Source organism: Crinia signifera, chromosome 7 (genome assembly GCF_055691185.1).
Source record: "Crinia signifera chromosome 7, ASM5569118v1, whole genome shotgun sequence".
Taxonomy (NCBI): Eukaryota; Metazoa; Chordata; class Amphibia; order Anura; family Myobatrachidae; genus Crinia; species Crinia signifera.
The window spans coordinates 74,436,131-74,569,633 of record NC_139223.1 but is presented as its reverse complement, the minus strand read 5'-3'; the positions used below and the strand labels follow the sequence as shown (position 1 = coordinate 74,569,633).

General features: G+C 42.8%; 2 protein-coding genes across 2 annotated transcripts; one reads left to right on the top strand and one right to left on the bottom strand.

The window, feature by feature from the left end:
- Positions 1–12,113: 12,113 nt before the first annotated feature.
- Positions 12,114–14,963, bottom strand: LOC146020316 (uncharacterized). Its single transcript, XM_083153327.1, has 2 exons — positions 14,586–14,963; positions 12,114–14,543 (listed from the first exon to the last, which is right to left on the bottom strand). Exon 2 carries the CDS (start codon positions 14,429–14,431, stop codon positions 12,446–12,448), a length of 1,986 nt encoding a protein of 661 aa, XP_083009453.1. The 5' UTR covers positions 14,432–14,543; positions 14,586–14,963; the 3' UTR covers positions 12,114–12,445.
- A 5,657-nt stretch (positions 14,964–20,620) lies between these two features.
- PARN (poly(A)-specific ribonuclease) lies at positions 20,621–130,997 on the top strand. Its single transcript, XM_083153335.1, has 24 exons — positions 20,621–20,776; positions 24,830–24,907; positions 26,841–26,920; positions 29,758–29,825; positions 29,913–29,994; positions 31,081–31,141; positions 31,220–31,385; positions 32,479–32,544; positions 33,713–33,751; positions 34,837–34,879; positions 35,353–35,433; positions 37,562–37,618; positions 39,246–39,323; positions 39,789–39,832; positions 40,761–40,803; positions 43,724–43,799; positions 46,247–46,357; positions 46,603–46,672; positions 74,485–74,540; positions 75,926–76,012; positions 86,241–86,315; positions 118,810–119,002; positions 127,301–127,479; positions 128,953–130,997. Exons 1-24 carry the CDS (start codon positions 20,758–20,760, stop codon positions 129,003–129,005), a joined length of 1,905 nt encoding a protein of 634 aa, XP_083009461.1. The 5' UTR covers positions 20,621–20,757; the 3' UTR covers positions 129,006–130,997.
- Positions 130,998–133,503: the final 2,506 nt, after the last annotated feature.

Genomic DNA, 133,503 nt, shown 5'->3' with positions numbered 1-133,503 from the left:
GACCACTGCCATTACCGCTGAGAAGGTGAGTGGGGTCATGGTTCTGTGCGTGGGGGAGGGGAGGGAAGTGGGGGGTTTGGGGTGCTGCATCGCCTGCCCCGAAGGCCCTGCTCATCTGCTTGCGCCACACATGCAGGAGATGTGCAGGATCTTCTGAGCACTTGCACTCAATTATCCGAAGGGGCTGTTCTGAATCATGGGCAGATTCAGAATGATGGGGCTATGCATTTAAATGGATCCGATATGATTTCCCGGCAGTCGGGATCCCGGCGGTCGGAATCCCGACACTGGAATCCCGACCGCCGAAATCCCGACAAGGGGGGGACATGGATCGCCCCCCCTTGCGGGCTCGCTGCGCTCGCCACGCAGCGGGCCCGGTGCCTCGCTACGCTCGGCACGCTATTTTATTCTCCCTCTATGGGTGTCGTGGACACCCACGGAGGGAGAAAGTTTCGGGATTTCGGCGGTCGGGATTCCAGTGTCGGGATTCCGACCGCCGGGATCCCGACCGCCGGGAAATTAACCGCATCCCATTTAAATCTGTGTGGGTTACACACACAGCGATTTTACATGCGTTTTCAGGCATTCTCTCAGCAATTTAGTAAAATCGCTCAGAAAATGTCTGAATGTCGCCCCGTGTGTGAAGCCCGTGACATTACAAGGAGTTGACTGTAGTCTGTCATTGAAGAAGCTAAAGGCAAGTCCTACATGAAGACAAAGGAAGGGCATCAGGTCAGAGCTATTGTCCCAAGTGACAAGGAGGACTTATTAGAGTAGGCCTAGCCAACCTGTGGCTCCAGCTGTTGTGAAATTACAAGTCCCAGCATTCCTTGCCATCATTTTGCTACTGGGGTATGCTAAAACTTGTACAGGGCATGCTGGGATGTGTAGTTTTTAAATTTAATGCAACAGGTTGGCCAGGCCTGTACTAGAGAATCCACTCAGTGTTTGGGTAATTTTATATATAATCACAATATGATAACATTTTCCTGTATTAAAAATATCATGTGTCTCACTTTTTGACGTGAAGCTATTAGCCAAAAACTATTCTCTAAATAAAGAAATGTCGGCAAGCGTTGATGTTGGAAGTATAATCTTTGCCTCAAAGCTGCCTATAAGTATAAATACATTTGGTAGTTTAGCCTCTCCAGGTATTATGTAGATACTGTAGCTTAGGTGGGGGTGCATCAAACAACCCATTTGCTCATATAGTCAATAAAGGGATTTTTGTAAGAACTTACCGTTCGAATCCCTTTCTCTGATATGGTCCTGGTGACACAGCTCAACATTGGGATGTAGGAGGGTCCGAAGGAGCCAGGCACCTATCCTAAAGCTTTTGAGGGTAGGCTCCTCCCCTACTGCATCCCAGACTCTTCAGTTCAATCTTTCAAAGCCACTGGAATACATTAACTCAGTACAAACGCCTGCACACATTATATGCACATTTTTCAAAAATAACTTTTAACCATATAACATGAAATATCATGAACCTGGCATACTTACTGAGCGTAAGGGAGGGATCGCTGTGTCACCAGGACCATATCAGAGAAAGGGATTCGAACGGTAAGTTCTTACAAAAATCCCTTTTTCTCTTTCAATGGTCCTGGTGACACAGCTCAACATTGGGACATTCCAGAGCCGGTCCTTTGGGTGGGTACGCTCAGGTCTGCAGCTCTCATTACTGCTCACCTGAATGATGCGTCCTCAGACGCGAACTCATGGAACCTATAGAATTTGGCAAAGGTATGAACAGATGACCAAGTGGCAGCCCTGCAAACCTGCTCAGCTGTTGCCCCATGTCGAACCGCCCAAGAGGTGGCAACCGACCTGGTGGTATGCGCATTAATCCTGGCCGGTACAGGCCTACCAACTTTAGTATATGCAAACGCTATAACAGAGCGCAACCACCTAGCAATGGTCTGCTTAGAAGCAGGCCAACCAATTTTGTGTATGTCATACAAAACAAGCAAAGTATCAGTCTTCCTGACACTCTTAACTCTGTCCACATAAATGCGCAAGGCGCGCACAACATCCAAATTTCTCAATTTGTCCCTTTTCCTTGAACCCTCTGGGGGTTGGAACACAGGCAGAACAATCTCCTGATTTATATGAAAAGCAGAGACTACTTTTGGTAAAAATTGGGGTACTGTCCGAAGGACAGCCCTATCCTCGTGAAATATAAGGAAGGGAGACTTGCATGACAATGCTCCCAACTCCGATACTCTCTTTGCTGACGCCACTGCCAACAAAAATACCAGTTTCCATGTAAGGAATTTAAGGTCAGCTGACCTTAATGGTTCAAAAGGTGCCTTTTGAAGACACTCCAAAACCAGAGATAAATTCCATGGTGCTACTGGTTGTTTGTAGGGAGGCTTCAACCGAGACACCCCCTGCAGGAAGGTCTGTACTTCCGGTAATAATGCAATCCTTCTTTGGAAGTAAATAGACAAGGCCGAGATCTGTACTTTGAGTGACTGAAGGCTTAACCCGGAGGAAAAACCATCCTGCAAAAACTCCAACAATTTTGCCAATTTAAATCGTGATGTGTGTGACTTTTGTCTTTCACACCATCGAATATAGGTCTTCCAGACCCTATAATAATTTGCAGAAGACACTGACTTTCTGGCTTTTATCATTGTGTTAACCACCGCTTCTGAGAATCCTTTATTCCTCAAAATGGCGGCTTCAACAGCCAGGCCGTCAAAATTAATCGAGCTGAATCTCGATGGTTGAACGGTCCTTGTTTTAGAAGGTCTGACCTCAGAGGTAGACGCCACGAGTCCACAGACAATCTCTGAAGCCTCGAGTATCAGGACCTCCTTGGCCAATCTGGGGCTACTAAAATCACTGGGATTGCCTGGGCCTGTATCTTTTTCAACACTCTTGCCAGCATTGGAACTGGCGGAAAAACATAAAGAAGATTCCCCTCCCAGGGGATAGTCATGGCATCCACTGCCTCTGCCAGTGGGTCCCTCATCCTGGCATAAAACCTGGGTACCTGATGGTTGAACCTGGATGCCATCAGGTCCACATCTGGGGTTCCCCACCTCAAAGTAATCTGATGAAATACTTGTGGGTTCAGGCTCCATTCCCCTTCCTTCAGCTCCTCCCTGCTCAGGAAGTCGGCCTCTATATTCTCCACTCCTGGTATGAATATAGCTGATAATGCTGAAACATTCTGTTCCGCCCATAAGAAGATTCTGGACACCTCCCACATAGCCAGCTTGCTGCGTGTGCCTCCCTGGTGATTCAAATATGCCACAGCTGTGGCGTTGTCGGTCTGAATCCTTAAAGGGAGCCTCTGTAACCTGTCTCCCGCCAGAGAAATCACCTTCCACACAGCTCTCAGTTCCAAGATGTTGATCGGTAAGGCAGACTCCTCTGGAGTCCACAAGCCCTGCAGACGCAGGTCCAAGACTACTGCCCCCAGCCCCTGAAACTGGCGTCGGTAGTGACTACCAGCCAGCTCCAGGACTGCAGGGACCGACCCTACTGAAGGGAATCCACCTCTGTCCACCATATCAGGGAGGATCGAGTTTCTGAAGACAGCATTATCTGTTCTGACTTCATGGTCTGCGTGTTTCCTGACCAAGTCGTCAAAATGTTCCACTGGAACACTCGAGAGTGGAACCTGGCGAACTGCAACGTCTCGAAAGACGCCACCATCTTCCCCAGCAGCTTGCGGCACCTCCATACTGATGTGCTCCGAGAGCCGAGAATCTCCTGGACCAAGGCAGCCAGATCCCTGGCCTTTGCCTCTGGTAAATATACCCGATGTAGGTGGGTATCCAGCACAACTCCCAGGAATTGGAGTATCTGTGACGGCACCAACTGAGACTTTTGTAAGTTTAAAAGCCAGCCGTGAGCCTGCAAAAAACTGATGGCTTCTGCCAAGTGACTCTGCAACATGTCTGCTGACTCCGCTTTGAACAGCAGGTCGTCCAAATATGGTATCACCGTGATTCCCCTCAGTCGAATCACAGCCGCCATTACAGACATTATTTTGGTGAATACCCTTGGCGCTGTGGCCAGTCCAAAGGGCAACGCCTGGAATTGCAAGTGCAGGTTTCCTATAGCAAACCTCAACAGAGCCTGATGTTCTGGGTGTATAGGAACATGAAGGTACGCGTCCTGGACATCCATGGACGCCAAAAATTCTCCCTGGTCCAGGCTTAGTAGCATTGACCATAGAGACTCCATTTTGAAATGGTCTACCCACAAATGGACATTTAGTGACTTTAAATTCAGAATTGGTCTGAAGGACCCGTCTGGTTTGGGCACCAGAAACAGAGTGGAATAAAAGCCTCTTTTCCACTCCACTCTGGGAACTGGGATCACCACCCCCTTCTCTAAGAGAGAGTGAGCCGCTCCCAAAAGAGCCGTACGGAGCCGAGCCTCCTTTGGTAGTGGGGTGGGAATGAATCTTCTTGGAGGTAGACCTTTGAAGGGAATTCTGTAACCCTGGTCTATAATGTCTAATACCCAGGAATCCTGGTCTAACAATGCCCATGCGTCCCTGAACTGTGACAGACGCCCCCCCACCTTGACCACCGCCGTGCAAATCCCCTGGCAGTCATGCGGAGGGTTTGTCCTCTCCTTTGGTGTTTGGTTTCTTATGAAAGGAACCAAATTTTGACTTTGGGGCCTTACCCCTGGAGGACTGAAACTTTCCCCTAAATGACTGTCCTCGAAAGGATGCACCTCCTCTAGGGGAGGGCCGAAAGGACGGCCTGAAAGCAGAAAATCTTGATGTCTGCTTGGCTGCGGGGGCAGGCAGGAAGGTACTTTTGCCACCTGTGGCCCGCTTAATAATCTCTTCCAGCTCAGATCCAAATAACAGCTTTCCCTTAAAAGCTAATGCCTCTAAGGCCTTTTTAGACTCATTATCTGCCTCCCAAGCCTTAAGCCAGAGCACTCTCCTGGCATTGACAGACACTGTGGAAACACTAGCAGCCATTTTGAGAGCTTCCTCCTCAGCCTCCAGCACATACTCAGCTGCTGCTTTCAGCTTCTCCGCAAGCAACAACACACAAGGGTCAGCATGTAAAATAGTGCACAAATCATTAGCCCACACAATCATGGCCTTAGAGACCCAGGCTGAAGCAATTAGAGGACGAAGGGTGTATCACACCCCTTCAAATATTGCTTTGAGGTTACCCTCCAGCTTTTTGTCTACGGGGTCCTTAAAAGCTGCTCCCCCTTGCACTGGTAAAACAGTAGCTTTTGACAAACGTGCCACAGAAGCATCAACCACTGGAACTTTCTCCCAGAGATCCGCATGAGACTCAGGTATGGGGTACAGACTTAAGAATCTCTTAGGCATCAGCAGCCTTTTATCGGGCGTTTTCCAAGCTCCTTCCAATAAATCCTGTAAACCTTCGTGTGAAGGGAAGGTAACAGCTTCCTTACGCTGCCGTTTAAATACCCCTTTAGCAGGAGTTTTATATTCCACAGACAAATTTAACGCCTGTTTAACAGCTGTAATCAAATCCTCCACCCCTGCGGCTGAGGACTCCTCAGAATCAGCACCCTGCTCCCAGGGGATGTCTGCATATGCTCCATCCTCTTCATCAACCATTAAAGGCACTGAGTAAGACCTTTTAGGGGTCCCCACAGCATCAACATCAATTTTGTCTAGCAATTCACTAAACCTGTTGATCCCCTTTGCAGTATCCTGCATCACCTGTATGAAAGCAGGATCTGTCTGGGTAAGAGGCAAGGAGCCAGAGTACTGCTGAGATGATGACATAGGTCTCTGAGAATCTACCAAGACATCACTCTGTCTGTCCAGCAATTGCACTAAAGCATTAACTGACCTGCCCAGGGCACTGGCCCACGCTGGTTCCAATTGCTCTACCCTCTGGGGTTCACTCCCCATGGGTTTCACAGCAGCGCAAGCAATACACAAGCCCCCCTTGGCCATCTGCTCAGGGATAAATTTCAGTGTACAAACACTGCAAGCGCTCAATGTATCTGGGGCTCCCTCCCCCAAAACCACAGACTGATGCACAGACATGATGTTCGCAATTAACACAGTCACAGCGCAAATGTACAGGCGTTTACACAGAGCCAATGTACTCAGTCACTTAGCTGTCTGTAGTCTTCAGATAGGGAAAGCGATGCCCAGGAAATCCAATCACTCTGTCAGGATCTGTCAGCCAGCTCAGCTCCGCTGCAAGCGTTCCGAATGGCACCAAAACAGAGTGAGGGAAGAGACCAAGTCCCTGCTGCTGCGGGGACCGTGACTTTTGGCGCCAACCACCCCCAGACAGCCGCTCCCTTAGTAGAATCTCCTAGTTCCAGTATCTCCCCCTCGGCCGGGGACCACTTGGAACATGCCTGTAACACACTGCTGTCCTCTCATATAGGAGCTCAGTGTGTAAGCTCCGCAGAAAATGGCCGCCGCCATCATGGAGCGCCTGTCCCCCATGATCCCCACCTAGCGTGAAGCCGGTTTCAGAGCGCTCCGGAGCCCAGGCAGCTTCTTAAAAGAAGCTGTAAGCGCTGCACAGGGAGGCCAGACGGGATGCAGTTACAATCCCGGCGGTCGGGATCCCGGCGTTCAGAATCCCGACCGCCGAAATGCTGACACTTTCTCCCTCCGTGGGTGTCCACGACACCCCTGGAGGGAGAATAAATTAGTGTGCCGAGCGTAGCGAGGCACCGGGCCCGCTGCGTGGCGAGCGCAGCGAGCCCGCAAGGGGGGGCGATCCACGTCCCCCCCTTGTCGGGATTTTGGCTGTCGGGATTCCGGCGTCGGGATTCTGAACGCCGGGATCCCGACCGCCGGGATTCAATACTGAATCCGGCCAGACAGCATCTCCCCTGTGCACAGCGAGCTGACAGGACGCGCTTCTGTCAGCTCCTGCTGCGCTAGCAGTGTGAGGATTCACTAATGAGAATCCTCACACTGTGTCTACCTAGCTAGAGTGAAAAGTTAATAAAATAATAAAAAACCCTGGTACTTGTGGAGTATCACGGCTCCCATCGTATGCCATCGTATGCCATATGTAGTGGCATACGATGCGATGCGATGTTTTACCGATTTTTGAGCATTTTTGCTCAAAAATCGTATGCCATCGCATGGCATCGTATGCCATATGTAGTGGCATACGATGGCATACGATGCGATACGATGTTTTACCGATTTTTTGAGCATTTTAGCTCAAAAATCGTATGCGATCGCATCGGATGCCATACGATGGCATCCGATGTGATGCGATGGCACCCGATTTTGCACAGAAATGCATCAGAATGCATTGAAATGTGTATTAAAGTAGTGAAATGCCCCCAAATGCCATTTTTCATAGTGCACCACCCCCACTATCAACGTCAACCCGAAGCGTGACGAGCGCAGCGAGCCCGCGAGGGGCGGCGGTACGCGTCCTACGACCTTTTCATACCTCCACTATCCACGTCGGCGTGGAGTTGAGAATAGAATAGTGTGGCGAGCCCGAAGCGTGGCGAGCGCACGCGGATACCTGTGAAGCCTGCGAGGGGACGCGTATAGCTGTGAAGGTATCCGCGTCCCCTCGCGGGGCTCGCTGCGCTCGCCACGCTTCGGGCACAGTGGCTCGCTGCGCTCGCCACACTATTCTATTCTCAACTCCACGCCGACGTGGATAGTGGGGGTATGAAAAGGTCGTAGGACGCGTACCGCCACCCCTCGCGGGCTCGCTGCGCTCGCCACGCTTCGGGTTGACGTTGATAGTGGGGGTGGTGCACTATGAAAATGGCATTTGGGGGCATTTCACAAGTTTAATACACATTTCAATGCATTCTGATGCATTTCAGTGCAAAATCGGGTGCCATCGCATCGCAATGCGATGCAATGCGATTTTTAGCATACGATGCAGGTCGTGGGAGCCGTGATACTCTCTTCGGCTGCTCCCGCAGCCCTTTAGAATAGCACCCACTCCAGTGGGCACCTAACACGAACTGAAGAGTCTGGGATGCAGTAGGGGTGGGGCCTACCCTCAAAAGCTTTAGGATAGGTGCCTGGCTCCTTCGGACCCTCCTACATCCCAATGTTGAGCTGTGTCACCAGGACCATTGAAAGAGAAAGTCTATTATTTTTATTACCCTTTGGCAACAGCTCCCGGTCATTCTGTATTTACAGGCCCACCGGGAGTCTGTGTTAGCTTCTTTGTTCTTCTCTCCCTCCCCCCTGGACACATTGGCAATGAAAGCATGCATGCGGGTGTGACGTGATGTCATGTCACATTGTAGCAGAACTAGCATCACACGTGCCTGCATCAAAGCCCACCTTCCTAGCCGCCCAACTTTGCTGGACACTGCACCACCCGCCATTGCCGGAGGTCACCCGCCCCTGACCCTATAGTCCAGTGTGTGTCACTGATATTGGTGTGTTGATGTCAGGGGATTCAAAATGTTCAATTTTAAAGAATTTTAGACAAAATAGTACATTGATCTTATGTTGGACAATGCATGGAGTATACAGTCATTTTCTTTCCTGCAAGACTACGCCCCATGCTGCGAGGCCATGCACCTCTTTTTGCATGCGTGCCTACAGCATGTGTAATTTTATTTCTGGAATTTGGAAATGGAACCACCCATTACCAACTTTGTATTTCTATCTACCATAGGTGAAACTAAAATCACCCTATTTACTTTCATCTAATTATTCTATACATTTCTTAATGCGATATTGTTGATCGTGTTTCGACATCTAAATGCGTAAAGCCATAAATTTCCCAGGATGAGGACGTGTAATCTTTTGTCACTTTTGATTTCTGCCAATCCGTAAATATGCTCTGAAACACTGAGTCAGGAACCCACAAAAGTTGCAGATCCGCCAACATGTTTATACTTCTGCCGCCACCTGAAATCATCTTACAATTAATAGAACTTAGAGAGTTGTGGTCTCCCTATAATTACATCAAGTTAAGCGATAACTACAGCCATGCAGTCTGGGATAATGCTCCCACCTAGCAATTTATAAACATCGGTGTATTTATTAATCAATACACAGAGGCAAATATATTAAGCCTTATAAGAGATAAATGCTGGGGTGATAGTGATAAATGGCCAGCCAATCCACTCCTAACTGTTATGGTATAGGCTCTGTTTAAGAAAGGGCAAGTAGAAGCTGATTGGCTGGATGTTTATCACTCTTTATCACCCATATATTTATCTCTTTTCAAGGTTTAATACAACTGCCCCACTGGGTGGGAGAAGTGGAAAAGTTCTGTGTAACATTACCTTACCTAAGGCAGTGATTGGCAGCGGTGCAGAGGAGGTGGCTGGGTTTGGCAGCGGCGGTGCGTAGAAGGCTATGGTCAGCGGCTGGGTGGAGTATGCTGTAGTCAGGGGCAGCAGTGGAGAATGTGATCAGATGCGGAGGCAATGATCTGCCATGGTGCAGAGGAGGAGGATGTGGTCAGAACAGAGAGTGACAGTATGGGTGCAGATGGGGAGAGGGCCAACAGGGGCGCATACGGGGAGAGGGACAGTAGGGAAATGATAGATAATTTACTTTGAAAGGGAATCTGGTTAAGCAGGGATTCCTGGCAGGAATCCAGTGGCTGCAGGCGGAGGAAGATGAGCTAGGCGCACCACACGTTGACACCCAGCGGGGATGTGATAGCAGGGAGGAGAGCCAGGCCTACCACAGGTGGATGCCCGGTTTTCCACCCTGCCGCTGCCGGATCCACCCTGAGTGTCCGCCTGTGATGTGCCCAGCTCTCCTGCCTTCTGCCACCAGATTACTGCCGGGCATCCACATGTGGACACCTGGTGCAGATCTGGGCTGGGCGGAGAGCCTGATGCCCCACAGGTGCACTCCGGGCACAGATCTTGTAAGTACAGCAGGCTGGCCACTCCATCTTCCTCTTGGCTCTGCACAGGGCTGCATCTCAAACTCACATACCAGTACCCCATACCCCGTTAAGTATGCCTACTTCAAATTTAGGTAAAATCTATAACTGCCCCAGGGCACTTTGTGATACTCTTGGACACCATGATTCAAATACAGTAGATTGGGAATCACTGGTATGTGAGATGGGCAAGAATCTCAATGTAATTCCTCCCAGGACCAGCAAAGGAAGCTGGAAGAGGAGAGGAGCTGGAAGACAAAAGGGAGAAGAGAAGTAAGTGTAATTATCGGTACTTATGTATTATCTGGGCTCCCATGTTAAATGCACCCCATTTTTTCATACCCCTACTATCCAACTACGCATGGAGCTAACTTTATATAGTGTGGCGAGCGCAGCGAGCCACCGTGCCCGAAGCGTGGCGAGGGGACGCGGTCTCATAAGAAAAATGGGAGCCCAGATATTACATAAGTACCTAATTATCCTATTACAGATACAAAATAAAAGTAAATATACAGAATATAGGGCCTAATTAACTATGGATCCCTGCCCTTGCTTCCCAACCAAACACACAGGTTACCAGGAAGTGATGACACTGGCTGCTCGCCGTTACCTAGCAACTGAAATATACAACTAACAGGTTACAGGAGATTGAAAAGCACAGAGGGGACTATGTAAAAACTGGACCGGACTAAACCTCGGACTGCCGGACAGGACATTAAAATCTGCAGTCCGGAGCTTGTAGGGTCCGGTCCGGGGGGTGTCCTGTCCAGGGGTGTCTTGTCCGGGGGGGGGTCCCTGTGATAGCTATCACCAGGGACATGGGGGAGGGGAGATTACAGCCTCCCCGGGTGGTCCGGACCGTCCAGTTTCTTGCTACATGCCCGGACCATACAGGGAGGCTTTATTCTACCCCCCCTCCTCTACCTGGTGACAGGTGTGACAGGCAGCCCCCCCGGACAGGACACCCCCGGACAGGACACCCCCCGGACCGGAGGCTACAAGCTACAAAATGCAGAGTTTGATGTCCGGTCCGGCGGTCCGGAGGTTTTGTGTTGGTCCGGTTTTCACCCATACCCAGCACAGAGTGTCAAACGAATAAAAATGTGGCATTAGAAATCAGCACATAGATTCTGAACTTACATCCAGTATTACTCATTAAATCTATTTATTTGCAGCCAGGAGCACACAGACCACGGGTACAAATATAGTAAAAAAAAAAAATATATATATATATATATAGAAGACAGAGGATGCTGGACAGCACTCGCATTCACAACTTAAGCAATCAGTCAAATAAGAGTCTACACACGGAGGTGCAGTCGACGTTTCGGGTCTCTGACCCTTTATCAAGACAGAACAAACATAGAAGACAGTACTTACATTTATAGGTGAAAACTGTGATCAACCCACCCAGTGCTCCGTCTCGCGCTGGCCTCCTGGAGTACTATGACGTCACCTTTGCGCCTTAGCACCGATCAGTCCTGTCATCACAGGGGGCGTGCCGAAAACCGTGCACCCATTACCATAGTGACAAAAGTGCAATACATCTAAGGAAGGGAAAAACAAGAGACATGAGCTTATGATCCCAATAGTGCAAGAGGAATTGCGGTACATTAACAGCATAGGAGATAATACAGTCTCGGGGATACAAGGCTCAAAGGAAACAACAGTGTTAAAGTAACGGCCATGGTACATAAATATGTAGAGACCTAGCCAATTAGTTGGCCAATTGAAGAGGAAACATTGAATGAAATGTAAACGGAAACAATTCATGGGGCTAATTAGAGGGAATTGCTAGCCACCTCGGCAGGGTGCCGAATGTAAACACTGAGACAGGCAAACACAGCTAAGTGGAAGTGCAGAACGGGCTCAGGGCAAGTTACAGAAAGCTAGTGAAGGAGAGTTGCTCGTTTAATCCAAGCGGGGACACCGTCTGCAGACGGTGTATCCATCTAGCTTCGCATCTGAGAAGCAGACGATTCCGATCACCGCCTCTAATGTTGGCAGGGATACAGTCGATCATTTTGTATCTGATAGAGGGGAGTGGGTGATTGTGGGCTTTGAAGTGACGAGCCACCGGCTGGTCAGATCCTTTGTCAGATAGCGCGGCCCTTATGCTAGTTTTGTGGTTGGCAGCTTGAAGGAGAATCGATCATGCGCCGATGTATCGATTTCCTCATATATTAATTACCTTATTTGACCTCAGTGTGAAAACCCCTTAGAGCTCCGTGAGAGTGTAACCTCATATGATATGACCAGTAACGAGGACCACAGACACAAGGTTAACTCTGATTTAATTATGACAAAACAACATATTTATACATACGGCGCCGGTCCAATTACATGATTGGTTAATATTTGGTGCAGAGGTAGGGGAATAACAGCATCTGTTAGCTTATACGTCGCCTTGTAGGGGAGTATGTAGCAAAGTTATGAGAAATCACAGAATGTACGGTTTCTGAGGAAAGTTACAGAGTACGGGATAGCAAGCGAGTACTGGAAACAAGCCAGAACATAACTTCTTGAGATAAGCAGGGACAGAAATTATAAGACAGAGAAACAAGATGGCTGATTAACCCTTCAATCCCCTCTTAGAATCAATGTCCTTTTTAGACAATTTGATTCTTGTAGATGGCATCTTGTTTGGTACGGTGAATTTTGACATATTCACCATAATCTTCTGGTGAGGGAGGGCTTTTGGCGAGATCAGTGTACATAGCAGGTGTTACATTATCCAGGTACTTGGAACCAATCTTCTTGCATATGGGAAAGACACAATATCCTACTATCATAAGTATGATAATTACAATGAGAATAAATATGCCTATTTGTGTTAGTGCGTGTTTCCAATCATTTAACCATCCAAACCAGCTACTCCAGGGGTCCGTGACACCTGAGTTCTTCTTGAGTTCGATGGATAAATCTTCTAGATGTTTAATAGCTAGGGTAGTTTTCCCATTAGGACCTGTGTTGTCTGGGATATAAGTACAGCATCCATCAACCTTACCTATGTACACACAGGTTCCTCCTTTCTCGGCAAGCATCATATCTAAAGCCATGCGATTCTGAAATGTCATTTGTGATGTAGCTTCCAACTGTTCAGCAATACCTTTCAAAGCGTCCCTAGTATCATTAACGAAGCGCTGTTGATTATAATATATGTAATTTATCCAGTTCACATTTTTATTGATGGTTACCTGGGGAAACAGGGACTCGAAGCCGGCAGCGACCTCATCACGAGCCTTAAATTCTTTAGGAACTCCCCGGGGAACACCAATAGTGTCTATGTATATGTGTGGATCGAAGCTTTCCTTTGGAGCTTCTCTTTTGTTTCTGGAGTTTGTGTTAGGTTTATCTGTGGGAGGAGGCTCAGGCAAATCGGCTGGGAGAATGTGTATGGGCATAATGATCTTTGCCAGGGCACACTCTCCTTTCCAAGGATTGTCCAGCTTTGTCCTGAGTCTCATGTCTCCACAAATAAAATAAATGTCTCCTAATGATTTTTTCATGGTGGGTACACTGATATGTCTTCGTTCAGCACAATACCCATCAGGAAACAATTTCAGATCTACAGTGTTTTGTGCAGTGCTGTTTGAGTAATAACATGTATAATTACCAGGATAAATGGTTATGGTACTACCAGGATTGGTGTTCTTTACCATTATGGGATATTCTTTCTTCCATTGTTCACATTTAGTTTCTTCTACAATAGTATCAGTATACAGGCTAAAGAAACATTTATCTTGGTCTGAAGGTATGTGTATGGGCACCGTACCCAAGTGGGGTCTGGATTTTCCACACACATAACAATCAGTTTGATTAACTTTACGTGCATTATATTTCATCCATTCTAGCCAATAATTTACGTCAGATAATCCAGTTTCTATGGATATAGTGTCTTCGTAAGTGGGGTTGTTAATGGCTAACATTTCATTAAAAGTAGTGACATGTGGTTTAAAGAATGATGATGGTGTTTTAGGTTTTACAGTGGTTTTGAGGGCGGTGTATTCTGGGTTATCATACATGTCCTTTAAATGGAATCTTCCCCTTGGGCCCCCGCTTTTTCCTGATTGATGTTTACCCATGACATACAGTCCGGCATCGCCGGGGGCCGGGTTTTCTATGTTAATGATAAATTGGCTATTGCAAGTGCCCTTTTTTCGTAGGGACATACGGGTTAGTAAGGATCGACCATGGGACCATTTCTGGAGGCCAACATCGGGGCGATATCCCCAGTTTTGGCTGCTCTCAAAGACAGTGGTATCTGCTCTAGTGTTCCACCCAACAGCCCCCCATGAGTTGCAAGAATCTCCCCAGTAAGTACTAGTGACACAGATATATACGTGACTTACAGCGTGTGGTGTGTGGTGGATGTTACACAGCCAGGGCAGCGGTGGTTCTCCTCGATTCCCGCCTTGATTATTTGAACAAAGTACAATATCACAATAAGAAAATATAAAAGTAGCGACAGTCGTGCTAGAAGAATTATACCAGAAGGTAAAGCGTCCATCATTTTGGGTTATATCAACTTCAGCAAAACAATTATAAAGAACAAGCCCGAGTAAAATCACTAGGGCTAAGGTGGGGGGAGTCATATCCTGTAGCGTCGTCCTCGGCTTCAGAATGTTGTACCCCTGATTCCTCGTCACCTCCAGCCGGCAGGTCTTCTCCAGGTTGGAGGTCAGAGCCACTGGCCCCCGTTATTACCTCGTCCTGTTGGAGGTCAGGGCTGTCTGCCCTCGTTAGCACCTCTCTCGTCCCGTCTGTGTCAGTCTCGGGACCGGTGTCGACCTCTGTGTTGACGTGTGGTGGAGGTGGAATTTTCTTCACTCTGGATGCATGGATCCACGTTGGTCCTTCGTCGGTGAGGACAGCCGTCCTGGTAACCGCGACCACTTCTGTTTCTGGACCGTAGGTGAAGTCTCCTGGATGCTTATTTCTGGGTAGGATCTTTACAACGACCTTGTCTCCAACCCTAAATGGGTGAGTGGGTATCTGTGGATGAGAAGGATTCTTAAAGATAACATTTTGTTCAACTTCATTAAGTTTCTGTATTAGGGATCTGACGTACTCTTCTCTTATTATTTCTAAGTCTCCTTCTGTGGTAACTAAAGGTTTCCTTGCCCAGGGAGTGGGGAAAGGTCGACAATGACCAGGGCATATTCCTGTCTTCCTGCATTATTGATATGTGTAAAATCTATTTGAAGATGTGTGAATGGTGTGGTTGGGTATTCTAGATGTTGGTGTCTTGCTTTATTTGGGTTGTTTGGGTTGTTTCTAAGACACACTATACATCTACTGATGTACTGTTTTACAAGTTCTTTGGCATTAGTAATGTAGAAATCATTGGAGAGGAGTAAAGTAGTTGTTACTATACTATGGTGTCCTACTCCGTGGTAATGTGCTATGAACAATGATGCACTGGTTTGGGGTATACATGGTTTCCCCTCTTTGCAGATTAATCCAGTTCGTGGATTCTTCTGCAGTATTGGATATGTCCAATCGGATAGATCTGAATTAGAGGCAGCAGCCTGTAATTCTGTCAGTAGGTATGTATCATCTAACGAAGGAGGCGAGATGACAGCAAGAGTGAGGTTATATGTTGCTGTAGTGGCAGCACGTTTAGCAGCGGTATCAGCGAGAGCGTTGCCTTTGCTGATGTCATCCTTTCCTCCAGTGTGTGCTTTACAATGAAGGATGGCAATTTGAGATGGTAATGTAATTGCGTGTAAGAGATCTGTGATGAGTTGCGCACGTGATATGCCTTTCCCATCAGCGCCAGTGAAGCCTCGGCGTTGCCAGATCATACCATGATCATGAACAACTCCGTAAGCGTATTTGGAGTCTGTGTAAATTGTGACAGGTTTGTCTTTGTAAATGTGACAAGCTCGAGTGAGTGCAATGAGTTCTGCAGCCTGTGCTGACTGTAAGAGGGGATTGTCTTTGCTTCAAGGGTGGTGTTTGGAAGTTTAACCACTGCATATCCTGCCTGGTACGTGTTGTCATTGGGACGGCTGCAGGAGCCGTCAACAAATATTATGTCGGCATCGGGGATAGGCACAGTCGACATGTCTTGTCTGGGTGAAGTTTCTGAGTCAATTGTCAGAGTACAGTCATGTTGAGGCGGCGCCTCGTCGTCAGGTCCTTTAAGACCTAAAAGTGCGTTTAGTACAGGGACAGGTCCTTCTGAGTTTGTTGCGTATTTTACAGTGAGAGAAGGGTTCCCTAGTAGGAGTACTTCATAGCCGCTGAGTCTTTGGGCAGACATGTGTTGTGTGTGTAGACCTTTGAGGATGGAGAGGACATTATGTGTGGTATGTAACACAGTGGGATGTCCTAATGTAAGTGATGTGGACATCTCAACAACCATTGCACAGGCAGCCAGTGCTCGAAGACAAGCTGGCATTCCCTGCACAGTGACAGGTATTACCTTTGAGAAGAATGCGACTGGGCGCATTTTGCCTCCATGAAGTTGGGTTAGTACGCCCGCCATAGTTGTACATGTGTCCCTTGCAAACAAGTGAAATGATAACATATAGTCCGGGAGACCAAGCGCGGGACTCTGTACTAACATTTCTTTCAACTTTTCAAATGCAGAATACATTTCATCTGACCATTGTATAACCTTGGGTTTGTCTTTGAGTGTGCATTGTCTCAAGATATTATCATAGTAGGAACAATCAGAAATCCACTGTCTGCAGTAATTTACCATACCCAAGAAAGACAACATATCCTTCTGGGTAGTTGGGGTGACCAGGCCCAATACAGACTGTATGCGTTGTGGACTGATTTTCCTTTCCCCCTCAGAGAGTACAAAACCCAGGTAATTGACATGCGTTTTACACCATTGCAATTTTGCTCTTGACACCTTGTGTCCACATTCTGCTAACCAGTTTAACAATGAAATTCCATCTAACCGGCTGGCCTCCTCGGTGACACTACAGAGAAGCAGATCATCTGCATACTGTAGCAGGACAGAACTATGGGGGGGGTGCCATGGAGCCAATGTGGCTTGGAGGACTATGCTATAGACCACGGGAGAGTCAATATAGCCTTGGGGTAAACGACACCACGTTAATTGTTTACCTTCAAATGAAAAAGCAAATAGTAATTGGGTCTCTGTGTCTATAGGAATGCTAAAAAAACGCATTTTTCAAGTCTATGACACTAAAGTGGGTTGCGTTTGCAGGGATTGCTGAGATGAGTGAGTTTACATCTGGTACTATAGGTGCAATAGGGACACTGAGGTCATTTACTTTTCTCAAGTCCTGTATGAATCTGACAGCACCATCAGCCTTGAAAACGGGGTTGATGGGTGTCGAGTAAGGTGAGATGACGTATCGCAGTATGCCTTGTTCAAGAAATTCTTGTATCATGGGTCTAAGACCTTCTATTTTCTCAGATGAGAGTGGGTATTGTCTAGAGAACACTGGCTGTGTGTCTGGTTTGAGTTTGGCTTTGTAGGGTGTGCATGGTACGAAACCAGTGTCATAAGGGCCAGTGGCCCAAATTCTATCATCAATTTGATCAAGTGAGTTGTCCAGAGTATTTTGTAGTGACACAAAGTGTGGGGAGGTGACTTGGAGCTCACTCCCTTGTGGAGAGGGTGAGATGGAGAAGTGGAATTTACTAAACAAGTCACGGCCTAGTAAGTTAACAGGACATTCTGGGATGATCCTGAATTGGTGTATACCTAAATGTTTTCCCTTGTCAGAGCGTATGATAACTGGGTCAGTCAGGTAAGTGTCTGTGGGTATCCCGTTGATTCCCATTGAAGGAGTAGTCTTTTGCAGTTCACCATCATAGTTAAGAGAGCACAAAACGCTGGTGGTGGCCCCGCTGTCCACTAGAAAAGACAGTCTTTTATCATCTACATATAATGTGATGAGGGGCGAATCTTCCCAATGAGTAGTGAACTGTGCAAAAGATGGGATACCCTCCTCCGGGCCCCGTCAGTGGGTAGGGTCGGACCAGTCTACTCTGAATCGTACATGTTCTTGAATCGGTGTGGAACCCGGTCGGGACAGTCCTTGTTGGTGTGGTGGGCCTTGTGATGGTCTGAAGGGTTTCCTTTGACCATATTGGGGTGCCCTACTCTGTCTATTTGGTGGGCCCCTGTTGTCTTGTTGATAACTGTGTGTTGTGACAATTGTCTTTTTCATGTCAAAACATCCAGCTGCCTCCTTTTCATACAAATGGGTCTCAAATTCCTGGAGGGTGTCTGAAGTCCAGGAAGAGACACTTTGTTTAACTGGCGTGGAAATGGAGGGGTGTAGGTTATTGATAAAGGTGGAAATGAGTAAAGGGAATATTTCAAGAAATAGTCCCGTTTCCTCAGTCCAGCATCTTTTAAATCTCTTCCAAAATTCAGTGACTGTAGGTTTCTATTTACATGAAACTGCAATAGGCAGCGATGTTCAGTGTTAGGGAGAGAGAGGCCAATACTGCAGCTTCCCCCTCAAACCCCCCTCTTCCAGCAAAGACACAGAAGCCTAGCAGGAATCCGCCGTACACCCTGAGAGCTCAATAGAAAATAGATCTTTCAAAGCTGAACTGGTGTACGGTGATTTCATTCCACATGTCAGTTATCTCCTGTGCTTTGTTAAGGGGATAATCTGCAGCTGTTTACTATATTGCAGGGATCGGGGTATTAATACTGGGGACTTGATTCCAGTCCCATCTATTATATTGTCCACCTCATGGATTAACAAGGTAATAATTTGTGGGCAACATATTCCTTACATATTTCACTAGATAATGGGGGTGGATAGACTGTTTTATTCTTACTATTATTTCCACCCATGTCGGGGTATGATTGTGTATCAATATTTCTGACTATGAATGGGAGCGTGGAAAGTTCTTAATACCCAGACCAGGGGCTCCGTCTCAGTCAGGCAGGTCGGGACCTATGGCAGCAGACTGTGAGGGTTGGTCTTTATCTGAATATTATATGAACTATATTTCCTCTAGATACATCCCATTAAATATAAAAGTACAAAATGTTAGTGAAACAACAGACCGTCTACGTGACGGTGGACAGAGTCTTGTTGTTATGTGAATACTGTATATGAAGCCTCACGTTGCGTTACCCTTAAGAGTGAGGGAGCATAAAGTCCGCAAGTCTGTTGGCATACAGTAATCAATGAGACTATTGAAAGGGGTTATTGTGCGTCAACTTACCAACCGCACGGTTTACAAAGAAATACAGATATCACAAGTGTGTATACTTACCAATCACACAAGGATATTGAAACAAGAAAAACTTATACTTTAAACTAAACATAGTAAGAAAATTTGGCCAATGAAATAGTGGGTGTTCAAAATGAGGTTCTATTTGGATAAAGACCCCTGGTCTTCTTCGTACTCCAAGTACGGTGTCTGATCCCAGATCAGTTGTGTACACAAAACAAAGATAGAAGATTTTAACTTCTATGAACTGACATCCGATATCCCCCGGGGATAGAGTCATAGGTTCAGGATCGAGTTTGTCCGTAACCTCACAGCGGTCTCAGAGTAGACTTTTGGAGTCTGCTGACGACCGTGTAGGAATGAACTTCGAATCCCGCGGCCGAGCCCCCAGCTTGAAGGAGAATCGATCATGCGCCGATGTATCGATTTCCTCATATATTAATTACCTTATTTGACCTCAGTGTGAAAACCCCTTAGAGCTCCGTGAGAGTGTAACCTCATATGATATGACCAGTAACGAGGACCACAGACACAAGGTTAACTCTGATTTAATTATGACAAAACAACATATTTATACATACGGCGCCGGTCCAATTACATGATTGGTTAATATTTGGTGCAGAGGTAGAGGAATAACAGCATCTGTTAGCTTATACGTCGCCTTGTAGGGGAGTATGTAGCAAAGTTATGAGAAATCACAGAATGTACGGTTTCTGAGGAAAGTTACAGAGTACGGGATAGCAAGCGAGTACTGGAAACAAGCCAGAACATAACTTCTTGAGATAAGCAGGGACAGAAATTATAAGACAGAGAAACAAGATGGCTGATTAACCCTTCACAATTCTTTCCTTAAATTGGGTTATAGTTTGTTTCCCATTTGGGAGGACAGGACACCGCAGAAGTTGATCTTGGGTTGTGCGGAGTGCCAGGCAACTTTTGGACTATATATATATATATATATATATATATATATATATATATATATATATATATTTAAAGAAAGCAACCCAAGCCCAGGGATTCATTAAGGCCTTGTGGAGATATGATTCAATCCCATAAATGCAATGTAAAAGTGTGTACTGTAATATGGTGAACTGACACACTACTGTAATGTAATAGGATGTACTGCAAAATAGAAAGCTGGAAGCATCTCCACTATAGCCTGGCACTATGTGGCATTTGAATCTGGAAGCCCGGTCACAGACGGGTGCAATTAATGAGGCAGATTTATTAAGCCTTAACAAGAGATAAATGCAAGGGTGATAAATAAAGATAAACGTCCAGCCAATCAGCTCCTTACTGACTTTTTTCAAACACAGCCTGTAACATGGCAGTTAGCAGGTGATTGGCTGGACGTTTATCTATTTTTCTCACCCTTGCATTTATCTCTTGTTAAGGCTTAATACATCTGCCCAAATGTGTTGTGCAATTTATTGAATGAAGGTGCCCGGTACAGTATCGGCCTCGCAGGCGCCCGTCACCATGGCGACATTGCAGCCACGCCACCCGTCCCTGTCACGATGGTGTGCGCACTGCGCAGCCGCTGACACAGGGTAACGTCACTCACGTCACCCACTGCTCGCGGACTGTGATTGGCGGTTTTCTGCGCTCTCGCCGTCCTGTTTACTTGTCCTGGCTCCGGCTGAGGAGCCCCGGAAGTAATATCCAGGGGAGGAGTTAAAGGGCCAAAGGGGTCGCGCATCTTGGCAGTGCTGGTGCAAGGATTGCAGGCATGGAAATCACCCGGAGCAGTGAGTGCGCTCTGTGTCGTGGGCCCCGGGCGTAGTATGGTCCTCCATTGATAGTGATGCTGTAGGGTGATTTACAGAGATCGGGGCTGCACAGCATGTGCCTTCCAGATCTCCAAGTCCCAACATGAGTGCACAAGTCTGATTCACAAGGCATGCTGTTATTTGTATTTAAACGGCTGGAGAACCAGTGCCAGATACATTGCTAATATCATGCAATGTGATTTGACATTTGCCCCGAACAGACTGTACTTATTGATGTTTTGATGAGCTTAGAAAAGTGATAAAATACAGGGGCGAGATGTACTAATCCTAGGAAAGTAATAAAATGGAGAGTGATAAACCTCGAACCAATAAGCTCCTACCTGTCATATTTAAAACACAGCCTGTAACATGGTAGTTAGGAGCTGATTGGCTGGTGGTTTATCACTCTCCATTATATCACTTTTCAAGCTTAGTACGTCTGTCCCAGATTGACAAATTACCAACCAATTGGTGCCCTACTGTCATTTTTTAGTCTAACATGACAGTTAGGGGCAATTTGGCTGGTGCGTTTATCGCACTCCACTTTTTCACTTTTCGAAGCTTAAGTACGTCTTTTCTATAAAGAGCTAGATATTGTATGTGCAAAGTTACACTGCTTTTTTCTGCATTCGTTTTTCAGTGTTCCATAGAATGTGATTATAGATCTTCAGTAGTTAAGGATGTAGAGAATCTTTATAGTTATTTACATAGTGCACCCATATTCCCCAGCGCTTAACCGAGGGTATTTCTATTTCTGAATCATCCCTGCATCTGTAAAGTTTGCAATCTATATTCCATGTATGTACTCGCATACACAGAATGCTGGGGTTAATGTAGTTATCCGAGTCCAGTTAACCTATCAGTATGTTTTGAGAGGAAACTACAGCCCATGGAAATAACATACAAACTCAGCAGTTAGGGCCGTGGTTGTAATTGAGCTAAAGACCTCAGTGCTTTGAGGCAGCAATCGGTGGACTGTTTCCCTATCCTTTTTCGGATTGAAGCAGTGAGCCAAGATTGTCGTATGTACTTTTTATGATTAAAGACTGGTTTTCTGGTATATGGGTCACATTAAGGCCCCACCTTATCAGTAGCCTGGTCCACAGATCAGTGGACACTGGTTATCATATATCTGACTATCATTAAACCTGTTAATCACCAATTTGCCTACACAGACCAAAATTGGTAAACCTATTAAAATATGTGTAATTTATGTAGGCCATTAGCTGCTTCTTCCGTTGTATGATTGATTTTTTTTTTTCTTTTAATACAAATTTTGAGGTTGCTTTTTTGTTAATAGTATTTTTTTTTTATTATGATCACCTCAGGCTTTGGGATCTAAATCTCAATTTAGACAGAAATAGGGTGATAACAGGCCAAATCGCAGGTGTGTCCGTTCTGGTGTTCCGTCCCTTGCGCATCAGATCAGATCCAGAGATTGAACCTACTGTGATAAATCTGATTCACACCCATCAGCAGCACATTGCGGGTGCTGTAGCACCTGCATTGTATTACATCCAATGTCCTTGAACTACCCTGGCAGCGGATTCAGTATAAAATCCCGACGCCGGAATCCCGACCGCCGAAATCCCGACAAGGGGGAGGACGACGTGGATCGCCACCCCTTGCGCGCTCGCTGCGCTCGCCACGCAGCGGGCCCGGTGCCTCGCTACGCTCGGCACGCTAATTTATTCTCCCTCCAGGGGTGTCGTGGACACCCACGGAGGGAGAAAGTGTCGGGATTTCGGCGGTCGGAATTCCGGCGTCGGGATTCTGAATGCTGGGATCCCGACCGCCGGGATTTTAACTGCATCCCCTGGCAGCACCCCAGGAGCCCTTTAATACTGTGTTCTCACTGCAAGTGAGAAATATTGCAGTGAGAAATACACAGCTTTTACCCGGCATTTCAGGAACGGACCCCCGTTCTCACTACAAGGCAAATTCCGGGGTGAAAAAGTTCTAACCGTTAATTTGCCTTTTAACACGTGTTTTTATGCAGTGAGAATGGGTCAACCCGTGTCTGCATACCTGGATCTCAAACACGGGTAAAAAGAAGGGTTTTACCCCTGTATGAGATCCATATATGCAACCCGTTCACACTGCAAAAAAAAGTGTTAAAGGCAAATTTCCAGGTCGACATGCTAGACCCGAGAATTGTCCTGCAGTGAGAACGGGGTATTACTTGTAGTAGTTTGCATGTAATAAATGACACATCAAGTGCCAAATCAGATATGAGGACTCTCAGGGAAGTTAAAGGGAAATCTGGTTCGATTTGTGGCTCAGACAAGTGTATGGGGACCTTAAAAATAATTATGGCAGTGCTACAAATATTAACTAGCTTTTTAATTTTCTACTGTATGAGTGGCAGAGTGAAAACTCTTAAATTGCTGGAGGTTTATGGTAAACTGCTAATTCCTTTGGAATAAAGTGTACTTATGGTTTATTTTCCCCTTAATACTAAATTAATCGACATTAGTGCCCTATTACACCACGCTCTCAACATGGGTTATTGCCGGGTCGTTATGTCACCAACACGGGTAGAGGTGTGCTGTGAAAGGGCCACCTGGGTCAAGCAACCCCAGGAGTTCAACCCTAGTCACAACCAGGGTTGAACACGGCTCTGACCTGGGTCAAGGTGCAGTGTGAACTGGTAACCCGGGTCGATCAATCCAGTCCCGTTTGCAGTATGGGGGAGGCAGCGATGTCTGCTCCAAGCACTGCTTCCTGCATCGCCACAGATGACGCACTGCTGCTCAGCCCCGCTCTCTTGTGACATCACTGACTCTGCAATAAGCAGAGTCGGATGAGGAGCTTTCAGACCGCAAATGCCGGGTCGCTCCTGGTGCGGACTCATGTTCTAATCCCAGGTGTGAGCCAGAATCTGCGGTCTGAAAGGGGTATTAAATACACTTGTTATGCAAGTTTCTAAACCAATAACCCGGGTTCAACCTGGGTTATTAAAATGTTTCAAGCAGTGTCCAGTTCCTTGAAACAGTGTTGAAGTGGCAGGTCATTCCTTTAAGATGAACTTATTATATGTCTGCATACTTTCAGCATGACACAGGTCTTTCCCAGGTTGACCCTGGTTGCGAGTAACAAAACCCGGCTTGACCCTTGCACACCAAACCAGGAGCTGGGTTGCCCCGCCAATATCCCCCGTCAGACGCTTGGTGTGAAACGGGTATATTTGTGGTTAATTTAAAACTATAATAATTGAGTCTATATAGTAAATATTGTAGATCTACATAAAGTAATATCACCCCACAGGGCGTGTATGGATACAGGACTGGTACATCACAGATGTGTGTGAGTGGACTCCATGTAGTCTTCAATAATAAAACTAGGACGGCCATTAAGGTTTTACTTTCATAAAGCTGTCCTATTGAAAACCGCCGTTTCCTATAAAAGAGTTTTACTACATGCAACAATTAGGTACATTTCCTCTTGGTACAGATGTGTCCTCTATCATATTTTCTGCAGTCTCTTCAAATAGCCCCCATCACACACCTGGTCCTAGTAGAGACTGCCAGCATCAGGTTTCTTTTTTTTTTTTTTTTGTGTATAAGAAGAATACATCACGAACTCGATGCAGCGCGACTAGGACTCAACTGGCGACTTTGCTGATTAATTTGACATGTAACACTTATATCTGTGTGCAACTGAGTTTCTGAATGTACATACAAATGCTGCAAAGCAGCCGCACTGAATTTTTTTTCATCTCAATTTCTGTTGTGCTTCATTGAAATAAACACAGTAGCACACAGGGTGTCAATCGCCCTGTGAGCGAAGTATAGCCTTCACTCGCTGCCTTTGGGTGGACGGTTTGGGCGATTGTTCATCGGAATGAATTTGCAGCCTGTCCGAACGGGTCTGAATCTGTCGCTACATCTCATATCCATTTCCACATGTGGCTGTTGCCTGGACTAATGACTTAATCCTGGGAGGAGGGTTGTAGTGGTGGCAATGTGCTTATAGCTGGCAATGTGGCATTGCTATTTGTGTTCTAACCCCTTTTTTTTATTTTTTTGCCAGATTTTAAGGACCACATACCAAAAGTTTATCAAGCAATTGAAGAGGCAGACTTCTTGGCCATTGATGGAGAATTTTCAGGTTTGCTCATAATGACCTCAAATAAGTTCATTAAAACTAAGCAAATGCAATTAACTGCTCCCTATGCATGTCCATACACACTAGGTGATTTAGGGCTCATAGTACAGTAGCTCACTTATCCAGATTTTAGGTACTTTGACTTTGGTCAAAATCTCCATTGTGTGTATGGGCGGGCAATGATTGCTGATGCACGCTACCGCAGCAACACCTGCCATCTCCCTGTATTACAGGATTAGTGGGAACACTTCCCATGGTCTCCTACTATGGAGACTGGTCCACCCCCCATTGTGTATGCGCTGAGCTATTTATCGGCCAGCGATTTTCATCATATTGTTCATGGGCAAAAACGGCCATTGTGTACATACCTTTAAAATAATAGTCTATCTTTACCTGACCATTTGCCACTTTTTCACCATATGACACTTTACAGTGTTTTAAAATTCCTAATTGTACCTTAGCTATTTATGCCTCATCCCAGACTACTTGCCTTTTTGCTTCTGCCGCATTTTTCATGTTATTGGGCATACAAACTGTGCAATATGTATTATACTAGAAAACATAGTACATCTAGCATCATGTATAAACAGCTTGCAACGCGCCCCCTGGGGGTCGTGTTTGAAAGAATATAGACCTTTCAGGCTGTGCAACGTTGACTAGAAAATCTATAGTACAATAAAGCCAAAACTGTACATAGTCAAAATTAATTGTACAGTGTGTATAGTCAATATCAGTGGAGTTTAATGGAAATTGAACATAGTCCAAATTGACAATGGCCAAAATCTCACCATGTGTATGTACCATAAAGGTCCATACACACTGGGACGATTTTGCCCAGCGTGTCTTTGGATGACCGCTGTCATCGCTGGGGGGAAACGCTGCTCAGTGCATAAACTCTGAGCGGTTTTCCCCCTGCCCGGCACGGTCAGCGGGGGGGCGAAGGGCGTTGCATAGCTATGGAAATCCATCCACAATGCCGTTCATCTGCTGGTAATACCAGCAGATGAGCGCCTTTCTCTGCGATGACGAGGGAGCGTGCATCACCGCTCATCTCCGGGCGATACACACTGGGCGGCTTTGAGCTGAAAGCTGCTCAAACTTTGTGTTTTGAATGGCTTTCAGCTCAGTCACCCAGTGTGTATGGGCCTAAAGATTTGTATGTTATTGGAAGCAGGAACTATTATTGTAGTAATCTGTGTTTTCTAATGTTTTCAGTAACGAGCTGTTGGAGATTCAGGGCTATTCTGAATGTTAAAAATCCTCTTTATCACAAGTTGCTTCAATTAGATCTACAAGGCCCAAACATGCATATTTGTCAGTATAACACAATGTAGTACATGTTTTTAGCCTCTGTTAAGTATCTCCAATGAGTTGCATCCTGTTCAGTAGTGGTTAGTTTGTTCCTTTGGGTAATGCACTCTGTTGTGCAGCTTTGTGACTGACCTGGTCACTTCCTCTTTTCTGCATTGTATAAGTGGTAGTCACACAGTTGTCTGATTTTTTTTACATTGTAGTTTGTGGTTTTTATTGGTGAATGTATATCCCCTTCATCATAATGCTTCTATTGTTGGAGTAATTTCCCCCCTCTTCATGGTACTGATATGCGAATGTATCTGTGTGTGTGTGTGTATATATTAGCTTTAGAGGGTCATGTGCGTATGGCCCACAGTAACATAGGAGTGTAGGGTAGCAGGGTTTGCCGACATGTCTAGTGGTAACCGGAATGAATAGTGGCGGGTGGCCTCGTTAATGGAATTAGAAATGATTTGGACTCAGTTGGTTATTGGTCACTTGGGTCTGTAACGTTGACAGAATGAAAGGATGCTGCCACTCTCCTGTGCAGTATTGTGGCATGTAAATCACATGACTCCTCAGTTTGCGGTCTGTATATTCTTACATTCTGCATTTTAATTGTCCTGCTTTATCTGTGTTTCAGGAATTAGTGATGGCCCATCTGTAAGCACTTTAACAAATGGCTTTGATACACCAGAAGAAAGGTATCAGAAACTGAAAAAGGTATGTATAAAGTTAGTCTGGTTGTGTAGAAAAATGTTACACGTTAAATAGTCCCGTTTACTGATCACTATAAACTTAGAGCACTTTTTGTAGAGATGTGCAGATCCATATTTACCCGGTTCTCAAAACGGGATCTTATTGGCTGTCACATGTTTTGGAGCCAAAACACATGACAGTGGATAGCCAATAAGATCCCGTTTTGAGAGCCAGGTAAATCCGTATCTGCACATCCCTACTTTTTTGCAATAGTCTTTACACTGTATCTAGTAAAGCTAACCTGACTTCTAGATGACCTAGTATTTAATTCAAATTTAGTCAGTAGTCCCCCATTTAAGGAAATAAGTTAAAATTTATTTTTGTACAGTTAACAAGGTTTTGGGGATTAAGCAAGAAAGCAGCTAGACTATAAGCATGACCTGCTCTATATGGTTACACATATCGTATGCCCTTCATCTGTCAAGCCTAGTCCCTGATTTATGTATATTCTGTTTTTCTGCACTGCAGAGTAGTAATGTAGAGACACCCCAACCAATCACTTTATGGGTCTTGTAGTGCAGGTTAAAAAAGGAGTGCAAACATCTGGGGCTCATATAGGGGGTTGAGTCCATTGAGAGCAAAAATACTTTAACTGTGTTTAAAAATCAAAATGACAGAGCCTGTTATGGCTTTTTATGGTCCATACTTCATGCAATCTAGGTGTATGATGAATGAAACCTGACTACAAGGCATCATAAATGATACGTTCTGTAATGCATTGAAATACATGGAAATACATGCTTAGTTGGTTATTGATCTTTATATGTTTGAAGTGTTGTTTTTCTGTAGTATGTGGCATGCCTTTTCCTTGATGTGGGGGTGGGGGCTACACCTATGTGTGGCCTCCAATTAGCCACAATATTTTCTCCTGGCTAATGAATTCGCCCTGTGCTATCCATTGGGCCCTGAAAAGCCATCGCAAGCAACATGACCTCCCCTCTTTGTTGCATTGTTACATAACATGTAAGCCTTAACTTAACTTGTATGCCTTAACTTAAGGCATACAATCAAAAAATCGGCAGCCCAGATACTACATAAGTACCTAAGTTTCCTTTCCTACAAGCAGAGGGATTACTTGATTTAGAAACAATTAACTTAATTGTTTCTACCTCTGTGTTGACAAGGAGCACATCCTTGTCAACACAGAGTAATGTCCGAGTAATGAATATCAGTATTTTGAACGTTGGTATTTTTTTGCCAATGCTTGTCGGTCTTTTGAATGTCAGGAAATGTATTTATTTATTTATTTATTTATAAGCAGTTTCTTATATAGCGCACACATATTACGCAGCGCTTTACAGAGAATATTTGAGCATTCACATCATTCCCTGCCCCAGTGGAGCTTACAATCTACAGGTACTTGTGTAGTTTCACCGTGCCAGCATGCTACTATTTCCGGTTTCTATGCTTGGCAAACTATCTAAAATAAAGTCACTTAACACCATGCCAACGTGGATAGTTCATACCCCCACTATCCACGTTGGCATGGAGTTGATTTTAGATAGAGTGGCGAGCCACTGAGCCCGCGGCTTGGGCGTGCTAAGCGAGCCTCGCAAGGGGACTCAGACGCACAGCACCATGAAACTACACAAGTACCCAATCTATATTCCCTACCACATGTACACGCACACACAGACATTCTAGGGTTATTTTGTTGGGAGCCAATTAACCTACCTGTATATTTTTGGATTGTGGGAGGAAAGCGGAGTACCCGGAGGAAACCCACGCAAGCACAGGGAGAATATACAAACTCCACACAAATAGATCCATGGTGGGTATTGAACCCACGACCTCAGCGCTGTGAGGCAGTAATGCTAGCCATTACACCATACGTACTGCCCTGGAACTCATACTGAACCCCCTGTACCAACAGTGAATCTAAATAAGGGCTTTTGCTTTTTACCAGGAGGGGCCAGTTGAATCAAGCTTCAATAAGTGATAATCAACCAGCCAATTAGCTCCTACCTGTAATTAAAACCCAGCTTGTAACATGGCAGTTAAGAGCTGATTGGCTGACTTTTGATCACTCCCCATTTTAACACTTTTTGAAGCTTGATACATCTGGCCCAAGGTATTGGACATTAAGATTTTCTTCAGTTTTGCAGTAATTCTATAAAAATGTGGTTAAATAATACTTATGGTGCCCATACACGTTACAATTATTGTATACAATATTGTATACAATATCGCATCTCATCGCATATCGGTTTTGCGATGAGATCAGATGAGATGAGATCTAGTACAAAAAGTATGTGCAGCACATACTTTTTGTACTAGATCTCATGTCATCTGATATCATCGCAAAACCGATATGCTATGAGATGCGATATTGTATACAATATTGTATACAATAATTGTAACGTGTATGGGCACCTTTAGGCTGTTATTGAGGCCGTAGTACATGGGAAAAACAATACATGGAATCACAGCGTCTGGGAACAGGCCATTAATTAAAATAAATCTAGAAGGTTGTTTGTGGTCACAATATGAATTTGAACCATGCGTGGCTAAAACAAAAGCAATGTATATCATTACATTTATCCGGCAAAAGATCAATAAAACATTAATATATGGAACTGTATTCATTGAAATTGTAAGATTAAGCTTAAGATAAATAAGCTGCAATAATGTCCTTGCAAGGATTTTCAAAACATCCCGGCAGTTGTTTCAAAACAATCAATAGTCCTTTATAGGATATGAAATACAGGTATCTGCACTTGTCTGAGCAGTTTGCCTTTAATGTCAGTCAGTGATGCCCAGATCAATAGGACTATAATATCATTTTTTATTTTCGATTTCAGCACTCTATGGACTTTTTGCTGTTTCAGTTCGGCTTGTGCACTTTTAAATATGAACATACAGAAGCCAGGTATGTTGCTTTTTGATAATCTATCCTGGCATGCCATCGTGCCATCGTCTATGCGGTTTACTGACTGTCTTTTTTTTTTTCTCCCAGGTACATGACAAAATCATTTAATTTTTATATTTTCCCAAAGCCTTTTAGCAGGAATTCACCGGATAAGAAGTTTGTTTGTCAGGTACGCGTGTGTGCATTTTTTCTCCAATTAGTTTTAACTTTGTTAGCTTTGTTTAAAGACTGTAGCAACTTACAGTAAATTCACCAATAGAAAAAGAGAAGAAATCTGCACATCACAAAGTAATATTACAATGGAGGTCGGGGAATTCAGTTTACCTCATTCATTCAAATGCGCTGAAAATGGCTAGTGAATTCAATGAAACTCCCTCACCCCCAGCAGTGCCCAGAGCTATTCCGTATTTCTCATTGCATCCAATGCTTTAATCGGGAGATACAGAATGCGGTTTACTTGTGGGAAACTGGATGCCCTGACTTAAATCCATTAGTTTTTTTTCCTGGTTTCTGCCCAAAACCTCAGGAGGGTTTCAGCAAAAATCCACAGCTGATTGAATAGCTCTGGATGCTGGTTCGTAGCACTATTCAGTAGTGCAGTGGTTCTCAAACTCGGTCCTCAGTAGTGCAGCGGTTCTCAAACTCGGTCCTCAGGACACCAGAGGTCACGTTTTCCAAATGGGGGTAAAACTTTGGCCTGGTGGTGTACATGGTTTAAAAAGAATAAATATACTTTTTTGCCATTTGACAGCATTTCATTTATTTAATGAACTCTTAAGGGCATATTCAATCCCGGGTCATGACTGCCGGGCTAGCTTGTCAGCCGTGACCTGGTACCATTCTCGGCCGGCTCGACTGTAGCTCGGCAGGAGGGATACAATGTCCCGCCTGCTGAGCGCCGAAAATAAATCATTGAGCTGCAGTCTGGAGCTCGACAACTCCCGGTTGTTCTCGGCAGAACAGGCCCGACTGCTTGTTTAGTCGGGCCAGTTCTGCAGAGATTCCTGTTCAATGCTGTCGGGGAAGACTGCATTGAATAGGACACCACCGTTTTTTTCCCCATGGGAATAGCGGCGGAGGATTGAATACCCCCATAATATGCCGGAACACATTTGAGGAGAGGGGTACCTGCCACTAATGGTTTCAGGGATGCTGATCACTTTGATAAATCATCATGCCGCATTCTTTGTTCCATTGTTATAGTGTAGGTAGCAGTTGTGCATTTGTCTCTTTATTATCTATTTTTCTTTTGCAGAGTTCAAGTATAGACTTTCTGGCTAACCAGGGTTTTGATTTTAATAAAGTTTTTCGAAACGGTGAGTTTCTCTTGAGAATATTAGCATTGTCACCCATCCTGTGTATGGCGGTAACACTGAGCTCTGTACTCTTCTTAGGAATTCCATATTTGAATCAAGATGAGGAACGACAGCTTAGAAATCAGTATGAAGATAAGCGCTACCAGTCAAATGGCTCCAGTGCAACAACATACATCTCGCCAAATGCTCCCAAGACTCCAGTCTCCATTCCTGATGAACAGAAGGCATTTATTGAGAAAATAGTGTAAGTATCCGTACACTGTATATAGTGTGATGTCCACAATAACCAACACGGCAAAGTTCAGAGAACCGTTCTTCCATGGTTATGTGCGTTATCATTTCATTCAAAGTGATGTTCTGAATAGCTTGTTGCATTGCTCAAAATTCACAGGAGATCATTCCTGGCATTGCTCAGATGTTAAATTCACCCTTGTTTAAAGGGTATTTTCTTAAATGTTTAGCGGATAGTGAATATAAAGTCCTAATTTTTGGCATAGATTGACAGTTAATGACATAATGTTTTGGGTTTCTTTACAGCATTTGCTAAAAGATAGTGGCAATCCTATCCTAGTTTTTGTTTTTAATAGTGAAATTTAGTCCATGTTAAAAGGGGTTATTGGTCAAGAAGGTCCCCTCACTGAAGGATGACCTGGCTAAGGTCGGAAGGTTGATACAAGTATTAGGTCAACAATAGGAAGGTCTAAAGTTTGACATGAGTTTTTTTTTTTGTCTCGAATGTCAACATAGTTGACATGGACAGTCTTAAGTGTCCCACATCCCCTCACCTGGCTCGCTGCACTTGGCACACTATTATATTTTCCCACCACGCTGTAGAGTAATTTAAGGTATGAAATACCGCCTGTCGGTGTAAGTCGGCTCAAAAAAAAAAGTGAAAAACTCATGTAGACCTTTTGACTGGTGACCTTCCCATTGTGGACCTGATGCTTGTCGCCCTTCCGACCCTGTCAACCTTAGCCATCCCAACCTAAGCCTTCTTGAACCTCAGTGGTTGACCTTAATGTGTGTCAACCTGCATAGGGTCACCCCATTGACCGTACCACGTTTAAAAAGCTTCTTCAACTATCAGTTGAATGTGTAGGGCTTTCAATAACACTTGTGCTACATAGACTATTACAATGATTGTTAATTCCTCCACCGTCTGCACTATGGTCTATTACTTACTTGTATGGGGACCAAGGTCGGCCAGTATACTAACATTGTCCATTCATGCCTTGCTGCAGGAGTGCGCCCTGACAACAAATAGATGATGGACAGGCACAAATGTCAGCAACCAGTTTTGTTCTATGCTTTATTTTACCTCTTGGTCTCCCTTTCAGTGACAATGTGGAAGCCTTTTTGGGAGATGAAGCACAGAAGAGTCTAGAACTGGAACCTTGTACTGGGTTTGTATATAGATTTTTATTTTTTATTTTTTCTTCGTTAGAAAATCTTAGCTGCACACGCTTAATCCATGGAGTGTCTCTTCCATTGGAAAGAGGAATAAAGAGTGATTTTATGGAGTCCAAGCCTTTCTTAAAAGTATAACAAATAATGTATTGACCTGTCTGGATATATTTTTGAAGTGATAGAGATCTTGGTACTCTTTACCTAGCACGGCGCCCATCGCGGGCATTGAATGCACTAAAAAATCGGGTGCGACGCGATGCCCGCGATTTCCCATAGGGAACAATGTTCAATGTCTCAATTGACCCGATTTTCCTGTCCAATGCCTCAATTGACCCGATTTTTCCATAGGAAACAATGTTAAATGGCCCACAGAGGCCAAATAGGCACTCTGAAGTGTGAAATGGCCCCCACAATTGTTAACGCCACCCCACGATCAACGTGAACCCAAAGCGTGGCGAGTGCAGCGAGCCGGCGAGGGGCGGCGGTACGTGTCCTACGACCTTTTCATACCCCCACTATCCACGTCGGCGTGGAGTTGAGAATAGAATAGTGCAGCGAGCCACCGAGCCCGAAGCGTGGCGAGCGGACGCGGATACCTGTGAAGCCCGCGAAGGGACGTGTTTACCTGTGAAGGTATCCGCGTCCGCTCGCCCCGCTTCGGGACGTGGATAGTGGGGGTATGAAAAGGTCGTAGGACGCGTACCGCCGCCCCTCGCTGCGCTCGCCACGCTTCGGGTTCACGTTGATCGTGGGGTGGCGTTAACAATTGTGGGGGCCATTTCACAATTCAGGGTGGCTATTTGGCCTCTGTGGCCCATTTAACATTGTTTCCTATGGAAAATCGGGTCAATTGAGACATTTAACATTGTTCCCTATTGGAAATCGCGGGCATCGCGTCAGTCGCATCGCACCCGATTTTTAGTGCATTCAATGCCCGTGATGCCGGCGATTTTTTTTTTTTTACCTGCGATGCCCACGATCAAAATCGTGGGCGCCGTGCTAGGTAAAGAGTACCGAGATCTTTTTAATTGAATTTTTTTTTTTTTTTGTCTGTGTAGATTTATTTTCCATCTGTTTTCCTGTTTTGGTCTGTGATGTATCATAACTGACTAGCTCCAGTCGTGCACATCATGAAATTAATAGACCTTTTTCCTTCTATTTTAGGTTTCAGAGAAAGCTTATCTATCAGACCTTAAACTGGAAGTAAGCAGGGTTTGTCTGTATTAAAGTCCTGTAACATGGCAAGCTTTTACATTAACTCATTCTCTTGATTAAAGTCTAAATGCACTTTCTGCTGTGCGCAGTGTAATTGTAGTTGATCTTGGCCTGCATGTGAGCACTTATTACATACGTCCATTTCTTATAGCTGCTGAATATCCATTCTGGACGTGTCCCCTAAGATCTCTCCAGTGTCGCTAGGCATCAGTGTCAGCATGATGTTTATAATCCGTTGGTTATAATGCTAGTGAAAGGCAGCCATATATTGATTCAGACCTGATTGCAGGGCTCTGCTTATAGCACATAGCCACCGCCCCGCCACAGTGAAATCCCGCCCATTTGTAAGGCTACGAATGGCATTGCAACCTTGCGAAAAACTGAAAAACCATTTGCCATAGATTTATTGCCCCCATGTATGCAGTGGCTGAGTTGCCAGAGACTGACTTGGCAGCTGCGATTAAAAGTGGCTGATTTGGGTCAGAGGTCCTCCCTGGAAACGACTGGTTCCGCCTGTATTTTCCTTTGACGCTCCCTTTAAACTGTCAGGTGCCACCCCCAAATGCCAGCCGCCTGTGCAGTAACACTGTGTACGGCCAGCAATGTAAAACTGGCATTGGCTGTCGTTGTTGGGAGTATTTGCAAATGAGCACAACGAACCGTGCGCATGTGCGATGGTTCCATAATTTCTTGTGTTGAAAATTTGCAGCTAAGCCTACGAGTCTGAATCGGGCTCATTGACCGACTCTGGTTTGTTTAAAAAAAAAAAATAACCTGGCCACACTTAGAATAATACTGACATTCATTTTGAATATCCATGCGTCTCCAAGCGCCGGCAGAGTGAAGACCTGTCACTAACCTGGGTGTGAATGAGGTTTTCAAGCAACTGCAAAATAGCTTGAAACTGGGTTTAATTACCTGGGGTGGACCCAGATTTTTTAAGTAAAAAGCGTGTTCGTAATAACCTTTTAAAGTTGCTGTTTTAACTGTGTACTGCACAGTGTTATCATTATTCGTGTGATTACAATCCTATGTGCTACTCTTCACTTTTAATTTTTTATAATCCCATGAAGGTATCCACGAGGCACTCATGTTGAAACACTGGAGTCTGAGAAGGTAACCTTTTGTCGTTTTTTGTTCCCCTGATTTCGTCCTGTCACACATACTTTAAGCTGGGTAAAGGGGAAATGTAGTATCTTACTTTAGGGTTTTTTGTTTTCTTTTGAATCCCTGTAGTTAGTAAAATCTTCCCTCAGTGACTGGTATGAGGTCATGGTTGCCACCTGTAGCAGTAGTGCTTATATTACTGAGCTGCTACATTCTGTGCCTGAACAGCATTTCCTTGTAGATTATTATGAACCGACCACAAGCTGCTGAAAGCTGCCCATTGGCTGGAACAGTGGTGGTTAAAAATAAATGACACCAGGTTTAGCAGCAAATGATATACGAAAGGTGTATTGGCTTAAAGATTCTTTCCTATTGCATTTGACAAGCACACTTTAGTCTATGGAACATGCCCACTGCTAGTATTGCTCCTGTACGCCTAAAGCCTTCTGTGTTTGTGTAACAAGGCAGTTTTTGTGTTCCAGAAGGAAAGATACATTGTTATCAGCAAAGTTGATGAAGAAGAGCGGAGGCTGAAAGAGCAGCAGAGACTAGCAAAAGATCAGGTACACCATGCTGTCTGTATAATATAGAATTGCGCAGTCGTTGCTACCTGTTTCAGATGGTAAACCTCTAAAGAAACTGATAAATATGTTTGAAATACTTTTTACATTTAATACTCGCTCATCATTTATGGGGCCTACACACGGGGTGACCAATGCGAAGTGATCTGAGCTATGTACACAGCGCTGCACAGTGATTGTGGCAGCGCTGTGTGCTGAGCAATCTGTCAGGGCTAGGGATGCCAATCCTGGGGCATTTTTTCAGTTACGGAATTCAGGATTGAAAAATGCCAAATCCTGGGATTCCCGGGATCCCAGGATAGGCTTCCTTAATAAAAAAAAAAAAAGTAAATATTCCCCAGCATTGTGTGGGTGGGAGAAACTGAGATCTGTGCGGCCAGCTAGCTGGGAGCTGGAGGCGCGTCTGTGTGCCGGGGTATGCAGTGCGACTGTTCGGCCTGTGCAGCGTGACCTCTGACTGTCATGCTGCACAGTGCTGCAGGCCGGGCATAGGGAACAGCCAGAAAACTTCTGAGCCAGTGCTCAGACGCTGCCCGGTGTTAGACTGTGCATGAGCATGCTAATCTGGAAATCCTGGGATTAGGATTTTCCAATCCGGAGATTGAAATCCGTGTGTTTGGGGCCAAATCCCAGGATCCCACCTATCCTGGGATTGGCCACTCTAGTCAGGGCCAGTGTTCTTCGGCGATTTCACTAGATTTATCAATGTGGCCCCTACAAATCGAGCAATGTAGGGGCATTTTTGAGCGATCTAGTCACATCGCTTCGAAAATGTTCTGAAATCTGCAGGCCTCATTAGTGTCAAAGCTTTTCCTTTTCTCACAAACCCTAATTATGGGGTAGGAGCATACAACATCTTTCCTCTCTCTTTTCCCAACATCCAATGCCCCCCATTAACAGTGTTACAAATCTGTACTTCATACTTTTTCCATTGATGTCCATTTGGAAAAACAAATAGAGCAAGTACCTCTCTATTATATTTTTCCCAACACATGTATTGAGTACACATACACAAATTCATACCAGGTATATGGTGCTTAGGAAGAAATAGTTATACCATACTACCCTGTGGTTATCTTGTTGAATTGTCCCCGCCGACTGTAGGTAAAGGATTTAACATTTAAGGAGAGATAAAAAAAACTTGTGTGTAACACTGACTGTCTCTACTTGCTGGTAGTGTACACTCCAAGCCACCTCCACCAACACCACCTACAGGATTATTGGGGTTGCACCCCACACAAAGCAATTACAGGCTCCACTTTTGTTGTTGAACATGTAGATGAAATCAAAGACAATTTTCAGGACCACCTTCTCCATATCTTCAAATGTTCAGCTAGGATTTATGGAAAAATGGAAAATTTATTTTTTTCAAATAAAAAACTGATCTGGATATCCTACCAATACGTGGAAGGGTTTGGGTTAATGGGTAGACAGTATCTAGGTCAGCAGTCAAAAGGTCGACCACTGTTGGTTGACAGGCAAAAGGTCAACACATCAGAAGGTAGACATGTACTGGGTTGACATGAAAATGGCCGACTTGGAAAAAGGTCAACATGAGTTTTGGAAAAAAATAGGTGTCTGTTAAAATAAATCGACATGGACACCATATAAGTGTACCACGTCCCCTTGCATGGTTCGCTGGGATCACCATGCTTCAAACACGGTGCCTCGCTGCACTCTGCAAGCTATTTATTTCTCCCTCTATGCCTATGAAGCATAAAATCAGTTTAATATAAATCCTAAATTCTTTTTTCAAGGTGTCCACACATCTGAAGGTCTTTTTAATTTGAATAAATGTGTGTTTATTTTTTTACCTGGATCATTATTTTAAAAACCTGGTGGAACATTTGGCTATAAGGAGAAGGTGGTCCTGAAATTTGTATTTGACCTTCTCTACATGTGCAACAAAAAGTGGCGCTGTGTGTGTGTTGGGGGAAGGTGGCAAACCATATTCTCATAACTGAATTGGTGGAGTAAATACTACGTGCCTGCGATCAGCCTTGAGCTGTGTTTAATCTCTGGGTGGGGGCAACTCTGAAAATATTCTCTACTCTAGTTGGATTGTGTAGTAACAGTAATCTGAAATTGACCTTTTAACTGCTTGTTGCAGGAAGAACTTAATGACGCCGTTGGCTTTTCACGCGTTATCCATGCAATTTCCTCTTCCGTGAGTAATCCTTTTTCTATAACTTTAACATTGTTCCATAGTATTTTTAAACTGAGCGCAGTGATCATTATGTCAGTGATTGCTTATTATCAGTGCACTTGTGCTACCTACAATGGATTGCTACTGTGTTGAACACTGGATGTTCCAGTGCATTTCCTTGGGTAACCTCAATTTTGGCATGCTTGCTGAAGACATCCCAGGTAAGATCAGGTCTCCGACAGTGTTACTAGCCTCTTGGATATTCCTCTTGCTTGGCCCCTTGTGTTTGTATTGCAAGGGGCTAATGTAATGACCTGTATGGCGCACTCATGGGCAACAATCTCTGATGTTTTAAAAGAGCAGCCATTTAAAAGACAAATCTTTTCTGGTTTACAACAGCCGGGGGGGGGGGGAGTGTGAGCGTGAGCTGAAGACGCGATGGACGAGAGGTAACCGGGCAGCGCTGAAGCCAGCAGAGTTCAGCGGTGAACTCCGCAGCGCTGCCCGGTGCTAATCACTGGCAATCAGGAGAATTTTTTCCGGGCTTGCCAGTCTGGGCATTAAGGCATAGCCCGGAAAATTCTCGGGATTACCAGCGAAGGGGTTAATGGATTATATAGAATTCACAAGTAACTACAATGTTTCAGGGGAAAACATGATTAAATAGGACCATTCACAATTCTACTACTGACTGTTTAGAATCTATTACACGTTAAAAGCATATAAATATATCAGTGATCAGTTAGCAGGTTGATCAGTTAGCAAAAAATGAATAATCCTTTGTGAAAGATCTAGAATTTGAAGTGTTTGTATCAAAATTCATACCACTGTAAATATCCACAAAAAACGAAGTTCCGTATATGTAATAGCTAGAGTATCGGCTATTAATCCGCTGTTAAGCATTTACCTAATACGGATTGTGTCAGACTCACGTCAGTTATGGGAACCCGTCCAATGTCCATAGGAGCCATTTTCCGGCTTACGCTGTGGGGGTAGGGAGCCCTGTATTCGGTCGTATTGGCCACTCTCCTTAAGCAATCACCGCTTGTGGCTCCAAGGTTCCCATAGTGATAATAGGTTCTACTTTTCTATTATATTGTAGTTAAGTATGACTTTTTCTATTCCAGCTCTAAATTAAGAAGCCCAGATAGTATGAAATATCTTTTAAAACATTGGGCAGACTCACTGGGAACACCACTGCTGCCAGCATTGTGCATGGTATTTAACCGTAGCAGGGGTGCTCAATGTGTGCCGATGTTTGTCAGTCGGAAATATCGGTGCACACCTATTTAATTAACCCGTTTCGGCTGGATTGAAGCTAAGCTGATTTATCTCTATAAAAAGTTAAATCTGCATTTTGTAAAATAGCTGCTAGATTGTCGAATTTGCGGCCATTTTTCGACAATTCACGGCCGTCCTGACAGTTGGAAGATTGAGTACCGACTGTCGGAAATTACATTAAATTACCCCCATATGTCTGATCTAGTGTAGCCGGTCAACAAGGAAACTGGTAGAATAAGTTATTTCAATGGAACAAACCCACTTTTAGAGTTCGGATCCTTAACTCATGCTTTTCTATGTTGATGCCACCAATATGGTGGCGTTCATGAGGGTTGCCAATGTTACATTTTGTTTGTTTTCTTCACAGGGTAAACTGGTGGTTGGACACAACATGTTGTTGGATGTCATGCATACGATACACCAGTTCTTCTGTCAGTTACCTGATGTAAGTGTGTTTGAATTTATTGGCTATGTTTATAGGGGATGTGTTCAGTATTCAGGTGGATGGGATGCCAGCAGTCACAATACAGACGCAGACATCCCAACTACCTCCAGGAGCCTGACATTGACGAGGAAGCCGGCACCAGAATCCTGAATTTAGGTACACTGGGGTGTTAACGTTAGCATGGAGGTACTCAAGGTTGGGGTGTGGGGAGGGGGGTTTAGGGTGGTGATGGTAAGTATATTTAGTTAACTCCTGTTGGGATTCCCTCCATTGGCAAGTGAGTGTCTGTATTCTGTATCACCACTGCTGGTCATCAGCATGTACCTGTTCAGAATGTATGCATAGTTCACAAATTGGTTTCTCTATCATGTGTAGAAAAGCTGCTTGTGGAATATTACTTTGAAATCGTGTTTGCATTGACTCAATGAGCTTGGTTTTATTAATCACTAAATGTATCTTGTTTAGGAATTAAATGAGTTTAAAGAAGTCACGACCTGTGTATTTCCAAGGTAAGGTTTGTTTATTTATTGTGCCTGTATGTATACATGTTTAGCACTGTTCCAGGGATGCTCTCCCAGCTGAAGGGACTGTCCACAGAATCACAATGAAATTAACTCCATCTGTGGATCTTTTAAAATTATGGCAGTGAGTAATTATTACCCCATGGTCACTAGCGCACACAGTGGTGGGGAGTTTCTGAGTACCCAGACCTCTGTCCCATGTGAGTGACCTGGAAACATGAGCGGTTAGGAGTCTAGTGGACTTTGGGGCAGATGTATTAAGCCTTAACAAGAGATAAATGCAAGGGTGATATAGGGCCAGATTCTCTAAGCTTCAAAAGTGATAAAATGGAGAGTGATAAACAGCCAGCCAATCAGCTCCTGCCTGCCATGTCACAGACTGTGTCAGACAAGAGCTGATTGGCTTGCTGTTTATCACTCTCCATTTTATCGATCAGCTCTTGTCTGACATTTTTCAAACAGTCTGTGACATGGCAGGCAGGAGCTGATTGGCTGGCTTTTTATCACTCTCCATTTTATCACTTTTTAAAGCTTAAAGAATCTGGCCCCATGAGAGATAAATGTCCAGCCAATCGGCTCCTTACTGACTTTTTTTTCCAAACTCAGCCTGTAACATGTCAGTTAGCAGGTGATTGGCTGGACGTTTATCTCTCCTTATCACCCTTGGATTTATCTCTTGTTAAAGCTTAATAAATCCGCCCCAGAGTTTGCTAACCTCTGGCTTAGTGGATATACCAAATACTATCTTTCTTATTCTTTCCTTTTTTGTCTTCCAAAGTTAAGTTTTCTTTGCTATCCCCCATTAAGCCAATGTGTATGTTAAGCAATGAGTCCTAAGGTGTTTTATGTATAATGCTCCATAGCATGTACTTCAGCTTAAAAGAATCAACTTTAATTTTTTATTTTTTCCCTCCAGAGTGCTGGACACCAAACTTATGGCAACAACGCAACCCTTTAAGGTAGTCCGCCCCTATCTCTCTTTTAGCGACAATGTCTTACTGATGAGAATGTATCTCTGGGGACGCACCTACTGTAGAGCAATGAGTGGTAAAATTGCCTTACGCATTCAGTAGTGGAGCAGAAGGGGGATACACCGTAAGCCATGGATGTTACTGAAGGGCTTTCCTGTTTTAGTTTTCCCTGCACATGGTAATACTGGGCGTCCTTTTACCATGGCTGGCAGTTCCATTGGATTGGAGCCATGCGATTTCAATAAATATACTGTTAGTATGCGTGTTCAGTAAACAGATTTCACGTTTGTCACATGGCTATAAGTAAATTCAGTGATTTAAACCAGATTGAATAAACATTTTATATACATTATTTTATTGCCTGCAGCTGTCTGTGTTATTACAGCTGTATACATAAATTTAGCAGTCAGTCAGTTGCTCTCCATACACATCAACTGCAACAGTGACACCTGCCTTATAACATTTCTTGGAAACCCCCCCCCCAACAAAAAACAACTAGAAACGGTATAACCTCAGATTATGCGTTATGAATTATCTGCGTTTTCAACAATATTTTAAGTGGGTTTAACAATCCCATACAAATGGCTAAATTCCTTGTGGTTTACTTTGTAGAAAAAGAAAACCTGTCTGATAAGATAGTGACAAATTTCAGACCAGTTTCAAATGGCATAGCGCATTTTGTTTGTGTGTGTGTGTCTGTGCGTATATATAATGAGAAATCTAGTTATCACCCCTTTTCGCCCTATTGAGAACACAGGTAGTGACCGATCACTCAGCACACAGCACTGATCCAGCGTTGTGTATTAAGCAATTTGGGCTTAATTAGGTCGCCCATTACACTGCTTCTGTCGCCCCGTGCGTAGGCCCCATAAGAGACAAAGGGCAAGATGTACTTAACTTGAAAAGTGATAAAATGGAGAGTAATAAACCACTGGCCAATCGGCTCCTACTTGCCACGTCACAGGCTGTGTATGAAAAATGACAGGGAGGAGCTGATTGGTTGGTGGTTTATCACTCTCCATTTCATCACTTTTCATGGCTTGGTACATCTCCAGTCTGCACAATGGTGCACAAATAAATGTCCACCTCACAAGGTTCCTTTGGCGTGGGGATAGTGGGCAAGCATATGTTGTGGTGTGGGTATCCTTAGGGCTGCTCTGTATTGTTAAAACAAACAAAGTTGGTGACCACGTCCACCTGCTGGCCAACACGTTTCGATCTACTTGAGCTCTTTATCAAGGCCAACTTTGTTTGTTTTTACAATACGGAGCAGCCCTAAGGATACCCACACCACAACTTATGCTTGCCCACTATCCCCACGCCAAAGGAACCTTGTGAGGTGGACGTTTATTTGTGCACTGGAAGCTGGTTCCACGGCTGCAGCGACAAGGAGACTACCCCCACATGGTACAGCTGTGACAGATTGTATGCAGCACCTAAGCTGAGGATTCAGAGACGGGAGTAGAGGTATTTCATAAAATTCACTTATCCCTGCCCCATTCTCTTAGTGTGAAGTATCTGTTCAAGCATATAGACTGACGTTGGGATTATAATGCTCTGATTATTTATTTTTTTACTGAATATTGCTGCAAATCGATTTTAAGGAAATTGCTGTATATGGATGAATAAAGTGTTTGCGCATTTTTATCTATAAGAAAAGGACTTTCATTTGACATCCACCCGAGCGCCTATTATTCTAGACTCCTAATACTTTTTCTGTATCACTATATTTTTGACTGGCTGATTGAACCAGTAAGGCAGTTCTGGAGCCTGGCTGCTGGGAGGGGCGCTTTTGAAAAAAATCACACAGCATTCCTACGTACTTTCTTCACAGTACACCTAGGCCAAAAAATTCCTTGAGAATTAAAAAATAAAAATGTAAGCAAATTGTTTTGTAGGTCATCCTTAGAAGTGACTCCTGTACCTCCCCACATAACTGTTTGTCCAACCCAAGGCTCCCCTGCAAGTATCCAGAGACACCCAGGGTGCCATGGTACACTGTTTGGGATTCACTGATTTAAACCAGAAGAAATTGTATTGCAAAAAAAAAAGAATTTAAATTTATTTATTTTAAAATACACATTTTATCTTGAACATAAACAAAAGCTTGGAATGTAAGAAAACATTAAAATTAATTCTTTGTAGGGGGGCATCACATTTGCTTAGCCTGGATAAAACATCATAATTGTCAAGTGCGAAAGGTATTTAATACCTTTTACAAAATGCTTCTTCCGCTTTAAAGGCAAAGGCCATTAAATTGAACAATTACTGTCTTTACTTCCAAAAAATATTATTTTCCGCTTTGAAATACCTGGCACTATAATCCCAATAATACAGCAATGCTGTGCGGGTTCTAGAATGAAAAAATGGCTGTAGCAACAGGCCTATGACTGAGAAGCCACAACTCTACCTACAATTCATTCAACATACTGTAAGCTTCAGCCATCAAATGACAACGGGAACATTTATTTATGCTGCATGCAGTATAAATCTAGTCGGGCAATATGGATGCGTGGGGCCGCGCATCGCTATTGCTATGGCCCCTACAAATGGATCCATTTTTGGTTCATTTTCTAAGTGATTTAGACAGATCACTTAAAAACATGACCCAAAAATCTCTCGGGTAGGCCCCATTACTATAATGACATTGTGCACAATAAATATAGTATTGTGCAAAATGCAATTGCACAACGGCTGATCGGGTCATATCCCAGGCATATCATAAACCACTGCAACATTAAAGTGACTTTTAAAATCTATTCATTGCGAGTACATCATTTTATTTGACTTGTTTATATATTTTCCCGACACAAGGTGGCAGTAATGCGAATCAAGTTCACAGATTAGCTGTAATGTTGAGCAATGTACATCTGGCATTAATTGTTCGGTCTCCTTTATATGCTCCTAGGAAATTATTTATAACACATCCCTTGCTGAACTGGAAAAGAGATTAAAAGAGGCTCCTTTCAAACCTCCTAAAGTTGGTAAGAATTCAAGAACCAGTTGGCTTCTGTCAACTATCTATTAAAAAATGTAATTGGCCTGTGTTATGCAAGCGGCAGATCCAATAACGGAGCTCAGTGAGATTTTGAAAAAGCATTAAGGATATTTATGGGATATAAGCTCTGGTCTCGGAATGAAGGATGTTCTTAAATGTTTTAGTAAAATTGAACTGCAAATACAAACAGCATTTTGTTGCATGCGGCAGGCACTTATCTGTGCAGCAATGTTCCAGTTTTCTTTCGTTGCAATAAATAACAATCATTAACATGTGTTTTTTTTTTTTTTTATAGTCTCAACACTTGTATAAGTTTAAATACAAGTCACCTTTCAAAAACACATACGCAGGAGCCTGCTCCTACTCTATGCTGCAATATCCTCATTGTGTCCTCTCCTCATAGGATTACCCTATTCCCCCCAGGGTAATCCTGTGCAGTGCACCCAAGATGGCTGCCTTACCTTGGACCTGATTCTGGTTCACTCACAAAAGCAAATTCTCTCTCTAATGGACAAAATCATGTGCACTGCAGGTGGGGCAGATGTAACATGTGCAAAGTGAGGTAGTTATTTTGTTTCTGTGCAGGGAAAATACTGGCTGTATTATGTTTGCACTGCAGTGTGTATATATCAGTTTGAAGTTAAAACCCCACCAAATCTAACTCTCTCTGCACATGTTACATCTGCCCCACCTGCAGTGCACATGGTTTTGTCCATTAGTGAGAGAATTTGCTATTGCGAGTGAACTAGGATCAGGCCCCTGGAACCTTGTTAGGGTGAAATACAGAACCAATGGAAATGTTACCTAAAGTGCCTGCACCGATCCTGCATTATGCTAACTGTGGTCAATGTTTTCTTTTTATTTATGTATGGATTGTTTAACCCAGGGCTGGGCAACACCGGCCCTCCAGATGTTAATGAACTACACATCCCAGGATGTTTTGCTTTGTGGCCATGCTGAAACTGATGCAAGGCATGCTGGGATGTGTAGTTCATCAACATCTGGAGGGCCGGTGTTGCCCAGCCCTGGTTTACCCCTTTGGGTGGTATGGCTGGAAATTTTCTGGGCTCAGCTGTGCTGCCGAGCGGGCTGTCCTGGAAAATTTCCGGCCATACCACTAATCTAGAATAGGTGCGCAGCAGTGGTGTCCAGGTGTGCACCTCTAGAGCCCCCCAGCCCTTCCAGTACCCCCCCCCCCCCCGTCACCTTTTCTCCAGCGATCTGTACGCCGGAGCTCCCCTGACCTGCCAGCCATCGCTCATTTTACAGTGACATTGCTGGCAGGCTCGGGTATGGTCGGTGCGGCTCGGGGGGTACTCGGGAGTGCTCGGGCACACGAGTCCTCCCGAGCCGCCGCGAACATGCTGATGTCACTGCTGAATGTGACAGGCGGCTTAGGCAGCGGGGACAGCGGCAGCAGGGTAGCTCTGGCGTTAGTACGTGGTGAAGGGGGGCTTCCAGCTTTCTGTGGTGGGTTTTGCTGGACCTGCCCTGGTAGGTTTGTCCTGCCCCAGCAAAACCCACCACTCAAGGGGTTAATGCTGTATTACTTCAATATTCTGGATTGTGTGCATTACTTGTAGTGTCTATAAAGCTCCTGGAGTCCGGTTGGAGAAAGAATGCTACACTGTATATAAATACAATTATTATTCATAAGCTTTAATCCAATTTGCACTTTAATAACAAAACAAAAAAATTGAATTCAGATAGGGGACTCAAGACAATACCCTGCCTTTATAGGATCGTCTACTGGGGCACAGTAAGTGTAAAGTTGCGGTGTGCTATCCATGACACACATAGCAGCACAAGACCATAGTCTTCATTTGTTACGCTGGCTTACAGAATAGCGTGCGACATGCAACAATCCTTCATTGTTCTAAGTACCCAAAAAGCATAAAACAATAACTTGCATCTTGGCCAGGGCAGGTAGGGTAACTGGTTTGGGGAAATTATAACATTACTAGCCCCCTGCAAGTTGTCTGGCAATGATGCCAATTGGGCTGACTTCTTCGGTAGGTTTTGTTGTTGCACATTTGGAGCCTTATTCAGATCTGAGCTCAGTACAAATTTGTTTGGAAAATGGGCAAAACCATGTGCACTGCTGGAGGAGAAGATTTGGTGGGTGGGGTGTGCTGAAACTGAACTCTAAATTGCAGTGTAAAAATAATGCAGCCAGTATTTACCCTGCGCAGAAACAAAATAACTCCCACAAATCTAACTCTTTTTGCACAGGTTACATCTTCCCCCTGCAGTGCACATGGTTTTGCCCATTTTCCGAACAAATTTGTACTGAGCTCAGATCTGAATAAGGCCCTTGGTACATGACAAATGACTGCAATAAAGGGACAATCCTTTACTTACAGATCTGATATTGCCTTTTCCCATAGTGTGCTTATACAGAACCCTACAGTATGCTTTCTGTTTCCTCATTAGAAAGTGCTGAAGGCTTCCCAAGCTACAATACTGCCTCAGAACAGCTGCATGAAGCCGGGTATGATGCCTACATTACAGGACTGTGTTTCATTTCAATGGCAAACTATCTAGGTAAGTAAATGTTTGTTTGCCCTGGTAATGATTTAATGCAGTGATAGCTAACCTTGACACTCCAGCTGCTGTTGAACTACACATCCCAGCATGCCTTGCATCAGTTTTGGCATGGCCAAATAGCGTAACTGTAGTAGGGCATGCTGGGATGTGTAGTTCAACAACAGCTGGAGTGTCAAGGTTAGCCATCACAGATTTAATGTGTTGTCCACAGTACATTAATATGATTTTTATTTTCCGGACAGGTTCATTTTTGACCCCACCAAAAGGTCACATTTCAGCCCGATCAAAGATCATCCGTCCATTCTTTAACAAGTAAGTAACTCTAACTCTATTTATTTCTCTACTAGAGGGAACTTGGTCCAGCGCCTTCATGCGGGATGCACGCGTTACTGGTCCTGTCTGCCAAGTGTAGTCCCGGGTCTGTGTGATTGTTTTTTGTATTTGTTGGAGCCAGATGTTTGCTGAAGGTATTACTTGCTGAAAGACCTGTCCACTGATTGCGTAGCCTGTCCACCTGTTGTGTGTCCACCATGGCTGCACATGGCAGAGCTGCATCATGTGGTGGATGGGGATTAGGAGTACTGGCAAAACAGTCTAAGGTCATTTACTAACTAGTATCGTGGAGCCTGGTTATTGTATACCAGCATCTGGATCTCCGTCTGTAGTTACGTTATTTCTGGTTCTAGCCATGCGCATTTACCACTAGTGATAGCCCTCTACCACAATGCTAGTAATTATGATAGCAGGTCTTAGGGGACTTGGGCACAGTGGGAGCTATTATTGCCATTCCCATATTTGCAATATGCGTTGTTTACTGTTCTTTGTCCATGAGGAATGTTCTAACAAAGATCTCTTTAGCTGGTAAGATACTGAATGTGAGATGAGGTGTAGTGCTCCACTCATAACTTTCTGTAGTCTGTGATCGTGCCACATTCATCTGTATTGTACTTAAGGGCATTGCTGATAGTGAACTTTTACAGCTGAACAGCTGTGAGATGATTGTGTTACTATTAGCTACTGTGATAGTTCTATATGGCTCATCAGTATGCTGTATTTGTAAACCATTAACCTGAGAGAAAACTGAATCTGCATTAGTGCTTGTTCCAGCTTGGCCAGATTGTGACTTCAGCAGTCTGGGGTGTTTTTCTTTCCCTCCTGCTTTTAGAAGTATTGCTATGCTATGTGAGGGGCGAGAAGGCTATTAAACATTTGTTACCCTACACTTACTAAAACAGGTGTAAATTGGTAACCTCTACATAGTTTTATGTGCATTAGGCAGGGTTTCATGGTTGACATTCACTGTCAATATTGGATGTGGTCTATACTGTCTAACTCTGTGCTTCCCCAAACTTTTTTTTTGATTCAAGGCATCCTATAGAATCAGAATTTTATACACGGCACCCTTAAGGCCCATACACATTGGGTGACTTTGAGCTGAAAGCAGCTCCGTTTTGTCTTTTTTGAGCTGTTTTCAACTCCACTCACCCAGTGTGTACGGGACAGCGATGAGAAGTGAGCACTAATGCACTCTCCCGCATAATTGCTGGTGACCGCCGCTTATCTGCTGGTATTTCCAGCAGATGAGCGATGGGGTGGGTGGCTTTCCATAGTGTCCTGCTATGGAAAGTTATCCACCCCCTGGAAAATCGCAAAAATGGTTGAAAATCGCTTTAGTCCAAAAGTGTTTTTTTTTTTTTTTTTAATTGCATAATTGAGGAAGTGTGTGTGTATGTATATGTGTATATGTAGAAAGAAATTGGAGAAAGAGCGCAGATATGAGCAAAGTGTAAAACAAATTTTACTAAAAAGTGCAGGCTCACATACATCATAAATAACTGCAAACAGCTTGCCACAGTAATATCCAGCACGGTGCTCCAGCGACTTGAATAGCCGGGACCAGCTTTTTCGCCGCCGCCAAGACCTCCGTGATCAGGAACTTCCAAAGCACAGCTTTGTCAGTTTAGGCCACGCCCAACGGGTTTCGTCATCTAGGGACTTCGTCGCGACAAGAAGCAGCCCCTGTAGCCCTGATTAAAGAGTACTTGATAAAATCATTCTATACATTCAATACATGATTAGGTACTTATGTAGTAACTGGGCTGCCGATTTTTTGATTGTATGCCTTAAGTTAAGGCATACAATCAGATGCGATGCGATGCGATATCGCATCGCATCGCATCCGATATCGCATCCGATATCGGATGCGATGACCCGATTTTTCCATAGGAATCAATGTTAAAATGATTCCTATGGAAAAATGGGTCCTTTTCATACCCCTACTATCCAAGTGGGCATGGAGTTGGATATAAACCTGTGGCGAGCGTAGCGAGCCACCGAGCCCGAAGCGTGGCGAGCGAAGCGAGCCCCGCGAGGGGACGGTATTCGTCCCCTCGCGGGGCTCGCTTCGCTCGCCACGCTTCGGGCTCGGTGGCTCGCTACGCTCGCCACAGGTTTATATCCAACTCCATGCCCACTTGGATAGTAGGGGTATGAAAAGGACCCATTTTTCCCATTGAATTCCATGTTAAAATGGACTCAGTCCATTTTAACATTGATTCCTATGGAAAAATCGGGTCATCGCATCGCATCGCATCGCATCGAATCGCATGGTCGCATGCGATGCGATGCGATCTCCCGATCCGACCCGATTTAGAAATCGGCAGCCCAGTTACTACATAAGTACCCATGATTACATTCTGGCGTGATTAGTATCTGTTGTCCTTGGTAACATCCCTTTCCAAGTGGTTTCCCAGTATTTAATTGTCAACATGGATTCATGCTTATTAGGGGAAATTCAATGAATAGTGTCCAGGGATTCAGTATGAAATCCCGGCGGTCGGGATCCCGGCGTTCAAAATCCCGACCGCCGAAATTCCGACAAGGGGGGGACGTGGATCGCCCCCCCTTGCGGGCTCGCTGCGCTCGCCACGCAGCGGGCCCGGTGCCTCGCTGCGCTCAGCATGCTAATTTATTCTCCCTCCAGGGGTGTCGTGGACACCCACGGAGGGAGAAAGTGTCGGGATTTCGGCGGTCGGGATTCTGAACGCCGGGATCCCGTCCGCCGGGATTTTAACTGCATCCCATGTCCAGAGCTATTTAATTAGCAGCATCATGCCTGGCGCGCAAGTTGGGAGATACACGTTACTGCGCATGCAGAATGCTGTCTGGTTGTGGTAAACGTAATTCTCGGACGTAAATGCAGAGTTACCATGGGCAGTAAACCTGAAACTCATTGCAACAAGATTTCCACTTGCGCCTCAGAAAGGTGCGTACAGAATTTCTTACAGCACCGCTAACTGGCTAGTTCCGGGCACTTTCTGCCAGCTCTAATTAATAGTGAGTTTAATCCATTTCCCTCCATTCAAACTATGACTAAAGCTTAGTGCTGCAGGTTTATTTATATTAAATGTCCAGATATTAAAGCCTATTCTGTTGCCTACACAGTGACCTTTTGTGGGTTAACAAATGTAACATTACTGAGAGGTGAGGATGCAACTCTTCCTATTTCTCTCCATAGTCAATGGCTTCCATTTTAAAGGTCTGCTATTGGTTAATTTATGCATGTAATGCCTCAATTAATAACACCACATACATAACAGTGTGTCCCTTTAGTGTTACTGTGGTTTTAATGGCTGATCTGGCCAGGAGGTTTCTGACTTCTAGCTGTCGGATGTCCCTTAGCAGCCAGTTGATTTGCTGTACGAGGCAGAAGAGAAGTGTACAGGAGGTGAGGGGTGCGTTTGTGTGGTGATGAATTTACACCCATGCTGCGCAGCTGAGTGCTGAAATTACCATTCAGCCTGGTATTTGAGTTATGAATCAAAGAAATGTTTAGTAGATCCTAGGATATCTTGGCTCAGAGAGGGCGGTTTAACTGCTTCCTCGTAAATTAAACCTGCCGACCTGAAAGCCAGTATTGCAGCTTCACGCTAGCACCATACAAAGGGTTAGTGTAGGCCCTGTTGCTCTTGAACCCTGTTACTGTTTATTAGATAGCTTTCTACCCACCCCATAAAGACAGCGTGTGGCTTTGATTCGGCCCACTTGAAATAACAGTAGGTTGGAAGTGATAACAAACTTACACGGTCATAAAAAATGTCTGTTTAAATACCAGAATATTCATTTATTTTAAATAGGAAACCATGCAAAGGTTGTACTAGAACAACATTCGCTTTTGCTTGAAAACCGCACTATGAATGTCCAGGTTTGGAAGGTGCAATGCAGATGTCCCTGTGGATTTATGTTCTGTATATTTTGGCTATCATTTGTTGCTAGATCCTCTGTTGGGCTTCAGGTAACCACTCTGTGTGATATTTACTTAATGCAAGTATCTTACAACACTGAGTTTTTTTTTATTAGTCTCAAAATAGAAATTCCAAGGAATTGTGCGGTGCTGGAGGTGGTGCACAACACACGCCAGTAGGCGCTATACACTACATGGCCAATACTGTGCATCTAATCCTCACTTTTTTCTTTTTTTTTAAATATATAAACGTTTTCGGTTTACTACTATACGGTTGTCTTAGATCAGGTATGGCCAAACTATGTCCCTCCAGCTGTTGTGAAACGAAGTCCCATCATGCCTTGCCACAGTTTTGCTATTAGGGAATGCTAAACTATGGCAAGGCATGCTGGGATGTATAGTTTCACGTAATAAATTGAAAGGATATGGGTGGGGTGGGGGGAGAGGGAAGGATTTCGAGAAAAGTACCGCACTGGTAACTGGAAAGTAAACACTATATCGTTTTTTTTTAATGGTAGGTAAGGTATTGATCTGTAACAATGACCTTAAAAAAAGAGGTATATGTCCTAGTGCACCCCTAGTATAATTGTTTATCTGGGTGCCTTTTTATTGGACTGTCATTGGTGCACCCTGCCCTGAGTACAAAAATGACAGTATTTGTATATGCCAAATGAGGAGAGAGGAAAATAAATACTCTTGGTGGGGGCACCCTTAGTCACAGAAAAATTATTGAGCTTAATAGCAGTTCAAAAAAATTGTCATTGTTAGGTAGCTTAAAGTATGGTAGGATTCCTTGTAGTCACAATGACATATAGCACTTGCAAAAATAGAGTGATACAGTTAGACGTCTGATGCTGATTTTGACTTGGGTGATAATTTTAGAAATAATTGGAGTGTGATCCTCAGATATCCAAATATGATGCCATAATGTTTCTAGCAGTATTGGGATTTAATCATAGGTCACTTTTTGTGTAAAATAAAAATATCTCCGTGGACAGGTGCTATAAACTTATTTTGTATGAGTACATTTGATAGCTGGTTAATTTGTAAACAAGTGAGCACTTGCGGTCAGACGTGAGCGGTATTAATAATTACAGCACCCCCCCACATAATACACAAATAGATTAGGGAGGTATGAAGGAGTCCACCAGGTGCGGTGTAAGGTCCTGCTGGATGGCCACAGTTTGGACATACCTGTCCTAGATCAAAGCAAATGGGCTTTGAAGAGCATAAAGTGCTCTTGTAGCTTTTTTTCTTTTTTTTTGAGAAAAATATTTATTGTTTTTTCACATAAATTACAAATTAGGAAAGAGTATATATCAGTGGTTCCCAAACTGTGTGCCTAGGCACCCTGGGGTGCCTCAGGACACTTGCAGGGGTGCCTCGGGTTGGTGGACCAAGATCAATTCATATCATTTATGGTCAATGTACCAGGCAAAACCAGTGCTGGTGGCTGCCAATCATAATATATGTGGACAAACAGAAGCAAATCCTGTCCCTCACCAGATAACTGTGACATATAAACACAATGCACTTAATTTAATATTTTTTTTCTGAATTACTCAATAAGAAGCATTTGGCCTAGGTGTGCCTTCAAAATATTTTGATGCTCTAGGGTGCCGTGATTCAAAAAAGTTTGGGAATCACTGGTATATATAATTAGTTGACATTGGAAATACAAATATATTTAAGTAATATTCCTAAATAACAAATATATTTAAGTTTACTTTCAGATACAGAGAGAAATATTAAGTATCATTTTCTAGATTACTTCAAACACAAAGGAAAAATAGTGGGAAGGAAATGTGAGGTTGGGGGAATGACCAGACAAAATTTTAAAAGATTTTAGATCTTTAGGGTCTGTACTTATTTTTATATAAGCCAATATAAATTTTAAGAAAATAAAGGACAGAGGAGTCTAGTCTCCCTAAGGGGCAATTGATAATTGTCTAAATGAAAACCATGCAGTCATTTCAAAAAGTTTATAGATGAATGTCTGTGTATCTCTATCCAAACTGTCGATGAATCTTTCCCATTTCTTAGCAAATTTTTGCACCCCCTGTTCCACATCTGGTAAGGTTGCTCTTCGTTCAGAATACAAGATCTTAAGTAGCATATTTTTAACTGCAGATAATAAAGGTGCACTTTTTTTAATCCAGTGTGAGGAATTGCTTTTTGGCTATTACTAAAATAATGGAAATCACTGAAGTGGTTCTTTTTTTTTTTTTTTTTGTGCTCTTGTAGCTTACATTTATTGGAGAGAGATTTTTAAGAGTTTGATAGCATCACAAAGGTAGTTAGTGCCAGGTTAGCATTACTAGTGGCTAGGAAGCAGGGGTGCCCTTGATATGGCTGTCTTTACCTTGTGTCATTGAATTATTCACTTTTAATTGTTCAAGGAAAGCAGGACAGAATAGGAAAGAGAAAAATAAAATACCCTGAATTGTCCCTTACAATTAAACTCAGCAGCTGCATATGGAGTCTGAATGGTCCGACTATCATCGGTACTGCTCAAGGCGACTGTGCTGATTAATTTGATGTGTGACACTTTGTACAGATGTTGGCTGCGCAACACAGCAAGCGAAACTCGACATAACGGGTCACCTATATACATTAATACTAGGTGTTACAGTAAAGGGGGCCTCCAGCAGTTGTGACTACTCATGGCATGCCACAATGCATACACCAGTTTCTATACACTGTAGAACACAGCAAGGGTACATGTGTACAGCATGGATGGTGTAATGGTTAGCTTTACTGCCACACAGCATTGAGGTCATGGGTTCAATAGCCACCATGACCCACACTGTGCGAAATTTGTATGTTCTTCCCATGCTTGCGTGGGTTTCCTTCCACAATCCAAAAATATACTGGTAGGTCAATTGGCTCCTAACAAAATTTACCCTAGAATGAATGCAAATCTGTATTCATGTGGTAGGGAATATAAAATTTGTAAGATCCATTGGGGCAAGGACTGATATGAATGTTCAAATATTCTCTGTACAGCACTGCGCAATATGTGTGCGCTACTTAATTAAATGGTAATACATAAATAAGTGGATACATCTGTGGCTGAGTTTGAAACTATAGAAGTGCTATAATGTAGTGTCCACCCTTTTCCATTACGATTCTGCTAAGTATATAGTCTGCGCACCAGGACACATCTCTATGACCTCTCTTTGAAGGTAGTAGTGATCTCCCTATGTATGCACTCGTTTGCTTCATTGCGTTTCCAGTAAGGAGTGCATACTGCATACGAACACCAGTGAGGCATAGTTTCCTTTATTTTAATTTGGGGTTATGATTTTTTAAGTTGTTTGTCTTTTATTTATTGCTTGTTTTGTAGCTACTATTGTATGTGTATTTTTAGGTCTTCATTGGTGTTGGCGTTTATTAGATGTTAATCAAAGCTACCACCGGTCTATAGAGTTCATAGCGGTCCGAATATGAGTGTTTGCAGTTTTAGCCCCAGACTTATGTTAGTAGCCCTTGTGTGAAATGGTTACCCCCCCCCCCCCCGCGCGCGCGATGGCGGACGCCATCTCTGAGAAGCTTATAGGCTGAAATCCCTATAGGGGAGGTGTAGCCTATTACAGGAAGTCCAGCTCTGCTGGACAACTCCAAGTGATCCCAAGAAGAAGGGGAGGCGCTGGAGGTAGGAGAAACATTAGTGGGCATGGCTGAAGGAAGAAAAAGGCGCCTTTTTGGCTTCCTTCCCCGCTGCAACAAGAGACTTGGTCTCTTACTACTTGTGCTGGCGCCACTTCTCTCCAATGCTGTGGAGCTAAAACAGGCTGAAAGCAAGGCTTTTCATTCAGTGCAGAGAGAAGTTTCTCCTTGTGCAGCGCTGTCCCCACGGATCACAGAGGATCATTGCAGCAAGCAGATAAGTACACAGTATATATTGCTCTGTGCAAATTGCCTGACATATTGTGCACTGTGGTTTTTATCATGACTGAAGGGTGTAGTACTGCTGCTGTGGGGGAGGGAACTACCTTGTTGGTTAACTGCAAGTTTTGTGGTGTTAAATTGTCATGTGAACAGATCGATCAGGGGGATTTGTGCCCCTCATGTGAGTCTGTGCCCACTGGGGCGCATGCCCAGAGGCCTGAGCAATATAGGAGCAGGGTATGAGCGCTAGGGACTGGTTGTGATGTGCCGTGTACAGAGGCTGCCCCGTGGTAGAGGGATGCCACCCTCAATACAAACAGGAGAATAGAGGAAAAAACCACTAGGCGCCGAATGTACACACAAAAAAATGACAATTTAATAACAACTTAGTAATTCACAATAAAAACAATTAATTGCATGCATGCAAATTGAGGCTAAAACTGGGAATACATGTATTAACAATTGGTCTTCCATTATAATTTCATAGTTACCAATACTAGTCCCAGGAATGCAGCAAATTTCAGAAAAGTTAAATCCCTGCTCTGGGGAAAGTGTCCCATCGATTAGTGGTAAGATGGTAAGGCTTCACGCCGGGGTAAATTGTACTTCCACTTGTAAACCCCTGATGGGGTAGTTAGGTGCTCTGATGGTGAATAACGTCCCAAATGAGGGGGAAAATGTGACAATGACAAGTGCGGTACTCACTGCTTTTCCACAGATTTCAGTCCATCACTGAGCAGTAGTGTCCAGCGGGGGCCTTCTGCGTGTGTGTGGGATCCAGTAACACTTCGCAGCGCCTACCTGGTACATGCCGAACCGCTGCACAGCGGGAGGGATGCAAACTGGAATTGCGCTGATCACAGCGGCTGCGTCCTCTCCAATATCCGGAATGAGAGCGGGGCTGTGTGGCCGCTCTGCCAATACTCCGCATGTGCTGTTGGACAGTGATACTGCCAAAGTTGGAAAGTGGAAGTTGCCAGGTCAGTAGGTGGCTAGTAAGTCTCTCTGGTCCTCAGCTTTTGGGGGATACTGGGTCCTTAAACGCATTTCGCCGTGCTCAGGGCGGCTTTTTCAATTCAGAATGAGGAGTTACCTTCTGTGTACAGTCTTATACCTGTCTCACAATCACCTGCAGGTGTGTGGATTTAGACAGACCAATCCTAGTCAGTTGCATTCATTATTTGGGGAAATTTGTGCCTCCCATACCATGATCCCTAGCATACAGGTGCAATCACCTGATGCTAGGTAAATGCTCACTATAATATATAGCGGCTAACACCTAATACAAAGATATTTACATATATGAAATTGCAAAATTACAGTACAAATACAATAAAATAAAAATAAAACATTACTATGCTGACAGACCTCTAGAGCCAATACTAGTACTCAATGGTGCAATATATAAACAAAGATTCATAGAACATTTGACGTTAGATTGCAGCATATTGACCGGTTGACGTTTGTAATTTCATCCCTTATTCAAGTAATCACAAGAAAAGTTGGCTTAATAATGTTCCAAAAAGCCAGATACATAGGATTAGACGGAACTGCACTTCAGACACAACATTTTCAGAGCAGACCGTCAACTTACTGGATGAATTTAAAGAATGCGAGTACCCCCAATCCATCCTCAATGAGGCTCTGGAATATGCAGGGAAGCTAAGTAGAAGTGAAATAATTAATAAAAACAGTGATCAAAAGCAGAGCAAAAAGAATGATACTACAGGTTGAGTATCCCTTATCTAAAATGCTCGGGACCAGGAGCATATTGGATAACGGATTATTCCGTATTTCGGAATATTTTAATATTTCAATGATGTATTTTGAAGTATCTTGCATTTATGCTGTATAAACACATAAAATACACACAAATATATTTTATTTGTTCAAAAAACAAGGTTTCAAAACATGAAACAAAATGTGTGTACTATCTCAGCACTGAATTTGAATGCCAAGCAATCATTGTCTTGCACATATATAGTGCCAGTTACATATCATGTCACCAGTAGTGCTGTTACAAATGTCCCCAGTGAGTTTTTAGCAAAAAAAAAATTTTTTTTTCACTTTCTGGAATGTCTGGTTTTCGGAATAATTCGGATAACGGATATTCGGATACGGGATACTCGACCTGTATCTCTACCAAAACAGTTTGTTTCATTTCCCAACATAATATTGCTGCCAATAAAATTACAAATATAATCAAAAGGAACTACAAACTCGTCCTCTCAAGGTTAGAGTTCTCGAGCATAGAAGAAATATTATCAAGAAATGTACCAACCATAGTATCCCAAGGCATTTTGCGGAGTTCCATGGAAGCGACCCCGTAGGCTTGAGAGTGGTGGGATTAGAACATTTAGCCACCACCAGCCGAGGGGGAGATCGTTTCAGGAATCTCTGCCGACAGGAGGCAGCATGGAACACTCAAGCCGCAAGGTCTTAACGAAACAATAGACCTTGAGTTTATTTAGACTACTGATAGTTCATCATCATGTAGTAGGTTTGCCTTTTTCTTTTTTCATTCTCAATATTTGCGCCGTTCTTTTCTCTCTCTCTCTCTCTCCCCCCCTCCCCCCCTCCCCCCCTCTCCCCCCCTCTCCCCCCCTCTCTCCCCCTCTCCCTCTCCCCCTCTCCCCATCTCCCCCCCTCCCCCTCTCCCTCTCCCCATCTCCCCCCCATCTCCCCATCTCCCCCCTCCCCCCCCTCTCCCCCCCTCTCCCCCCATCTCCCCCCCTCCCCCCATCTCCCCCTCCCCCGATGCTCCCGATTTCCCATAGGAATCAATGTTAAAAGGCGCGATGGACCCGATTTTACTGTTAAATGGCTCAATCCACCCGATTTGGCCATAGGAATCAATGTTAAATGGGCCACAGAGCCCATTAACCCTTAAATGCCCCCCCAAATTTTTAACGCCACCCCACGATCCACGCCAACCCGAAGCGTGGCGAGCGCAGCGAGCCCGCGAGGGGCGGCGGTACGCGTCCTCCGACCTTTTCATGCCCTACTATCCACGTCGGCGTGGTTTGAGAATATAATAGTGTGGCGAGCGCAGCGAGGCGAGCGCAGCGAGGCGAGCGCACGCGGATACCTTCACAGTTATGCGCGTCCCCTCGCGGCCTTCACAGGTGTCCGTGGCGACGCGGACACCTGTGAAGCCCGCGAGGGGACGCGTCTACCTGTGAAGGTATCCGCGTCCCCTCGCGGGGCTCGCTGCGCTCGCCACGCTTGTGGCTCGCTGCGCTCGTCACACTATTATATTCTCACACCACGCCGACGTGGATAGTAGGGCATGAAAAGGTCGGAGGACGCGTACCGCCGCCCCTCGCGGGCTCGCTGCGCTCGCCACGCTTCGGGTTGGCGTGGATCGTGGGGTGGCGTTACAAATTTGGGGGGGCATTTAAGGGTTAATTTGGCCTATTTGGGCCCAAATCGGGTACATTGAGGCATTTAATAGTAAAATCGCGGTCAATCTGCCGTTTTAACATTGTTCCCTATGGGAAAATCGCGGGCATCGCGGTCATCCCGATTTTCCCGCGATGACCGCGATTTTTACCCCCGACGCCCGCGATTTCAATCGCGGGCGCCGTTCTAGGTAAAGAGTACTGACTTTTCTTATAATTCTGTTTTTCTGATGAAGCTGCATTATGAATATATAATATAATATCATCATAGACACAGAAGAACACGGAAAGCCAGATAGCCCCGATATTAATGTGTATTTTTTATATGTATTCATAACGGTGTGCTATAGGAAATGCATGCCTGTAAAACGAATACCATGTAAATTAAGGGTTGACAATGACAGTTTTTCACGCTATTTTTGTAGAGGTATAACTCTTTAAGAGATACGCTGCAATATAACATCAAATGTTCTATGAATCTTTGTTTATATATTGCACCATTGAGTACTAGTATTTGCTCTAGAGGTCTGTCAGCATAGTAATGTTTTATTTTATTGTATTTGTACTGTAATTTTGCAATTTCATATATGTAAATATCTTTGTATTAGGTGTTTGCACCTGTATGCTAGGGATCATGGTATGGGAGGCACAAGTTTCCCCAAATAATGAATGCAACTGACTAGGATTGGTCTGTCTAAATCCACACACCTGCAGGTGATTGTGAGACAGGTATAAGACTGGACACAGTAGGGAACTCCTCATTCTGAATTGAAAAAGCTGCCCTGAGCGCGACGAAACGCGCTTTTGAGGACCCAGTATCCCCCAAAAGCTGAGGGCCGGAGAGACTTACTAGCCACCTACCGACCTGGCAACTTCCACTTTCCAACTTTGGCAGTATCACGGCCCAACAGCACATGCGGAGTATTGGCAGAGCGGCCACACAGCCCAGCCATCATTACGGACTTTGGAGAGGATGCAGCCGCTGTGATCAGTGCAATTCCAGTTAGCATCCCTCCCGCTGTGCAGCGGATCTACGTGTACCAGGTAGGTGCTACGAAGTGTTACCGGATCCCACACACACGCAGAAGGCCCCCGCTGGACACTCGTGCTCAGTGATGGACTGAAATCATCTGCAGAAAAGCAGTGAGTACCGCACTTGTTATTGTCACATTTTCCCCCTCATTTGGGACGTTATTCACCATCAGAGCAGTTTACAAGTGGAAGTACAATTTACCCCAGCGTGAAGCCTTACCATCTTACCACTAATCGATGGGACACTTTCCCCACAGCAGGGATTGACAGCAAGGTGCTGTGCCTTTGTGAAATTAACTTTTCTGAAATGTGTTGCAATCCTGGGACTAGTATTGGTAACTATGAAATTATAGTGGAAGACCAATTGTTAATACATGTATTCCCAGTTTTAGCCTCAATTTGCATGCATGCAATTAATTGTTTTTATTGTGAATTACCAAGTTTTTGATAAATTGTAATTTTTTTGTGTGCACATACGGACCCTAGTGGTTTTTTCCTCTATTCTCCAGAGGCCTGAGCAGTCTGAACCTGCGTGGGCAGCTACTTTGGGGAGGTCTATGAATGCCCTGGTGAAAGCGCTAAATAGGCAGAAAGATGATCTAGTTAAGTCTCCTGGCCATTTTTCATTCTCTCAGACTTCTGTGGGCTCTGTGGCACCGTCCCAGGGGGACCCAGTAATGTTACAGGTCATGCAGGACGCTCCTCAGAGCATCCAGAAAATGACTGCATTCATGGAACAGTTTGCCAAGACCTCTGAGAGTAATTCACCCATTGTCTACTCCTCCTCTGTTAAATTTACACTCAGATGAAGAGGGTGTGTGTGTGCAGAGGATGCCATTTGGGACCAGACAGAGGTAGTTGAAGCCTCTGTTCCTGGCATTGAGGATTTGATTCTTGGGGTTAGACGGACTTTAAACTTGTCTGATTTAAGATAGAGTGCCTTCACATTGTGTGTTTAAGAGAGTCAGCCGAGAGGCTGTGACTTTTCCCTCGGATGAGGGCATGGTTTCCTTGGGTGAGGCATGGAAGTCTCCAGACAAAAAGCTCCTTATGTCAAAATGGTTTGCTAGCATGTATCCAATGCCGGAGGAACATGTTAAATTATGGGAGGAAGTCCTGTTAGTAGATGCACCAGTGGCCAGGTTGTCAAAAGCCACAGCATTACCTGTTCAAGGCGGTGCGGCCTTTTAAGATCCAGTGGACAAAAAGGTGGAAGGATGCCTTAAGGCAGTATTTGAAGGGGTTGGTTTTACACTTCACCCTATTATTGCCTCTGCTTGGGTATCCAAGGCAATGATTAAATGGGCTGAGGCCTTAGGAATCAGCTCCAGCCTGATTCGGAAGCTTTCACACTGGCTGACAAGCTCAGATTTGCGGCGGAATATATATGTGAGGCTGGGGAAGAAGGGGCTAGGATGGAATCAAAAGTATCAGCCACTGGGGGCGTGGCCTGACGGACTAGGGGGAAGACGTGTGATCTGGCTCTCCCGCCCGAAATCCTGCAAATTATCCTGTTTTTCTGCAGTACCCCCTGATCCAGGCACCCAGAACGTGTGCAGTATCCCTGCCTGTACCTCCTGGCTCCTGCTGCGGCCGCGTGTGTACTCCCTCCGTGTCCGCTGTGCTCCCCGTGCTTGCGGCCTGCTGCTCCCGCCGACGCCGTGCTCCGGGCTCTGTTGTCCCGCTGAAGGTGGGTGTGCTTGGCCACTGCCAGTTCCGCGTTTGGCCGTCGGACCTTCCGTCCTCCGAATCGTGCCTGCGGCCCCGTCCGGGTGGCTTTGTGCTGCTGTCAGGCTTCCTGCTGCTGCGGAGCGGCGCGCGGCCATCTTGGAACCTCCTGTGTGCAAGACTCTGCTGGTAACCTTGCGCTCTTCCCGGTGCCTGGCTGCTTTGTTTGGTGGTCCAGACCAGTCCCTCCTGCTTGCCCCTTGCTGTCTGGATCCAGTGTCACAGTGCTTGGAGTGCAGCGGCGCCCATATTGGGGCATTTAGACTCAGCGTCTTTCCACTCCTCTGCAGTTTCCAGCCTGGAGACTGCGGGTTCCTGCTCCCGTCTCTGTCCTCTGTAACACTGTCCAATTGATTGAGTCTGGGCTTTCTACTGTACCTCCCTACGCTGCATGGGTTTTTGTAGTCTCACCATGGATGTCTCGCTACTCCTCAAAGTTATCCAGGATTCCACTCAGAGACTACTGCATAGCCTTGAAGCAATCCATCTGGCTACTCCTTCTCCCTCCTGGACCGCTAGGGAGGATGATGGAGGAGTAAATGCTGCTGTACATACTTGTTATGAATATGATACTCCTACACCTGCATTGGTTCATCTGTATGCACTTTCCCTTCCCTGTCCCACTGTGAATAATGATGGAGGGGTTAATACAGTGAAGTCTCTCTATTATACACAAGCCGCTTCCATATATCCTGACAACATACAGTTCATCACTCCTTCCGTTTCCTACACCCCTGCGGACGGGGATGAAGATATTTTCCTTGATCCCTGTGATCCTATGGTTCCTGCTAACTCTGCAGGATTATCTGCAGAAACTCTTTTCCCTGCACACACTTCTACGAAATACAAAGCTGAGGCCACTCTATCTCCTGGCGGGATCCTTCATACTCTTACAAATCCTGTTGCTATATACAATGCAGGCCTACATATCTCTCTGGTTCGGACCGGACTGCAGACTTATTATTACTGCACACCTGCATACCGTGTTGCTGACGCATCTTTTTCAACATTACTACCCCTCCTCACGCTGGATAAACTGGGAACTCTCAACTCTGATTCTGCCATGCTCTTTAGGGATGGGACTGCACCTACACCTCTACTCTGCCAGATTGTTCAACGATGGCCGGACTGAAGTTTCAATTCCGTTTATTGATATGGAAGCTCTTTTACTTATGTTCACTTAAAATTGTTTGACTGCTGTTTAAAGTTCATCTATTCTCCTAGTCTTAATGTGACCCTAAACATTATATCTTATTATATATATGTTATGCATCCTTCTGGTGGGAGAGCCAGTTACACCCTAGTAACGGGTCATTAGTCTATTGTCCCTGTGGGTGGGTGGGTGGGGGGCCAAGTTAGTTAGTATAGTTAGTAGGGAGGGTTAAAATGTTTAGGGATCCAAGTATGCCTGAGTTGGGGGTAGGTAATACAGGGTGGGGGGTTATAGGTTGGTTTGCTTTGGGTGGTTCGGTTTTGTTTTATTTTATCCTTTTTTCTAATTGGAGGTCTGTCAATAATTCTTTCTTATGATAGCATTTTTTTTTGATTGGGCATATAGATATTTGAACACATCGAACTACAAGGGTTTATTTTCTAATAGGTTTCCTTTTTTTCCCCCCTTCTCCACAGTCACCCCATTCACATCCGTATTCTTATACCCAAATGGCGCCTTTGGGTCGTTCCTGAGCTTTATTAATATTAAGCAAGGGGTGGTTAATACACTATATATCACTAAGTACTGTATGCCCTTTCTCCTTTCATATTGTTATACTATAGTGGTCTGAGTATATCCTATTCCTGTATGGTCTGCACCATGTAAAGTGACCTCTTGTATTTCCTTTTTATTTTATATTTTCGTTTTGTCTGTTTGTTACACGAAAAATCAATAAAAAGTATTGAATTAAAAAAAAAAGTATCAGCCACTTCAGGATCTGCTAGGAGAGCCCTCTGGCTTAAAGCTTGGGAGGCAGACAACGAATCCAAGAAGTTGCTTGAGACCTTGGCCTTTAAGGGAGAACCTTTTTGGATCTGAGCTAGAATCCATCATAAAACAGGCCACAGAGGGTAAGAGTACTTTTCTTCCCACTCTTCAAAACATTCAGGAACAAAGTTTGGGGCATTTAAGCCGTCCTTTCGCGTCTCCTTTTGGGGGGGGGTTCTAACAGAGGGCAGGCAGGAAGAGGAAAGTTCCCAGCCAGTAAGGGATCCCGTTTTTGGGGGCTTTCGCTAAGAAAAAGGTGTTAAAAGAGAGGGTAAGTCCTCTGCATGACTGAGCGGAGACTCCCCATTCTGGACTAAGATTGGGGGGGCCGCCTTCTGCAGTTTCGGGAAAAGTGGAGTCTTGCCACGTGTAACCCTGGGAAATGATGGAATAAATCCAGAGATCTAAAGATAAATCTCAGGAGGCCTCCCCCAAGAAGATTTTTTTTTTTACTCCTTTACTGCGAGAAGCTCACATGCGACCAGCTCTATTGGGGCCAGCAACGTCCCTTTATAGAGAAGGGGGTAGAGGTCATGGTACCTCAGGAGGAAAGGAAGAAAGGATTTTATTCAATTATTTTGCTGATCCCCAAACCAGATGGTTCTTTCCAGCCCATTCTAAATTTAAAATGTTTAAACCTGCATCTATGGGTGGACCATTTTTGCATTGGAATCTCTTTGGTCAGTGCTATTAAGCATAGAATCCAGAGAATTTCTGGACTCGATGGACATCCAAGAGGCTTATTTGCATGTACCTATCTTCAGGGGAACATCAGTCGTTACTATGGGTTGCGATAGGAGAGACCCATATGCAGTTCCAGGCTCTGTCTTTTGGTCTGGCCACTGAGCCGAGGGTCTTCATGAAAGTGATGGTTGTCATGGCAGCGGCCCTCAGGCTGAAAGGAATAGTAATTATCCCTTACCTCTGCAATCTCCTGTTCAAGGCAGAGTCAGCGGAGAAGTTACAGTATCATTTGGCAGTTGAGACAAAATTCCTTCAAGATCAGGGGTGGTTGTTGAACCTCCCGAAATCTCGTTTGATGCCCACGCAGAGACACCAGTTTCTGGGGGTGATTTTGAACACACACTTGCACCGAGGGCTCCTACCAGAATCCAAGTCAGCGGACATTCGCCACTATTGATCCTGCCGTCTCCAAACGCGACAGTTTGGCAGGGTGCGAAGCTGTTAGGAAAGATGGTAGCAACCTTAGAGACACTGCAGTTTGCACGGTTTCACTCAAGGATTTTTCAGTGGAACATTCTCTTGTTGGTCAGGGAATTCAAAGACCATGAAGCAAGAAAGGTTGTTTCTGTCTCTGAAGACAAGGGTATCCCTGCTCTGGTGAACGGATCTGGAGACTCTGCTGTTGGGGCGTTCCCTTCGCTTGTGGGAGTGGCTGGTTGTCACAACCGACGCCAGTCTCAGGGGCTGGGGGCAGTGGTCCTATATCTAAGGTCTTTAGATCTTTACATCTTTAGAATGTAAGCTCTCTTTAGAATGTAAGCTCTCACGGGCAGGGCCCTCTCTCCTCATGTGCCTTTCTTAGAATATATACACCACTGCCACCCTGATAATTGCTTCAGTGTCCTGTCCCCTGATGCAACTATCTGTATTAAACATGTACTTGTCCTAAACTGTCTTGTAATGTAATTTGTTTTGTGTTTGCTCATAACTATGCTCTGTAAAGCGCTGCGGAATTTGTATGCGCTATATAAGAAACTGTTAATGAATAAATAAGGTCTGTGGTCCAGGGATGAATCCAGACTGCCAATCAACATATTGGAACTCCATGCGGTTTGGAACACCCTCCTATAGGCAGAGGATATCCTGAAGGGATCACCAGTACATGTACAGTCGGACAATGCCACGGTTGTGGCGTACTTAAATCATCAGGGCGGGACATGCAGCAGGATGGCAATGCTGGAGGTCTCGGGGATTTTCAGGTGGGCAGAGGTGAACATCCCTGCTCTGTTGGATGTATTCAATCAAGGGAACCGAAATATAGAAGCGGATTTCCTCAGCAGGGAGGAGCTGCTGGAGGGAGAGTGGGCACTTCATCAGGAAGTTTTTCCAGGATATAGTGTCTCGCTGGGGGCTCCCAGAGGTAGCTCTGTTACTTGAAGTTCAGACTTTTTTTTTTGCAGGGAGTCATGAGAATTAAACCCCCGTATAGGCAGCCGGTGGCGCCTTGGGATTTGTAAGTCTCCAATTTTTTTTTCATGAAGACAGGGCTGTGTTTTGAATTGTTCCTAAGTTTCTACCTAAGGTAGTGTCATCTTTTCATTTCAACCAGGACATTGTGCTCCCAGTGTTTTCTCCCCTTGAAGGGGCAAGAAATAGGGACAAGTTAAAGAAACTGGACGTTGTTTGCACTTTGCAAATATACGGGGACAGGGTAAAGCATATCAGCAAAAGTGATTTGCTTTTGGTTCTGTATGATGTACACAAGAGGGGATGACCTGCTTCGAAGCAGACCATTGCCATATGGTTGAGGTCAGTCATTGCCTTTTGCTTACACTAAGGTAGGTAGACCTGTTCCTTCAAGGATAAATGCCCATACCACCAGGTCAGTTGCTTCCTCTTGGGCTATGTATCATGGGGCTACAGCAGAGCAGTTGTGCAGGGTTGTGGTTATATTGATTGTACATATAAGATATTCAGGCGTTGTACTGAGTTATGTAACCTAGTGTGCTCTAGAAGTTGAACTAAAGTATCCTGGGATGCAAAAGGGAGGAGTCTGCTATCAAAAGAAGTCTGCATAGGTGCCTTTGCTCCTGTGTACCCTCTTACATCCCAAGGTTAGCTGTGTCACCAGGATGGACTCAGAGAAAGGGGTTTGAACGGTAAGTTCTTCCAAAAATCCCCATATAACTGTGTTTGATGTGTTTATACAACATAAATGCAAGATACATCATTGAAATATAAAAATATTCTGAAATACGCAACAATCTATTATCAAAAATTCTTCTGGTCCTGAGCATTTTGGATAAGGGATACTCAACCTGTATTAATAAATATTTGTGTTTTTTCATCTACTGTACTTTTGTCTTGTGCATGGCAGAAAATTGATTTTTCTGTGTATTAAAGGAAATTAGGGTACTTGTGTATTATCAGGGCGCCCATCGCATCGCATAACACTAATTAAGGTATGCAATGGGACCCGATTTGAGGGTTTTCAGGGCCGACTGTACAATTTTTATATTGTGTCGCATCGCGTGCCATTATAATGGCATGCGATGCGACGCGATCATAGCCGATTTTACATTGTACAGTCACCCTGATGGCTGATTCCTATGTTAAATGCCCCCCCATTGTTAACGCCACCCCACTATCAACGCCAACCCGAAGCGTGGTGAAGGCAGCGAGCCCTCGAGGGGCAGCGGTACGCGTCCTCCGACCTTTTCATACCCCCACTATCCACGTCGGCGTGTAGTTGATTTTAGATAGTGTGGCGAGCCCGAAGCGTGGCGAGGTGACGCGGAATACATGTGAAGTAATCAGTGTCCCCTCGTGGGGCTTGCCACACTTTGGGCTCGGAGGCTCGCTGCGCTCGCCACACTATATAAAATCAACTCCACGCCGACGTGGATAGTGGGGTTATGAAAAGGTCAGAAGACGCATGCGACCCGATTTTTAATTGTACAATGCCCTACGATGTAAATCGTGGGCGCCCTGATAATACACAAGTAACGAAATTAGTTTATCCAGTAAAGAAAAAATACCAATTAAACAGCCAGTTGCAGAATATTGTCTAGTGATGCACAGATGACATTTGCCAGTGCTGGAAGTACCAGAATCAGTGAAGTCTGTATAGGCAAAGGTATATAGAGGCTACATGAAATATAAATATGTTCCATTTTCCCACAGAAAGTTTAGCAATGCTAGTTTTGGTTGGCAATTGAGTAAAATATCAAATACTTTTTAGAACTGCTCCCCAGATCTCCCATTGCCCCTATCTGCTGAACGAGGCAAACACCACACTTCTCTGTGTGCTTATGGGAGAGACCATACCTGTAGTGCAAGTTGGATTTAGATTGATGTAGAGCACAGGTTCTCAAACTGGGTTCTTAGGACCCCACACAGTGCATGTTTTGCAGGTCTCCTTACAGAATCAAAATAAGTTAAATACCTTGCTTCACCTGTGGAGCTCTTAAAACGTGTCAATGAGTAATGAGTGCACCTGTGCACCTACCAGTGACCAGGAAAATGGGAACCTGAGGACCGAGTTTGAGAACCCCTGATGTAGAGTGTCTACCACAACAGTGTAACCTCTTCTTCAGTTTCTGAGTAACTGGACCTAGCTAATTCCGCTCCATCTACTATTGCATCTGTGGCATCATGTTGGTCTTGGTTTTTCTCTCTTCCTATTATTCTAATACAGTACTCGGGTGGACGGGTTACTACCACCGGAACACTATGGCACTGAACAGTGTAAGCTCATTAGCTTATGTTGACGAAGACTGACCAAAAAGTTGTTATGACCTTAGCCAAACACTACTAATAAAATGTGTGGCGTTCTTTTCTATTGAATGTCATCTTGGTAGGACTTGGCTTATGCATATTACATAGGTATATGTGGGTTAAGCTCTTAGATCACAGATTTAGCAAATTCTTTATTGGACTATTCCTGTATATTGCATACACATGCTTGCTTCGCAACTTTGAGGAAGGCAAAAAAGTTAGAGCAGGCCTCATAGGAAATATGTGCAAAGTTCTCCTGCATAGCTTAATCCCCTTTCCTGGCCTCGCCTGCCTGTGTCTTGGGAGGCAGTAGCAAATGCACTCCAGACAGCAGTGCAAATACGGCTCAGCAGTAAATATATTCTCAGCACTATACTCTTCCATAGGCTCACTTCACAGGTTTGGATTCCCGGATATTTCCGTGTGAGGGCCAGGGCTAAGAGGATTTTCATTGGCCAGTAAGCTCTTAAAGCAATGTAGCATGAAGCACCTGGACTAGCAGTCACTTAAAGTAAATCAGAATGAGTTCATCAACGTATAAAGGTTGTCAATGAATCTGCCAACATGAATCATGTGTTCCTCTCACTGTAGTGTTAGTCTTCATCTGGCGGATACTACATTCCTTCAGCATAGGTGTAAAGTCATGTACATTCAGGTGCTCCTGCTGCAAGAATACTGAAAAGCTGTTCAGCTTTTAACTGGTTGCTAGTGAAGTACAGTATAATGACTCCTAGCGAATGTATTTACCATGGTTTCTAAGAGCATATTTTTGATTAATAAATGGTCGAAACGCAAATTTTTAAATAACATGGTTATTTCAGTTTGCTTTTAAATTTTACAGCATTAACACATTAAAGCAGTGGTTCCCAAGCTGTGCCGTGGCTCCCTGGGGTGTCTCGGGACACTTGCAGGGGTGCCACTGTTGGTGGTCCTGGACCAATTCAAATTATTCATGGTCAAATGGCTGCCAATCATAAAATGAGTACAAACCGAAGTAGCTCCTGCCCTTTACCACATAACTGAACCTACTGATCGCATATAAATACAATCTACTTAAATTTATATTTTTTTTTTTACTTTTTTGGGGGGTGGGGGGGATTGTGAACTCCTGCATTAAAGTGAGCTACCCTGGCTGTAGTATATTACCAACAGGATTCCTTTTTTCCCCTTTTGTTTGGCTGTATTGCAAAGTGTTATCCAGCTTTTGGCGGTTACAGTATATTAGATCTACAATGTCTAGATCCACAGGGTCAAAAGGTTGACATGAATCATGTTTTTGGGGTGTATATTTCGACAAGGGTCACTGTGCTCTGGGGCACTGTGCCTCTCTGCGCACTAATGTAATCAAACTCTATATCCATGTGGATGGTAAAGTTTGAACAAGTCGGTTTAAGAAGAAAAAAAAATCATGAAAAACCTCACGTTGGCCTTTCTCATGTTGACATTTTGACCTAGACACTGTAGTCACAGTAGACACATCTAATGACTGCATGCCCATTTGGACAGAGTACTTCTGCACGGTCTACATATGCTAGTTCTTTCTATGTGAAGGTTGGTTTCTAATTCTTCTGTTGAAAAAAACAAAAACTATTTTGGGGAGTAGGTGACTTGGAAAATCTGCAGGACAAATGGCTGGAAACAAATTGCCCAGCATGTAAAATATGGGGTCAATTTAAGTGTTGACCTGACCATGTGTCTATTTGAATGCTGGTATGTACACCATATACTGAATGTTACAGTACCTTGCAGCTCCATTTAGCTAAATGCATAATGTAAAGGCCCCCATACACTAGCCGATTTTGGTCAGATTTCGGTCGGATCTGGCCGAAATCGGACCAAAATCGGCTAGTTTTGATGTCCCCTCAGATCCGATGCGCGGTCCCGTGCGCATCGGATCTGCGTCGGGTGGTCGGACCTGCTGCACGTCCGACCACCCGACTTGGGACCTAGTGGGGCTGCGCGGGGGTGGAGGGGGCTGGGGGGGCTGCGGGGGACACAGGCGGCATAGAGCCGGGCAGGGGGAGCCGGGAGCTGTCAGTACTGAATAAAAAAAAAAAAGCCCATACAATGAATGGGCGGCCTGTGATTGGCTGAGCGCTCTCTCAGCCAGTCAGCAATTGGCTGAGAGAGCGTTCAGCCAATCACAGGCTGCCCATTCATTGTATAGGCTTTTTTTTCTAGCACTGACAGCTCCCGGCTCCATCTGCCCGGCTCTATGCCGCCTGTGTCCCCCGCAGCGTCCCCAGCCCCCCCTGCTCCCTCCAGCAGCCCTGTTCTGTAGCCCCCCCCCCCCCCCCCTGCTCCCCGGGTTTTTTACATGTGATAAATCGAGACGATCTATCACATGTAAAAAATGGCACATCAAGTGCCAATCTAATCAAGCTCCCCCGGGGAGCAGCCGGGGAAGCCTAGTGTATGGGGGCCTTAAGTATTCTGTATAGATGAGATTTGTGTGCACTATACATTGCATCAGCCCATGGAATCTTAAGGTGCCCATACACTAGTAAGATTTATCTTCAGATCTGGCTGGTTGGAACAAAAACATTGTTATGGATGAGTGACCGTTTGTCAGTTTTCCAGCATTTCCAAGCAAATGGTCAACTGTCATTTGCTCTCATCCATACCCATGTCTTTGTTCCAACCAGACAGATCTGAAGATAAATCTGCGTGTGTATGGGCACCTTTATAGTGCATCTAGATAAAATAGAAGTTTTGCACTGGCCAGCTAAGGGAGCACTCTGGGTGTTCTCGCCCAAATAATTATACATACAGTAAAATTCTGAGCCTCACCGATATGCATATACGTAGGTATCATCTTAAAGGGGTGTACACATGCTTTGATTTTAACAGGTTTTCAATTTGATTTTGCTTATAGTAGCAAAATCGAATGTTTTTTTAAGATGCTTTCGATCTGCATTCGATTCGATGCACGCTCTCGTTTTTCTCTATATCGAAAAGTAAAATAGACTGTGCAGGCATGGAAATATCGAATTCGATCCAGTAAATCAGATGTGTACACTGTAACTTGAATATAAATCTAATCTTTGACGAGCTAGGTGTAGGCAGCAACCTTCTGGAGCTCCTGTATTCTATCCTGCAAAATACCCTGATTTGCCTCAGTTGGCGGCTCTGAAACCACCGCTGACTGGAGAACACCTGTCGGGACATTTGATGCCCCTGTTGGTGCGTTGCCGCTGCCTTTACCCGCTGCTCCGACGATAAAAATCGAACGCAGCCTACTAATACTCCGGCTCCCGGACCTCTGCCGCGGCTGTCATCGGCTCCCCTGCAAGAAGCACGGTGTCCTGCTCCCGGTCGGCTCGACAAATTGGTGAGACTCGCGCCAGTGACCTCACCAGCTATTTTGGCGGGGAGAGCGGTAAGTGGTCCACATTGAGGCTTTCTGCTGCAGCCTGCACAGGGAGAGCCGGCGCCATCTTGCCTGGCTCACGGCAACGCCGAGTCATGGCGCTGGGCGTAAGTTACATTGAATCCTGCTACTGCCGGTTGCTGCAGAGGCGTCCCTACTCTTCTCTTTGGTTCTATAACACTATTACTTGGCACACTCTGCCGCGGCGGGTGGGGACTGTGGCAACATATTTGGCAAGCTGACGCCATTTCTCCTGTTTAGATGATTGCTACAACAACGTTGAGTGTTTTGCTCCCTGTAATTATATTACAGTACCATCTCTAACATTGTTTTTGTGACACTCCTGAGACTTTTACTTGTTTGGATGAGTATGGAATCCTTTCTATCACAGATACTGCGAGAGATCTATGTCCCCTCTGCTAGATTATGCAGGCGGCTGGATGATGGCCGGGGAGGGGTTTCATCTTCTCTGTATCCCCTTGGAATTCTAGATATAGCTGCTGTGGGAGATACCTTTTATGCTCACAGATCCTATGGCCTCTTCTGCTAAAATCCTGAATACTACTCTCCCGTGTGATGTCCGGAAGAGTGACCCATCTTCTATCTCTACCTTTGGAAGATGTGATACAAAGGTTGTGAGCGCTGTCTTTAGGTCTACTGATCCTGGTCTACCCTGATAGAGTTCTGACTTCCACACGGAAGATATGATTAGATAGTTAGTATAGTTAGTTGTGGGGAGTTAGGTTGAGGTTAGGTCATACAGGGTGGGGGCTTATAGGGAGGTTAGTTTTGGGATTTAGGGGGGATTTCGGTTTGACACGTCAATATAAACACACTAACTTAATACTCCTGAGCAGATAAGTGGTTCTCCTGAATTTTGAGATAGTTGGGATATCATATTTCATTATTACAAGACTGTCTCAATACATTCCTGTTCCTTTATATTAGACACCTACCCGAATGGCTAAAATTTGCACAGGAAATGTTTCTATGTCCTGCAACAGTTATTTGTTCATTACATGGTTGCTCTGTAATAAGACAATATCTGATTGTGTACCACCTGTATATTGTTGTCTACCTGTTTGGGTTGTTTGTTTCTCTACATGTGCAAAATTAATAAAAAAAAAATGTCATTAAAAAAATCAAATTCGATATCAAATGCAAAAGTGCAGATCGAATGTGAACGCAAAGGCCAAATCGAAAAGGGGTGGAATAGGGGAATTTGAAATCGAATCGAAAGTAAATTTATACGTGGGTCCACACCTTAACATAAAACCAAATACATAGGGACAGGGATCTAGAGATGCCTAAACCAGTTTACAAACAACACCAGTTTAACTGTTATTTACTGGTCTCTTCTTTTGATGTAAAAGGTCAATGTGTTTTATATTTGTTACCTGTGGGGTCCAGTGTGATTGTTTTTTTTTTTATATATTATAGAATATTTTTTTCCTGTGGGGGCCAATGCGTTTTGTCCTGTGGGGATCTCATGGTGTGCCTTGCCAATTTTAAAATCTACTTTAGTGTGCCGCAAGGTAAAAAGGTTGAAAATCACTGGTGTAGTCACCCTGACTAATTACTTTTTTCCTGTACAGTCTCTCCTACTCCTTTCAAATCTATTAGTTTTATAATACAGATTTAATGATTATGGTGCATTCCGCATTAACACATACCAAAGACCTTTTACAGGAAGGGCATGGTATACCTTTTATATGGTTTAAATGATCCTATTTAGATTTAAGGAAATGTTTGAAATTCTTCTTTCTCTATAAAGATAAATTCTCCTAAGCTCTCCTGTAATTTTCCCATTTATGCCACATTTGATATATTCTTTTGCCTAAGCTTTCGATTTTGTGGTATTCTATAGAGCAAAAGCCTAAATAGCTTTTATCTATTCTTTGTTTCATTTCCAAGCTGCAACTTAATCACCGCTACAGTTTTGTAGGGTCATATTCTCTGTGCATTGGCCAGACTGATATTCCAGTTAACTTGTCCAGTGATGAGAGGCTTTGCATACTGGACTGAATTAATCTGTTCATGCGTTCAGCACATCCAGTGGTATCTAAAAAGCTCTTTAAATTCCTTGAGAACAGATAGTTAACATTCGTTTATCCATTGAAAGTGGTAGGGATTCACTTGTTGGAGCCTGTGTTATAATATTATAGACCGCAGCTATCAAGTATGTGCTGCTTTTTATTAACAGCTGTCTCCCAACAGCTGTGATACCCAAATGGCAAGAGAATGAGGAATCTTTCGCATTTCAGAAACCACCTTGGAATATAAATCACTCAACGTTAAAGCTTTGAAATGAATCTTGGACAGATGGCCATTTTTTTTTCTACCTCACATTGGTTTTTGTTTTAGCGATATTCTATAATGAAACCTTGTACAGATGTGTCCTCCTACATCTAGCTGCTATACGCGGCACAGCATTAGAAGCTTGGCATAAGTGAGGTGCCCGGTCCTGTAAATCTTGGCTACCGACGGGACCCTTCAGTATGGTGTGTGACTAAGCGCCAAGTAATCTGTGTATGCGGCTGCAGAAACAGTGAGACTTGCATCTAAATGCAGCGTGCTCCCTGCATTAGCAATGATCCTCGCTGTTTGGGGGGATCCCTCTGTCAGAGGATTCCCCAGAACATTGAATAGAGTGAGTGGCCGGCGCGGGGGATAAACAGCGAGGATCGCTGGTTTTCTGCAATCCTCAGTTTAACTGGCCAATTTGAATACGGGCCTGAGAGTCGGTTGCCAACATGTACAAGTGTCGCATCAAGATTGATCAGTGCAGCCGCCTGGTGTCCTAGCGGGATGTGGTCAACATCCTGGCTTTCAATATACTGATGTCTCGACTGCCATTAGGTAGTTAGGTTGCATGGAGGGGAAGTTGGGTTTATGCTGCAGGGTGTGTGTGTGTGGGGGGGGGATTGGGGGGTAGGTTTAGAAAGCAGAATATGGGGGTTAGCTTTGAGTACTAGCGGAAGTCTTTGATCTGATTCCCAACTGGGTGCTGCAGGGCACTTGCAGTGGTGCTGCGAGTTGATGGCTGAGAATTAAATTTGTAGTCAATGTAATGGACAAAACCAGCGCTAGTGGCTGGGGTATGGATCGACAGAAATTAGGTTGACATGCCGATTATGTCGACATGGAGAAGATCGGCGGTCAAAAGGTCGACATGGGGATTTTCACTTTTTTGTCCTGAGTATTGACAGTCGATATGGACACTATAAAAGGCACTGCTGCCCTCACCATGCTTCAAACACACTATTTTATTCTCCCACCATTCCCTAGTGCCTTGATGGCTAACCTTGACACGCCTGATGTTTTTGAACTACATATCCCAGCATGCTCTGCTACAGTTTTGCTATTTGGCCATGCTAAAACTGAAGTAGGGCATGCTGGAATGTGTAGTTCAACAGCTGGAGTGTCAAGGTTAGCCATCACTGCCCTAGTGGATGGTAGGGCATGAGATACCGCCTGTCGGCACATGTCTTCTCAAAAAAGGTGAAAAACCCCCATGTCGACCATATGCTTGTAGACCTAATGACCGTATCCCAGTGGCTGCTACTCCTAATATGTACGAAATCGAGATGAATCCCATGTAACAACAAATAACTGAACCCAAGAATGACCAGTAAGCACATTTTACATTAAGTTTTTACTTAATTTCTCTAAGAAACGTTTGACCTGGAGGTGCCAAGAAAAAAAAAGCTAACACTCTAGGATGCCATGATTCACAAAAGTCTAGGAACCACTGTATTGGGCTATATCCTATTTTGTTGGGTCTGAACTTTATACTAATTTCAGTGCTTATTAATTTTACAAATGTTATTCTATCTACAACCTTTTCAATTTGATCTAGGTATTCAATTCTTCCGGTTTGAATCATTGTTGCAATCATTATAGCCACCTTACCTTCTGCTAGAGAACTCTCGGAACTCTGATTTAGGGGAGTATTCAATCTGTGTTGATATTTCCCGACAGGAAAATATTTATATCAATTTTCTTTCTCTTTTTTAGGCTGTTTTTGATGAGAATTAGGGACATCCCATACCTCAATCTCGAAGGTCCAGACTGTAAGTAATTTCTTTGAGATGTGTTGCTATGTTAAGTTACAAGTAAAGTTGGCATACACATACCTTTTTATCAGTGTTGCATCCTAATAAGATGAGATTGTTTTTTTTTGCATCTAGAACACACTACTGTGGTGAATGTTTAACTGCCAGATAAGGAAGCATTCTGCTCGTGTGAGTGACCAGTGCACTCCGTAGTACGCAATCTGTTCAGGCGTCCTACCCAAAAGCCAGATAGTGCAGTGGCTCCCTTGACTCTTTGGACTCTATATACCATAGACACAGATAAGGTCACCATTTTACATGATCACAACACTGAGTTTGTCCCAGTATATGATCACACATAATAAAAAAAAATGACAATACTTTATTGTATTAAGAAAAAAAAAATTGGACTGAGCCATCTGCATGTTCCTTTTTGGTTAAGCTTGGAATATCTTTTTTTTTTTTTTTGCAAAAAGCGACTTTTGTTTTGGCATAAATTTATTCAAATTTTTTGGCTTTTTTTAACAGTAATTCTGTATCCCGAATAACTTTTATTGGAGGTATTTAATAGCTTTAAATGACTTCTTTGTAAGGTCAAAAGTTCCCCTTTTTGATGTCCGGTACATGCTTTGTAAGGCTGTCTTTTGGCATGGTCTCATGAATGACATCATACATTCCAGGTCATCATTTCTTATTTTATAAAATAATCACTGTTTTTAAAGTAATTGGAGAAGTTTTACAGACACAAATGTAATCTTGGAGGCCAAAAATACAATTGCTCATTTTAAAACTTGGTTAAAGGAACAACTGGTATTTGTTAGAGATTCTTAGTCTGGCGAATGCAGTGTATGTTGGGTGGACTTTTTATGGTAGATACTGTTTTTAAATGCATACTGTACATAAAATGTATTTTCTAAATATATGTATAATGGTAACATTTATGTTGGGCTAATTCACACCTGTTAATACAAATTAGTTCACAACTTGGGTTTAAGTGGAGTATTTTGAAAAGTAGACTTATACACTACTTTTTATTACATATATTGTAAACCAAAGCCCAGTAAGCCAATATTAAACAACCTGGTTCTTGGGTATAATGTTCTACATGGAGATGATTAGCCAGCTGTCCTCACAAGCAAAGTGACTAGAGTTCTTTCTCTGTAACACCACCTTCCGACTTCTGCTCTTGCAGCTCTTAACTGATGGGAAGGTGGTGTGGACCTGTTTTGATTGGTGTACCAGGCGTGCTTGCTTTTTTTGTAGGAGCAATGGGGATGTTAAATTTTAGAGAAGCTGTTCTAGACTGTGAGCTTTGTTCCTGTAACATGTTGAGAATCTAGCTCTGTGTTTTTTACTAAAGACCTGCCCTAACAAAATTTTTTATTATTTTTAATTCTATATAGTGCTGCCTAAAAGAGATAATGTTCTCCATGTCGCGTTTCCTAAGGAATGGAAAACCAGTGACCTTTATCAACTCTTCAGTGCCTTTGGTAAGTCTTGGCCAACATTAGCTGCGCACTTTACAAAAGTGTTCATTAAATGATGTCCTGTACATTACATCCCTTGTGCTGTGCTGGAAGCAGTCATGATGTGCAGCTGTTCATGTTTCTGTCTTAAGATGTCCATACATCAACAATCTGAAATCCATGATTTGATAATTTTGTACTTTGTTCCACGACAAAGCAAATTTCCAATCTTGCAATCTGCACTCATACACTACAGATAATGACAAGTGATTTGTAGATGTTTTTTTTTTTTTGATCTTCACATTGGATCTTCAAATTTGAAAATACCTGAATACCACCTAATTGTAATCTCTATAGCCGTGATTGCCAACAGCAAAATAATTGTATTACTGTTAAAACATTGGTACAAAGACCAAGCACCATCATACATTAGCAATTGCAAGTTCTGTCCATCGCAGATGTCGAACATGTTGTGCAATCTGCGATGGTGATTGTGATCGCAATAGTCAATTAGGGAAGCAGACTGTAAATTTGGGAATTTTGTTATTTGTGGAAAGTTACAAAATCCTTGTGTGTTTCATATAGCTGATTTATAGGGCCTTTAGGCATTAGTTTGAGGAGGTTGGGCTTAAGCACTAAACACTGGAGGATCAGAGGTCAAACCCAGAAGTGACTACTGGGTACCCAGAAGACCTGTGGAAGCCACCAAGAGCAAGTAAGGGGCCACCAGGGACTCTATATCAAAATTTTAACCTATCAACATGGTTTTTCACCACCTGCGAGCCCAATTGGTGGTATTGACACCAATAAATTACATAACAAAAAAGAAACTTTTGTACCTATTGACTGTCTAATAACGGTTTATTTTGTGTTCCACACCCAAAGCATTATACCAAGAAAATAGCAATGGGATGGTATTCAGGCCACCTATAGCCATTGTGGTGGTCTCTACAGTTGCATTTTCTTTGTTACTTTGTGTTATTTATCATGGCTGTATAGCATACCAAAGGTTTCAGAGCTCATTAAAGCAGGCAATTTATATTAGTTTCAAAATTGGGCATATTAGTTTAGTGTTAATCATCTGCTCAGGCATATTTGGTTGTTGGTTTATAAAATTGCAAGTGTGTGTGTGTGTGTGTGTGTGTGTGTGTGTGTGTGTGTGTGTGTGTGTGTGTGTGAACAGGCCAACATAGAAAAAGATCAACATGAGTTTAAAAAAAAAAATTCTGGTGTCAGTGTCAACACTTGAGCATGCGGTCCGCATGCTCAAGTGTTGACACTGACACCAGAAGTTAGTCTTTCCTTGCCATGCTTTTGGTCAGGTGACTTGCTCAGCTACTGCTGCTCTTTACCATTCGAGTGGACTCCATTTGGAAACAGCAAAATGTGAAAGTTCAAAGAGTTACATAAATCAAAAAACACTTTATTGACATTTTAGATTGTGTTAACCATAGTTTACACTAAACCCACCCTTTGCTTGTGCCAACATTTTGACTTCCTAGACATTGTCTATAAGCCAATCGGATACATTGCTAAGGGCAGTAAAGCACCTTAATATAAATCTTTTGAACTCGCTTGTGCATAACTAGGCCCTTTCTAGTAAAGGTTTGAACCAAAAGGAGTCAGTCTTTTTATCTTCTAGAAACCGCTTAAGTTTGTTAACCGCTGCATGTAATCTGAATGCTTTATATGGGAACTTAAGAATTAAGATAGTTACAATGTAAAATAAAAGATGAAGTAAAATATTGTGTGCCGCAGCTGGAGTCCTTGTTCCGGCTTGTCACTGTGTTGCTCATTTCATCTCCGCATCTGGAATATAGGATTTCTGTAGAAAGTTGGCTCACTTATGAATCTATGCAACTTAATCTTTAAGTCTTAGACATTTTTGTGATTACATTAGCTGTCTGACATTCTCAATTTACAGTTATATTGTGCAGCAAAGCAAGGGTATTTTTGGGGGCTTAGAGTTGCTGAAGAATTTTAACTGTTTTTTGCTTTAGAAAAGTATTGAAAGGGAGCTAAGCTTAATATGCAAAGTAAAACCTATCTATACAGTAGCACGCACACAGAGGGGTTTCCGAGTACCCAGAAACCCCCCTGATAAAGCAAATTAATTGCTGATCGAGCATCGTGGCCATAGCTCCGCCCACTCCCAGCAGTTTGCCACAAATCTGGGGCTGTATAATGATGGTAGAGCTGGGGCACATGAAGGAGCACCTTCATATGGTGTGTACACATGGGGAGATTCCCTGGCTATTCGACTTAAGATTCGAGTGCTATGCAATCTTTGCTATCTCTGTACTTTTAACATACAATTCATACAATCAGCATTAGATTTGCACTATATAGTCATTGCTGCCCTGTCTATCTGGATTTTGATTTGTGCTGTCATGGGACCGCACATCGGGATCGAAAGGTAAAAAACCTGTGCGATCTGCATGTGCGATCTGCAAAGAATCTCGCAAAGCATTTCACACAGCTTGAAGCTGGTAGCAGCATTTTGCCCGGTGCCGCGGGATGTGGCTGCTGAATATTTTGAAATGACTGGCCGGACGTTGAAATGGAAAGCTTTGAGTTTTTTTTTTTTTTTTTTTTTGCCTGAAGGAGGAGGAAGTGGTCTTCCTGTTGGTTAACTAGAGACCCTAGCCTACATCTACAGTATTAGCCAAGTGGTGAATTACAGTACAATGCTTTTTTGAGTAATCATTAGAAGCCTTTGGTAACAGATTGTGGCATCTGTAGATTAATGTCCTTTATTCAAATTAATTATTTCCTCTTCTAGCAGTTTAATAAATTAAGGTTTTTTCTAGTTCCGTAAAAAGGCTCTGGAGTGCACCCCGGTGCTGACCACAGCCCCCTAAGCACATGACTATATTGTGTCATACAGAATGGTTATGCTGTTTGCATCGGGAAGTGCATTACTGCAGAAGCACCAAGCAACTGCATAGTTACCACTCTGGAGCATCCCATAGATCAGACACTGCTGTAGAAATATTGACTGCAGAGATCAATTTCAGGTAGCCAAAAGCCGGGGCAGGGACACAGAGGCGCAAAGCCCCAATGCAGTGGCACCGTTCTCACACCCCTAATTACATCCCTAAACTAGACTTGTACAAATAAAACCCTACTGAAAGGCATGTACAAAATCTTATACCTTCTTACAATGTGCCATGTGCTTTTCAGTGTGCAAATGTGTAGTGATCCCTGGCCAACAAGGGGGATGCCCACGCTGGCAATGGGGTAACCCACTCCAGCACACATGGACTAGGCATGCCAGGTTGATTTATGTTTTAAGGCGGTCTTGTATAAAATGAAAACTATTGGGGAGGCAGACTAGACATAGCTGCAGCCCCTATTAGTCTGGTCAGAGTACTATAGACCGACGCCACCAGTGAATCCTTTTTACATGATGATCGTTTTGAAAAAGAATGTACCGTGAATTTTAACTTTTGTCAGTTTGTTGCGAATGTTTTTCGACAAAGAATGTGTTAATGGTTGTTAACACTTCATTATCCTGACTCGGAGAGATCTGCATTTTCTCATTCATTTTTGCAGATTCCTCTTAACCCACCAAGATTAGTGTAGACTTGGACGGATTAATATCAAATTATGCAGATTTAAGAAGGCCTGTACAACTATTACCACATGTGGGATTTCACAGCCTACACTTGGTGGGTTTCATATTTGCTTTCCATGTGCTTATATCCGGAAGCTTTGCTCTGTGTTAGTGACCTCATGGTTATTGGCTCGGCCTGTTGTCTGCATGGTACGTAGATAAGCAGCATTATTGGGTTCCAGATTTTGCTTTGAATGGAGAGATTTTGTAGCCTCTTTCCGTACACAGGTGTCTGTAGATAGGAGCCAGTTGTTGGAAATCTCAGATTTGATTAATTGACCGCCATGCATAAAGGCATTGTTATGTTTTCTATTGAAGGGAACACTAAGGGAGCTATGATACAATGTGTATCAAATTGCTTAATATTCTAGGTTTCTTTGCCAATAATGTGTTGTAATTTGAAACCTCATTTACATTTTTGGCAACTATAGTTAAAGCAGAGTTTGTTCAGCCTTTCCCACCTGTCCCTTATGAGAGGTAGCAAATGAAACTTGTGCTGGGACTTGTCAGGGAATGTGCTTTCTAACTAGTTACTGGAAGATTCTCATTTAAAAGGTTCCAAACTATGTCCAGAAAAGTTCTTTTGCCAACAAGGTATTTTAGCAAAGTCTTATAATTTTTGCAAGGTCACCTATAGTATGTTCATGCATGTCCTTAATCATTGGTTTAATGTTCATGCACAATTTACATTCCATTGTGTTTGTGTACATAAGGATCAGCCTTGTATCAACAGTGTTTGTGCATAGCTATCATTGGTCCATATTTAATACCTGCAATTGATACTGAAAATGAAGGGGCTCGCTGGTTCCAAAGTGTATTGGACGTTCATACATATCATAGATTGGATTGTGGAGCTGAATAATGGGCTAAATATGTCCTCCTCGGGTGCCAGGTGACGTTCTGACATTGGGGATCCCGACATCCAGTATCCCAGTCGGTGCGCCGACAGGGGATACCGACACACGGGTCTATTATCCCTTTTGAGGGTCCACGACACCCATAAATGGAGAATAGAAACTGGGGCGAGCATAGTGAGCCACTGGGCCTGCAGCGTGGCAAGCGCGCAAGGAGCTTCTTTGCGCTCGCCCCTTTGTCGGAGCATCGGCAGTCGGGATCTCGACAGTCAGTATCCCACTATCTGAGGCGCATACCAAACCCAACCACCTCATGTCTTTGTCATTCACATGCATTCCTGCTTCTGCGGAACTTAACACCAGTAGTCACTGTCATGTATCTGCATGCACAAACACTAGGGTTGAATTTATTCAGAACCCACCAGTATATTTTAAATTGTGAGTGATAACTTGTGCATCTGGGTACAACCCATGCAAGCTTGGGGAGAACTTACAAACTTAACATACTGTAGTTCGGGCATAGGTGGGAATCAAATGTAAGACCTCGGCGCGCTCTTTGGTAGTAAAGCTAACCATTACACCAACTTACTTTCCAGTGTGTGATGTGCTCAAAATGGCCATTCGCATAGGGTACAATTGGCATGGAGGGCTAGGATCAGTTTTTTTTATTGTTCTTTCACTTAAATTATAAATAACTTTCTCAAGCAAAATTACCTTGTACAGATATAGACACACTCATCGTTGCTGTGATATGGCTGCTAGTACTCGACGCACTAAATCACACCTGCGATGCAGAATCGCAATGATGCGTTGCCTAATTCATTCGTAGAAGTCGCAGGTCGGTGGAACACCCATATGCGTAGCCAGATGTGCTGGTATATCAGCCCTCCACCTGTGCTGCACAGCCAAAGCAATGTCTATGAATGATATTTATTCACAGACCATCGGGGGTATGCACCTGCTGATGGGCTTGCTATATATCACCCATTGACGACCCAGCTTTAGTTGCTTTAGCGTATTTCTGTATTGCCAGCAATAGTGAAAGGTTCAGTGGCTTAAGTTAAGGTATAAAGTGATGTGGTGGCAAGTTTAATTCACATTAGAACCTTAAGCTTTAAGTCTGATATCCATATCTGTTGGTGCTAAATTTTTAGTCTGCACACACAGTACTATAATTAATCTTGGCATGTTGGTTGTGATATGTGATTAAATTAAAACCTTTTTAGCTGAATGATCCAGTGCTGCGTTTCTTAGTAGGCTAGCAATAGATTTTCCAGTATTGGTTTGGCACAAGCAGGCTTCATGTGTGCCACAACATAGGGCAGTATTCAATGAGAAAAATTCTCCGTGTTTTATGGAGAATTTTTGCTTTTTTCACCTTGGACGGAGCATTTTGCTCTCCAAAAGTGAACCACCCTATTCAATGTGAAATATTCGCCGTCTTTCTAAGTGATTTTCGCCGTCTCTCTCAGTGTAGAAATTCTCCATCTTTTGATGGAGAGCTGGAATGTGAACTTTTAAACTAAAAGGATTTTTTTTTAATTTTGGTGTCAAAAAATCTGTTTTTTTTTTTTTCTGTGAAGGGGCATGTTATTTTTATTCATGTGCTTATAGCACATGAATATATATTTAATTTAAAAAAAATATATATATTTTTTTTTACACAGTGCAGCCAGCAGGGGGCCGGAGCGCTCGAGCCGCTTATTAGATATTCATATATTCACTGCACCCGATCGTTAATATGCACGATCGGGTGCAGTGAATACTGGGTCCCCCACTGGCTATAGGGGGGGGCAGCCTGTGCTGGCTGGGTCCCCCCCTCCCCTCCACATATGTTCTGGGGCATCCAGGGAGACTTTAATCTCCCTGGATGCCACCGTCCCACGGCTCCCTGTCTGCTCCCTGCCACGGACGCTCGTCCGCTGCAGGGGTTAAGACTCGCCGCGAGTGGCGGCGAGTCTTAAATACATTGAATAGTGGGAGCAGGAGGCTCCGGAACACGGAGAGTGCATGGCGAGAGAAAAAATCTCTCGCCATGCACAGAGAATTTTGTTCATTGAATACTGCCCATATCCTGCACCAATGTTCAGAAGTCCATGGCTCACAGATATTGTACATGGTTTCTGGTGAATTGATTGGCTTGATTCTCATGCGTTTTTGGTGAAGACCACAACAGTTGCCTCCCTTGTTTTTGATTGACAGATTTGATCTCCATTACTAAATAGCCCTTCCAAGCCATGCTGCTTGTACCGGTTTACCTTATCATGAAGTGTATTGATTCCTGTGCAGTATATAGGCATCTGTTTTGGTTGGAATTCAGCCTGTCACTTCAGTAATGGTGCCACCACGATGGCATGGTGCACACAGTATTGATTCATGCCACTCTGTTACTGCTTCCGTTATGTGCAGTTTAGATGTCTGTAATAAAGCTTCTCTAGAAGAAGTCCATTGTGGCCCCTAGGCCGGACTAGCAACACAACTTACTAAGAAAGCAGTTAACGGATGGCTCAGGGATTATGATTTAGGCCCCTGGATTGAATTAGCGAGGGTTGCAATGTGACTGGTGTGCTGTAAAGGATAAAGGCACATTAGTGTAGTCTGGTTCATCAGAAGACTGGGATAGAAGTCCAGACGTTTGACCTGGATCCTATGTAATGCTATACGCTTCATTGTACTAGAAATAAAATGTGGTACAGACTATAATTGTTCAATTTTATGCTTTCTCGTATGACTTCCAAGTGTGAACAGCTGAAATGTTTCCCACTTTGTTCAAGCAAAAAATATATATTCAGTCTTTGCGAAGTTGTCTGCCATGTTTCTCTGCTAGCCCGACCCCCACCTACAAATACTTTGACACTGGCAGCAGGGGTTGGTTTTCATCATGTTTCCAATGTCTAAATCAGAAATGTTTCGGCAGCTTTTCAGACAGACTTAATGTTTGCTTTTGCGAAGCTCACTTTTTGTCATTCGTTCTGCTGATATGGAACCCTTTTTGTTCCATATTGGAAGATGATTTGTGGCAGGATGTTCATTCTGTATAAAGAATGCTGTTCAGATTTAGAGATGCGTATTGTCACTGGCAGGGCCAAAATCCATTCATAACTTATACTTTATGCATATATATTAGATGTTCAAGCCAAAATATCCTTTCAGAGCACTTTATTGTACTGAAATGTATGTTTGTGTCAAGCTGGGGCATATAACAAAGCTGTAAGACTTTTTATACTGTAATATGGAATTTAGTTAAATACTTATATAGCCACACAGTGTTGAATCGCAGTCCATGTCCCAGTAGGAACATTACCTGGGTTAGTGTAGTAACAAACTAACTTGAATTTTCCTTTGAATTGAAAACTGTGATCTGCTACAAACGCCACAATATGACCATGAGAGGTCTAAAACCTTCCCATATTTTGCAATGCCTTGCAAGGATTTTTGACTTATTTTGTATCCTCCACTATACTAGCAGCTTAGAAACTCAGCCAGATCAAATAGGTGAGGTGCGTGCACGGAACTCGATGCACAGTATAGAGACCCTAATGCCTGGGCTCATTGTATGTGGATAAGTAGTGTGCTGTTTATACAGGTCACCTTTGTTATGATTGTTGAGTGAATGCTAGCACCTTTTGGGTATAATGTGTTAGGATTGTAATAGAAAATTAATCTGAGAGCTTTTACTTAATTCCAGGATGCAATGTTTTGTCTGATTTTGCCATGCTACACACAAATATTAAAGGTGGTTGCGCTGCGTGAGACACGTTCTCTTCAGCAGTAAATGGATATACTAATCGCCCAATAGAAATTCCTTGTTTCCGGTGTCTTCATTCTGATCCTATCACCAGCAGTCATACTAATCATTACACGGTCTTCCAATGAATGTGTGGCATTCATAGAAACATAGAATTTGACGGCACATCAGAACCATTTGGCCGATCTAGTCTGCCCCTTTTTTATCCTTCAGGTAATCTCAACCCTTTTTAATCATTATTTCTTTGTAAGGATATTCATATGCCTATCCCAAGCATGTTTAAATTGTTCTACTGTCGTAGCCTCTACCACCTCTGATGGGAGGCTATTCCACTTATCCACTACCCTTTCTGTGAAGTAATTCTTTCTAACCTTTCCCCTGAACCTACCTCCCTCTAGTTTCAGTGCATGTCCTCGTGTTCTATTACTACTTTTCCTTTGAAGAAAATTTCCCTCCTTTCTATGCAATGCTGGCGTTCCCATCGCAGGTAGATGGGATGATTGGAAACAGTGGGATCCGTTAAGTCCAAAGTGTGGGGAAATGAACTGACAGGTTGTTAAACCCACAGTGTAAGTAAAGGGCAGCACCTGGATTTACTCGGTGCCAATGTTCTTATGTGCCACCTTCCCTGAACCCCTGGTCTTCTATCAGTGAGTACATTTCAGCAACTAACAGTGAGGTTGAGACCTAGAATGTTGGGTTTATCAGTTGGCCCCAAGCCCTGTGACTTGTATTTAGTGTATCAAGTTAGTTACTGAGATGCATACAAGAGTTTTTTTCCCTCCGTTTAGAGTATAAAAGTTGAATACTATTCCGAGCACAGCACTAATTCTGTATGCCAGAATTTTCCTCTGGTTCCATCTGTTTGCAGAGTGTTGCGGTGCATGCTTTGTAGCAGTTAGGCAGTGTTTAAAATTATTACTGGCACGATAAGGCTTCATAAAGGACACTTTCAATTCGGTGATACTTGCTGATGGCATGATGCACCGTCTCCATCCTAAAACCACCTTTTAGACCTTTGTGGTCAAGGGGACAGGTCATGAGAAACACCAAACTAAATAACTAGGCACTTTTACACCTGAACATTGGCTATTTAAAAGTGATGAAAATGGGGTACAAGGTATATGGGGCAGGTATATTGGAGTGGTACAAGTGTTTGGTTTTTTTTATCTTTCCAGTGGGAGCGATTTTACTTTAAAGCAGGCATGTCCAACCTGCGGCCCTCCAGATGTGCTAAAACTACACATCCCAGCATGCCTTGCCACAATTTGGCTATTAGGGAATGCTAAAATGATGGCAATGCATGCTGGGATGTGTAGTTTTAGCACATCTGGAGGGCCGCAGGTTGGACAAGCCTGCTTTAAAGGGTACCTTTAATTGACCCAAATATATATATATTTTTACCCATCGATCGCAGTTTGCTTTATTCAAGGTGATTGGACACCACCACCCTCCTAACATGTATGTTTTTACATGCAAAACAATTGGAAGTGGCATGGCTTTTGTTTGCTTTCCCCTTCTTACATTTATAAATCTGTAACCAGATACAACAATTTCTTTTAGCCAGTGTCGTTTACAAAGTTCTATAAAGGCTTGATTACTATTGCATATAATCACTGCTCTCTAAAGGAAAAAGAGTAATTTTGGGGGTGCACTTGTCTTTTTACATGACTGTGTTGTGTATATCACTGGTAAGGACATTATCCCATAGAGCCAGTTTTGTGTGCTATAACAATCCTGTGTTGCATAGTTAAACTGGTGAGGCCTATGTCCGGAGACTAAAGGTGGTCAGACACTACTGCAAGAACCCTCAGCAGTGTATGGCCATCTGATCTCTCTTGAGCCACCTGGGACCTTCCTGGGTGGCAGGCTCGCATGCGATACATCTTATGCGGTGCTTTGACGTGATGTATCACATGTGACACTGTTCCCTGCTGCTGGTAGGGGTCACAGTAGGAGGTCCGAAGGGTCATGAAATGTATGTATGCTCTTCAGCCTTTCTCACATTTTAACATTCACTTTTTCTTTTTCTAGGTAATATTCAGGTGACCTGGATAGATGACACATCAGCATTCGTGTCCCTTAGCCAGCCTGAGCAAGTACAAATAGGTAAGCAACGTGTTATTTGATGGTGCCAGACAAATAGGAACTAAAACTAAACGAAGACGACCAGAAACTGAAATGACCAGAATGTGTATTTAGCAGGGATCCTAAGGCGCTATGTGGCTCTATAGAGAGACCTAGCACCTTAGGATCCCTGCAAAACATACATTCTGCCATACCTTTTTGGGTGTAGGGAACACCCCAGCATAGTTCCTTTTGCTACTTTGTTAGGTGTGCAGAATAATCCCACTCATTTCCTATATCTGAAACTAAAATGAGTTTGTTTAGAACTGGAGCGGACTTTTTGCAATATTTTATTAAAGGTTACTGTTCTGGGTATACGCCTGGCGGACTTGCTGACAGAGCTTCCAATAGGTAAAGCTATACACACCAATCTGCTCAACATGTCTGTCAAGACATCCCAACTTTGTCCATTCAGATGTCGGGTCATCGTTGGTAGTTCCTGCGGCCCCTTGACATGTTAATTGGCCATACACACACAGCCATATGTGCCACTATCTGCATCGGCTGTGGAGCAGTGATTATGTGATAGGTTTGTGAACGTTGTTCAGATGACAGAGGGTGGGATGCTGTAAACCAGAAGTGCGGTAAAAACCCTGTTATCGCGTTTTTACCGCATTTCTGTATTCTCTACCCCCCCCCCCCCCCCTCCGCAGTGTCAGCTCTGCGAAGGGAATCGCCAGCAAAAGCAGAAGCTTATGGGCTGCTTACCACAGTACTGTGTGAGGGATCTGTCACTGATCCCTCCCAGCATGCCCCCGCTGTCCTCGTTGCTCTGCGCATGCACAGATGGGCTTCTGGGTCTCAGACCCGGATGTCCAGAGCCGCATTGCAAGGGCTGTCCCTTGTGTTAATGATCGCATATGTTAGAGCATATGCGATCAGTAACAATGCGAAGCCCGACGGAGGGGGGCAATAAATGATAGAGCATCCCGTCCATAGTCTTCACACGGACAGATGCACTATGCAATACTTCATTCAACTTAACAAAGGACATATTGCATAGTGTGTATACAATTTGGACTAGATAGGTTTTGCAATGCGATGAGATCTAGTACAAAAAGTATGTGCGGCAGGGGTTGGGATCGTTTAGTCGACCATAACTAGGCCGACATGGGGTTTTTCGCTGTTTTTTTATAAGAATATCGACACAGTTGACATGGACAAGTTGGCAGTGCTACACTCGGCACATCCTAGTGGTTAGTAGGGCATGAAATACCACCTGTCGGCACATGTCGGCTCAAAAAACAGTGAAAAATCCCATTTCGACCTAGATGCATGTTGATCTTGCTGCATGTCGAACTAGTGGTGTCGACCCAATGCTTGTGAATCTAGTTACTGTAGACCTAATGACCGTATCCCGTGCAGCACATACTTTTTGAGCTGTGCGATGAGGTGTGACTGGAGCTGGCATCACTTTGCACCCAGCAATTGTATGGTGTATGGGCACCTTTACTGCCATGCCTGGCTTATCCAGTGAAACCGGTTTATGTGATAAAGTTTGTTTGGGGACCTTTTCTAATGCTCCCTAGAAACCATTTTTTCTTTTTTCAAATCCTACTAAAGAGTCTAAAGGACCATGGTATATAAGCCAAAGTGATCTTTAACTTCTGCATAGCACACTTTCTGTTTGAACTACACCAGAGTCTTGTGGCAAATAGCAATATAAGTTCACTAATAAAATATTCTGCAATCTGTGCTGTTACATGTACTTGGAAAGTCCGACCTTTTTATTGTTGCCGCTTAGCAAGGTTTCATTTAGGCGTATGAGTGAAGTGTTTTTAAGTTACCGCCAAGCCCAAATTTTATGTTTGTTGAATATAAATTTCTGTGCTTAGTGTAGATTGTTCTCAAAATCCTAAAGTATAACATTGGATCTAGCAGTAAACATCCGTGACAGATGCTGTACTCCAACACATCATGTGATCTCTTCTGTTTGCAGTAAGCATGTGACGGTCACAGCTCCCTCATAAGCTTGCAGTGCTTGTGATAGACCTTCCCATTAGGATAAACAAAGATCAGCAAGAAATATGATGTTCTTGTATATCCCTGGAAGTCAAACATTTTTTTTTTTTAAGTATATGAAACAAGGACTTGTCAACTTACACAGAAAACCTTAACGCCACTCACACAGATATTTTCTTGTTTATAGAAGCATGAAGTAAAATGATGATTTGGTCTGTAAAAGTGAAATATGTTCAGTGCTCTCAGACATCGCATAGAGCTGCTACTTATGAACTGTATGACACTGAAATTGCAGATCTTGCCGCTTGCGAACAACAGAGTTCCTGTTAGGGTGACAACTCCTGTTTCTGCTAACTAGTCCTCTCTGTAAAGTGCAGAGGCCCTAGGAATACACCACACGCAATATGTAACACTGGGGTTTTGTTTGCTTTGGGTAAGAGACTGGAGTTGAGGTTAAGGGTTATATCCCGTAAAATGCATGATGCCTTACAAAAAAATTAACAAGTTGAAGGGAAGTTCACTGTGGTGTGTTAAACACATCTGTGCATCCTGTGGGTAAACAAGTCAATTATTAAACACTTAAAAATGAAAAGAAAAAAAAAATATTTTTTATTTTTAGAGTGCTCTAATTCATTTGAATGTAGCGGAGTTTCACACAACCAACTAGTGAAAGGTGCCTAAAAATTAAATTGTAGCCACTTGTACAACTTTCAGATCGCAATGCCGACTTTCAGGTCCACATTTCAGGTACCACTTTCAGGTTACAAGATCTTTTCTCCTGGCACTTTCACCCTAAACCAGGTCCCCTAATATACAGAGGGTGACCTGGGTTTAATTCTCCTTATAACCGAGGTTGGTCGACCCAGGTTATTTGGAGTGGTGCTTTTACACCGCACCTCGACCCGGCAATTATCCAAGTTCTTTTTGTGATCTGAAAGAGGTATTGATGAAGTCCAGCCATACTGGCATTATTAAGGAAACACATTGATAAATTATCGCTTTATCTTATGCGTACAAATAACTCCTAAGAGTACTATACTATGGGATAAATCTTTATTGTATCCAAATGTAAAATACCCATTGATGGGTGTATCATCGAAATTGTGAAGGATTGCCAATGAAAATTCTGAGTGCACCCTGGTGACTTTCTGATGCCAAGTGTCCTGAAGAGCAATGTACAGTGTATAACCGCAGTCATGTCCCTGTACACTGGTCCCCTAGCTAGTCACCGACCAGCTCCCCTGTGTCTGTTACCCTGGCCCAAACACTGGACAGTCCATTTAGGCCTCCTTCCAGGTACTCATTCATTAACCCTTTCTGACCCCTTGTCCATTCCAATGGCCATTATTAAAGAATGTGTTACGTAGACTATATTGTGATGACAGGCTCCATTCAAATCTCCATTTAATTGTACGAAAATATTGTGTACATTTTCCAGCAGATGCTAGATTATTAAATATTGCATTAGAATGAATCTCCATGTTTTACTGTATGTAATGTGAACCTCGGTGCTTTATGTAATAAAAAGTCAAATGATCAAAATAACTAAACCATATTTTTGTTTGGTTTAATAAGGCCTCATTCGTCTACTGTAGCAGGGGCATCACTGGGAGACACCAGAATCCTGCAATCGGTCATTAAGGGTTAATTAGTCGCTCCCATGTGTGCTGTGTATGGAGCTTTAAAACTCTTTACCATAAGACTCTGCAGTTTCCCAGAAAAAGCATTAGTCTTTCCCAACAATTTGGACTGTGCTAGTCCTTTCTCAAGTAAACAAACGTATCTAAGTCTATCCAATATAAATATAGATCTAAATAGATAAGAGTGATATATATAGAGGCCAAAAATGTAACTTCAAGTTATTACTTTTCTGTTTAGAATTGCCCGGGTTAGCGAATGCCTCTGCTTCCACTCTTCTTTTGAAGATGCGATGTTGCCCATAGTAACCAATCAAATTCTATAGGTTATCTTGCAGAAGGGAGTTCTATTCTTCAATAGAATTCCCATCTAAAGCTGTGTATACACAGGCAAAAATCGCTGGCTATATGGTCGATGAGCGACCATATTGCCATCGATTGGAGTGTGCACCAGCGATAAATCGGCGGGTGCACGCTCCCGTTTTCAGCCCCCAAATGGTCGCTGGTTGTAGGAGCATGACCAGCGACTTTCCCTGACTCTTCTCCCGGCAGTGTGTCCTTTTTATTGAAAAAAAAAAAGTCCATTTATCATGCAATGTAAAAGCCAGTAGTAGAGAATTACCGTGATCTCTATCAGATTGTGGCCCACCCACATCTGTATCTATTATTGTACTCTGTATATGCCGGTGCTTCTGCTCAACATTGCAGCCTAAAAAAATGGTTATAATGGAGTTGTGCAGTGTTGTGAAACACAATAGCCAGCAATAACGAGGTTTCTAAAACTTGGGATGCAAACATACCTTTTTAAGCTATAACAATGTTGTGATGTTATCCTTTTTAAAACATTGACAACACATGGACGCACACGCACATACATACATACATACATACATACATACATACATACATACATACATACAGTACAAGTAAAACATAAATGACCCAAATCTAGTCAAAAAAGTTATTATTTATATCACTGTGGTGGTTAAAGTTGTGTTTTGTGCCATTGCTGAACAAGATTATATGGTATACTTAGTTGGACTGTACTGTATGTGGCCAGGGCTGAAACTAGGATTTTAGTCACTCGGAGAAAGGCAGTAATTTTGTCTCCACTCTGTCCCTCCCACCCCCCTACTTGCAATCACATATTGGTATTACATCCAGTGCTGTTTAATGTGTAGAACAAGCTTTTATTGTAGAGTGATTGTCTTAAACGTGTTATATTTTACCTGGATTAGTGAAGTATACAGTCAGATATGCGTTAGCCATAAAGTGTGTGCAGCATTAATGTGGTCTTTAGAAAGTCACTATAAATACATCTTGTCACCACAGGGGGGCTCTCTCCTACAAAGCAAAGAACATTCCTGGCTTCGTTTATTCGAGTTTAATGATTGGAAGCTCTGTAGGGGAGCACAGCTCCATATTGGCAGTTAATCCCCATGTCCTGAGCCTGCAACTTTTCCTTTTTTTTTTTTTTTTAGTATTCATATCTATTTAAACTTTTAAAGAAAATAACTTCACTAAATGAATTATATGGAGACCCCCAGAGCAGTTGTTCACCCTTCTCACAGTATGTTTGACGATCCAATGTATAGTGAGGTTTTGTGTGTGTGTAGTATAGTGGTCTGCTGGTTCCTAAAACTGGGTGCACGTATTAACATTACGGCAAATGCTGTATAACTTCTACTTGCCATATAAAACTAAGTATACAGCTAACTCTTCGTAAATAACTTCAGGCAATATTTTGTGCGGTGGATTCTACAGGCATTATTTTGTGCGGTGGATTCTACACATTATCTTACGTTCCATCCCATCTAGACGTTTATGTATTGTTAGGCGCTGCGGAACCCTTCTGGCGCAATATAAATAAACAATGTTGACATTTATAGTGATTTGAAAGTCACATGATTGTCCTCCGCACTTTTCTCCTCACAGAAGCACTTTACCTACATTGCTGTGCATCACTCAGACGGCTGCCATTGTGGAAGTGGCACAGCTGTGACATTGCAGCATTAACGCTACTGCTATGCTATAGTTCGGTCATGTGACACCAGCCGAAAAGCAAAGTGCTGCTTAATTACAATAAACACTATTAACACTTTTAAAAGTTTGTAACGTGTTAAGGAATTTAGTAAAAAGTTGTCTTTCAATTGCATGTAGACCTACAAGAAATGTAGAAACACCTTGAGTCGGTTTAGCGTAAAGTGCTATATAGATAACCTTACAGGAAAATGTAGCACAGCAGAGCTACATGTAGTGGTCTCTTGTGCCAGAATCACTTAAGTCTGTTTAGAACTCCTACAAACATCCCCTATTGTTTGCATCATGTGTAGGAAATATTTAGTCACATTGAGAACAGTAATTGGGATTCAGCTTTAAGTGGCCCCTAATATTTTCTGAATTGAAGTAACACACAAGTGTGTGAAACACAGTGCCTCTGCTGCCCACATTTTGGGAGAAAGATTGGCTGAAATAGAAGCATCATGCTTTAGAAATTTGATTTGACACACTGCCAATAAACACAAGTCTCAGCGTTGTGTAAGCCGCACAGGAGAAACAGATTTTTCTTTCAGCTCTAAAGTACTGGAGAGCTTATAAGTGAAAGCCATACGGCCATAGCTACTGAATGCTGCGAGCAGATTGTCTTTCTTCCCTATACCCCACAGCTCCCCTGGTAGGATACGGTTGGCTTTTTCCAGTAATGTATGATGTAACTCGTTTCTAGTTTTGCTTTAGAGCACATTTAAATGTTGGGTTTTCTACTCATCTGCCCAATAGCTTTGCTTCAAATATAAATAAATCGTACAGGAAACCTGTAGCTATTGTGTATGTACCAGGAAAACCGCACAGAATTTCCCAGATATCTCACCATTGTCATGGGGTCTTTGTACCCTTGGGTAGTGTTCATTAACCGGGAAATAAGTAGTTGGTATAGAATTAAAAAGAAGAAAAAAATCTTTGATCTTTTTGACATTGCATGCTACTACAGTATCTGCTTTTGGTATGTGTGTGTATATATATATACGTATGTATATGTGTGTGTGTGTGTGTGTGTGTGTGTGTGTGTGTGTGTATTTCTCTTTTATATAATTTATTTATAATTTATTATTTATATTACACAAGGTTTAACCCTTTCAGGTCCAAGGTATAGTAGTCCTGCTCAACAGTTTTAGCACTAGTAGTAGATCCAATGGTGAGCCACTTTAAAATAAGAACATTAACATTGTTCAGCATTCAAGGTAGACCATTATTAAATTAATAAATAAATAAATTACAATTAATTTAATCCAGACTGTCTGAATTGCAAAAAAAAAAGTGGATGGCAAAAGGGTTAAATGTTCAACAAAGGACATTGAGGTGGGTAGTTATCAAAGCTTGGAGAGCTAAAATAAAAGTCCCAACTAATCGGCTCCAGACTTTTTTCAAGCACAGACTGTAAAATGTGAAATCAGATTGGCTAATACATTATAGCTCCACATTTTTGCCCCGTACACATGGTGGGATTAGGGTTAGGTTTCGATATAAAGTCTTAAAGTTTTCAGCCGCATTCGATCCCGATGCGTGGCTTCTTGGCATTGAAATCCTAATAGAAAAATAGACTGTGCAGGCAAGTCTATGTAGTACAGATCTGTACTGCATACTCCAAATCGATACAGATCAAATTGGGATTGGGACCGTATGTACAGGGCTTAAACTTGGATAAATACCGCCTCTAGGACCAGTCTATCAATTGGATAGACTGGTCTGCTTGAAGTTTCATAAACTGATGTGTTGTGTGATCTATAAATAAGATGTCCCATGTGATTATGGTCTTTCTTGTACTAGAAGATTATGCGCAAATACATGTTTTTATGCAAATAGAATTCTTTATTTTTGGTTAAAGAAAAAAAATTCCGATCAAATACCCATTTGTATTTAAAAAAGAAACCGGAAAAGTTATGGAAAATTCTAGTTTTAGTTTCCTTTCAAAAAGTAGAATAAGGGATAGCCCACAAAGCTGCTTTTAATGGACGACACAGGATTGTTTATAATAAAATATTCAATGATATAATCTTGCATGTACAAACCGCTACATGCTGTATGGCTGAATTTCCATGACAGGAAAAAGCTAGTGTTTTAGCATGAAGGAAAAAAGGCCAGTCCTGTAGACGGTATGTGTAGTGTTATGTAATCCTTTGCATTCCTAAACTTCAGTGCTGTGCTTTATTAACCTATTATTAAAGAAAACATGCAGCCCCGTTTGGCTAATGGAATAGATGTTCAGTGTGATTTGGAAAGGCGGAGAGGTTCTGAGTGTACAGTGTTTTCAAATGTGTTAAGTATTACATGCATGCAATATGTTTTGGCAAAGTGAATATTGTAATTAGGGAGAGGGGTGAACTGGAGATACATTGGTATGCTAAGCTGTTGGATATTTTATCAGATGCAAGCTTTGATGACGGTGCCCTGTTTGCTCCTGCTCGTAGACTAGTAGTATGAAGGCCGGCGGTATGGGTGTAGTGACTGGCTCATGTCACACTCACAGGTGCCTTTTGGGTGAGGAGGGGTGTGAACAGCCCTTAGTCAGCCAGAAGTGCACCTTTATTGAATCTGAAAACACACTTTTTCAAGACCTCCTTTCAGTGCAGATATGGAGATGGTTATCTGTAGGCTGAACCGACGGCTTCACATTCGTGTCAGCCACCCAGACCTGCCAAAGCAAAATAAACTTGGTGATTGGAAAACATTTGTTTAAGGGGTTTTTGAGCCAATAAAAGCAGTGCTATTAGATGCTTATATACTTTGATTTGCTTACATGAAAAAAAAACAACAATATTTTCACTTGGCTTTTAGGCAAATCTGAACCAGCTGGCTGCTTTCTGTTTCTGCAATACTCACTTTACAGATTCAGCTGTAGTGGACATGTTTTGGGAATGTAGGGTATAAATGATTGCAGCACTCTTAATTTAAAATTCTAACATGCAAAGGAAGAAAAATGAATGTATGCTAAAGCTCATTATCCAGTTTGTAGTCGTGGCTTAACCCTTTGAGTGCCAACATCTCTGGAAGATGTTCAATAGATCTGCTAAAAATGCCAGCATCTCTCACAATTGTTATATAATATTCAAATAATGTTTACCTCGTATAGGAAATCTTTTTTTAAACCTTTTTATTCCTCATAATGACCTGCTTAGCAATTTTCACGCCTATTTTGATAAATTCACTTGGCACTCAAAATCAAATTTCAAAAAGTGATAAAATGGAGTGATAAACAGCCAGCCAATCAGCTATCTGACCTTTTTCAAACCCAGACTGTAACATGGCAGGTAGGAGCTGATTGGCTGGTTGTTTATCACTCTCCATTATATCACTTTTTGTGAAGCTTGATACATCTAGCCCTAAAGCTGCACTGCCCCTAGGAAATGGGTTTTTCTGACCAGTTTCCTCCAGAGCTTCTTGTGACTATAGCAGGCAGCTGTATTTCTGGGTTTCCTATGTTTTGGTGCTGCTATGAGTGTGGAAGAGGTGAGTGAAGGATGTCTTAAGCTACATTTTAAGACGGTGGATTCGATTTGGCAGTACACCTGGCATTATAGCAAATCTGACCAGTCCTGTGAACACCATCTAGAGCATGCATTAGTCTTCTGTTCTTAAGGCACACACAGTCCATGTTTTAGTGATATTCATGCTTGAGCAGAGATTACTTATTTAGTCGTTTGGAGGGAAAAGGGGATTGGCAAGTGGACCAGTGCACAGGTTTTAAGTTAAGGTAGCGAATTTCAAAGAACAGTTTATAGTAAATCCACTATTGATGTATCACAAAAGAGGAAATATAGCCTCCTTTAAACAGTAGATGTACGTGGAGATGCACCCTTGAGAGTAAATTACGTGTTTAGCAAGGAGAAAAAAATCCTTTTTTTTTCTTTTTTTTGGAGCCCTCTTTAATGAAGATTAGGTATACATAATCAGTAGATCATAATATCGTGAGATATGATATGATGAGAATTTGAGGTGGGGTATAATCAAGAGCAAACTACATTAAGGCCTCTCCATTCGGGCCTCTTGTGGATTTTAATCGACAGTTGGGATTAGATACTAGTAACACAATGGTGTGGGGAAAATTATATTTAGTATTCCCCGAGTATTTGTAAAGATATAAATTCATTAATTGTGTTAAAATAAATACTACACAGACTTTTTTAGACATTGACACATATATAAACAAACAACATAGAAGAACATACAATGAGAAATATACGTTTGTTCTATAGTGTATATTTTATGGTCCGGAAGCGATATCACATCAAGTTTTTTGTGAGTGCACTTGCTTCTTGTCAACACAGAGGTAGAAACAAATAAGTTAATTGTTTCTAAATCAAGTAATCCCTCTACTTGTAGGAAAGGAAATTTAGTATCTGGGTGAGATTGTTAGTATACAATGTATCAGACTGCTCACTGTAGTCAATGTTATTCACTAGTTAGAGCAGGGGTGGGGAACCTCAGGCCTGGGGGCCGTTTCTGGCCTCCGTAGACTCAGTGGCCCGCCCACCCAACCCCCGGCTTTGCAGGGTAATTTTCGCGAGAGGTTGGAAGTTCTCGCTAGATTCCACTTAATCAACAACAGCCAGAGACTGTCAGTCCTATGCAGCTGCAGCCGCTGGAGCATGGGACAACTGCAGTAGGACAATTTGAGAAAGATAAATTTTTACTAACTGTATGGCCCCCGAAGGATTTTTTTTTTCCCCATACAAACGGCCCTTGGCACAAAAAAGTTTCCCCACCACTGACTTAGAGTAATACAATCTCGTCCAAAGGTTTCACATAATTTAGAGAAGACCGTTCACTGTGTCGCTAAGTGAGTTTGTCAAAATTAGTACCAGTGTTTGTTTGAGTAACCAGTGAAAATATTAGGCTTTGGATAATGACAAAAAAGTACATTTATAAATCAGGCGTCGGAGATACGCCAGTCGCATATTGCAGCAATTAATTTTTTTTGAGATTTTCAGCAGTTTGGGTTGGAGGTAACAGTATTTCTCAATCCCGTAGAGAAAAAAAAAAAAGGGGGAGGGGGGGGGGAGTTAAATAGGGGAAGAGAGAGAAAGGAGGGGAAAAAAGGGTGCCTGATAATTATAAGGAACTCACCTTTCCGGTTTGACAGGGACACCCAAACCCAGTTGCCAGCTGCCACAGTATGCTTTGTGGGCTTTGTAGGTATTGTGGGAGATCACCGTTTCCTATAGGATATAAAGGAAGGTCCAGAAACAGGCTCTCGGATCCCCTTAATGAAAGCGGCTGCTTCCCAGCTTTGTATACCTATGGTACAGGTGGAATTGTTACATGTAGAAAAGAGCGGTCCCCCTTCTCCTTTGATGTATTCAACACCTTGTACTAGCTACCATCAGGCTAATTCAGATGTGCAGTTGTAAGTATGGCGGGTGAGCGGGCTTGTATACAGAAAGGGAGACCTCAAATGGATCAAAAAGATGGTTAGAATGCTTCCAGTGCAGGGTGAAGTGCTATGACATCCATGGATGAGTGTTCCCAGAAAAGGAGATAAGTCTGAGAAACGCTATGAGGTTTAGGTGCAGGAATAGGTGTGCTGCTGTCCCCCACTTGTAGCGGTGCTCCAATGGTGGGGGATGAGCGGCACCTAAATGAAATGCCCAGCAGAAAAATAAATGGGAGTAGAGAGATAGGATAGGGTATGCAGGTGGTCTATAGTGGGAAAGAGAAGGTTAGCGGAGCAGAGGAAGGAGAAGTACGGGGGGGGGGAAGAGTGTACCTGTCTGTGCACCCTGTGGCACTGTGTTCTGGTCTCGAGGGCTGCTGCTGCTGCGGGAGGCGCTTGTAGATAGCGTCACTTCACTACCACCAACGATCGTTTCACCAAGTTGGCTTTCTCAAGGTGTGTGTGATTTATTTAGTACCTCAGTTATTTTGATCTGTGCTGAACCTGGATATAACTAAAACCTGCACAGTTATGCGGGGTACACAATGGACGCTATATTGATGGACCATTGATATGTCTGAATGACATACAAGGCCTGGCATTGTGTATGGAGAGCAAAGATAACCCCGTAATGTGTGAAAAATATACTAATTGATATGAGTCTCCTGGTGTGTTTTTTGCCAAATATATACTTGCAAATTAATTTTATTGTGGTTTAAGGACTTTGAGACCTACATTTTTAAATAAAATATTATAGGAGACTAGCTCTCTGCTTCCTAATGATCGGTTGGGGAGGTCGTGAAGTACTGGAATATGCCAGTATTCCTGAAAAACATTATTCCAGTGGTTCTCAAACTCTGTCCTCAGGACCCAACACTGTTCATGTTTTCCAGGTCACCTGGCAGGTACACAGATGTATTCATTACTCACTGACACATAGCAGTAGCGTATGGCCACCTTTACTAATGTTGGAGGCCAAATCTGCTATTGGTCGCTTTACTGGGCCAATTATGTTTCAGGTACCTTAGAGCCAGATGTACCTCAGCTAATGCCCCATGTACTCTGAGACACTTCCTGGGATATATTTTCAGAAGTGCAATCAAGGGTCAGTTCCGTCACATTTATCTTGGACGGAAAGCAGATTTTGCTGCCACTTGACTTCATGCTGTGCTTCTGATTTTAGACTGACCAGATGGACAGCAACTGTCCTTTTTTATTGGCAGTGAATATAGTTGCACGGCTTCTTGTGTCAGCGCCCGGATATATAAAACTGTTAGTTTACTGCACATCAGATGCCTTCCACAGGAACCTGAGCAGGGCCAGTACACTTACCCTTAACATGCTGGAATATGTGCCTTTACAGCAGCTGCGAGTTTCTAGATATACCTAATCTTCATAGAGAGAGAAATCTCGATCTATCTAGATATAGGTGTATATGTATATATACGTGTGTGTGTAAGACATTGCTCTAATAAAATGCTTTAAGGAGTTCTGCACGTACAGTATGTGTAATATATAGATAATTGCACTTACAATGTATACACATACTGTACGTGCAGAACTCCTTTAAAACATTTAATTCAATGACCTAAGAAGTCAACCTTTTAAATACATGGAACGTCAGTACTGTACATCAGGCAGGCTTAGGTATCACATATTGAGGAGCAGTAAAGTGCTTTTTAGGCACCTGCAGATCTGTCCATTTAGCTGAGAAGTTTGTTCATGGAAGACTACACATGAATGGACAACCTTTTTGATCCCTTTACATTTAGGGTAAAACCAGTTGTTCTATGGGAGTTGTAGGCTTCAACAGGACGCTGTATTTAATACAATTAAAATGTTGGAGCAGTAGCCCTGGAGTTGAGATTACAGGGCCAGTGATCCAGGGAGGAATCTGCATTACTGATCAATGTTCTGGAACTGCGGGCAGTCTAGAAAACACTGTTACAGGCGGAAAAAGTACTGAAGGGATCTCCCATTTGCATCCAATCAGACAATGCCACAGCGGTGGCTTACCTGAACCATCAAGGGGGCACCCACAGCAAGATGGCAATGAGGAAAGTGTCTGAGTGGGCAGAGGCCAATGTTCCGACCTTGTCTGCGGTGTTCATTCCAGGAGTTCAGAATGTAGAAGGGGATTTCCTCAGCAGAGCTGATCTCCTGGAAGGGGAATGGGCGTTACACCCGGAGGTGTTCCAGGAAATAGTGAATCATTGGGGACTCCCGGAACTGGACTTGATGGCGTCCAGGCACAATTGTCAAGTATCCAGGTTCTGTGCCAGGACCAGGGATCCTTTGGTGTGGGCGGTGGATGCCATGACAGTGCCCTGGAATTTTGAGAGAGCATAGGTCTTTCTGCCATTTCTCATGATTGCCGGGGTCCTCAAGAGAGTGAATACACAAGGAGCATGCGTCATACTGATAGCTCCAGATTGGCCAAGGAGATCTTGGTATTCCAGCATTCTGAGCTTGTCGACAGTCATGGCGTCTGCCTCTTTGACCAGACCTTCTCAGGCAAGGGCCCTTCTTTAATCAGGACCTTCCTCGGCTAAATTTGACGGCCTGGCTCTCAAAACCTCTATTTTAAAGAAGAAAGGCTATCCGTACCATGATTAATGCAAGCAAACCAGTTTCTGCTGCTAATTACTACAGGGTTTGGAAAACCTATATTAGATGGTGTGAGGGACAAAAAGTCCACACGTCTAGGTTCAAGGTTTCAAGACTTTTCTCCAGGGGGTTACACGTTCAAAGCTTCGTTATAGACAACCTGCGCTACAGAAACCTTATTTTGAACAGTTAAGGTCGGCTGACATGAAGTTTCTTACTTGGAAACTGACCTTTTTGTTGGCTATCGCCTCTGGTAGGTGTGTGTCCGAGTTAGGAGCCTTGTCTAGCAGGTCTCAGTTTTTGATATTTCATGAGGATAGGGCTGTGCTGAGAACAGTCTGTAAATTTTTGCCTAAAGATTGTTTCCTCATTTCATTTAAATTTAATTTAATTCCTAATTTTCACTAAATCCAGAAATTTGTTCTACCGGTGTTTTTCTCCTTCTGAGGAGGTCAGGAACAGGGGCAGGCTAAATAATTTGGATGTGGTTCGCGCTTTGTGCATCTATGTGGACAGACTGAAGGACTTTCGTAAAACTGACTTAATATTGGTATTGTATGATGTACAGAAAAGGGGCTGGCCGGCTTCCAAGCAGACCATTGCCCGTTGGTTGAGGTCAGTGATTGCATTTTCCAATACTAAAGTTGGCAGACCAGTGCCCTCCAGAATCAATTCTCATACCACCAGGTCGGTTGCTACCTCTTGGGCTGTGTGCCCCGGGGCTACGGCAGATCAAGTATGCAGGGCTGTTACTTGGTCCTCTGTTCACACATTCACCCAATTCTACAGGTTCCAGGAGGTCATGTCGGAGGACGCTTCATTTGGGTGATGAGAACTGCGGACCTGAGCATACCCTCCCAAAGGACCGGCTCTTGAACGTCCCATGGTTTAGCTGTGTCACCAGATGAATGAAAGAGAAAATGGGATTTTTGTAAGAACTTACCATTTGAATCCGTTTCTCTGATTTCATCCTGGTGACACAGCGATCCCTCCCTTGACACTCAGTAAGTCTGTTTCATGTTTGTCATGTTATGATGGTTAGAATTACTTGATTGTGCATATTAATATGTTGAGGCGTTATACTGAGTTAATGTATCCTAGTGTGCTCTGGAAGTTGTACTGAGGAATGCTGGGATGCAGAAGGGAGGAGCCTGCGTCTCAAAACTTTAGCATAAATGCCTGTCTCCTTCGGACCCGCCTACATCCCATGGTTGAGCTGTCACCAGGATGAAATCAGAGAAAGGGATTTGAAAGTTCTTACAAAAATCCCTTTTTATCCAGCAGGCTGGATATTCATTGGCTATAGCGTGGCGCAACGCTATTGCTATGGCCCCTCACAGATGGAGCGATGTAGGGGCATTTTCTAAGTGATCTAGTGGGATGAAATCGCCCAGTGTGTAGGCCCCATTGGAGTATAATTGTGATGGCTTTTGCTATTTGTCCTATAATGCAGTTAGTACAAGTGAACATGACTTCTGATTTCAGTGAATTAAGGCAACAAGATGAAATGAAGCACCGTAAAGGAAATCTGTTACAGTACAATGCTTTCCTATTCTCTTTGTTCCACAGCGAGCGGAGTCTGTACTCTGCCTGGTTGCTACTGTGACACAGGATGTACCAATTTGTTCTAGTGACCCAGCAATATTAAAATATTGTAATAAATCGAAGACTATAAATAGTCAGTTAGCTATGGACTGGTTTCTGACTGAGTTGGCTACAGTACATTTCACTGTTCTAACCCCCACCACCTTCCCTGTATGAACCAGACAGTGACGGATGTCATTTTGCCCCTCGGATGCCCATTTGTGTTTGACATCTTACTGTGTGGCATGCCGTCCTGCTAGACAGTTCATGCATTGTTAAAGCAGATTTTTCAGCTGACTTGGTTTTTCACTGTTCCAGATACCAATATTATCATCATTCCACTATGTCAAAGAGCACATTGCTAGGATTCCTTAACAAACATTGTACACACTACAGTTATAATGAAAGAAAAAAGGGTTTATAAAATCTTTCATGGGGTGAAACTAAAATGGAAGCTAGTATAGAGCTTCGTTAAGCAGCCTATAAGGGGAATATTTGTATGGGCTACTTAATGTCATATGACTTTTTTGTTAATGAAATACCTTTCAGGCTTTCTATAAAGGACCTACAGTATAGTATGCATTGATTCGCTTTTTGTGATACATATGCTCCTTTTTTGTGATGGCAGGCCCCTACTCCATCTTTATTCCCATAGAAATGTTTGTTTCTCTGGTTCAATAATCAAACAATATACAGTATGTGCTTGTGGCAACAGAAGTCTTCCACCGAGACAGCAGTGAATTCATTAAGTGCAACTTAAGCTTGCTGACCTTTTATTTCTGTACTATGTTTGATGCCTATGAGAAAAATGTTCCATCTTTTCTTAGCAAATGTTTCTGCGAGGTTTGGCTCTGCTAGAATATTGGGGTAGATGTATGAAGCAGTGATAAGGGAGGAGAAGTGGTAAAGTGCCTGGTACTTTATCACCGTCAATCGGCTCCGAGCTGTCACTTTTTCAACCCAGTCTGCAACTTAACAGTCATCTACCCCATTATGTTTTGTCAACTTGTTTTTGCTAATAAAGGTTGAAAAAAAAAAATTCCTGAGCGCTTAAACATGCCTTTCCCATTGCAAGTTGGGATCATTTGAAATGTACTTTTTAGAATTCATGTTTATTGTATGAACAAAAATCTTAATGCACATAACTGGGCATACACTCTATAATTATCTGGCAGATTATCTGCAAGATCTGCTTGATTGTAATAAAAATCTGATCATGAATGAGAGCAAATGATCAACCATTTGCTCCCAAACACTGAAAAATGGTGAAAACCTCTTTCAGACCAATTTGTCACTGCTTACATCATGGATTTAAACGGTTTTGTCCATTTTACCATGTTTGATATCAAATTGTATATTTTCATTTGCGCTTAACAGATTTTCCTCTACCTTCCCCCATGGCAGCCATTACTATGGGTTCCTCCCTTCTGGGTAGTCCTTCGGAAAAGAAAAAAAGACACCAGCCCCTATAAGAAGGCTCCACCTCCCTGCTCCGGTGTCTTTTTTTCTTTTCCGGGTAGTTGGAGAAGGGCTTACCCTGTGAAGTGCTGCCTAGAGAAGGAGACCACTGCTCGGGTGTATTTTACCTTGCTGCAGTTGGTGGGAGCCGGTCCCAGTGTGTTGTGCCGCATGCAAACCCATTCAGGGGGGAGCTGAGTCGGTGGCACCCGCAGGGATACACTGATAGCGGCGCCAGTGCGTTGCTGTGTACTTCCCTGGCCTGTGTTAATCTATTCGGAGAACAGGCGGGTGTCAGGTGGTGCGCAGCGTGACGGAGTGAGGCAGAGAGACGGAGCGCGTCACGTGCATATTAAGTAGCCGGCTTGTGAAGAAGCCGGAAGACGCTGGAGACGCGTGGAGTGAGGTGCTGCTGCGGCGAACAGGAGACGGAGACAGGCAGTGTCGGACGGAGCCGGAGACGGAGTGTCGGACGGAGCGGGTAAGAGAGCAATGTACCCGCTGTATCACCAATGTTCTCCGGATGACTGGCGTATTTATCCCGCATATGTCAGTGTGTTACATGGCTGCATGGCAGTATCCTGCGCTGCCTGTCGGTAACTTAACTGTCTCATTACCAGGAGCATATGTTACAATAGGATTGTGCAAGAGTGAAGAGGAGGTGAAGCACTGTGAATTAACCCGTCAACAGGCTGAGGTGATTACTGGTATTCAGCAGGAGTGTATTGAATAACTTCAGTGAGGACTTGTAATGAATTTGTGTATACATACTCTTTGTAGTGCGCACCACCTTAATAAATATGGAGGAAGAAAACCGGCAGGCTGCTAGGAAGTCAGGGTAAGCCCAAAGAAGTTTGTTTTTGGGTGACACCACTATAGTGATTAGGCTGTGTTTTTTGTTGGTAGGTCAGAAACCAGCAGAGAGAAAGAAGCCAAGCATAAACGTTCTCATAAAGCTAAATGCAGTGCTTGTGACAAATCTTTGCCTGAGAAGCATGTGGGCAACCTGTGTGAGGCTTGTAAGACCCCGATGCAAATACCAATGGTTCAGATGAACAGTCTGGTAGATATGCTGAGAAAGTCCCTGGCGGATACATTTATGAGTGCAGGACAAGTCGGACTCTGACTTTAGCACAGACATGATTAATAATTTGTTGGGGCTTATTCACAAGTCACTTAACATACAAGATCCGACAGAAGATCTTAACTTGCAAGAGATGCTGTTTAAAGATAAAAGGAAAAAGAATAAGGTTTTTCCATTGTCTCAAACCCTAAAGGGGGTGATTTCTGATGAATGGAAATGCCCAGATAAGAGGGTTGCCATTCCAGGCAGAATTGCAAAGATGTATCCGTTTGAAAGGGAACAGGTGTCGTCCTGGGATGAGGCACCTAGAGTGGATGCAGCGGTCTCCAGGATATCCAGGAAGACCACGCTTCCACTAGAGGACGCTAATATTTTTAAGGATCCCATGGAGAGAAGGATCGAATTGGGCCTTAAAAGGCAACACCTGATAGCAGGGGCTGCGTTAAAGCCGGCTGCAGCAATGGCGGTGACCTCCAGAGTGCTCAGAGGCTGGTGTCAGCAGCTTGAGGCTGATGTATTGGATGGCATAAAGAGGTCGGAGTTAATCAAAATGATTCAGGACATACAGCTGGCAGTACAGTTCCTGTGTGAGGCCTCTTTGGACTCAGTGCGTCTGGCTGCAAGGGCAGGGGCCACTACAGCAGCCATCAGGAGGGCCTTGTGGCTGAAGCCGTGGGCTGCAGACGTTCAGTCCAAGAACAAGTTAATGTCGCTTCCATTTCAGGGTGACTACCTGTTCGGCAAGCAACTGGATGATCTGGTGACGAAAATTTCTGGGGGCAAGTCGGTTTGGTTGCCTCAGGATAAAACTGCCAAGAAAAATGCGCCTAGTAAGTTCAACAGATACCAGCCACAGGACTATAGGGAGGCCAGAAGTTATAGGCCTGGGAGGGCCTATAGAAGGGGATCCTGGATATCCAGGGCGAATTTTCGGACCCAAAGGGGCAGAGAAAATAGATTCCCTTCCAAAAAGGAACAGCAATGACGCCGACCCTCAAAGGGTAGGTGCCAGGCTGTTAAAATTTCATCAAGTCTGGCAAAGGTCCACCACAGACAGGTGGGTCTTGGAAATCATCCAGTCAGGATACAAGATAGAATTCAAGACGTGGCCAGGAAATCTGGTAGTAGAATCCCCTATTCCCAGGGACAAAGAGGAAAGGGAAGCTTTATTTTTGAGTTTGGAGGAGATGATGGCCCAAGGCGTGGTCACTGTAGTACCAAGAGGACAAGAGCCTCTAGGGTGGTACTCTCGTTTCTTTATTATAAAAAAAGCATCCGGAGGTTTCCGTACCATTCTGGATCTCAGACGTCTCAACAAGAAGGTGCGCGTCAGGCCATTCAAGATGGAATCAGTCAAGTCCATACTCCCAGAGATAGGTCCAGGAGATTTTATGACGTCAATAGATCTCAAGGATGCGTATCTTCATGTACCAATATTCGAGGGACATCGAAAATTTCTACGTTTCAAGATTCTAGGAGTGAGTTATCAGTTCACGGCCCTCCCATTCGGGCTGGCAACTTCCCCACGCACATTCTCAAAGGTGCTGATAGTACTAGTGGCAAGGCTAAGACAAGAAGGCATAAAGCTATGGCCTTACCTAGACGACATACTTATAGTAGCAAGCTCCAGGGACGTGGTGCTACGTCACACAGAAAGAGTGATCCAATGTTTGGAGCAACATGGATGGCTTATAAATCGAAAGAAAAGTCATTTGGAGCCAACTCAGAAAATACAATACTTGGGAGTCATAATAGATTCCAGTCAAATGAAGGTAGCATTGACCTCCGACAGGAGGGTGAAGTTGATACAACAAGCCAATATGATGCGGATGAGATCAATTGTGAGGTCACAGGATTGTATGAAGGTGCTGGGTCTCATGGCCGCAGCATTAGAGACAGTGCAATGGTCCCGGTTTCACATGAGGAAAATGCAGGCTTGCTTTCTCATGCAATGGAACAAGGACAGCAAGAATCTGATGCAAAGGATAGTTTTGACAAGGGCGGCAAAATTAGATTTGGCCTGGTGGTCAGACGACGATCGGTTAAGGCAGGGAAGATCGTTCGCAGCCATGGAACAAATAGTCGTGACTACAGATGCCAGTCAAACAGGCTGGGGGGCGACTTGTGGTCCAGAGATCGCACAAGGAAGATGGTCCCCATCCTGGGGAAAAGCACACTCCAATGTCAGAGAAATGGAGGCAGTGGTCAGAGCGTGTCTTCAGTTCCAGAGTCAGGTCCGAGGCAAAGAGCTCATCATCAGATCGGACAATCGGGCTGTGGTGGCCTATATAAATCGCCAAGGCGGAACGAGAAGTCGCAGTCTGATGGAAGTAGCAGACAGGTTGTTGGTCTGGGCAGAGGCTTACGTCCTGAATATAACATCAGTCTTTCTAGCAGGGAAAGAGAACTACAGGGCAGACGAACTAAGCAGAAAGACCTGTCTGCCAGGAGAATGGTCGCTCAACGACGAAGTTTTTGCCATGTTGGTGAGGAGATGGGGTCTACCTCAAGTGGACCTCATGGCATCAGCAGAGAACAGCAAGGTACCAGTGTATTTTTCGCGCTTCAAGGATCCACAAGCAGAGCAATGGGACGCGTTGACGGCCACCTGGTGGATGAGGCGAGCCTATGTTTTCCCACCGATTCCGGTAATTCCGAGATTGTTGAGGAAAATTCAGAGGGAGAAAGCAGAGGTAATAGCGGTTCTGCCTTATTGGCCACGGAGGGCGTGGTTTGCTTCAGTACGCCAGATGGCAGTGGAAGAACCGTGGAAGCTACCGTCAAGACCCGATCTTCTGGTTCAGGGGCAAATATGTCAACCGCAACCTTTGACCTGGAAGTTGACGGCCTGGCGGTTGAAACCAGGTCATTGACTGAGAAGGGTTTTGAAGGGGAAGTGGTCCAAACCCTGCTCAAGGCTAGGAAGGGATCCACTTCTGCAGCATATTACAAAGTGTGGAAGAAATACGTATCAAGGTGTAAGGAGAAACTGCAGTCACCAAGGGAAGTTACATCAGTACTAAGTTTTCTGCAAGGAGGACTGCAGATCGGACTGTCCTTAAGTACATTGAAGGTACAGGTCTCAGCCCTGTCGGCAATGTTGGACTGGGACTTGGCAGGGGACAGGTATGTCCGAAGGTTTATTCAGGCGGTAAGAAGACTAAAGCCTAAATTTAGATCTCCCATGGCACCCTGGGACTTGAACTTGGTACTGGGAGTACTTATGGAACCGCCGTTTGAACCCTTACATGAAATTTCATTATTGTTTCTTTCCTGGAAGGTTTTATTTTTGGTGGCAATTACGTCTGCAAGAAGAATTTCAGAATTACAGGCGTTGTGGGCGGAAGAGCCTTTTCTAAATTTTTTTGAGAATAGGGTAGTTCTAAGAACTAATCCACAATTTCTACCAAAAGTTGTGACAGAGTTTCACATAAATCAAGAGATTATTTTGCCCTCTTTTTGTATGAACCCTGCAAACGGAAAGGAAAGGCGTTTGCATAACCTGGACATTGTGAGAGCGCTAAGGGTTTATGTTCAGAGAACAAAGGAAGTTCGAACAGTCAAGAATCTTTTTGTGCTAACAGCTGGTGCTAGGAAGGGACAAATGGCCTCAAAGGCGACATTGGCACGGTGGATTAAGGATTGTATCCTTAAAGCGTATCAAGTGAGGCAGAGAGAGCCACCTGTGAGTTTGAAGGCACACTCTACAAGAGCGATGGCCGCTTCCTGGGCGGAGAAAGGATCCGCTTCAGTGGAAGAATTATGTAAGGCGGCAGGATGGTCGTCGATACATACATTTACAAAACATTACAGACTGGATGTAATGTCTTCAGCAGACGCTAAGTTCGGAAGGAAGGTTCTTAGCGCAGCTCTGTGAAAGTCTGAAGAAGCTCTCTGAAACTATGATTTAAGATTATTATGATTTCGAGGAGGCAACAATTCGGTGCTGGTTGTGAGTATGCCCTCCCGAAAATAATAACTGCTGGGGTATGACCCATAGTAATGGCTGCCATGGGGGAAGGTAGAGGAAATATCAGATTATTACCTGGTAATATGCTTTCCTCTACTCCACCATGGCAGCATATATTCCCATCCCTTGAGAATTGTTGTGTATTGTGTTATGTGGAATAATGATTTTTGTTTATATATTGAAGCTGGAGAATTCAAGACACCGGAGCAGGGAGGTGGAGCCTTCTTATAGGGGCTGGTGTCTTTTTTTCTTTTCCGAAGGACTACCCAGAAGGGAGGAACCCATAGTAATGGCTGCCATGGTGGAGTAGAGGAAAGCATATTACCAGGTAATAATCTGATATTTCATTCCAACGAGCCAAATCATTTTTTTTCTATTATATATAATTATATAGTGTATAGCTGAATACCCCTTTCAAACTGCCCTCAATATCAGTTTACTGCATGTAAACCCACAGCAACCTGGAAAATTGTGCAGTGTGAAAGCACCCATCAGAAATAAGGCATTTCAACCTGGTTAGTGAGCTGGGTTCAACCTGGTTCATTGTGCAGTGCAAATGTGTAAGCTTGGTTGATGTGATATGGCACCCGTTCACACCATGGGGGCAGCTGGCTCTTGGAGACTCTTAACTCCAATCGCTGGCTCGGGATGTCTTCAACCTGCCAATAAGCTGTGATGGGCTGACTGTTTTAGTGATCCCAGAAGGGTCGCACTGGGGATACTTCAATTTAAAAATAGAATAGGATCACTAGGCTAACTTCGCTAAATTATCTGTTTAGTGGTGTCCCACTCTTCTGGTGCCAACAAGGAGAGTTTGGAAGTGTGTACAAAAACTTTGAGGCAAAAGTTAGACCCTTGTTTTCCAATTGTGAGCAATGACTAGTTTAAGGAGCCGTTGCCCCTGGAGTATGAAGGACTGTGGTTGCAACACTATTGCTGAATGCTTCAATTTAGTAAGGTAACAAGACCTTCCACTTACCTTTTATATCCGTTCTACAAACATCCACTCTAAAATGGCATGGCAGGTGGAAACATGGTAAAACAGTGAGGGGCATAGTATGATCAGTTTTTTTCTGAGGGCACATCAGCTGAAATTCATTGCCAACTTATGTGATAACCTCATGTCAAGGAAACCGGTTTAGTGCACTGCCGTGACAATGGCAGGACAGATGTTCAAGGTGAACAGTGGGTCCGCTGTCCAGCCAAGCACGGTCACCACAGGTAGTGCAGCAAAACCAACAGCATCCTTTTTCCGTGACATGCTATCACTGTACACCTAGACAACTTGGTTTTTAGGTATATAAACCTCTGGCAATATCCAGATTTGCATGAATCTGTGTTGGCATTATATAATTAGTTTCTTTTTTACTGTCTTGAGTAAAAAATTAAATTTCTCTGTACAGTGTACAATGTTTTCTTGAATTGTTATGAGCAGAAGCAGGTAATTCTGGATGAAATTACATTCAAATGGAGACACTGCTTGGATGTGGTGTGAAGTTTTCATTTCTTCTGCCAACAAAAAAAATTAAGGTTTCGTAGTTCATGTTGTTGGTAGTTCATGTTGTTGGGTACTCTTTTGGTAGGAGAAACCATTTTCTATACCTATATCTGTTAAATTGTTCGGATTATTTTTTTTTATGTACACTTGTTCGTGTTCTACTTTCTTGGAGAATGTGATTTTAAACACTCGGAATTAGGCATACAAATATCCTTACAAAAGATAAAAATGGTTGCGATTATATCTAAGGAACGATAAAGGACAGACTAGATAAGCCAGGCATGGCCACACCATGGCCCTCCATCATGTCTTGCCACAGTTTTGCTATTAGGGAACGCTAAAACTATGACCAGGCATGCTGGGATGTGTAGTTTCACAGCAGCTGGAGGGCCATAGTTTGGCCATGCCTGAGATAGGCCAGCTGTGTATCTGCCGCCATTTAATGTTTCTATATTAATAGGTGCTGCTTGTTCGCTTTGTTGTACTTTGTGGCTATGCTTCAGACTTCTGCTCCTATGATAAACAGCTGACTGTATCACATTGCTCAACTTGGGCGATATGTACTAAGCATTGAATAGAGAATGATAAACAGCCAGCTGAACCACTCTTAACTCTCATTTTTCAAACACAGCCCATGACATGGCATAGATACATAGAACATGGCAGGTAGGAGGGGCGTGGTATAACACACCGATAGTCGGGATTCCGACAGTCATTACTCCGACGTCGGAATCCCGACTGCACAGCGGGGGAAGCGCATGTGGCTGCGCTCGCCACCTATTTATTTTTCTCCCTCTATGGGGGTCGTGGACCCCCACGAGGGATTCCGATGTCTGAGTAATGACTGTCAGAATCCCGACTGTGGGGAGCTGTCTGGCACCCAGTAGGAGCTGATTGGCTGGTGGTTTATCACTCTCCATTTTATCACTTCATGCTTAGTACATCTGGCCCTTAGCCTTTTATCCGAAGTATAGTTTCTGTGAAAATATTTTCTTACGATAAATCTCCAGCAACTACGTCCTCTAAGTCTCTGGTATATTTCTACATGGATATAAATCTCAGTACTGCAACACAAGGGTTAATTAAGTAATGAAAGGTTATCTTTTGAGACTGTATTCTCCTGACCATGAAACAATCCCACTTCCTTTATGAGTAATGATTCAGCATTTCTGTGGATCACATGGCTTCTCAGACCATTGGCATTCTACAGAAACGGCAGCAAAATAATTATCCCTGCTTTACTGCACCCAAACCAGTGTATTACGTTATATGCATTTAACTGCCGAGTGCAAAAATGATTTTCTGTCCAGACATGAGAACTTCAAACACCGTTTGGCAACAATGGATTTTAATTGCTTTTTCTCTTTGCATTAGTTTTTGATATGTCTTAATGATGCCTATTTTCCCTTAATTAGAGGGCCTATTAAATTATGAGATTACCCTTGTAGTCTCCATATTTTTTTTTTTTATCCCACATTCTAAGGGTTATTCAGACATGGTGTATAGAGCCCAAAATCTGAGAATTGTCGTAATTTCTATATTTATGGACCTAACTGTATATCCGGCAACTGTAGGCCAGCAAGTTTAGAGGTTATGTCCACCGTCTGGGAATTCCATTGTCCGGAATAATCTATTTGTTGCCTTAAGCTAGAACCAAGGGTAAGATATTATCGGTCTATTTGCTAAATGTGATCTGTGTATTGGATACATTTTTATCCACACAACAGATGTGTTGTATAAGGCCAAAGAATATAAACAGCTTGTGTCGGAATGATACTCTGGCGGTGGGGGTCTCCTCTTTTTTTTTTAACATCTGTTCTGGAAGATCCTTATCCCCTCCAATAACTTTCCAATTATAATATGTAAATATCTGCTATTCAGCTACAGTAGCTTGGCTCCTCTAATGGCCCATACACACTGCCCGGTTTTGAGCTGAAAGAAGCTCGGCTTTGCCGATTGAACGGCATTCAGCTCAGAAGCGGCCCAGTGTATAAGCAGTTGAGCAACTGGGTGGATGGCTTTCCATTGTGTCCTGCAATGAAAAGCTGTCCACCCCCGGGAAAATCGCTTAGACAGGAGAAAATCGCTCAGTGTGTATGCACTGAGTGACTTCCAGCCCAGCGATTTGCCCAGTGTGTATGCACCTTAATTCAAGTTTATGGAAAGATGGCAAGTGTTTTGTCTGCAATTTGGAACCACAAGACAAAATTACAGTATTTTAAGACATTTGAAAATGTCCCTACAGTGCTTTGTGTTGAATTATTTAGAATAAAGTGGGGACTGGAGCAGATATTTTAAGTATTACTTGATAAGTGGTTGTTCTTTCTGTATTACACTTACATCCCATGCACCGATCATGCAGTGCATTAATTGAGTAAAGTGTTTTGAGAAAGAATAACTCCTATGATAAGGGTGGTCATCCACTCTAATGGGTGGTGTCCCAGACCAAAACTGCTCTGCCGAGTTTCCAATAACTTATCAGGACCGGTTTAATCCTTGAAGTACGCATATTGCCTTCAACCAAGCAGTCCATTCTGGCAGCTGAAGTTTTTCTTGTGAGCGAGCAGTCTACTTATTATTTAGATACCAGTATTTCATGTATATGTAAAGCCTCATATTAAGCACTGTAAACAGTGATAGCACCAGTTCCTAGCAAAGTGGTGATGCACGTTGCATATCTGCTGGTTCCACTTTAAAATGTAAAAATAGACCAGCAGCACTGCAGTGTGAATTAGCTGCATAGGTTTACATTGCATGGTGTAAACCGGAGGATTTTCTGTATGACACTTGCATGGGTTGGCAGTAACTGATACCTAGGAGTCAGGGGTATGTATGGCATTGTCAAATGACGGATACAGTTATACATAGAATTACAGTCCACCCTCCATTGATGAGCATTTGTGTCCCTAGCACCAGACTTATTCAACTGTTTCCACTGGCTTATTAATATTCCCTTTACAGTGCTGACCCATATTGCATAAATCCTTTGTCCCTTAACCTTCAGGAAAATCTGTTGCAGAACACTTGCCACAGATTAGCCATGTTAAATGTAATTAGCGTTCAAACGGCTTTGTTCTTCTGCATAGGCTAATTCATATAAACGGTTTCTGCTGTTGCAGTGCAGGGAACAGGACTTTTATCGGAATAATACATTTTACCTTTATTACAAGCACCACGTATAGTGAACAATGTCCAGTAAAGTTACACTACAGAGGTGATTTCAGAGGGTAAAGCAACAGATATACATGGGATAAACATGTACGCACCTCTAAACAAATATATCACTGCAAATCTACATACACTTCAGTGGGAAAGTGGATGCATCAAGTACATTAGTGTGCTATGTGTATATCATTTTATGCAAGTCTTAACCCTTTGAGTGCCAGCATCAGCATCCGCTACAAATGCCAGCATTGCTCACATTTGTTCTATAAATTCAAATATAACAATGTTGAATGAAAAGATAATATTTCCTTTAAAAGATAAACAGTATGGGTCATTATGATGAATGAAAGTTTGCGTGGCAATTTTTACAACTATTTTGGGAAATTCCCTGGTCACTCAAAGGGTTAACCTTGGCTGTTGTGGTGAGAACACACGTACTGTTCACTAGCATGTAAAGTTTCAATAATTGCATCTTTAAAGCTGTGAGGGTTAGTTTGTGTGTAAAAGCTGCCCATAAAGTGACTTTGTCCTATCCTTTATGAATTTACAAAGCGCTACTGTGATGGTGTCCTTCAGCATTCTAGGTAGTCTTGGGTCCATACATTAATATTAATGAAGAAGGGGGTATTTGTCCATCTGGAGGAAGTTATCCTTGCTAATGAATAGGGAGGGACTGAGGGAGCAGGGCTACCACTCCTAAACTCCTAGGAACAGATGAGTCACTATGCTGGGCGCACAGGTGTGATAATACAAGTACAGTATCTGTAACTGACAAGCGTTTGGCACCGTTCCCTTCTCCCTCCGGCCATCACTTGGCCAAGACCCAAGGTGGATTATTTTATTTTCATCAAAGGCCGCACATAATAAGTTCTTCAGTTAAATCACACTGTTGCTATGTAGCATTGTGGTAATTAATGCCTAAAAGATTATGCGTTGCATTTAGAAAGGCAAACTCAAGATTAACAGCCCTCTAAATCTGGCACCATTTTGACAACATAATAATAATAATTCCTTGGCTATTTGTGGTTTAACTATCCATGTTACTCTGCTTAATTTCAGGAGACATTGTAAAGCGTATAAGGGAGCATTATAGGTGTTCTCTATAAAAAATGTAATTTAATAAATGAAAAAAAAAAAATAGCGAACTGCTCCTCACCTCTATTAGGTGAAATACCTGGCAGTGAATTTCAAGAGATACTGCAACCAACAACTCAAATGTGATTGATTTGTTATTGGGTAAATGTGTCTTGATTTAATATTGTGTTCTCTCCTTAATATAAATCGCCGATATTTCCGTTGCTCTGACAAAGAACGAAAATCCAAAAAGTGTTGATTACCTAAAGGCTAAAATAGGGCAGACTAGTAGGACCAAGTGGTTCTTATATGCCATTAAATTCTATGTTTCTAGTTGTATACCACATAGAGTGTAGAAAAGTGCTGTCCACATTTTCAGAATTGACCACTGCGGGCATAGTTCCATTAGAGTTTATGGAGGGAAAATAAATGTGTAACTTTGTTATACTGTTTGAACATTCTGACCCAGTGGAGCAATCTATTATCCCTTCCACATGCGCGCACACAGACAGTATAGGGTTAATTTGTTGGGAGCCAGGTAACCTACCAGTATATTTTTGGATTGTGGGAGGAAACTGGAGTACCCGGAGGAAACTTAAGCAGGTACGGGGAGAATATACAAACTCCTCAGTTAGGGCCGTTGAACACATGACCTCATTGCTGTGAGGCAGTAAAGCTAACAATTACACTGTCCGTGCTGCAAATACTAAAATAGTATGGTCTTTTATATGAATGTAAATGTGAACTGGTCTGAAAGGTTTTGTTTGATGGTGGAGAAAGACTGAATCAGTTATCTGAGTCATTTCCAGAAATCAGTAGTTGATCAATGCCAGTGTATGTGTTTTGAGTCTGTATCCCATGTGTAATATTGCAGGGCCTTGGTGGGGTTAACAAATGCTGAGATTTTATGCAAATTGATGCATTGCATATAAGTACTTTCTGTGAATTAGCAGCTATTTTATTCTGGTGAAAACAAGATTCTTCTGAAACCTGTTAAGTCTTGCAGGTCTGTGTTAACTGGTTTTAGAGGAGTGGAAATTAACTCTCAATCTGCTGTATTTTTGTTCTTCTTTTGCTTCAGAGCTGGCAAATCTGATGGTTTACTAAAGTAATTCATGTAATTTAAGGGTTTTGGTAGTATTCTTGGGTTTTTTGCTGCAGACCGAATTAGCCAGAAATATGACTACCTTACTTGAATCTTATATATTTCCTAGGTTTTGTGAGCACTAAGCCATCATACTGCTATATATTACTGACAGTATAATGTTTTAATTTCACTTTAAAAGTCTTAATTTTTCTAAAGTCTGAATGATCTTTAGGAAAGACATTACATTGTGATGGTTGTAACCAAAAATAAGACTCTGTAGTCTTGCATAAGTACAATGGGTATGTAGTTTGTTATTGTTTTTTTGTGGGGTTATCTAAACTTTTGCTGTGGCTTCTTGTAGTTTTTATTGAACTAAAATAAATGATTTAAGAAAATATATTGCACTTGGCCTAATTTTCACTGAAAGAGCTCATTCCAACCCTTAACCTCTGTTCCTTTTTATTAAAATTAAAGTTTTTCTTTTTTTTTTTTTTTTTTTTTGATCTTCCTGCTAGATCATTTTTCATCTAGCGGTTCTATAGATCAGGTCAATTATGACTAATGGGCCTAATTAAGCACTGATCGCTAACTAGATAATTCACAATCCATTAAATTATCGAAAAACTGACCACGCAGCCACAATTGGTGAATAAATATCCATACACACAAGTCGCAGATTGCCAGGAAGCCAGCATTTAGGGGCAGAAACATGGCGTTTTCTATTGTTTGTGAAATTGCATGTGTGCTCAGGCATTTTTTTGGGGTGAGTCTCCATGACCACTTCCAACATGTTTCTTTAGCAAATTAGTGGAAGCCCTAGCCTTAGATGGGGGGAAAAAAACTGTTCGATGAATTGCTGTATTTGATGCATTCACAACTATGCAAGGGGCGGTTATTTTTTCTGTCTGGGAGGCGTATATTTGATCACAGGCAACTTTTTTCCCTAACCAGCGATCCATGCTGAATGAGGCCACAGTATTTATTACCAGTTATTTATGTGGTGCACACATTCCCCAGCTCTCTACAGAGAATATTTGAACGTTCACATCAGTCCCTGCCCCAGCATAACCACCCCCCCCCCCCCAAAGTGTGGTTTTAAAAAATTACAGTTCCTTTTTGAACTAATTGAACATTGTGTTACAATGATCTTCTGCTCTATGCTACCTCGAGCTTGTGTGGGTGATTTTGTACATTTTGATTTGTTATGGTAGTAAGGGCTGATATTTTCTTTTATGATCCGCTTTACTATGCCTGCCATTCCAAAAGGACACCATCCGTACTGTTGGCCTAGCTTCTCTGCTAGTTGCACAACGCAGAGACCACGCAGGCCTCTGCACATGCTCGCACTAATCCCATAAATCTCGGGAGTCAAATCCTGCCTTTTTTTTAGACTAATCCCAGGATCCTGTGATTGTTTTCCTTAGCCTTATTGAAGTTTCACCGCTGCCTGGTTGTACTGGCAAGGTTCTGTTTTCGGGTGTAGTAGATTTTATGGAAGACCCGTTATTTAAAAAAGTTTTTAAAAGGACGATTCCACATTTAAAAAGCAACAAGTCCAGGGACAATACGCCTTTCTCTCTCCAAGCGCTCCTTTTTTTTTTTTTTATATTCCAGACAGTTTAAGTTGGAAACTGCAGAGGACACTAGTTGACAGCCAATTCATTTTGCTGATTCATCCGTTCTCCAGATGGCTTCAAGCCAGAGCTTGGATTGCAGATTAAAGTCTGAAAGCTGCAAAGCTGCTGGGACCTGAAGGAATGTTGGTAAATTGTTGCTGTATGAAGGCAGGCAATAAAAAGAACTCTCTTCTAAGTAGTATTCTGCTTTAGCTAAGGCACAGCTACCATCTAGTTTCTCATTTTAAAATGTATTTGTTTATGCAAACATAATTACAGGTATCTATATATACTTAATATTATTCATCCTCTATTTGCGTTTTGACTTTCTATAGCAGAATTGTGCTCTGGTTTCAGAAATAAAATTTGTTCTGCTGGAATTGTATGTGGAGTCAGATCTCGATCTGTATAAAGCGTTTTCTTGACCTCTTCTTGGCTGAAGACTGAAACCATGTGAAGGTGTGACTGGCCATGTTCTTGTGGCACACATGGTAGCCTTACTTGCTGAACGTGGTGTGTATTTTTTAGCTCGCACAACAGGACTTTCTCCCCCTGATCCTAGAGTAAATGCGTTGTCCTAGAAACCAGCACAGGTTAAGGTTCTGTAGAGTAACTGAAAAATAGTATTGAATTAGTGGGGAACTCTTGGGCTGGGCCAGCTTGCTCCACTCCGCTCTTTATTACTGGAGTTTGCCACATTGTTTAAATAATGTGCATTACTAGGATTGAGGGTTTTATCATTTCAAACAAAGTTGTATAAATAGTTGGGTGTAAATATGGATACGCATGAAATCGGCTACAAAAGAACCAATCAGAAAATATCTCCTTTTTTGTACAGGTTAGACACGAAACAAGGGGTCTGCTGTCTATTTAAAATCTTCTCTTGCAATTACATGTCCACACTATATTCATTAAATGTCATCAAGTGAACCTAAATAGTTGCAAGTACACCTTATGTCAGGCATTCCCAACCCTGGTCCTCAAGGCACACTAATACCCCTTTTCCACTAGCAAATTCTACCTGGGTTTTTGTGCGGGGATGCGCACCGACCTGGGTTTTTTGGTAGTGTTAACGGGTCCTTTAAAAAAAAAAAAAACTGGAAGAAAGACCAGGAAATTTTACCCTTGTAGCTTCCAGGGTCAGACACGGGAATGGCACGTGTCTGAGTGCAGTGTAAATGCACATTACCTGGGTTTTTATATCTGGGTAACGCTCAGAGGCGATTTATTGGTTCTTTAGGGGCACCTGATGGGGGAAAAAAAGCTTTTTCTTGTTGACTTTCAAAGGCTTTTACAAAGCTAACCCGGGTTTAGTGGAAATGGCTCTGACGCGGCTATAACACGGGTCTATATGTAGTGGAAAAGGTGTTTAAACCCGTGTGTGACACTGGTAAGATCCATGTTCATCACTGGATTCAGATGGGAAACTGGTATAACTGTGCAAGTTTTAGTGATATCCAGGCTTGAGCACAGGTGACTTTATAAGTACCGGAGTTATTTTGAATTAACCATTTGTGCTGAAGCCTGGATATCAATAAAACATGCGCTGTTGGTGTGCCTTGATGACCATGGTTTGGAATGCCTGCCTTATGTTGTGGGGGATGTAAGCTATGTATTCAGAATAACAGCTCTTCTGTAGCCCACTAAAGTATCAGAGAAGCTTCTGTTGCAGGATCGCTTTGTGCCTTGTCACGCAAATGTACTGTGCAATAGCCCCATATCCTCTATTTTCCATGTACTGCAATGCTACATAGACTTGACAGACCAGTATTTGCTGGTGCAATTGCAATGTAAACCTGTTGGTTTATTTAGAGACTGTAAGGAAAATATTCTGTTAGTGTGTTTATACCAATGAGCAATCTGGAAAGTATGTGATGAATTGATGGTTGCTCATTTAGGAGAAAATGGTTTGACACTCTTTGAGAGTTGGTGAAGAGTTGCCAACAAGCTGTGCTTAGTTGAAGAAGGCCTTCAGTTTAAGTGTTAGTGGGCCAGTGAGTGAAGCTGCCGCCTAGGAAAGATGATCCACTCTGAATCTACTGAATATCTCTTATAAAGAAATTGATAGGATACTCTTTAAGACAATATGTAGGACATTTTGCAATTCAATACGTCTTCAGTATCAAAATGGGACATTCGTTAAACGCCAAACCTTTGGTGTGTGTACATAAACGTTATCTTGGTACCCTGGAGCGGATTTATGTTCTATTTTGGCTAGTGATGATCCCAAATAACATTGTACATGAGATGTTTGTGGGTTTTTTACTTGTTTAAAAATGTTTAAACCTCTACCTCCCCCTTGCAGCGGTTAACACCAGCAAATATGCAGAGAGTTACCGTATCCAGACTTACGCCGAATATGTTGAAAGAAAGCATGAGGAATGCCAAGCCAAAAGAAAATGGCCTGAAGATGGGTGGAAGGATCTGGAGAGGAAGAGGTTAAAAACACAGTACAACTCCTACATTCCACAAACCGCAAGAGACTTTTTTGCAAACAGGTGACTTCCTTTTAAAGAATAAATTGGTACATGCGCTATTTTAAATCTGTTTTCAGTCTAGTTTCTGTTGGCATTACCCTTCCTTGGTTCTTTTTCTGATCTTCCTCTTACTTGCCTTTTTGGTTTTTATCAAAGTGTGCACCCAGAACAGCACAAGGGATCTTCCGGTTTGCAAAAACCTACAATAATTTAATGCATTTGAATCCTGCAACTCCTTTTGTTGGGAATAAGTTACAAGGTCTAGAACAGTGTTTTGCCCATCAGGCAGGCAAAGCTAATTTTGTGACTAAACTAGATCTAGATTAAGAGGGGCTGTGCACGTCTGCGGCGTTGCATTTTGCCATAGTATGTGCCTTTCTGAGCAGACCCGAACCCCCTCACGCATCTGTATTTATCTTTTACTATCTGGATTGCCTTTATTTCAGTCCATGTAACACGTCACCTTGTAATTCAGAAATGGTAAATTGAAAATATATTTTAGAAATTCTAGTTCTATTTTTTCAATTATGGAAATAAATGACTTTCATCTGATCTAGCACTTTTCTCCAGAAGGAGTTAGGGGTGGTGCATCAAGCATTGGGAAGTTGCCCATAGCAACCCACCTGCATTAAGCTTGTGCTTTATATGGTATGGGGCGTATTTAATTACAGGTGAAGAAACCAGTTTCTCTTGATAATCTCAACTTTATATATTTTTTCCTTTTAAACCTATTGGGTCGAAAAAAAATATATTTTCCCACATACGGTTTCAGTGAAACACGTGTGTTCATGAAAAACCACCCTGTGTTTTGTCTGAAACTTAAACTGTTTGCCTGAGACAGGAGTCTCATAACCCAGCACAAGGCTCATCTTATCAGGGATTAATGGGGATCATTAAATAGCCCCCCAAGCGGTTACCCACTATGAATGATCACCGGTAATTGCGTTCCATCCGCGGTCTATAAAATGATCGCTGGAGGCGATCATTTTATTGACGGCTTAAGAACCCATATGTATGGTATGTTTATGCACTTTCACCTATGTACAGTTAGGATGCAATATTTATACAGCCAGTGAAATAAATGTTAGCAGTTCATTTAGAAATTTTGAAGCGGGTGGTGGTCATCATATAGTATGTTCGTATAGACAGCGGTTAGATTTGTTCTATAATTTTCTACTAAATATGAGTTTCCCTTTTTAAAGGGAAATGCACAGTGTGTGTGGTTTTGAGATAACTGGTCGGTAAAACTCCTACACAGAACATCTCAATTCTCTACTTTCCTGAAGCTTGTATTGCCAGCATAACTTCCATCACATCAGCCTCTCCAATAACTAATGCTGACTTTGTCTGGGTTCCCAAAAAGGTATAGTGCTATGGGCTGCGAACCCTGGTGTTGTCTATTGCTCTGTGTAATGCTGGCCATAAACTGCACGATTTATACAGACGGTCCAGTAATCTCTGTGCCCCTATATACTGCAGAGTGTATGGACAATACTAGCTGTACTTTACAGCATCTATTCAGATCAGCCATTTTCATACTGTGGATAGTTAATAATTAAGAACAGTAGTTTCATAGGCTGATCTGAACAACAGTTTAGTGCAGTGATGGCTAACCTTGACACTCCAGCTGTTTAACTACACATCCCAGCATGCCCCAATCAGTTTTAGCATGGCCAAATAGTAAAACTGTAGCAGAGTATGCTGGGATGTGTAGTTCAACAACAGCTGGAGTGTCATTGTTAGCCATCACTGGTTTATTGTTTGACCAGCTTCAGATAATAACTGTATTGGATACTGTAGATTGAGTATTGCATTAAACAGCAACCAAGAATATATATTTTGCCCATTTTACAGTAATGCCTGGTACACACCAGGACGACTAGGGCCTGATCCCATCAATCTTGATCCAATTCCGACCAATTGGATGTAGATTGTGTGGTGATTGGGCCCTTTTCTGTCCTGGTGTGGACCGATACCGATCCGATGCGCCGGTCGGTCGTTATTCAGATCCTACCTGCAGCAGGTAGGATCTGAAGAACGACCATACAGCCGGGTGCGGGTCGCCATCGGATCGGACCCGCTCGCGGTGCATCGTGAGCGGGTCGTCGTGGTGTGTACCCCACATAAATTGAAAGGCTGAGACGATCTAACTAAGGCCTGGTACACACCAGAATGATCCTGATTGTTAGTAGATCGTTAGCAGATTGTGTGATGGTCGTACGATTTGTTGGAGCACACTATCTGCTAACGATCTGCATCCAATCTGATCCCAATCCGATCTGAGTCTGTATCCAGTTGAATGGATCTTTTACAGATCCTACCTGCAGCAGGTAGGATCTGTAAAACGACCAAACGACGGCGGGGACGCGCATCAGATTGGAATCGGATCGGAATTGGATCTAAACATGCAAAAACATGCCCAATCTACATACAATCTGCATCCAATCGGTCGGAATTGGATCCAAATTGATGGAATTGAGCCCTAATCGTTCTGGTGTGTACCCCCCCCCCCCAAGGAACAAGAAATATCATGAGAATTGGTGCAGTAACAGGGTGGCAGTACACCCTGTGCTGTCATGGCTAGGAGCCGGTGCAGGGAAATAACGCTATCTGGTAAATCCTAAGGACACATTAGGCAGCTCCTCAGCCTGCAGGTGGTCTACCCAGAGATTCTGCAGTGCAGGGTGCCAATCCATGCATCCTGCACGCCATCACCTGGACATCCCTAGTAACAAGACTTTTTATTATTATTATTATTATTATTATTACATTTTATATCCAGGCTAACCCCAGACAGGACAGTGTCTGTACAAAGCAAGGTCATCCTAGGCCTTTTTCGGAATCTCCTCTCAATGAGACCCCCCATCCCTCCATGCTTATTGAAACATCACAGGATTTTTTTCCTGCAACATAGTTTTGTTAAACCATCCCCAAATTGTAAATAAAGTATCAGTGCAGCGATTAAACTGATAAAAGGCAATATTAATAATTCTGCAGGACAAGCCAAGTGTCTTTGACATTCAGAGAAACCATTAATCACATTGCTTCCTTGTTAAGCAATCCTATGAAGTGCTTACAGGCCATACTGGGAATAGCCATACCATGTAGAACATTATCTTTAAATGAAACATCTGGCTCACAGATGTACTAGTATAAGAATCAGTTTTTTATATTAAGTGGATAACGAAGTGAAAAGTACAATACTGAATTTTAAGTCTTGACTTTGTAGTGTTATGAAACTGGACTTTTTTCCAGTGTAATAGCTGGGACTGTCCAATTTCAGCATTCAGTGATTATAGTTTATCCCACAATGTAGCTCAGAAGTTACACTGCCAGTACAAAATGTTGCAGACTGGGGGTACTTGAAAATATTATTACAGGTAGTAATGACAAAAGAAGAGGACGTCTCCTGATGGCGTGGAGTCTAACAGCATTGTGCCATTAGCATCTCCTCGTGTTTTTGCCCAAACAGCAAAACACTGGGAGCTTCCCGCGCTGCCCTCAGACATCAGAGCATGTGCCCCACACTGGCACAGGTGGAGAATGCAACGGCATTTATCCCATAGACATTGGCTTGAACCCCAGAGAGAACAGATTCCTGACCGCACCCTACTCCTCCGCTACTCCTTAATATAAGGATACATAAAATGCTCGTTTTTACTGCACTCAAGTACTTTGGATATTTGAAATTTAAGAGGAGGGATACTCCTAAAGGAAAAGTATAATCACGGGTATGGGCGAGAAAAAATGGTTCTATTTTGGAACAATTTTAAGCTGCTTCAGGGGCCATTCTCAGAACAGGCAGAGCTTTATATTAAAATGAGCTTGTCTTCATTTTTAATTTGCTTTTTGAACAGATGGACCAAAGGCACAACCTGGGTTGCCCTGAGAAAAAGTGGCTATCCTTTGTGTTGTTTTTTTTGTGTTTTTTTTTATTTATTTTTTCTCCTTCTCAATTCATTAATTGTGAGTCGATTTCCGTCAGCAGCTATGCAATTGTTTATGCTGATAGACATGCTAACCTAATTACTGATTGACACCTGAGGTGGGAGAAGAAATGTGTGGTATGAGTAATGTATGGGCATCCAATTAACACTTTTCATATCACGTCTAGTACTAAACCCGGTACTTCTGGTGTGATCTGCATGCAAAACAGTGGGCATTCAAGCATTTGCATGCCATGTGTAAAGTGGCAGGCAATATGCAATCATGGGCACCCATTAAACAATTGAATTGCCCCACATTATGTACTTAAATGTAGAAATGTTTTTTTGTTTTTGTTTTTTTGTTTTTGTTTTTTTACCGGTCACAAACATTGTTATAGTTTTAGGAAAGTCTGTTTTTGAGTAGGATAGTAATATTTGGCAAGGAAGTATGTTTGATTCCTAAAAGGAACAGAGGGCTGCGCTAATAGATAAAATTACCTCTATTACACCATGAGTAAGTGCACATGCTCAAAACAATGGAGACTCTTTTAATTTAAATGCAATAATTTACTATTTATTTTATATAAATGTAAATAAATAACAATAAAAATATATAGGCGGCCACCTATAGCAAATAGTGCACTAATACATTATATCAGCATACATATTCAAAATTGTAATAAATGAATAAAATACAATACTTTGAAGAATGATATAAGCCACAAGACTTCCAACTGGGTATATATAGGGATTTCCACACTGTATATATCCTTAGGAATAAAGAAAGCCGACTTTTGCCCACTACAATACCAGATGTCGATAGCCACAAATAGAAGATCTTTAAAATAATTAATATCTTGTAAAAACCGTTATGATAACAAACCGGTGACTAAAGTTATTGTTACACTATATTCGTTACCTTTATAATACATATACCGTTACCCTTAGCAACAAGGTTACCATAGTGATGTAAGCAGATACCTAACTCAGAGTTCTAAAGGCTCTCCTATTCACAGACACTTTGGAGGGCTGTAAACCACATTAGCATATGAATAGATGCTCTTGAATCCATTGTACAGTGTGCCCCACAAGTTGACTGTTCACTGGCTTGATAAGAAATAAACCTATATACATTACTATATGCTTATCCAGAAATAAATCTGTACTGCATGTCTAATGCGGCCCCACATGTGACTATGCGTGTGAATCACTCGCTAATACGACTAAAGAAATGATGCACATAGACACACGGTTATATTTAAGATCACAGATAGTATATTATATGGGAAAATGGTCCAAAAAGAGTAACAGATATTTACATGGTACTTACACAATACTGTTTAGACTATACACAGGTTACAACAACTATAGCAACTATACATGTAAATGAACGCAGGCCCGACCATCCTAACACCAGCATACACACATGGATACAATTACCGCCACAGAGACAGGGGAAAAGAGTCCTCCTTGGATCACATCTTCTTGGTGTGTCTGGGAGATCAGAGAGAGCCTGAGAAACAGTATAGTTTTGGGGGCAGGTAAGGGGGCGGGGAAGTCAATCTTGGTTGGCATTGGCTAAAACAAAGAGACTGGGCCTCTCTTTATTGGCCCTCCTGTCCACAGGGGTATCTTCCTGTTCTCATGATGCATTTCCTTTAGATACTCCCTTTGTTTCTGGCCATTTGGCAAGAACCTGTTTTGAATTGGCCATTTGGCAAGAACCTGTTTTGAATTGATTTGTCCTTGGTGTCCCACATAATGATTCACTAGATTACACAGTCAAAATATATCTAAGGTCATGTATTGTGATCACATTACAATCACCATACTGACCTTGCGTCTGTGGCGGCAATTACAACATTTCTACATCTAAAGTATGGACGATCATATTCCAATACTTTGGGGAATACACAAATGTACATACAAAAAGGAATATCACTATGATTTAGCCATTAATGCATTACGTCCGTCCTTGTCCGTGAATTTATGCTAATAAGACGCGACTGCGCCTGAGTATTGCGTAAAGGCCGACCGTAATACGCCAATGGCGTTTGAGATGCAAATACGTTTTCCACAATCTCACCAGAGTATAGTCATTTGCTGGGTGTGTATAATAATTGCGTGCATTTAGCACATAGATCTCACCCGTGTTGGTCCGATGGTGATCGTTGGATGGAGTGTCCCGCTGGGAGGGGAACAGCGTGTCTGTGCGATGGAAGCAGCTAACGGGACTCTCACCCTTGATGCTGCTGGCTTGAGACAGATGCTGACGGCTGTGTGCCTCACACTTGCCGTATCTCCTCCCGGCTTTCTCCTGATTGATGCGGCTTGAGCTGCGGCTTGGATGGAAAGGTGATTTATCGCGGATATTGAATAGTATGGATGGTGGAAAAGTTGTCAAAAGGATATCTGCAGTCTCGTGTTGAATGGAGCTTCTAGTGGATAACTGGGTCCAAACTTCTAACGCGTTTCACCCTGCTAGAGGGCTCTTTCAAAGAAGAAAGTATATGTGCAGGAAACACTTATTTCACCAAAAATTTACTGAACACCCAATTTTTTCACATTACCATTAGGAATCCTGATCTTTTTTTTTTTTTTTTGGTCATGCCGAGAGGGGGTTAGATTAACATACTGGTGGTCGGGAAGCTTATTTCCATTGCCAATTAGTGAGTGGGCAATAGGCTTAGGCACTGCGCTAGAGACCCCTAGAGTGTTGTACCCATATTGTGAAGCCTGTATATTGACTGAACATCTTGTGAATTGCCAAGCTGTCAAGCCTTTATGCGGTGTACCTGCTACAAGTAAAGGAAACCACTTCTTTTCATCATCAAGTGTATGTGATCTGTCAGTGAACCAGCACTCGAACTGGTGTACACTGTTGCCTCCACTTTTTAAGTTGTACTTTGGAAGTCTAAGGCCAATGTGGGTTTTTTTATAGAGCGAATAGAATCCAAATATGAAAGATGTCCTTAGAAATAGCATTATTTGAATGCTGCTACTATTTTGCTATTGAATGCACATATTCCAGAAATTGCAGGCATTCATTACTGTTTACAAATGTCTGTTGTTTTTTTTTACATTTATTACCGGTAACTAGCTCTACAATATTAGGTAGGGTGAATGAGCATTACCAGTGAGCTTTCATTTTCAGGGTTTATAAACAGTCAGAATGGCTAAAGTTCTAGCATTCATTCATTCAATGCACTTGGTGTCTTGGTGCATTCAGCCACTGGTTATTTCTTTGCCGCTCATGTTTCTTGGTTGCAAAATTCAAATTCTTCCATTTTTAAAATTTAAAATGTAAAAGTATACATAAAAACATATTGAGACCTGTACCGTGGTGTGGTTGTTGTGGTGGTTTTTGTTAAAATAACCTTCCCCTTACATAAATCAATGCCCTAAACTTTTTTCTGGAAGAGTTTAAATTTATGGTGCTCTTCAAGTTTATTAACTTTGTTGCTAGTCTTTGGACTTTTTTCAATTCTGTGATGTCTTTTTTTTTTTGTGTAGTGTAGGGCCCAGAATTGTACTCCATATCCTAGGTGTGCTCTGACCGATGCTTTTATTAAGAGGCATAATTACATTTGTGTCCTAGTACCCTCTTTGCCTTTTTAGTTGCTACGGGGACACTGAGCACTACACCCCAGTTTGTCTATTTGAACTCCTAGATCCTTTTCCATTTCTGATTTATACAATGCCACCCCATTTAGGTTATAACTAGCACACTGGTTATCTCCCAAGATTCATAACCTTGCATTTATCCACATTGAACCTCATTTTCCCTTTTTTTGCCCACTCCTCTAGTTTAGGGATTCTTGTAAAAAAAAAAAAAAAAAGTTCAGTGAAACCTGGGTGTTCTTGGTCACCACAGCCTTGTTTTTTCACATGAAAACAGGGTTGCTTTCCTGGATTCAGTTTCCCCTGCTTGTGGCCGCAGCAGCAAAATCCTTGATAAGCTGCTGTACATGCGGCTTATCAGAGTTAATTGGATAGCTCTGTATGAGGCAACTATGCAGGTACTTGGATACCACCCTTAGTTGTCAAATGCACAACCTGTTTCACGAAAACTAGTAGTTGAGCAAAAGTGTGGCTCTTTAGCTGATTTCGGTGAATTTAGACTGTGTGCTACTGCCCCAGCTGTTGCAGTTATACAGCAGTTGGGGAGGCACAAGTGATAACACATATCTAAATTTAGCTAAGCACTTCCGAAGCCGAGATGTAAGAGTTTCATGTTTGCTCAATATACACATTGCTGCATACTTAGCTACTTTTCCATAATCTGCTATAACTACACTTCTTGCGCCACACGGTGCCAGAACAACCTATAATTTTGGAAGCTTGTTAAATGCAGAATATCAATTTTCTAATTAATATTTTTGAATCCTTCCAGTTTTGTTCAAAGCTATATTGTGAAAAGAAGTATGAGCCCAATACAAGAGGAAACAATGTCTGACGATGTTGAAGAAGCACAAGGCCAGACCGCAGAAGACTCCTCAACTCCAGGAGCCTCCGATCCAAAAAAGAAAACAAAAAGTCATAAGCGCCAGAAAACAGACCCTGATCCAGCAGGTATTACTTACTTTATTATGTTTTATAAACTAATTTGGATATTTGCTATGAAATACCCTGCCTCATTCTACCACCTGTACAGCTGTGTTGTCTGTAATGTAATTATGTGGATAAATTGTACTAGATGTTAATAGGAGTGATGTCTGAAAATGTGTTTGCTAACCGTCTACATTTTAGATTTATTGCTTGTAATTGTGAGTGTGTAATTTTCAGAATATTAGCAACCTCCCCCCCCCCCCCCCGCTAAATTAGTTCTGTTGCATTATACACAATATAAAACCTGCAAGCGGTTTGCAGAAGGCTCATTCTATATTTTGAGACAGATGTGTCTTCATCATTCCTCAGATGCACCAAACAGCCCTCTCTGCAGCAGGTCCTGTGAGACTCTGCTAGCGACTGGTGTGTTAGCTGCATCACAATGCACCAGCAGACACTGCTCAATAATTCTATATGCAACATATTGTGTGTGAGATGGAGCCACTGAGGGCCAGATGCACTAAGCTTCAAAAGTGATCAAATGGAGAGTGATAAACCACCAACCATTCAGGTCCTGTCTGACATTTTTCAAATGTCAGACATGAGATGACACTCTCCACTTTGTGAATCAATCACACAGCAGCAGTGCAGCTTTTTTCCAATACAGGTTTTCATCTTCTCTATATACAGGCTGTCACACAGGGTCTGGTAGCATTTTATTTTTTATATACCAGAAAACTTGCCTAATCCAAAAGTAAAGTATGATTTAAAAATAAATAAATAATAAATTTAGATCAGGGGTGGCCAAACCAATCCTTCAGATCTACCAACAATGTTTTGCAGGCCACCTGTGGATCTGTAAAATGTGTCGGTTAGGAATGAATGCAGCACATGTTTGAAAATGTTAGTAATGACTACACCTGTGCACCAGTTAGATGGTCTGGAAAACACCCGACAGTTGGTAGATCTCAAGGACCAGTTTGGCCACCCCTAATTTTTGTAGGGTACACAGTCATACCAGAATGATTTGGCCTCAAGACACCCAATTTAGATTTAATCTCGACCGATTGTATGTAAATTAGGCATGTTTCGGCCCATTTCAGATCAGATTCCAATGCGTGGGTCGTTTCACAGATTCTACAGGCAACAGATCATGAGCTGATCATACAATCGTCTAACGATCTGCTCACGACCTGCATCGTTCTGGTGTGTACCAGGCATTAGGCATTGTGAGAGAATAATTACTTTTCCTCACAGGACAAGTATTTTTTTGTATTATTTATTAACAGTTTCTTATATAGCGCAGCAGATTCCGTAGGGCTTTACAAAAAGTATTAGGTACATTTACCTATATCCTCTTTTTACAGAAGTTACATGTTTTATTTTTATTATTGTGTTCAAGAAATACTCAAATACCTTTATTTGTGGCCTATCTGTTACTGGTGTTACACTTAAAATGTTGTTTTGTTCTAAATTCTTGTTTTCTTCTAATTGTAGAAGGCGGTAACAGTGGCTCCTCTCCCCTCTTTGAAGTTCCAGACACTTGGTAGCAGTGGTCACATCAGTGATTGAAGATTTGGAAGCCATATGTTTTATTTTTCATTCTCCATTTGATATGGACATGTCCCTATGCAGATCTTGCTTTACTTTAAATCCTGGTGACTATTTCAATATCACATTCTTTCAGAGAAGCACAACTATGCTGGCATAAAGCAAAAGTGACTGTGCAAGTGTAGTTTATTCTCATAATTCTGGTGTTTTTTTTTTATATTGAACATCTAAATATAAGAGATTAATGTTGTTGATGTAATCTGCCTAAAGGTGGATCAAATTAAATATTAATCCAAAATCTCACCACTGAGATGTATGGAATATAATCTATCAATTTTTTTTGTCTGTTTTCACCGTTTGCTGCAAGAAGAACCATATTCTGGGCTCTTAATATTTAAAACCATTATTCTCACTATAAATCCAAAGTTTATCCTATTTATTTAAAGCAACAAAGAACACTGTTTTTCCTCTTGCTCCAAATGTGGAATTATGTCGGTAAATAGGTCTTTGTTGTATTGTGCAAACTTCTCCCAACATCTGAAAATTATGACTCTTTATTCTGGCAAACATCCTTATTAATATCCTGAATACCCATTCAGATTACCTTTAATCTGTGTGTTGTTGTTTTTTTTTTTTTTTTTCTAATTAGAAACCATAGAGCAGATTTTTTTTTTTTTAATAGTTACTTAAACCTAAAAATGTAAAATGTATTTGACCTGTAATTCCTAGTCCTTTTGTCATAGGATTTGACCTATGTGAAATTGGTGCTTTACATATTACTGTACTATATGAAAGACAAGCATCTTATTAGCAAGGAGGTAGTTAGTATATACATTTAAATTGATAGCAATTGATTTATATCCACTATGACAACCTAGGTCACGTAACTGAGTAACTTCACAAACCCAGTTGTATGAATGACCTACATAGTCACATTTATTTCCTCAGTTAGGTTGTAGATGCTACGTTTTGGCCTTCACTTTAAAGAAAAATAAATCCCTAATGGGACATTTTTATATAGTATTTTTCAAGCTGGGTAATCCAGAACTATATAGTCCATATGCAGTCTAAACCTTATTAATTTCCTGGAAAATATTTTAACTAACTGTTGTTATTTTTGTCTTACACTAGGTATTTGTTTACAGTTAGTGATTTTTCTTGTTTTTTTCTACTTGAAACTGAGTTTTTTTTTGGTCACTGGTTATCACATTGGTTTTACACATGGATCCCCTTTTCCAACTATTAATCTATGTATTTAATAAAATCTCACAATTACTGTTAGTAGGTAGTGCATACCTGTGCCATGTGGTAATCCTCCCTTAAAGTCAACAGTTGTGGCCTCGTCACTTTTTTTTTTTTTTTTGTTGTCTTGTTATCTTGCCTTGTAAAACTTGTTTCACTAAACTGAATTCTGATTTTGTTGTTTATTTTAAGTGTTCTGATTTTTAGAATTCAATCTTTTGGGTCAATTTATTTTTCTGGAGAGCATGTTAGGTACAGGGCTGATGAAGAAAATATCTAACTTTAAACACCTTTTCATTTGTATAATTTTTTTGTAAAATTGTTTATCAATATGTCTAAAAAAATAAAATAAATGAATATATATGTATACAAAAATGAAGTTAAAACTGGCACCAGCCAAAAAGGACTTCAATGGTAGATTTATTTAAAAAAACAAACAAAAAATACCTTTTTGTATCATGGAAATAGTAAAGACTCCTGGTGTATTTCCATAAACTAAAATTAAAGAAAAAACTTTCGTAGTAACAATTCTTTGCTGCCTTTTTTTCGGAATCTGATTCTATACAGATGAATGTCTAGTGATTTATGGATAAAGGGCATGCCTTTGGAGTGCCTGTGATTTTATTAGTAGTTTGTACAGTATTGTTTGGGAAAGGTTTGTTTAAAAAAAAAATGGGAATTAAAAACAAGTCTAAGTAGCATGTGTTGCATTGACCCCATAGGCAAGTGATGAATGCAATTTTTGGTGCGTGTTAACTTTTTTTGAAAAATTGCGCTCCGTGCAACTTATAAGTTTTCCTCATGTGACAATTTCTTTTGAGCGTTCCAAAAAAAAAAAACCAAGGAAAATTAGAATGAGCATACAGAGAGATACAGGGCTAGGCTATACAATTGAAATGGGAGTAAGAATCTTGCACTCTATTTTAAAATATCTTGCCCATTTTGTCATGTCATGGGGCTGCGAGATTAGCATTTGCATGTCACTAGAATAGTGTACAATAATCCCTCAACCCCTATAAAAGAAAATGGAACAATCCATATTACAATCCCTTCCGTTTCCTGTTTTGGAATAATTGTTATTTAAGAAGATGTGGTTAGTCAATCAGGTGTCAAAATCTTGCTGCTGCAGCCACTCCTGTTGATGTAATTTCAGTCCCACACCCACCCCTTTTTATAGAAGAAGGTGTTTGCTGGCAGATCTACCTGAGGCAGACTTAATACTGTACAGACTCTCCTCAAGTTATATTTTAGAATTGACAAAGCAAACATTCAACCCCTCTGAAACAGAAGTTGATTAGGTGCTAATATACCAAAAGTATGGTTTTTTTTTTTCTTTTACAGAAAAATATATAATTTTTGTATATAACTAATCAGCAGCAGTCTTCAATAATTTTACTTGTGTCTGTACAAAAAAAGCTGTGTTTGATCATAGGCCAAGTGTAATACCTGGCCCGGTGCTCACACAGAAAAGATACTTAATTCCCAGAGGGAATAGAAGGCTGCTCTAATAAATTAAAGTTACCTTCTTGCACCATGAATGGATACACATGCTCAAATTAAATGGAGAGTGTTTTAATTTTGAATGCAATATTATGAAATTTATTTTATAAAAATAAATGAACAAACATAGGCGGCCACCTATAACTAATCTTAAACAAATATATCACATTAATACATTAGAAATTAGATAAATTTGTACAATATAGAGTATAGATATAAAATCTTCAGATATGGAGCAGCAATATTACTTCATTTACTGATAGTAGCCACAAGACTTTAATTGGAATAAGTGGATTTCCAAACACTTTTATATCCTTAGTGCAAGTTTATGGAGCCGACTTTTGCCCACTGTGATGTCAAATGACTACTCAGAGTCTTTTCAAAGATTTATGTAACTCACAAAAGGACAGTCTATTGCTGGGTGTGTACGATAATGGTGTGCATTTAGCACATAGATCTCACCCGTACTGGTCCTTGGAGATAGTGGTCTTTGGGAGTGCCCCGCTGGGAGGCGATTGGTGTCTGACCGTGCGATGGACCCAGCTGCGAAGCTCTCACCCCTGCTGCCGGTGGCTTGTGGTCAGCTGCTGATGGCTGCGCGTCTCACTCGCGCCTGCCGTATCACCTCCTCCTCCCGGCGTTCCCCAGGCAGATGGATTTGGGCTGCGGCTGTAAAAGTTCAAAGGCGATCAAAGCCGTGTGGATGGATATCCCGATTGGATGGATCCAAACAATGTTGAGGGTTCAATTAACGTCTTGGGCTTGATATTGAATTTTAGTAAGTGGCTGGGACCAAACACTAACGCGTTTCGCCCTTCAAAGGGGCTTTTTCAAAGAATCTTGTCCAATAAAAGTAATATTGCTGCTCCGTATATGAAGATTTTAGGTCTATACTCTATATTGTACAAATTTATCTAATTTTTAATGTATTGATTAATGTGATATATTTGTGTATTAATTTTTATAGGTGGCCGCCTATGTTTGTTCATTAATTTTTTATAAAATAAATGGCATTCAAAATTAAAACAGTCTCCATTTAATTTGAGCATGTGTATCCATTCATGGTGCAAGAAGGTAACTTTCATTTATTAGTGCAGCCTTCTATTCCCTCTGGGAATTAAGTATTTTAGAATTGGACAATGTACTATTGCCAGACTTGGAACCCAGGGCTACTACAAACCATGCTCTCCCTGGTATGTCTAAATTGTTGGCAGCCCTATATTTTTTAGCTCTTCGAACATCTCAGCCCACACTTTCTGTCATTGCTGGAATTTTGCAATCATTGTTTTTCATGCCATCTAGCCCATGTTTTAAAGGTTTTCAAAAAGCAAACTCCAAAGTTCATAAACTGGTCATCTGAAACAGAATGGGTGGAGATTAAACATGATTTATTTTGCTGAATTTAAATTGCTGGAGTGCCGAATGTCATGGGTGCAATTGATTGTACCCATGTAGCAATGACACCGCCACAGAGTAGCGAAGAATGTTTCCGTAATCGTAAACGGTTTTCACTCTCAATGTGCAGATGGTCTGTGACTCTCACATGAGAATAAGGAACATTGTAGCTGGCTTACCAGGTTCTTCAAATGATTCATTCATTTCTGCATACTTTCATGGAGGACAGACGTGAACCTGGCTGGCTTGTTAGCAAAAGGAATGGAGGTGCGGTGGAATGTTATATCAGGAGTTTGTGATTTTGTTTTGATGAAATGCAGTGAGGGTTTTTTAGGGACGTTCAGTGTAGTGTTTGAAGTG

Coding starts and splice junctions, on each gene's coding strand:
- LOC146020316 (XM_083153327.1), bottom strand. CDS start 14,431: ATGACTCCCCCCACCTTAGCCCTAGTGATTTTACTCGGGCTTGTTCTT.
- PARN (XM_083153335.1), top strand. Junction 31,142..31,219: donor TAATAAAGTTTTTCGAAACG/GTGAGTTTCTCT, acceptor TACTCTTCTTAG/GAATTCCATATTTGAATCAA. Junction 35,434..37,561: donor AGAGACTAGCAAAAGATCAG/GTACACCATGCT, acceptor TGCTTGTTGCAG/GAAGAACTTAATGACGCCGT.